Source organism: Symphalangus syndactylus, chromosome 5 (genome assembly GCF_028878055.3).
Source record: "Symphalangus syndactylus isolate Jambi chromosome 5, NHGRI_mSymSyn1-v2.1_pri, whole genome shotgun sequence".
Classification (NCBI taxonomy): Eukaryota; Metazoa; Chordata; class Mammalia; order Primates; family Hylobatidae; genus Symphalangus; species Symphalangus syndactylus.
In genome coordinates this window covers 78,768,468-78,910,383 of record NC_072427.2, presented here as the reverse complement: position 1 = coordinate 78,910,383, position 141,916 = coordinate 78,768,468, and the positions used below count along the sequence as shown (strand labels likewise).

The window sequence follows — 141,916 nt, the reverse complement described above, 5'->3', positions numbered from 1 at the left end:
GCCTGGTGCCCATCTAACACTGAAAACAATTTTTGTTGGTGGTATTTAAGAAGATACAGAAGAATATAATTTGAGAGACTACGTTGAAAAGTACGGCAAGATGGAAACCATAGAAGTTCTGTGAGACGGGCAGAGTGGACAAAAGGGAGGATTTGCTTTTGTAACTTTTGACGATCATGACACCGTTGATAAAATTGTTGTTCAGCAATACCACACTATTAATGGGCATAATTATGAAGTGAAAAAGGCCCTCTCTAAACAAGAGATGCAGTCTGCAGGATCACACAGAGGTCGCGGAGGTGGATCTGGCAATTTTATGGGTCGCGCAGGAAACTTTGGAGGTGGCGGAGGTAATTTTGGCCGTGGTGGAAACTTTGGTGGAAGAGGATGCTACGGTGGTGGAGGTGGTGGCAGCAGAGGTAGTTATGGAGGAGGTGATGGTGGATATAGTGTATCTGGAGGAGATGGTGGCAACTATGGCGGTGGTCCTGGTTATAGAAGTAGAGGGGGCTATGGTGGTGGTGGACCAGGATACGGAAACCAAGGTGGTGCACACGGTGGAGGTGGTGGAGGATATGACGGTTACAATGAAGGAGGAAGTTTTGGCGGTAGCAACTACGGTGGTGGTGGCAACTCTAATGATTTTGGAAGTTATAGTGGACAACAGCAATCAAATTGTGGACCCAGGGAAGGGGGCAGTTTTGGTGGAAGAAGCTCGGGCAGTCCCTATGGTGGTGGTTATGGATCTGGTGGTGGAAGTGGTGGATATGGTAGCAGCAGGTTCTAAAAACAGCAGAAAAGGGCTACAGTTCTTAGCAGGAGAGAGAGCGAGGAGTTGTCAGGAAAGCTGCAGGTTACTTTGCGACAGGCGTCCCAAAAGCGTTAGAGGAACTGTAAAAATCCGCCACAGAAGGAACGATGATCCATAGTCAGAAAAGTGAGTGCAGCTGAAACAGGGAACCCTTCTGGTTCAGGACTGTCGCAGCCACAGTTCGCAAAAAGTGCAGCTATTGATTAATGCAATGTAGTGTCAATTAGATATACATTCCTGAGGTCTTTTATCTGTTGTAGCTTTGTCTTTTTCTTTTTCTTTTCATTACATCAGGTATATCGCCCTGTAAATTGTGGTAGTGGTACCGGGAATAGAAAATTAAGGAATTTTTAACTTGTCAATATTTGTGTAGTTCAGTTTTTCCGCATTTTAGTACAGAAACTTTAACAAAATGCAGTTTCCGAGGTGTTTCCCTGTGAGTTAACACGCAAAGAAGATCATTGTTAATTACTACTTTGTAGGAATGTTGCTGAAGTTAACTGTGAAGAAACACCTGCTGACTTGCAGTTTAAGGGGAATCTATTCTCCCCATTTCCAAAGCATGATATGAATGGGCGCGGACATGTGGAGAGAATAGATAATTTGTGTGTTTGCAATGTGTGTTTTAGATAAATAGGGTTGTGTATTTAAATTAGCATTTGTGAATTTAATAGCATTAAGGTCACTTTCAAATGAGAAAAATGTCAACATTTCTATTTGGTTTTGTGCATTTTCTTTTAAAATGTAATCATGATTTTAGTGTGTTAGACTTGCTGAGTCCTAGCCGTGTTTAGAACATCTCTATTCTACCTTTATCTTGGTCAGATTTGAACTGCAGCCACAGGTTTTGGGTGTAAGGAGGGTTTACTGCCCTCCATTTATATTCTGAAAAGGGAGAGTGGATGTTTTCCCTCTCCTTCATTAGAAACCATTCTTAAAACCTGTTGAAAATATAGAACCATTAGGCCTGCTGTATCTGAGCAAATTAGTGGGTAACTATTTTTTTCTTCTTTGAAGCACAAACGGCCCATAAATCTTGAGTTACTTTCCTTAAATTCTTTTTTTTTTTGATATAAGTTTTCAGAGCAAGAGAATAAAAATCATGTGTTATTAAACCCCTAAGTGGCTGGCATGCTTTCCTGTTTGTATTCTATTCCTTTTGCTGGATGAAACCAAGGATAGTTTAGGTATGATTGTCCAAAATAACCTAACTGCAGCAGAAATGTAGCACAGTTGCTTAGTACAGGCTTCTCACTTCTTACAGACCTGAATTCAAACTTGGATAGTCTGAGTTCTTAAGTTCCCAAAGAACACACGGTCATTCCTTGTTTATATTTCAACATAAATCATGTTGTCACCAATGAGTTTGGAAGGCCCTGTTAGAGAAGAGTTTTAGTTAATTAGGTCGTATATACGTATATTAATATACACAAATGTCTAGTGTTTTGCTCCCGCGAGTGCTTACAATTTCATTGGAACCCTGAGTATGTGCCCTACCGTTACTCTTTCTTTGGTAGTTGTACCTTGAATTCAAGTCTTTTTTGTTTGAAGAAGTACTAAGCAAACAAGCAATCAGAAGGGGAATGGGGCGTGCTAGTGTTTGAAAATGCTCTCTTGTTGCTCTAATTCTGGGCCTCTGTGCATGAATATTTGGATGCGTGCTGTGCCAGCATGGAAATTGGTCTTCACACACACTGCAGTTTTCCAGAAACATTCACAAACCAACAAATGGAACAGACATTCCATTTGTTAATGGGCATATATGTGAAGAGCAGTGTCGAAAATAGGCTAATATTAGGAAGTGGTTAAGTCCTTAATCACTTCAAGGGTGGTTATATAATGGACACTGTCAATGTTCATAACGTAAACCTGGGTACCCGGTCAAAATAATGCTTGGGAAATATTAACATTGAGCTCAATTGTCTCACGTTCCTTTATTCATATAAATAAAGTTGAAAGGAATGGGGGAGATTAACATTTCCCGTTTTATGTTTGCGAAATGGTTTGACACAACCTTGACAGTATCTTTCAATGGCATGAGGTTAATTGTACGGTTAAACAACTTCCTATCCTCTGGAACTAGTATTATAGTGAAAATCTTTACAGTAAGTTGATGTTTACAACCTATAAGCAGGTGAAATCTCTGTATGTGACCTGTTTATCAGTTGTATTATCTTAGCTCTTGTGAACAGTGTGGAAAAGTAAGCCATGAGGAGGGCGATGTAACCAGCTTTAAAGGACCTAAGGTGTGCTTTTTAAGCACACCCTGGATCACAGAAACTCACTAAGACAGGACTTCAGCAGCCTTTTGCGTTTGGACAAGTCAGCATAAATAAAGAATGACAAGGCAGCAGCAAGAGCTTCAACTACAGAGAAGTGAAGGCATAAGATACTATGAGGAGAGTGAGCAACTTTCCAAAAGCTAGTTAAATGTGCTTATTACAACTGAAATGTCGAAGAAATTCTAGCAGGAAGGAGCTCTTGGCCTTTTGGAACATCAATGAGAGATAGTGGCCACAGTCACTGGGTCTAGCATTTAGACCTGCAAGGAAGGCCGATAAGCTTTAGTTAAGGCTTGAATTTGAATTCTTTCAGTAACTAAAGAGTAATTTACTGGAAAAAAAAAAAAAAAAGAAAAAGAAAGAAGACCTGGGAAGCAGGAGAGGACCTGTGCCACAGTCCAAGCCACAGTTTGAAATCCCTGCCACAGGAGCAAGGAGCTTTCTGCAAGATTCACGCCACCCCCAACCCTCCACCGCCCAGGTGGTCCTGACCCATTCGGCCCTGCACGCACCCCAGCCGCAGTCCGGCGCAGTCCCTTTGGTTTCCTGAGATTCCTTACAGCCAGAAGATTCAGAGAGAGAGTCGGCCTATGAGCAGAGGAGAGGATGTCCCTCAAGAGTGACACAGGAAGTGCAGAGGAAATGCGACAGCACCTGTCCTAGTAGACAAGGCCAGTGACGGTCGCCCAGCGCTGATTCTAGGATGCTAGGGCAATCCGCCCTGTGGACCCCGTGGAGAGGTCAGGCCGGAGCCTCGGAGGCCGGACACCCAAGGGCTGCCACGGAGGACTGCTGCGTTGCCCAGCCTCAGGGACTGGTTTGTAAGACAACCGTGGGAACCACAGTGACAGGAGAATCAGCTAGCTCCTCGCGCATGCGCACTGGCTGGGCCAACTCGCGCTCCGTTCCCAGCAGTCAGGCCTCGTCCCCTTTAAATAAGGGCATCTGCGCCCCAGCAGAGGGGGATCCTGCTGCAGCCCCGGCGCTGCGGCTGGATCCGGGGTCCAGTTTGGGGCTGCGTGGGGGAGGGGGGCGCGGGTGTCCCAGGGCCGAGCACCCAAGAGTCCGGTGTTCAGGACCTCCTTGAGCCGAGTTCCACCGATGCAGCGGGAGCTTCAGGGCGCCTGCAGGCTTCTCAGGACTCCTCTTCAGATATGACTTTGGACCCCTCCGAGTGAGAATGGATGGGCTCACCACATCTGGTGAGGCGGGCCAGGGCCTCGCTGCAGCACAGAAGGATCCCATGGCCCTCGAGGCCTGGTGTCAGGTGAAAATTCACTGATCCGTGAGCCCTCTGCCTCCCTCCTCCTTTGAAAGAGCAGTGGACCGCCCCCGCTTCTAAAAGCCCTGGGGCTCCTGCAAGCTGACACCGCTTTCCAGGACACGTGCAGACAGGGACCCGGCGAATCCGAGTAGAGACGAGGCGATCAGGCGCGCACTGACGTATCCTAGAGCTGATGGCGTGAATGCATGTCACCGGAGGCATATGGGGCGATAGCGAAACCAAGAAGGGTGTCCAGGCATGTGCCCGGAGGCAAGGGGGAGCAAGTGGCCTTTCCCTGAGTGCCAAGGGAAATGAAGGAAGACCTGGGATCCAGGAGGGGCCTGTGCCTCCGGCCAAGCCACAGTTTGAAATGCCTGCCAGAGGAGCAAAGAGCTTTCCGCAAGATTAACCCCACCCCCAACCCTTCACGCCCAGGCAGCCCTGACGCATCCTCCCCTGCACGCGACCCCAGCCGCAGTCCGGCGCAGTACCTTTGGTTTGCTGACATTCCTTACAGCCAGAAGATTCAGGGAGACAGTCCGCCTATGAGCAGAGGAGAGGATGTCCCTCAAGAGTGACACGGGAATTGCAGAGGAGATTCGACAGCACCTGTCCTAGAAGACAAGGCCTGTCAACGTCGCCCAGCGCTGATTCTAGGATTCTAGGGGAATCCGCCCTGTGGACCCCATGGAGAGGTCAGGCCGGAGCCTCGGAGGCTGGACACCCAAGGGCTGCCGCAGAGGACTGCTGCGTTGCCCAGCCTCAGGGACTGGTTTCTAAGACAACCGTGGGAACCACTGTGACGGGAGAATCCGCTCGCTCCTCGCGCATGCGCACTGGCTGGGCCAACTCGCGCTCCGCTCCCAGCAGTCAGGCCTCGTCCCCTTTAAATAAGGGCAGCTGCGCCCCGGCAGAGGGGGATCCTGCTGCAGCCCCGGCGCTGCGGCTGGATCCGGGGTCCAGTTTGGGGCCGGATGGGGGAGGGGGCCGCGCGTGTCCCAGGGCCCAGCACCCAAGAGTCCGGTGTTCAGGACCTCCTTGAGCCGAGTTCCACCGACGCAGCGGGAGCTTCAGGGCGCCTGCAGGGTTCTCAGGACTCCTCTTCAGATGTGACTTTGGACCCCTCCGAGTGAGAAAGGATGGGCTCACCACATGTGGTGAGGCGGGCCAGGGCCTCGCTGCAGCACAGAATGATCCCATGGCCCTGGAGGCGTGGTGTCAGCTGAAAATTCACTGATCCGTGAGCCCTCTGCCTCCCTCTTCCGTTGAAAGAGCAGTGGCCCGCCCCGCTTCTGAAAGCCCTGGGGCTCCTGCAAGCCGACACCGCTTTCCAGGACACGTGCGTGCAGACAAGGACCGGGCCAAACCGAGGTGGAGACGAGGCGATGAGGCGCGCACTGACGTATCCCAGAGCAGACGGCGTGAATGCCTGTCACCGGGGGCACGTGGGGCGATGGCGAAACCAACAAAGGTGTCCAGGCGTGTGCCCGGTGGCGAGCGGGAAGGAGTGGCCTTTCCCTGAGTGCCAAGGGAAATGAAAGGAGACCTGGGGAACTCGAGTTGGAAGAGCCGAGTCCGGACTCAAAATGAAGCTGAAACCGCCACCCTGTCGTCCCCAGCCCGACTCCGGCCGTCGCCATCCCCGCCGGGGGGAGGAGGGCCATGATCCAAAGGAATCAGAGCGGTTGAGAAAACGTTTTACTGGTGATCTGAGCTTGGAAACTACAGATGACAGTTGAAGAGCACATTCTGAGAAATGGGGCACACTCACAGATTGTGTGGTAAGGAGCGACCCCCCATACAAATCGTTCCAGGGGCTTTGGTTTTGTGACTTATTCTTGTGTTGAAGAGGCGGATGCAGCCATGTGTGCTGGACCACACAAGGTTGATGGGCGTGTAGTGGAACCAAAGAGAGCTGTTTCTGGAGAGGATTCTGTAAAGCCTGGTGCCCATCTAACACTGAAAACAATTTTTGTTGGTGGTATTTAAGAAGATACAGAAGAATATAATTTGAGAGACTACGTTGAAAAGTACGGCAAGATGGAAACCATAGAAGTTCTGTGAGACGGGCAGAGTGGACAAAAGGGAGGATTTGCTTTTGTAACTTTTGACGATCATGACACCGTTGATAAAATTGTTGTTCAGCAATACCACACTATTAATGGGCATAATTATGAAGTGAAAAAGGCCCTCTCTAAACAAGAGATGCAGTCTGCAGGATCACACAGAGGTCGCGGAGGTGGATCTGGCAATTTTATGGGTCGCGCAGGAAACTTTGGAGGTGGCGGAGGTAATTTTGGCCGTGGTGGAAACTTTGGTGGAAGAGGATGCTACGGTGGTGGAGGTGGTGGCAGCAGAGGTAGTTATGGAGGAGGTGATGGTGGATATAGTGTATCTGGAGGAGATGGTGGCAACTATGGCGGTGGTCCTGGTTATAGAAGTAGAGGGGGCTATGGTGGTGGTGGACCAGGATACGGAAACCAAGGTGGTGCACACGGTGGAGGTGGTGGAGGATATGACGGTTACAATGAAGGAGGAAGTTTTGGCGGTAGCAACTACGGTGGTGGTGGCAACTCTAATGATTTTGGAAGTTATAGTGGACAACAGCAATCAAATTGTGGACCCAGGGAAGGGGGCAGTTTTGGTGGAAGAAGCTCGGGCAGTCCCTATGGTGGTGGTTATGGATCTGGTGGTGGAAGTGGTGGATATGGTAGCAGCAGGTTCTAAAAACAGCAGAAAAGGGCTACAGTTCTTAGCAGGAGAGAGAGCGAGGAGTTGTCAGGAAAGCTGCAGGTTACTTTGCGACAGGCGTCCCAAAAGCGTTAGAGGAACTGTAAAAATCCGCCACAGAAGGAACGATGATCCATAGTCAGAAAAGTGAGTGCAGCTGAAACAGGGAACCCTTCTGGTTCAGGACTGTCGCAGCCACAGTTCGCAAAAAGTGCAGCTATTGATTAATGCAATGTAGTGTCAATTAGATATACATTCCTGAGGTCTTTTATCTGTTGTAGCTTTGTCTTTTTCTTTTTCTTTTCATTACATCAGGTATATCGCCCTGTAAATTGTGGTAGTGGTACCGGGAATAGAAAATTAAGGAATTTTTAACTTGTCAATATTTGTGTAGTTCAGTTTTTCCGCATTTTAGTACAGAAACTTTAACAAAATGCAGTTTCCGAGGTGTTTCCCTGTGAGTTAACACGCAAAGAAGATCATTGTTAATTACTACTTTGTAGGAATGTTGCTGAAGTTAACTGTGAAGAAACACCTGCTGACTTGCAGTTTAAGGGGAATCTATTCTCCCCATTTCCAAAGCATGATATGAATGGGCGCGGACATGTGGAGAGAATAGATAATTTGTGTGTTTGCAATGTGTGTTTTAGATAAATAGGGTTGTGTATTTAAATTAGCATTTGTGAATTTAATAGCATTAAGGTCACTTTCAAATGAGAAAAATGTCAACATTTCTATTTGGTTTTGTGCATTTTCTTTTAAAATGTAATCATGATTTTAGTGTGTTAGACTTGCTGAGTCCTAGCCGTGTTTAGAACATCTCTATTCTACCTTTATCTTGGTCAGATTTGAACTGCAGCCACAGGTTTTGGGTGTAAGGAGGGTTTACTGCCCTCCATTTATATTCTGAAAAGGGAGAGTGGATGTTTTCCCTCTCCTTCATTAGAAACCATTCTTAAAACCTGTTGAAAATATAGAACCATTAGGCCTGCTGTATCTGAGCAAATTAGTGGGTAACTATTTTTTTCTTCTTTGAAGCACAAACGGCCCATAAATCTTGAGTTACTTTCCTTAAATTCTTTTTTTTTTTGATATAAGTTTTCAGAGCAAGAGAATAAAAATCATGTGTTATTAAACCCCTAAGTGGCTGGCATGCTTTCCTGTTTGTATTCTATTCCTTTTGCTGGATGAAACCAAGGATAGTTTAGGTATGATTGTCCAAAATAACCTAACTGCAGCAGAAATGTAGCACAGTTGCTTAGTACAGGCTTCTCACTTCTTACAGACCTGAATTCAAACTTGGATAGTCTGAGTTCTTAAGTTCCCAAAGAACACACGGTCATTCCTTGTTTATATTTCAACATAAATCATGTTGTCACCAATGAGTTTGGAAGGCCCTGTTAGAGAAGAGTTTTAGTTAATTAGGTCGTATATACGTATATTAATATACACAAATGTCTAGTGTTTTGCTCCCGCGAGTGCTTACAATTTCATTGGAACCCTGAGTATGTGCCCTACCGTTACTCTTTCTTTGGTAGTTGTACCTTGAATTCAAGTCTTTTTTGTTTGAAGAAGTACTAAGCAAACAAGCAATCAGAAGGGGAATGGGGCGTGCTAGTGTTTGAAAATGCTCTCTTGTTGCTCTAATTCTGGGCCTCTGTGCATGAATATTTGGATGCGTGCTGTGCCAGCATGGAAATTGGTCTTCACACACACTGCAGTTTTCCAGAAACATTCACAAACCAACAAATGGAACAGACATTCCATTTGTTAATGGGCATATATGTGAAGAGCAGTGTCGAAAATAGGCTAATATTAGGAAGTGGTTAAGTCCTTAATCACTTCAAGGGTGGTTATATAATGGACACTGTCAATGTTCATAACGTAAACCTGGGTACCCGGTCAAAATAATGCTTGGGAAATATTAACATTGAGCTCAATTGTCTCACGTTCCTTTATTCATATAAATAAAGTTGAAAGGAATGGGGGAGATTAACATTTCCCGTTTTATGTTTGCGAAATGGTTTGACACAACCTTGACAGTATCTTTCAATGGCATGAGGTTAATTGTACGGTTAAACAACTTCCTATCCTCTGGAACTAGTATTATAGTGAAAATCTTTACAGTAAGTTGATGTTTACAACCTATAAGCAGGTGAAATCTCTGTATGTGACCTGTTTATCAGTTGTATTATCTTAGCTCTTGTGAACAGTGTGGAAAAGTAAGCCATGAGGAGGGCGATGTAACCAGCTTTAAAGGACCTAAGGTGTGCTTTTTAAGCACACCCTGGATCACAGAAACTCACTAAGACAGGACTTCAGCAGCCTTTTGCGTTTGGACAAGTCAGCATAAATAAAGAATGACAAGGCAGCAGCAAGAGCTTCAACTACAGAGAAGTGAAGGCATAAGATACTATGAGGAGAGTGAGCAACTTTCCAAAAGCTAGTTAAATGTGCTTATTACAACTGAAATGTCGAAGAAATTCTAGCAGGAAGGAGCTCTTGGCCTTTTGGAACATCAATGAGAGATAGTGGCCACAGTCACTGGGTCTAGCATTTAGACCTGCAAGGAAGGCCGATAAGCTTTAGTTAAGGCTTGAATTTGAATTCTTTCAGTAACTAAAGAGTAATTTACTGGAAAAAAAAAAAAAAAAGAAAAAGAAAGAAGACCTGGGAAGCAGGAGAGGACCTGTGCCACAGTCCAAGCCACAGTTTGAAATCCCTGCCACAGGAGCAAGGAGCTTTCTGCAAGATTCACGCCACCCCCAACCCTCCACCGCCCAGGTGGTCCTGACCCATTCGGCCCTGCACGCACCCCAGCCGCAGTCCGGCGCAGTCCCTTTGGTTTCCTGAGATTCCTTACAGCCAGAAGATTCAGAGAGAGAGTCGGCCTATGAGCAGAGGAGAGGATGTCCCTCAAGAGTGACACAGGAAGTGCAGAGGAAATGCGACAGCACCTGTCCTAGTAGACAAGGCCAGTGACGGTCGCCCAGCGCTGATTCTAGGATGCTAGGGCAATCCGCCCTGTGGACCCCGTGGAGAGGTCAGGCCGGAGCCTCGGAGGCCGGACACCCAAGGGCTGCCACGGAGGACTGCTGCGTTGCCCAGCCTCAGGGACTGGTTTGTAAGACAACCGTGGGAACCACAGTGACAGGAGAATCAGCTAGCTCCTCGCGCATGCGCACTGGCTGGGCCAACTCGCGCTCCGTTCCCAGCAGTCAGGCCTCGTCCCCTTTAAATAAGGGCATCTGCGCCCCAGCAGAGGGGGATCCTGCTGCAGCCCCGGCGCTGCGGCTGGATCCGGGGTCCAGTTTGGGGCTGCGTGGGGGAGGGGGGCGCGGGTGTCCCAGGGCCGAGCACCCAAGAGTCCGGTGTTCAGGACCTCCTTGAGCCGAGTTCCACCGATGCAGCGGGAGCTTCAGGGCGCCTGCAGGCTTCTCAGGACTCCTCTTCAGATATGACTTTGGACCCCTCCGAGTGAGAATGGATGGGCTCACCACATCTGGTGAGGCGGGCCAGGGCCTCGCTGCAGCACAGAAGGATCCCATGGCCCTCGAGGCCTGGTGTCAGGTGAAAATTCACTGATCCGTGAGCCCTCTGCCTCCCTCCTCCTTTGAAAGAGCAGTGGACCGCCCCCGCTTCTAAAAGCCCTGGGGCTCCTGCAAGCTGACACCGCTTTCCAGGACACGTGCAGACAGGGACCCGGCGAATCCGAGTAGAGACGAGGCGATCAGGCGCGCACTGACGTATCCTAGAGCTGATGGCGTGAATGCATGTCACCGGAGGCATATGGGGCGATAGCGAAACCAAGAAGGGTGTCCAGGCATGTGCCCGGAGGCAAGGGGGAGCAAGTGGCCTTTCCCTGAGTGCCAAGGGAAATGAAGGAAGACCTGGGATCCAGGAGGGGCCTGTGCCTCCGGCCAAGCCACAGTTTGAAATGCCTGCCAGAGGAGCAAAGAGCTTTCCGCAAGATTAACCCCACCCCCAACCCTTCACGCCCAGGCAGCCCTGACGCATCCTCCCCTGCACGCGACCCCAGCCGCAGTCCGGCGCAGTACCTTTGGTTTGCTGACATTCCTTACAGCCAGAAGATTCAGGGAGACAGTCCGCCTATGAGCAGAGGAGAGGATGTCCCTCAAGAGTGACACGGGAATTGCAGAGGAGATTCGACAGCACCTGTCCTAGAAGACAAGGCCTGTCAACGTCGCCCAGCGCTGATTCTAGGATTCTAGGGGAATCCGCCCTGTGGACCCCATGGAGAGGTCAGGCCGGAGCCTCGGAGGCTGGACACCCAAGGGCTGCCGCGGAGGACTGCTGCGTTGCCCAGCCTCAGGGACTGGTTTCTAAGACAACCGTGGGAACCACTGTGACGGGAGAATCCGCTCGCTCCTCGCGCATGCGCACTGGCTGGGCCAACTCGCGCTCCGCTCCCAGCAGTCAGGCCTCGTCCCCTTTAAATAAGGGCAGCTGCGCCCCGGCAGAGGGGGATCCTGCTGCAGCCCCGGCGCTGCGGCTGGATCCGGGGTCCAGTTTGGGGCCGGATGGGGGAGGGGGCCGCGCGTGTCCCAGGGCCCAGCACCCAAGAGTCCGGTGTTCAGGACCTCCTTGAGCCGAGTTCCACCGACGCAGCGGGAGCTTCAGGGCGCCTGCAGGGTTCTCAGGACTCCTCTTCAGATGTGACTTTGGACCCCTCCGAGTGAGAAAGGATGGGCTCACCACATCTGGTGAGGCGGGCCAGGGCCTCGCTGCAGCACAGAATGATCCCATGGCCCTGGAGGCGTGGTGTCAGCTGAAAATTCACTGATCCGTGAGCCCTCTGCCTCCCTCTTCCGTTGAAAGAGCAGTGGCCCGCCCCGCTTCTGAAAGCCCTGGGGCTCCTGCAAGCCGACACCGCTTTCCAGGACACGTGCGTGCAGACAAGGACCGGGCCAAACCGAGGTGGAGACGAGGCGATGAGGCGCGCACTGACGTATCCCAGAGCAGACGGCGTGAATGCCTGTCACCGGGGGCACGTGGGGCGATGGCGAAACCAACAAAGGTGTCCAGGCGTGTGCCCGGTGGCGAGCGGGAAGGAGTGGCCTTTCCCTGAGTGCCAAGGGAAATGAAAGGAGACCTGGGGAACTCGAGTTGGAAGAGCCGAGTCCGGACTCAAAATGAAGCTGAAACCGCCACCCTGTCGTCCCCAGCCCGACTCCGGCCGTCGCCATCCCCGCCGGGGGGAGGAGGGCCATGATCCAAAGGAATCAGAGCGGTTGAGAAAACGTTTTACTGGTGATCTGAGCTTGGAAACTACAGATGACAGTTGAAGAGCACATTCTGAGAAATGGGGCACACTCACAGATTGTGTGGTAAGGAGCGACCTCCCATACAAATCGTTCCAGGGGCTTTGGTTTTGTGACTTATTCTTGTGTTGAAGAGGCGGATGCAGCCATGTGTGCTGGACCACACAAGGTTGATGGGCGTGTAGTGGAACCAAAGAGAGCTGTTTCTGGAGAGGATTCTGTAAAGCCTGGTGCCCATCTAACACTGAAAACAATTTTTGTTGGTGGTATTTAAGAAGATACAGAAGAATATAATTTGAGAGACTACGTTGAAAAGTACGGCAAGATGGAAACCATAGAAGTTCTGTGAGACGGGCAGAGTGGACAAAAGGGAGGATTTGCTTTTGTAACTTTTGACGATCATGACACCGTTGATAAAATTGTTGTTCAGCAATACCACACTATTAATGGGCATAATTATGAAGTGAAAAAGGCCCTCTCTAAACAAGAGATGCAGTCTGCAGGATCACACAGAGGTCGCGGAGGTGGATCTGGCAATTTTATGGGTCGCGCAGGAAACTTTGGAGGTGGCGGAGGTAATTTTGGCCGTGGTGGAAACTTTGGTGGAAGAGGATGCTACGGTGGTGGAGGTGGTGGCAGCAGAGGTAGTTATGGAGGAGGTGATGGTGGATATAGTGTATCTGGAGGAGATGGTGGCAACTATGGCGGTGGTCCTGGTTATAGAAGTAGAGGGGGCTATGGTGGTGGTGGACCAGGATACGGAAACCAAGGTGGTGCACACGGTGGAGGTGGTGGAGGATATGACGGTTACAATGAAGGAGGAAGTTTTGGCGGTAGCAACTACGGTGGTGGTGGCAACTCTAATGATTTTGGAAGTTATAGTGGACAACAGCAATCAAATTGTGGACCCAGGGAAGGGGGCAGTTTTGGTGGAAGAAGCTCGGGCAGTCCCTATGGTGGTGGTTATGGATCTGGTGGTGGAAGTGGTGGATATGGTAGCAGCAGGTTCTAAAAACAGCAGAAAAGGGCTACAGTTCTTAGCAGGAGAGAGAGCGAGGAGTTGTCAGGAAAGCTGCAGGTTACTTTGCGACAGGCGTCCCAAAAGCGTTAGAGGAACTGTAAAAATCCGCCACAGAAGGAACGATGATCCATAGTCAGAAAAGTGAGTGCAGCTGAAACAGGGAACCCTTCTGGTTCAGGACTGTCGCAGCCACAGTTCGCAAAAAGTGCAGCTATTGATTAATGCAATGTAGTGTCAATTAGATATACATTCCTGAGGTCTTTTATCTGTTGTAGCTTTGTCTTTTTCTTTTTCTTTTCATTACATCAGGTATATCGCCCTGTAAATTGTGGTAGTGGTACCGGGAATAGAAAATTAAGGAATTTTTAACTTGTCAATATTTGTGTAGTTCAGTTTTTCCGCATTTTAGTACAGAAACTTTAACAAAATGCAGTTTCCGAGGTGTTTCCCTGTGAGTTAACACGCAAAGAAGATCATTGTTAATTACTACTTTGTAGGAATGTTGCTGAAGTTAACTGTGAAGAAACACCTGCTGACTTGCAGTTTAAGGGGAATCTATTCTCCCCATTTCCAAAGCATGATATGAATGGGCGCGGACATGTGGAGAGAATAGATAATTTGTGTGTTTGCAATGTGTGTTTTAGATAAATAGGGTTGTGTATTTAAATTAGCATTTGTGAATTTAATAGCATTAAGGTCACTTTCAAATGAGAAAAATGTCAACATTTCTATTTGGTTTTGTGCATTTTCTTTTAAAATGTAATCATGATTTTAGTGTGTTAGACTTGCTGAGTCCTAGCCGTGTTTAGAACATCTCTATTCTACCTTTATCTTGGTCAGATTTGAACTGCAGCCACAGGTTTTGGGTGTAAGGAGGGTTTACTGCCCTCCATTTATATTCTGAAAAGGGAGAGTGGATGTTTTCCCTCTCCTTCATTAGAAACCATTCTTAAAACCTGTTGAAAATATAGAACCATTAGGCCTGCTGTATCTGAGCAAATTAGTGGGTAACTATTTTTTTCTTCTTTGAAGCACAAACGGCCCATAAATCTTGAGTTACTTTCCTTAAATTCTTTTTTTTTTTGATATAAGTTTTCAGAGCAAGAGAATAAAAATCATGTGTTATTAAACCCCTAAGTGGCTGGCATGCTTTCCTGTTTGTATTCTATTCCTTTTGCTGGATGAAACCAAGGATAGTTTAGGTATGATTGTCCAAAATAACCTAACTGCAGCAGAAATGTAGCACAGTTGCTTAGTACAGGCTTCTCACTTCTTACAGACCTGAATTCAAACTTGGATAGTCTGAGTTCTTAAGTTCCCAAAGAACACACGGTCATTCCTTGTTTATATTTCAACATAAATCATGTTGTCACCAATGAGTTTGGAAGGCCCTGTTAGAGAAGAGTTTTAGTTAATTAGGTCGTATATACGTATATTAATATACACAAATGTCTAGTGTTTTGCTCCCGCGAGTGCTTACAATTTCATTGGAACCCTGAGTATGTGCCCTACCGTTACTCTTTCTTTGGTAGTTGTACCTTGAATTCAAGTCTTTTTTGTTTGAAGAAGTACTAAGCAAACAAGCAATCAGAAGGGGAATGGGGCGTGCTAGTGTTTGAAAATGCTCTCTTGTTGCTCTAATTCTGGGCCTCTGTGCATGAATATTTGGATGCGTGCTGTGCCAGCATGGAAATTGGTCTTCACACACACTGCAGTTTTCCAGAAACATTCACAAACCAACAAATGGAACAGACATTCCATTTGTTAATGGGCATATATGTGAAGAGCAGTGTCGAAAATAGGCTAATATTAGGAAGTGGTTAAGTCCTTAATCACTTCAAGGGTGGTTATATAATGGACACTGTCAATGTTCATAACGTAAACCTGGGTACCCGGTCAAAATAATGCTTGGGAAATATTAACATTGAGCTCAATTGTCTCACGTTCCTTTATTCATATAAATAAAGTTGAAAGGAATGGGGGAGATTAACATTTCCCGTTTTATGTTTGCGAAATGGTTTGACACAACCTTGACAGTATCTTTCAATGGCATGAGGTTAATTGTACGGTTAAACAACTTCCTATCCTCTGGAACTAGTATTATAGTGAAAATCTTTACAGTAAGTTGATGTTTACAACCTATAAGCAGGTGAAATCTCTGTATGTGACCTGTTTATCAGTTGTATTATCTTAGCTCTTGTGAACAGTGTGGAAAAGTAAGCCATGAGGAGGGCGATGTAACCAGCTTTAAAGGACCTAAGGTGTGCTTTTTAAGCACACCCTGGATCACAGAAACTCACTAAGACAGGACTTCAGCAGCCTTTTGCGTTTGGACAAGTCAGCATAAATAAAGAATGACAAGGCAGCAGCAAGAGCTTCAACTACAGAGAAGTGAAGGCATAAGATACTATGAGGAGAGTGAGCAACTTTCCAAAAGCTAGTTAAATGTGCTTATTACAACTGAAATGTCGAAGAAATTCTAGCAGGAAGGAGCTCTTGGCCTTTTGGAACATCAATGAGAGATAGTGGCCACAGTCACTGGGTCTAGCATTTAGACCTGCAAGGAAGGCCGATAAGCTTTAGTTAAGGCTTGAATTTGAATTCTTTCAGTAACTAAAGAGTAATTTACTGGAAAAAAAAAAAAAAAGAAAAAGAAAGAAGACCTGGGAAGCAGGAGAGGACCTGTGCCACAGTCCAAGCCACAGTTTGAAATCCCTGCCACAGGAGCAAGGAGCTTTCTGCAAGATTCACGCCACCCCCAACCCTCCACCGCCCAGGTGGTCCTGACCCATTCGGCCCTGCACGCACCCCAGCCGCAGTCCGGCGCAGTCCCTTTGGTTTCCTGAGATTCCTTACAGCCAGAAGATTCAGAGAGAGAGTCGGCCTATGAGCAGAGGAGAGGATGTCCCTCAAGAGTGACACAGGAAGTGCAGAGGAAATGCGACAGCACCTGTCCTAGTAGACAAGGCCAGTGACGGTCGCCCAGCGCTGATTCTAGGATGCTAGGGCAATCCGCCCTGTGGACCCCGTGGAGAGGTCAGGCCGGAGCCTCGGAGGCCGGACACCCAAGGGCTGCCACGGAGGACTGCTGCGTTGCCCAGCCTCAGGGACTGGTTTGTAAGACAACCGTGGGAACCACAGTGACAGGAGAATCAGCTAGCTCCTCGCGCATGCGCACTGGCTGGGCCAACTCGCGCTCCGTTCCCAGCAGTCAGGCCTCGTCCCCTTTAAATAAGGGCATCTGCGCCCCAGCAGAGGGGGATCCTGCTGCAGCCCCGGCGCTGCGGCTGGATCCGGGGTCCAGTTTGGGGCTGCGTGGGGGAGGGGGGCGCGGGTGTCCCAGGGCCGAGCACCCAAGAGTCCGGTGTTCAGGACCTCCTTGAGCCGAGTTCCACCGATGCAGCGGGAGCTTCAGGGCGCCTGCAGGCTTCTCAGGACTCCTCTTCAGATATGACTTTGGACCCCTCCGAGTGAGAATGGATGGGCTCACCACATCTGGTGAGGCGGGCCAGGGCCTCGCTGCAGCACAGAAGGATCCCATGGCCCTCGAGGCCTGGTGTCAGGTGAAAATTCACTGATCCGTGAGCCCTCTGCCTCCCTCCTCCTTTGAAAGAGCAGTGGACCGCCCCCGCTTCTAAAAGCCCTGGGGCTCCTGCAAGCTGACACCGCTTTCCAGGACACGTGCAGACAGGGACCCGGCGAATCCGAGTAGAGACGAGGCGATCAGGCGCGCACTGACGTATCCTAGAGCTGATGGCGTGAATGCATGTCACCGGAGGCATATGGGGCGATAGCGAAACCAAGAAGGGTGTCCAGGCATGTGCCCGGAGGCAAGGGGGAGCAAGTGGCCTTTCCCTGAGTGCCAAGGGAAATGAAGGAAGACCTGGGATCCAGGAGGGGCCTGTGCCTCCGGCCAAGCCACAGTTTGAAATGCCTGCCAGAGGAGCAAAGAGCTTTCCGCAAGATTAACCCCACCCCCAACCCTTCACGCCCAGGCAGCCCTGACGCATCCTCCCCTGCACGCGACCCCAGCCGCAGTCCGGCGCAGTACCTTTGGTTTGCTGACATTCCTTACAGCCAGAAGATTCAGGGAGACAGTCCGCCTATGAGCAGAGGAGAGGATGTCCCTCAAGAGTGACACGGGAATTGCAGAGGAGATTCGACAGCACCTGTCCTAGAAGACAAGGCCTGTCAACGTCGCCCAGCGCTGATTCTAGGATTCTAGGGGAATCCGCCCTGTGGACCCCATGGAGAGGTCAGGCCGGAGCCTCGGAGGCTGGACACCCAAGGGCTGCCGCGGAGGACTGCTGCGTTGCCCAGCCTCAGGGACTGGTTTCTAAGACAACCGTGGGAACCACTGTGACGGGAGAATCCGCTCGCTCCTCGCGCATGCGCACTGGCTGGGCCAACTCGCGCTCCGCTCCCAGCAGTCAGGCCTCGTCCCCTTTAAATAAGGGCAGCTGCGCCCCGGCAGAGGGGGATCCTGCTGCAGCCCCGGCGCTGCGGCTGGATCCGGGGTCCAGTTTGGGGCCGGATGGGGGAGGGGGCCGCGCGTGTCCCAGGGCCCAGCACCCAAGAGTCCGGTGTTCAGGACCTCCTTGAGCCGAGTTCCACCGACGCAGCGGGAGCTTCAGGGCGCCTGCAGGGTTCTCAGGACTCCTCTTCAGATGTGACTTTGGACCCCTCCGAGTGAGAAAGGATGGGCTCACCACATCTGGTGAGGCGGGCCAGGGCCTCGCTGCAGCACAGAATGATCCCATGGCCCTGGAGGCGTGGTGTCAGCTGAAAATTCACTGATCCGTGAGCCCTCTGCCTCCCTCTTCCGTTGAAAGAGCAGTGGCCCGCCCCGCTTCTGAAAGCCCTGGGGCTCCTGCAAGCCGACACCGCTTTCCAGGACACGTGCGTGCAGACAAGGACCGGGCCAAACCGAGGTGGAGACGAGGCGATGAGGCGCGCACTGACGTATCCCAGAGCAGACGGCGTGAATGCCTGTCACCGGGGGCACGTGGGGCGATGGCGAAACCAACAAAGGTGTCCAGGCGTGTGCCCGGTGGCGAGCGGGAAGGAGTGGCCTTTCCCTGAGTGCCAAGGGAAATGAAAGGAGACCTGGGGAACTCGAGTTGGAAGAGCCGAGTCCGGACTCAAAATGAAGCTGAAACCGCCACCCTGTCGTCCCCAGCCCGACTCCGGCCGTCGCCGTCCCCGCCGGGGGGAGGAGGGCCATGTTCCAAAGGAATCAGAGCGGTTGAGAAAACGTTTTACTGGTGATCTGAGCTTGGAAACTACAGATGACAGTTGAAGAGCACATTCTGAGAAATGGGGCACACTCACAGATTGTGTGGTAAGGAGCGACCCCCCATACAAATCGTTCCAGGGGCTTTGGTTTTGTGACTTATTCTTGTGTTGAAGAGGCGGATGCAGCCATGTGTGCTGGACCACACAAGGTTGATGGGCGTGTAGTGGAACCAAAGAGAGCTGTTTCTGGAGAGGATTCTGTAAAGCCTGGTGCCCATCTAACACTGAAAACAATTTTTGTTGGTGGTATTTAAGAAGATACAGAAGAATATAATTTGAGAGACTACGTTGAAAAGTACGGCAAGATGGAAACCATAGAAGTTCTGTGAGACGGGCAGAGTGGACAAAAGGGAGGATTTGCTTTTGTAACTTTTGACGATCATGACACCGTTGATAAAATTGTTGTTCAGCAATACCACACTATTAATGGGCATAATTATGAAGTGAAAAAGGCCCTCTCTAAACAAGAGATGCAGTCTGCAGGATCACACAGAGGTCGCGGAGGTGGATCTGGCAATTTTATGGGTCGCGCAGGAAACTTTGGAGGTGGCGGAGGTAATTTTGGCCGTGGTGGAAACTTTGGTGGAAGAGGATGCTACGGTGGTGGAGGTGGTGGCAGCAGAGGTAGTTATGGAGGAGGTGATGGTGGATATAGTGTATCTGGAGGAGATGGTGGCAACTATGGCGGTGGTCCTGGTTATAGAAGTAGAGGGGGCTATGGTGGTGGTGGACCAGGATACGGAAACCAAGGTGGTGCACACGGTGGAGGTGGTGGAGGATATGACGGTTACAATGAAGGAGGAAGTTTTGGCGGTAGCAACTACGGTGGTGGTGGCAACTCTAATGATTTTGGAAGTTATAGTGGACAACAGCAATCAAATTGTGGACCCAGGGAAGGGGGCAGTTTTGGTGGAAGAAGCTCGGGCAGTCCCTATGGTGGTGGTTATGGATCTGGTGGTGGAAGTGGTGGATATGGTAGCAGCAGGTTCTAAAAACAGCAGAAAAGGGCTACAGTTCTTAGCAGGAGAGAGAGCGAGGAGTTGTCAGGAAAGCTGCAGGTTACTTTGCGACAGGCGTCCCAAAAGCGTTAGAGGAACTGTAAAAATCCGCCACAGAAGGAACGATGATCCATAGTCAGAAAAGTGAGTGCAGCTGAAACAGGGAACCCTTCTGGTTCAGGACTGTCGCAGCCACAGTTCGCAAAAAGTGCAGCTATTGATTAATGCAATGTAGTGTCAATTAGATATACATTCCTGAGGTCTTTTATCTGTTGTAGCTTTGTCTTTTTCTTTTTCTTTTCATTACATCAGGTATATCGCCCTGTAAATTGTGGTAGTGGTACCGGGAATAGAAAATTAAGGAATTTTTAACTTGTCAATATTTGTGTAGTTCAGTTTTTCCGCATTTTAGTACAGAAACTTTAACAAAATGCAGTTTCCGAGGTGTTTCCCTGTGAGTTAACACGCAAAGAAGATCATTGTTAATTACTACTTTGTAGGAATGTTGCTGAAGTTAACTGTGAAGAAACACCTGCTGACTTGCAGTTTAAGGGGAATCTATTCTCCCCATTTCCAAAGCATGATATGAATGGGCGCGGACATGTGGAGAGAATAGATAATTTGTGTGTTTGCAATGTGTGTTTTAGATAAATAGGGTTGTGTATTTAAATTAGCATTTGTGAATTTAATAGCATTAAGGTCACTTTCAAATGAGAAAAATGTCAACATTTCTATTTGGTTTTGTGCATTTTCTTTTAAAATGTAATCATGATTTTAGTGTGTTAGACTTGCTGAGTCCTAGCCGTGTTTAGAACATCTCTATTCTACCTTTATCTTGGTCAGATTTGAACTGCAGCCACAGGTTTTGGGTGTAAGGAGGGTTTACTGCCCTCCATTTATATTCTGAAAAGGGAGAGTGGATGTTTTCCCTCTCCTTCATTAGAAACCATTCTTAAAACCTGTTGAAAATATAGAACCATTAGGCCTGCTGTATCTGAGCAAATTAGTGGGTAACTATTTTTTTCTTCTTTGAAGCACAAACGGCCCATAAATCTTGAGTTACTTTCCTTAAATTCTTTTTTTTTTTGATATAAGTTTTCAGAGCAAGAGAATAAAAATCATGTGTTATTAAACCCCTAAGTGGCTGGCATGCTTTCCTGTTTGTATTCTATTCCTTTTGCTGGATGAAACCAAGGATAGTTTAGGTATGATTGTCCAAAATAACCTAACTGCAGCAGAAATGTAGCACAGTTGCTTAGTACAGGCTTCTCACTTCTTACAGACCTGAATTCAAACTTGGATAGTCTGAGTTCTTAAGTTCCCAAAGAACACACGGTCATTCCTTGTTTATATTTCAACATAAATCATGTTGTCACCAATGAGTTTGGAAGGCCCTGTTAGAGAAGAGTTTTAGTTAATTAGGTCGTATATACGTATATTAATATACACAAATGTCTAGTGTTTTGCTCCCGCGAGTGCTTACAATTTCATTGGAACCCTGAGTATGTGCCCTACCGTTACTCTTTCTTTGGTAGTTGTACCTTGAATTCAAGTCTTTTTTGTTTGAAGAAGTACTAAGCAAACAAGCAATCAGAAGGGGAATGGGGCGTGCTAGTGTTTGAAAATGCTCTCTTGTTGCTCTAATTCTGGGCCTCTGTGCATGAATATTTGGATGCGTGCTGTGCCAGCATGGAAATTGGTCTTCACACACACTGCAGTTTTCCAGAAACATTCACAAACCAACAAATGGAACAGACATTCCATTTGTTAATGGGCATATATGTGAAGAGCAGTGTCGAAAATAGGCTAATATTAGGAAGTGGTTAAGTCCTTAATCACTTCAAGGGTGGTTATATAATGGACACTGTCAATGTTCATAACGTAAACCTGGGTACCCGGTCAAAATAATGCTTGGGAAATATTAACATTGAGCTCAATTGTCTCACGTTCCTTTATTCATATAAATAAAGTTGAAAGGAATGGGGGAGATTAACATTTCCCGTTTTATGTTTGCGAAATGGTTTGACACAACCTTGACAGTATCTTTCAATGGCATGAGGTTAATTGTACGGTTAAACAACTTCCTATCCTCTGGAACTAGTATTATAGTGAAAATCTTTACAGTAAGTTGATGTTTACAACCTATAAGCAGGTGAAATCTCTGTATGTGACCTGTTTATCAGTTGTATTATCTTAGCTCTTGTGAACAGTGTGGAAAAGTAAGCCATGAGGAGGGCGATGTAACCAGCTTTAAAGGACCTAAGGTGTGCTTTTTAAGCACACCCTGGATCACAGAAACTCACTAAGACAGGACTTCAGCAGCCTTTTGCGTTTGGACAAGTCAGCATAAATAAAGAATGACAAGGCAGCAGCAAGAGCTTCAACTACAGAGAAGTGAAGGCATAAGATACTATGAGGAGAGTGAGCAACTTTCCAAAAGCTAGTTAAATGTGCTTATTACAACTGAAATGTCGAAGAAATTCTAGCAGGAAGGAGCTCTTGGCCTTTTGGAACATCAATGAGAGATAGTGGCCACAGTCACTGGGTCTAGCATTTAGACCTGCAAGGAAGGCCGATAAGCTTTAGTTAAGGCTTGAATTTGAATTCTTTCAGTAACTAAAGAGTAATTTACTGGAAAAAAAAAAAAAAAAGAAAAAGAAAGAAGACCTGGGAAGCAGGAGAGGACCTGTGCCACAGTCCAAGCCACAGTTTGAAATCCCTGCCACAGGAGCAAGGAGCTTTCTGCAAGATTCACGCCACCCCCAACCCTCCACCGCCCAGGTGGTCCTGACCCATTCGGCCCTGCACGCACCCCAGCCGCAGTCCGGCGCAGTCCCTTTGGTTTCCTGAGATTCCTTACAGCCAGAAGATTCAGAGAGAGAGTCGGCCTATGAGCAGAGGAGAGGATGTCCCTCAAGAGTGACACAGGAAGTGCAGAGGAAATGCGACAGCACCTGTCCTAGTAGACAAGGCCAGTGACGGTCGCCCAGCGCTGATTCTAGGATGCTAGGGCAATCCGCCCTGTGGACCCCGTGGAGAGGTCAGGCCGGAGCCTCGGAGGCCGGACACCCAAGGGCTGCCACGGAGGACTGCTGCGTTGCCCAGCCTCAGGGACTGGTTTGTAAGACAACCGTGGGAACCACAGTGACAGGAGAATCAGCTAGCTCCTCGCGCATGCGCACTGGCTGGGCCAACTCGCGCTCCGTTCCCAGCAGTCAGGCCTCGTCCCCTTTAAATAAGGGCATCTGCGCCCCAGCAGAGGGGGATCCTGCTGCAGCCCCGGCGCTGCGGCTGGATCCGGGGTCCAGTTTGGGGCCGCGTGGGGGAGGGGGGCGCGGGTGTCCCAGGGCCGAGCACCCAAGAGTCCGGTGTTCAGGACCTCCTTGAGCCGAGTTCCACCGATGCAGCGGGAGCTTCAGGGCGCCTGCAGGCTTCTCAGGACTCCTCTTCAGATATGACTTTGGACCCCTCCGAGTGAGAATGGATGGGCTCACCACATCTGGTGAGGCGGGCCAGGGCCTCGCTGCAGCACAGAAGGATCCCATGGCCCTCGAGGCCTGGTGTCAGGTGAAAATTCACTGATCCGTGAGCCCTCTGCCTCCCTCCTCCTTTGAAAGAGCAGTGGACCGCCCCCGCTTCTAAAAGCCCTGGGGCTCCTGCAAGCTGACACCGCTTTCCAGGACACGTGCAGACAGGGACCCGGCGAATCCGAGTAGAGACGAGGCGATCAGGCGCGCACTGACGTATCCTAGAGCTGATGGCGTGAATGCATGTCACCGGAGGCATATGGGGCGATAGCGAAACCAAGAAGGGTGTCCAGGCATGTGCCCGGAGGCAAGGGGGAGCAAGTGGCCTTTCCCTGAGTGCCAAGGGAAATGACGGAAGACCTGGGATCCAGGAGGGGCCTGTGCCTCCGGCCAAGCCACAGTTTGAAATGCCTGCCAGAGGAGCAAAGAGCTTTCCGCAAGATTAACCCCACCCCCAACCCTTCACGCCCAGGCAGCCCTGACGCATCCTCCCCTGCACGCGACCCCAGCCGCAGTCCGGCGCAGTACCTTTGGTTTGCTGACATTCCTTACAGCCAGAAGATTCAGGGAGACAGTCCGCCTATGAGCAGAGGAGAGGATGTCCCTCAAGAGTGACACGGGAATTGCAGAGGAGATTCGACAGCACCTGTCCTAGAAGACAAGGCCTGTCAACGTCGCCCAGCGCTGATTCTAGGATTCTAGGGGAATCCGCCCTGTGGACCCCATGGAGAGGTCAGGCCGGAGCCTCGGAGGCTGGACACCCAAGGGCTGCCGCGGAGGACTGCTGCGTTGCCCAGCCTCAGGGACTGGTTTCTAAGACAACCGTGGGAACCACTGTGACGGGAGAATCCGCTCGCTCCTCGCGCATGCGCACTGGCTGGGCCAACTCGCGCTCCGCTCCCAGCAGTCAGGCCTCGTCCCCTTTAAATAAGGGCAGCTGCGCCCCGGCAGAGGGGGATCCTGCTGCAGCCCCGGCGCTGCGGCTGGATCCGGGGTCCAGTTTGGGGCCGGATGGGGGAGGGGGCCGCGCGTGTCCCAGGGCCCAGCACCCAAGAGTCCGGTGTTCAGGACCTCCTTGAGCCGAGTTCCACCGACGCAGCGGGAGCTTCAGGGCGCCTGCAGGGTTCTCAGGACTCCTCTTCAGATGTGACTTTGGACCCCTCCGAGTGAGAAAGGATGGGCTCACCACATCTGGTGAGGCGGGCCAGGGCCTCGCTGCAGCACAGAATGATCCCATGGCCCTGGAGGCGTGGTGTCAGCTGAAAATTCACTGATCCGTGAGCCCTCTGCCTCCCTCTTCCGTTGAAAGAGCAGTGGCCCGCCCCGCTTCTGAAAGCCCTGGGGCTCCTGCAAGCCGACACCGCTTTCCAGGACACGTGCGTGCAGACAAGGACTGGGCCAAACCGAGGTGGAGACGAGGCGATGAGGCGCGCACTGACGTATCCCAGAGCAGACGGCGTGAATGCCTGTCACCGGGGGCACGTGGGGCGATGGCGAAACCAACAAAGGTGTCCAGGCGTGTGCCCGGTGGCGAGCGGGAAGGAGTGGCCTTTCCCTGAGTGCCAAGGGAAATGAAAGGAGACCTGGGGAACTCGAGTTGGAAGAGCCGAGTCCGGACTCAAAATGAAGCTGAAACCGCCACCCTGTCGTCCCCAGCCCGACTCCGGCCGTCGCCATCCCCGCCGGGGGGAGGAGGGCCATGATCCAAAGGAATCAGAGCGGTTGAGAAAACGTTTTACTGGTGATCTGAGCTTGGAAACTACAGATGACAGTTGAAGAGCACATTCTGAGAAATGGGGCACACTCACAGATTGTGTGGTAAGGAGCGACCCCCCATACAAATCGTTCCAGGGGCTTTGGTTTTGTGACTTATTCTTGTGTTGAAGAGGCGGATGCAGCCATGTGTGCTGGACCACACAAGGTTGATGGGCGTGTAGTGGAACCAAAGAGAGCTGTTTCTGGAGAGGATTCTGTAAAGCCTGGTGCCCATCTAACACTGAAAACAATTTTTGTTGGTGGTATTTAAGAAGATACAGAAGAATATAATTTGAGAGACTACGTTGAAAAGTACGGCAAGATGGAAACCATAGAAGTTCTGTGAGACGGGCAGAGTGGACAAAAGGGAGGATTTGCTTTTGTAACTTTTGACGATCATGACACCGTTGATAAAATTGTTGTTCAGCAATACCACACTATTAATGGGCATAATTATGAAGTGAAAAAGGCCCTCTCTAAACAAGAGATGCAGTCTGCAGGATCACACAGAGGTCGCGGAGGTGGATCTGGCAATTTTATGGGTCGCGCAGGAAACTTTGGAGGTGGCGGAGGTAATTTTGGCCGTGGTGGAAACTTTGGTGGAAGAGGATGCTACGGTGGTGGAGGTGGTGGCAGCAGAGGTAGTTATGGAGGAGGTGATGGTGGATATAGTGTATCTGGAGGAGATGGTGGCAACTATGGCGGTGGTCCTGGTTATAGAAGTAGAGGGGGCTATGGTGGTGGTGGACCAGGATACGGAAACCAAGGTGGTGCACACGGTGGAGGTGGTGGAGGATATGACGGTTACAATGAAGGAGGAAGTTTTGGCGGTAGCAACTACGGTGGTGGTGGCAACTCTAATGATTTTGGAAGTTATAGTGGACAACAGCAATCAAATTGTGGACCCAGGGAAGGGGGCAGTTTTGGTGGAAGAAGCTCGGGCAGTCCCTATGGTGGTGGTTATGGATCTGGTGGTGGAAGTGGTGGATATGGTAGCAGCAGGTTCTAAAAACAGCAGAAAAGGGCTACAGTTCTTAGCAGGAGAGAGAGCGAGGAGTTGTCAGGAAAGCTGCAGGTTACTTTGCGACAGGCGTCCCAAAAGCGTTAGAGGAACTGTAAAAATCCGCCACAGAAGGAACGATGATCCATAGTCAGAAAAGTGAGTGCAGCTGAAACAGGGAACCCTTCTGGTTCAGGACTGTCGCAGCCACAGTTCGCAAAAAGTGCAGCTATTGATTAATGCAATGTAGTGTCAATTAGATATACATTCCTGAGGTCTTTTATCTGTTGTAGCTTTGTCTTTTTCTTTTTCTTTTCATTACATCAGGTATATCGCCCTGTAAATTGTGGTAGTGGTACCGGGAATAGAAAATTAAGGAATTTTTAACTTGTCAATATTTGTGTAGTTCAGTTTTTCCGCATTTTAGTACAGAAACTTTAACAAAATGCAGTTTCCGAGGTGTTTCCCTGTGAGTTAACACGCAAAGAAGATCATTGTTAATTACTACTTTGTAGGAATGTTGCTGAAGTTAACTGTGAAGAAACACCTGCTGACTTGCAGTTTAAGGGGAATCTATTCTCCCCATTTCCAAAGCATGATATGAATGGGCGCGGACATGTGGAGAGAATAGATAATTTGTGTGTTTGCAATGTGTGTTTTAGATAAATAGGGTTGTGTATTTAAATTAGCATTTGTGAATTTAATAGCATTAAGGTCACTTTCAAATGAGAAAAATGTCAACATTTCTATTTGGTTTTGTGCATTTTCTTTTAAAATGTAATCATGATTTTAGTGTGTTAGACTTGCTGAGTCCTAGCCGTGTTTAGAACATCTCTATTCTACCTTTATCTTGGTCAGATTTGAACTGCAGCCACAGGTTTTGGGTGTAAGGAGGGTTTACTGCCCTCCATTTATATTCTGAAAAGGGAGAGTGGATGTTTTCCCTCTCCTTCATTAGAAACCATTCTTAAAACCTGTTGAAAATATAGAACCATTAGGCCTGCTGTATCTGAGCAAATTAGTGGGTAACTATTTTTTTCTTCTTTGAAGCACAAACGGCCCATAAATCTTGAGTTACTTTCCTTAAATTCTTTTTTTTTTTGATATAAGTTTTCAGAGCAAGAGAATAAAAATCATGTGTTATTAAACCCCTAAGTGGCTGGCATGCTTTCCTGTTTGTATTCTATTCCTTTTGCTGGATGAAACCAAGGATAGTTTAGGTATGATTGTCCAAAATAACCTAACTGCAGCAGAAATGTAGCACAGTTGCTTAGTACAGGCTTCTCACTTCTTACAGACCTGAATTCAAACTTGGATAGTCTGAGTTCTTAAGTTCCCAAAGAACACACGGTCATTCCTTGTTTATATTTCAACATAAATCATGTTGTCACCAATGAGTTTGGAAGGCCCTGTTAGAGAAGAGTTTTAGTTAATTAGGTCGTATATACGTATATTAATATACACAAATGTCTAGTGTTTTGCTCCCGCGAGTGCTTACAATTTCATTGGAACCCTGAGTATGTGCCCTACCGTTACTCTTTCTTTGGTAGTTGTACCTTGAATTCAAGTCTTTTTTGTTTGAAGAAGTACTAAGCAAACAAGCAATCAGAAGGGGAATGGGGCGTGCTAGTGTTTGAAAATGCTCTCTTGTTGCTCTAATTCTGGGCCTCTGTGCATGAATATTTGGATGCGTGCTGTGCCAGCATGGAAATTGGTCTTCACACACACTGCAGTTTTCCAGAAACATTCACAAACCAACAAATGGAACAGACATTCCATTTGTTAATGGGCATATATGTGAAGAGCAGTGTCGAAAATAGGCTAATATTAGGAAGTGGTTAAGTCCTTAATCACTTCAAGGGTGGTTATATAATGGACACTGTCAATGTTCATAACGTAAACCTGGGTACCCGGTCAAAATAATGCTTGGGAAATATTAACATTGAGCTCAATTGTCTCACGTTCCTTTATTCATATAAATAAAGTTGAAAGGAATGGGGGAGATTAACATTTCCCGTTTTATGTTTGCGAAATGGTTTGACACAACCTTGACAGTATCTTTCAATGGCATGAGGTTAATTGTACGGTTAAACAACTTCCTATCCTCTGGAACTAGTATTATAGTGAAAATCTTTACAGTAAGTTGATGTTTACAACCTATAAGCAGGTGAAATCTCTGTATGTGACCTGTTTATCAGTTGTATTATCTTAGCTCTTGTGAACAGTGTGGAAAAGTAAGCCATGAGGAGGGCGATGTAACCAGCTTTAAAGGACCTAAGGTGTGCTTTTTAAGCACACCCTGGATCACAGAAACTCACTAAGACAGGACTTCAGCAGCCTTTTGCGTTTGGACAAGTCAGCATAAATAAAGAATGACAAGGCAGCAGCAAGAGCTTCAACTACAGAGAAGTGAAGGCATAAGATACTATGAGGAGAGTGAGCAACTTTCCAAAAGCTAGTTAAATGTGCTTATTACAACTGAAATGTCGAAGAAATTCTAGCAGGAAGGAGCTCTTGGCCTTTTGGAACATCAATGAGAGATAGTGGCCACAGTCACTGGGTCTAGCATTTAGACCTGCAAGGAAGGCCGATAAGCTTTAGTTAAGGCTTGAATTTGAATTCTTTCAGTAACTAAAGAGTAATTTACTGGAAAAAAAAAAAAAAAAGAAAAAGAAAGAAGACCTGGGAAGCAGGAGAGGACCTGTGCCACAGTCCAAGCCACAGTTTGAAATCCCTGCCACAGGAGCAAGGAGCTTTCTGCAAGATTCACGCCACCCCCAACCCTCCACCGCCCAGGTGGTCCTGACCCATTCGGCCCTGCACGCACCCCAGCCGCAGTCCGGCGCAGTCCCTTTGGTTTCCTGAGATTCCTTACAGCCAGAAGATTCAGAGAGAGAGTCGGCCTATGAGCAGAGGAGAGGATGTCCCTCAAGAGTGACACAGGAAGTGCAGAGGAAATGCGACAGCACCTGTCCTAGTAGACAAGGCCAGTGACGGTCGCCCAGCGCTGATTCTAGGATGCTAGGGCAATCCGCCCTGTGGACCCCGTGGAGAGGTCAGGCCGGAGCCTCGGAGGCCGGACACCCAAGGGCTGCCACGGAGGACTGCTGCGTTGCCCAGCCTCAGGGACTGGTTTGTAAGACAACCGTGGGAACCACAGTGACAGGAGAATCAGCTAGCTCCTCGCGCATGCGCACTGGCTGGGCCAACTCGCGCTCCGTTCCCAGCAGTCAGGCCTCGTCCCCTTTAAATAAGGGCATCTGCGCCCCAGCAGAGGGGGATCCTGCTGCAGCCCCGGCGCTGCGGCTGGATCCGGGGTCCAGTTTGGGGCTGCGTGGGGGAGGGGGGCGCGGGTGTCCCAGGGCCGAGCACCCAAGAGTCCGGTGTTCAGGACCTCCTTGAGCCGAGTTCCACCGATGCAGCGGGAGCTTCAGGGCGCCTGCAGGCTTCTCAGGACTCCTCTTCAGATATGACTTTGGACCCCTCCGAGTGAGAATGGATGGGCTCACCACATCTGGTGAGGCGGGCCAGGGCCTCGCTGCAGCACAGAAGGATCCCATGGCCCTCGAGGCCTGGTGTCAGGTGAAAATTCACTGATCCGTGAGCCCTCTGCCTCCCTCCTCCTTTGAAAGAGCAGTGGACCGCCCCCGCTTCTAAAAGCCCTGGGGCTCCTGCAAGCTGACACCGCTTTCCAGGACACGTGCAGACAGGGACCCGGCGAATCCGAGTAGAGACGAGGCGATCAGGCGCGCACTGACGTATCCTAGAGCTGATGGCGTGAATGCATGTCACCGGAGGCATATGGGGCGATAGCGAAACCAAGAAGGGTGTCCAGGCATGTGCCCGGAGGCAAGGGGGAGCAAGTGGCCTTTCCCTGAGTGCCAAGGGAAATGAAGGAAGACCTGGGATCCAGGAGGGGCCTGTGCCTCCGGCCAAGCCACAGTTTGAAATGCCTGCCAGAGGAGCAAAGAGCTTTCCGCAAGATTAACCCCACCCCCAACCCTTCACGCCCAGGCAGCCCTGACGCATCCTCCCCTGCACGCGACCCCAGCCGCAGTCCGGCGCAGTACCTTTGGTTTGCTGACATTCCTTACAGCCAGAAGATTCAGGGAGACAGTCCGCCTATGAGCAGAGGAGAGGATGTCCCTCAAGAGTGACACGGGAATTGCAGAGGAGATTCGACAGCACCTGTCCTAGAAGACAAGGCCTGTCAACGTCGCCCAGCGCTGATTCTAGGATTCTAGGGGAATCCGCCCTGTGGACCCCATGGAGAGGTCAGGCCGGAGCCTCGGAGGCTGGACACCCAAGGGCTGCCGCGGAGGACTGCTGCGTTGCCCAGCCTCAGGGACTGGTTTCTAAGACAACCGTGGGAACCACTGTGACGGGAGAATCCGCTCGCTCCTCGCGCATGCGCACTGGCTGGGCCAACTCGCGCTCCGCTCCCAGCAGTCAGGCCTCGTCCCCTTTAAATAAGGGCAGCTGCGCCCCGGCAGAGGGGGATCCTGCTGCAGCCCCGGCGCTGCGGCTGGATCCGGGGTCCAGTTTGGGGCCGGATGGGGGAGGGGGCCGCGCGTGTCCCAGGGCCCAGCACCCAAGAGTCCGGTGTTCAGGACCTCCTTGAGCCGAGTTCCACCGACGCAGCGGGAGCTTCAGGGCGCCTGCAGGGTTCTCAGGACTCCTCTTCAGATGTGACTTTGGACCCCTCCGAGTGAGAAAGGATGGGCTCACCACATCTGGTGAGGCGGGCCAGGGCCTCGCTGCAGCACAGAATGATCCCATGGCCCTGGAGGCGTGGTGTCAGCTGAAAATTCACTGATCTGTGAGCCCTCTGCCTCCCTCTTCCGTTGAAAGAGCAGTGGCCCGCCCCGCTTCTGAAAGCCCTGGGGCTCCTGCAAGCCGACACCGCTTTCCAGGACACGTGCGTGCAGACAAGGACCGGGCCAAACCGAGGTGGAGACGAGGCGATGAGGCGCGCACTGACGTATCCCAGAGCAGACGGCGTGAATGCCTGTCACCGGGGGCACGTGGGGCGATGGCGAAACCAACAAAGGTGTCCAGGCGTGTGCCCGGTGGCGAGCGGGAAGGAGTGGCCTTTCCCTGAGTGCCAAGGGAAATGAAAGGAGACCTGGGGAACTCGAGTTGGAAGAGCCGAGTCCGGACTCAAAATGAAGCTGAAACCGCCACCCTGTCGTCCCCAGCCCGACTCCGGCCGTCGCCATCCCCGCCGGGGGGAGGAGGGCCATGATCCAAAGGAATCAGAGCGGTTGAGAAAACGTTTTACTGGTGATCTGAGCTTGGAAACTACAGACGACAGTTGAAGAGCACATTCTGAGAAATGGGGCACACTCACAGATTGTGTGGTAAGGAGCGACCCCCCATACAAATCGTTCCAGGGGCTTTGGTTTTGTGACTTATTCTTGTGTTGAAGAGGCGGATGCAGCCATGTGTGCTGGACCACACAAGGTTGATGGGCGTGTAGTGGAACCAAAGAGAGCTGTTTCTGGAGAGGATTCTGTAAAGCCTGGTGCCCATCTAACACTGAAAACAATTTTTGTTGGTGGTATTTAAGAAGATACAGAAGAATATAATTTGAGAGACTACGTTGAAAAGTACGGCAAGATGGAAACCATAGAAGTTCTGTGAGACGGGCAGAGTGGACAAAAGGGAGGATTTGCTTTTGTAACTTTTGACGATCATGACACCGTTGATAAAATTGTTGTTCAGCAATACCACACTATTAATGGGCATAATTATGAAGTGAAAAAGGCCCTCTCTAAACAAGAGATGCAGTCTGCAGGATCACACAGAGGTCGCGGAGGTGGATCTGGCAATTTTATGGGTCGCGCAGGAAACTTTGGAGGTGGCGGAGGTAATTTTGGCCGTGGTGGAAACTTTGGTGGAAGAGGATGCTACGGTGGTGGAGGTGGTGGCAGCAGAGGTAGTTATGGAGGAGGTGATGGTGGATATAGTGTATCTGGAGGAGATGGTGGCAACTATGGCGGTGGTCCTGGTTATAGAAGTAGAGGGGGCTATGGTGGTGGTGGACCAGGATACGGAAACCAAGGTGGTGCACACGGTGGAGGTGGTGGAGGATATGACGGTTACAATGAAGGAGGAAGTTTTGGCGGTAGCAACTACGGTGGTGGTGGCAACTCTAATGATTTTGGAAGTTATAGTGGACAACAGCAATCAAATTGTGGACCCAGGGAAGGGGGCAGTTTTGGTGGAAGAAGCTCGGGCAGTCCCTATGGTGGTGGTTATGGATCTGGTGGTGGAAGTGGTGGATATGGTAGCAGCAGGTTCTAAAAACAGCAGAAAAGGGCTACAGTTCTTAGCAGGAGAGAGAGCGAGGAGTTGTCAGGAAAGCTGCAGGTTACTTTGCGACAGGCCTCCCAAAAGCGTTAGAGGAACTGTAAAAATCCGCCACAGAAGGAACGATGATCCATAGTCAGAAAAGTGAGTGCAGCTGAAACAGGGAACCCTTCTGGTTCAGGACTGTCGCAGCCACAGTTCGCAAAAAGTGCAGCTATTGATTAATGCAATGTAGTGTCAATTAGATATACATTCCTGAGGTCTTTTATCTGTTGTAGCTTTGTCTTTTTCTTTTTCTTTTCATTACATCAGGTATATCGCCCTGTAAATTGTGGTAGTGGTACCGGGAATAGAAAATTAAGGAATTTTTAACTTGTCAATATTTGTGTAGTTCAGTTTTTCCGCATTTTAGTACAGAAACTTTAACAAAATGCAGTTTCCGAGGTGTTTCCCTGTGAGTTAACACGCAAAGAAGATCATTGTTAATTACTACTTTGTAGGAATGTTGCTGAAGTTAACTGTGAAGAAACACCTGCTGACTTGCAGTTTAAGGGGAATCTATTCTCCCCATTTCCAAAGCATGATATGAATGGGCGCGGACATGTGGAGAGAATAGATAATTTGTGTGTTTGCAATGTGTGTTTTAGATAAATAGGGTTGTGTATTTAAATTAGCATTTGTGAATTTAATAGCATTAAGGTCACTTTCAAATGAGAAAAATGTCAACATTTCTATTTGGTTTTGTGCATTTTCTTTTAAAATGTAATCATGATTTTAGTGTGTTAGACTTGCTGAGTCCTAGCCGTGTTTAGAACATCTCTATTCTACCTTTATCTTGGTCAGATTTGAACTGCAGCCACAGGTTTTGGGTGTAAGGAGGGTTTACTGCCCTCCATTTATATTCTGAAAAGGGAGAGTGGATGTTTTCCCTCTCCTTCATTAGAAACCATTCTTAAAACCTGTTGAAAATATAGAACCATTAGGCCTGCTGTATCTGAGCAAATTAGTGGGTAACTATTTTTTTCTTCTTTGAAGCACAAACGGCCCATAAATCTTGAGTTACTTTCCTTAAATTCTTTTTTTTTTTGATATAAGTTTTCAGAGCAAGAGAATAAAAATCATGTGTTATTAAACCCCTAAGTGGCTGGCATGCTTTCCTGTTTGTATTCTATTCCTTTTGCTGGATGAAACCAAGGATAGTTTAGGTATGATTGTCCAAAATAACCTAACTGCAGCAGAAATGTAGCACAGTTGCTTAGTACAGGCTTCTCACTTCTTACAGACCTGAATTCAAACTTGGATAGTCTGAGTTCTTAAGTTCCCAAAGAACACACGGTCATTCCTTGTTTATATTTCAACATAAATCATGTTGTCACCAATGAGTTTGGAAGGCCCTGTTAGAGAAGAGTTTTAGTTAATTAGGTCGTATATACGTATATTAATATACACAAATGTCTAGTGTTTTGCTCCCGCGAGTGCTTACAATTTCATTGGAACTCTGAGTATGTGCCCTACCGTTACTCTTTCTTTGGTAGTTGTACCTTGAATTCAAGTCTTTTTTGTTTGAAGAAGTACTAAGCAAACAAGCAATCACAAGGGGAATGGGGCGTGCTAGTGTTTGAAAATGCTCTCTTGTTGCTCTAATTCTGGGCCTCTGTGCATGAATATTTGGATGCGTGCTGTGCCAGCATGGAAATTGGTCTTCACACACACTGCAGTTTTCCAGAAACATTCACAAACCAACAAATGGAACAGACATTCCATTTGTTAATGGGCATATATGTGAAGAGCAGTGTCGAAAATAGGCTAATATTAGGAAGTGGTTAAGTCCTTAATCACTTCAAGGGTGGTTATATAATGGACACTGTCAATGTTCATAACGTAAACCTGGGTACCCGGTCAAAATAATGCTTGGGAAATATTAACATTGAGCTCAATTGTCTCACGTTCCTTTATTCATATAAATAAAGTTGAAAGGAATGGGGGAGATTAACATTTCCCGTTTTATGTTTGCGAAATGGTTTGACACAACCTTGACAGTATCTTTCAATGGCATGAGGTTAATTGTACGGTTAAACAACTTCCTATCCTCTGGAACTAGTATTATAGTGAAAATCTTTACAGTAAGTTGATGTTTACAACCTATAAGCAGGTGAAATCTCTGTATGTGACCTGTTTATCAGTTGTATTATCTTAGCTCTTGTGAACAGTGTGGAAAAGTAAGCCATGAGGAGGGCGATGTAACCAGCTTTAAAGGACCTAAGGTGTGCTTTTTAAGCACACCCTGGATCACAGAAACTCACTAAGACAGGACTTCAGCAGCCTTTTGCGTTTGGACAAGTCAGCATAAATAAAGAATGACAAGGCAGCAGCAAGAGCTTCAACTACAGAGAAGTGAAGGCATAAGATACTATGAGGAGAGTGAGCAACTTTCCAAAAGCTAGTTAAATGTGCTTATTACAACTGAAATGTCGAAGAAATTCTAGCAGGAAGGAGCTCTTGGCCTTTTGGAACATCAATGAGAGATAGTGGCCACAGTCACTGGGTCTAGCATTTAGACCTGCAAGGAAGGCCGATAAGCTTTAGTTAAGGCTTGAATTTGAATTCTTTCAGTAACTAAAGAGTAATTTACTGGAAAAAAAAAAAAAAAAGAAAAAGAAAGAAGACCTGGGAAGCAGGAGAGGACCTGTGCCACAGTCCAAGCCACAGTTTGAAATCCCTGCCACAGGAGCAAGGAGCTTTCTGCAAGATTCACGCCACCCCCAACCCTCCACCGCCCAGGTGGTCCTGACCCATTCGGCCCTGCACGCACCCCAGCCGCAGTCCGGCGCAGTCCCTTTGGTTTCCTGAGATTCCTTACAGCCAGAAGATTCAGAGAGAGAGTCGGCCTATGAGCAGAGGAGAGGATGTCCCTCAAGAGTGACACAGGAAGTGCAGAGGAAATGCGACAGCACCTGTCCTAGTAGACAAGGCCAGTGACGGTCGCCCAGCGCTGATTCTAGGATGCTAGGGCAATCCGCCCTGTGGACCCCGTGGAGAGGTCAGGCCGGAGCCTCGGAGGCCGGACACCCAAGGGCTGCCACGGAGGACTGCTGCGTTGCCCAGCCTCAGGGACTGGTTTGTAAGACAACCGTGGGAACCACAGTGACAGGAGAATCAGCTAGCTCCTCGCGCATGCGCACTGGCTGGGCCAACTCGCGCTCCGTTCCCAGCAGTCAGGCCTCGTCCCCTTTAAATAAGGGCATCTGCGCCCCAGCAGAGGGGGATCCTGCTGCAGCCCCGGCGCTGCGGCTGGATCCGGGGTCCAGTTTGGGGCTGCGTGGGGGAGGGGGGCGCGGGTGTCCCAGGGCCGAGCACCCAAGAGTCCGGTGTTCAGGACCTCCTTGAGCCGAGTTCCACCGATGCAGCGGGAGCTTCAGGGCGCCTGCAGGCTTCTCAGGACTCCTCTTCAGATATGACTTTGGACCCCTCCGAGTGAGAATGGATGGGCTCACCACATCTGGTGAGGCGGGCCAGGGCCTCGCTGCAGCACAGAAGGATCCCATGGCCCTCGAGGCCTGGTGTCAGGTGAAAATTCACTGATCCGTGAGCCCTCTGCCTCCCTCCTCCTTTGAAAGAGCAGTGGACCGCCCCCGCTTCTAAAAGCCCTGGGGCTCCTGCAAGCTGACACCGCTTTCCAGGACACGTGCAGACAGGGACCCGGCGAATCCGAGTAGAGACGAGGCGATCAGGCGCGCACTGACGTATCCTAGAGCTGATGGCGTGAATGCATGTCACCGGAGGCATATGGGGCGATAGCGAAACCAAGAAGGGTGTCCAGGCATGTGCCCGGAGGCAAGGGGGAGCAAGTGGCCTTTCCCTGAGTGCCAAGGGAAATGAAGGAAGACCTGGGATCCAGGAGGGGCCTGTGCCTCCGGCCAAGCCACAGTTTGAAATGCCTGCCAGAGGAGCAAAGAGCTTTCCGCAAGATTAACCCCACCCCCAACCCTTCACGCCCAGGCAGCCCTGACGCATCCTCCCCTGCACGCGACCCCAGCCGCAGTCCGGCGCAGTACCTTTGGTTTGCTGACATTCCTTACAGCCAGAAGATTCAGGGAGACAGTCCGCCTATGAGCAGAGGAGAGGATGTCCCTCAAGAGTGACACGGGAATTGCAGAGGAGATTCGACAGCACCTGTCCTAGAAGACAAGGCCTGTCAACGTCGCCCAGCGCTGATTCTAGGATTCTAGGGGAATCCGCCCTGTGGACCCCATGGAGAGGTCAGGCCGGAGCCTCGGAGGCTGGACACCCAAGGGCTGCCGCGGAGGACTGCTGCGTTGCCCAGCCTCAGGGACTGGTTTCTAAGACAACCGTGGGAACCACTGTGACGGGAGAATCCGCTCGCTCCTCGCGCATGCGCACTGGCTGGGCCAACTCGCGCTCCGCTCCCAGCAGTCAGGCCTCGTCCCCTTTAAATAAGGGCAGCTGCGCCCCGGCAGAGGGGGATCCTGCTGCAGCCCCGGCGCTGCGGCTGGATCCGGGGTCCAGTTTGGGGCCGGATGGGGGAGGGGGCCGCGCGTGTCCCAGGGCCCAGCACCCAAGAGTCCGGTGTTCAGGACCTCCTTGAGCCGAGTTCCACCGACGCAGCGGGAGCTTCAGGGCGCCTGCAGGGTTCTCAGGACTCCTCTTCAGATGTGACTTTGGACCCCTCCGAGTGAGAAAGGATGGGCTCACCACATGTGGTGAGGCGGGCCAGGGCCTCGCTGCAGCACAGAATGATCCCATGGCCCTGGAGGCGTGGTGTCAGCTGAAAATTCACTGATCCGTGAGCCCTCTGCCTCCCTCTTCCGTTGAAAGAGCAGTGGCCCGCCCCGCTTCTGAAAGCCCTGGGGCTCCTGCAAGCCGACACCGCTTTCCAGGACACGTGCGTGCAGACAAGGACCGGGCCAAACCGAGGTGGAGACGAGGCGATGAGGCGCGCACTGACGTATCCCAGAGCAGACGGCGTGAATGCCTGTCACCGGGGGCACGTGGGGCGATGGCGAAACCAACAAAGGTGTCCAGGCGTGTGCCCGGTGGCGAGCGGGAAGGAGTGGCCTTTCCCTGAGTGCCAAGGGAAATGAAAGGAGACCTGGGGAACTCGAGTTGGAAGAGCCGAGTCCGGACTCAAAATGAAGCTGAAACCGCCACCCTGTCGTCCCCAGCCCGACTCCGGCCGTCGCCGTCCCCGCCGGGGGGAGGAGGGCCATGTTCCAAAGGAATCAGAGCGGTTGAGAAAACGTTTTACTGGTGATCTGAGCTTGGAAACTACAGATGACAGTTGAAGAGCACATTCTGAGAAATGGGGCACACTCACAGATTGTGTGGTAAGGAGAGACCCCCCATACAAATCGTTCCAGGGGCTTTGGTTTTGTGACTTATTCTTGTGTTGAAGAGGCGGATGCAGCCATGTGTGCTGGACCACACAAGGTTGATGGGCGTGTAGTGGAACCAAAGAGAGCTGTTTCTGGAGAGGATTCTGTAAAGCCTGGTGCCCATCTAACACTGAAAACAATTTTTGTTGGTGGTATTTAAGAAGATACAGAAGAATATAATTTGAGAGACTACGTTGAAAAGTACGGCAAGATGGAAACCATAGAAGTTCTGTGAGACGGGCAGAGTGGACAAAAGGGAGGATTTGCTTTTGTAACTTTTGACGATCATGACACCGTTGATAAAATTGTTGTTCAGCAATACCACACTATTAATGGGCATAATTATGAAGTGAAAAAGGCCCTCTCTAAACAAGAGATGCAGTCTGCAGGATCACACAGAGGTCGCGGAGGTGGATCTGGCAATTTTATGGGTCGCGCAGGAAACTTTGGAGGTGGCGGAGGTAATTTTGGCCGTGGTGGAAACTTTGGTGGAAGAGGATGCTACGGTGGTGGAGGTGGTGGCAGCAGAGGTAGTTATGGAGGAGGTGATGGTGGATATAGTGTATCTGGAGGAGATGGTGGCAACTATGGCGGTGGTCCTGGTTATAGAAGTAGAGGGGGCTATGGTGGTGGTGGACCAGGATACGGAAACCAAGGTGGTGCACACGGTGGAGGTGGTGGAGGATATGACGGTTACAATGAAGGAGGAAGTTTTGGCGGTAGCAACTACGGTGGTGGTGGCAACTCTAATGATTTTGGAAGTTATAGTGGACAACAGCAATCAAATTGTGGACCCAGGGAAGGGGGCAGTTTTGGTGGAAGAAGCTCGGGCAGTCCCTATGGTGGTGGTTATGGATCTGGTGGTGGAAGTGGTGGATATGGTAGCAGCAGGTTCTAAAAACAGCAGAAAAGGGCTACAGTTCTTAGCAGGAGAGAGAGCGAGGAGTTGTCAGGAAAGCTGCAGGTTACTTTGCGACAGGCGTCCCAAAAGCGTTAGAGGAACTGTAAAAATCCGCCACAGAAGGAACGATGATCCATAGTCAGAAAAGTGAGTGCAGCTGAAACAGGGAACCCTTCTGGTTCAGGACTGTCGCAGCCACAGTTCGCAAAAAGTGCAGCTATTGATTAATGCAATGTAGTGTCAATTAGATGTACATTCCTGAGGTCTTTTATCTGTTGTAGCTTTGTCTTTTTCTTTTTCTTTTCATTACATCAGGTATATCGCCCTGTAAATTGTGGTAGTGGTACCGGGAATAGAAAATTAAGGAATTTTTAACTTGTCAATATTTGTGTAGTTCAGTTTTTCCGCATTTTAGTACAGAAACTTTAACAAAATGCAGTTTCCGAGGTGTTTCCCTGTGAGTTAACACGCAAAGAAGATCATTGTTAATTACTACTTTGTAGGAATGTTGCTGAAGTTAACTGTGAAGAAACACCTGCTGACTTGCAGTTTAAGGGGAATCTATTCTCCCCATTTCCAAAGCATGATATGAATGGGCGCGGACATGTGGAGAGAATAGATAATTTGTGTGTTTGCAATGTGTGTTTTAGATAAATAGGGTTGTGTATTTAAATTAGCATTTGTGAATTTAATAGCATTAAGGTCACTTTCAAATGAGAAAAATGTCAACATTTCTATTTGGTTTTGTGCATTTTCTTTTAAAATGTAATCATGATTTTAGTGTGTTAGACTTGCTGAGTCCTAGCCGTGTTTAGAACATCTCTATTCTACCTTTATCTTGGTCAGATTTGAACTGCAGCCACAGGTTTTGGGTGTAAGGAGGGTTTACTGCCCTCCATTTATATTCTGAAAAGGGAGAGTGGATGTTTTCCCTCTCCTTCATTAGAAACCATTCTTAAAACCTGTTGAAAATATAGAACCATTAGGCCTGCTGTATCTGAGCAAATTAGTGGGTAACTATTTTTTTCTTCTTTGAAGCACAAACGGCCCATAAATCTTGAGTTACTTTCCTTAAATTCTTTTTTTTTTTGATATAAGTTTTCAGAGCAAGAGAATAAAAATCATGTGTTATTAAACCCCTAAGTGGCTGGCATGCTTTCCTGTTTGTATTCTATTCCTTTTGCTGGATGAAACCAAGGATAGTTTAGGTATGATTGTCCAAAATAACCTAACTGCAGCAGAAATGTAGCACAGTTGCTTAGTACAGGCTTCTCACTTCTTACAGACCTGAATTCAAACTTGGATAGTCTGAGTTCTTAAGTTCCCAAAGAACACACGGTCATTCCTTGTTTATATTTCAACATAAATCATGTTGTCACCAATGAGTTTGGAAGGCCCTGTTAGAGAAGAGTTTTAGTTAATTAGGTCGTATATACGTATATTAATATACACAAATGTCTAGTGTTTTGCTCCCGCGAGTGCTTACAATTTCATTGGAACCCTGAGTATGTGCCCTACCGTTACTCTTTCTTTGGTAGTTGTACCTTGAATTCAAGTCTTTTTTGTTTGAAGAAGTACTAAGCAAACAAGCAATCACAAGGGGAATGGGGCGTGCTAGTGTTTGAAAATGCTCTCTTGTTGCTCTAATTCTGGGCCTCTGTGCATGAATATTTGGATGCGTGCTGTGCCAGCATGGAAATTGGTCTTCACACACACTACAGTTTTCCAGAAACATTCACAAACCAACAAATGGAACAGACATTCCATTTGTTAATGGGCATATATGTGAAGAGCAGTGTCGAAAATAGGCTAATATTAGGAAGTGGTTAAGTCCTTAATTACTTCAAGCGTGGTTATATAATGGACACTGTCAATGTTCATAACGTAAACCTGGGTACCCGGTCAAAATAATGCTTGGGAAATATTAACATTGAGCTCAATTGTCTCACGTTCCTTTATTCATATAAATAAAGTTGAAAGGAATGGGGGAGATTAACATTTCCCGTTTTATGTTTGCGAAATGGTTTGAAACAACCTTGACACTATCTTTCAATGGCATGAGGTTAATTGTACGGTTAAACAACTTCCTATCCTCTGGAACTAGTATTATCGTGAAAATCTTTACAGTAAGTTGATGTTTACAACCTATAAGCAGGTGAAATCTCTGTATGTGACCTGTTTATCAGGTGTATTATCTTAGCTCTTGTGAACAGTGTGGAAAAGTAAGCCATGAGGAGGGCGATGTAACCAGCTTTAAAGGACCTAAGGTGTGCTTTTTAAGCACACCCTGGATCACAGAAACTCACTAAGACAGGACTTCAGCAGCCTTTTGCGTTTGGACAAGTCAGCATAAATAAAGAATGACAAGGCAGCAGCAAGAGCTTCAACTACAGAGAAGTGAAGGCATAAGATACTATGAGGAGAGTGAGCAACTTTCCAAAAGCTAGTTAAATGTGCTTATTACAACTGAAATGTCGAAGAAATTCTAGCAGGAAGGAGCTCTTGGCCTTTTGGAACATCAATGAGAGATAGTTGCCACAGTCACTGGGTCTAGCATTTAGACCTGCAAGGAAGGCCGATAAGCTTTAGTTAAGGCTTGAATTTGAATTCTTTCAGTAACTAAAGAGTAATTTACTGGAAAAAAAAAAAAAAAAAAAAAAGAAAAAGAAAGAAGACCTGGGAAGCAGGAGAGGACCTGTGCCACAGTCCAAGCCACAGTTTGAAATCCCTGCCACAGGAGCAAGGAGCTTTCTGCAAGATTCACGCCACCCCCAACCCTCCACCGCCCAGGTGGTCCTGACCCATTCGGCCCTGCACGCACCACAGCCGCAGTCCGGCGCAGTCCCTTTGGTTTCCTGAGATTCCTTACAGCCAGAAGATTCAGAGAGAGAGTCGGCCTATGAGCAGAGGAGAGGATGTCCCTCAAGAGTGACACAGGAAGTGCAGAGGAAATGCGACAGCACCTGTCCTAGTAGACAAGGCCAGTGACGGTCGCCCAGCGCTGATTCTAGGATGCTAGGGCAATCCGCCCTGTGGACCCCGTGGAGAGGTCAGGCCGGAGCCTCGGAGGCCGGACACCCAAGGGCTGCCACGGAGGACTGCTGCGTTGCCCAGCCTCAGGGACTGGTTTGTAAGACAACCGTGGGAACCACAGTGACAGGAGAATCAGCTAGCTCCTCGCGCATGCGCACTGGCTGGGCCAACTCGCGCTCCGTTCCCAGCAGTCAGGCCTCTTCCCCTTTAAATAAGGGCAGCTGCGCCCCAGCAGAGGGGGATCCTGCTGCAGCCCCGGCGCTGCGGCTGGATCCGGGGTCCAGTTTGGGGCCGCGTGGGGGAGGGGGGCGCGGGTGTCCCAGGGCCGAGCACCCAAGAGTCCGGTGTTCAGGACCTCCTTGAGCCGAGTTCCACCGATGCAGCGGGAGCTTCAGGGCGCCTGCAGGCTTCTCAGGACTCCTCTTCAGATATGACTTTGGACCCCTCCGAGTGAGAATGGATGGGCTCACCACATCTGGTGAGGCGGGCCAGGGCCTCGCTGCAGCACAGAAGGATCCCATGGCCCTCGAGGCCTGGTGTCAGGTGAAAATTCACTGATCCGTGAGCCCTCTGCCTCCCTCCTCCTTTGAAAGAGCAGTGGACCGCCCCCGCTTCTAAAAGCCCTGGGGCTCCTGCAAGCTGACACCGCTTTCCAGGACACGTGCAGACAGGGACCCGGCGAATCCGAGTAGAGACGAGGCGATCAGGCGCGCACTGACGTATCCTAGAGCTGATGGCGTGAATGCATGTCACCGGAGGCATATGGGGCGATAGCGAAACCAAGAAGGGTGTCCAGGCATGTGCCCGGAGGCAAGGGGGAGCAAGTGGCCTTTCCCTGAGTGCCAAGGGAAATGAAGGAAGACCTGGGATCCAGGAGGGGCCTGTGCCTCCGGCCAAGCCACAGTTTGAAATGCCTGCCAGAGGAGCAAAGAGCTTTCCGCAAGATTAACCCCACCCCCAACCCTTCACGCCCAGGCAGCCCTGACGCATCCTCCCCTGCACGCGACCCCAGCCGCAGTCCGGCGCAGTACCTTTGGTTTGCTGACATTCCTTACAGCCAGAAGATTCAGGGAGACAGTCCGCCTATGAGCAGAGGAGAGGATGTCCCTCAAGAGTGACACGGGAATTGCAGAGGAGATTCGACAGCACCTGTCCTAGAAGACAAGGCCTGTCAACGTCACCCAGCGCTGATTCTAGGATTCTAGGGGAATCCGCCCTGTGGACCCCATGGAGAGGTCAGGCCGGAGCCTCGGAGGCTGGACACCCAAGGGCTGCCGCGGAGGACTGCTGCGTTGCCCAGCCTCAGGGACTGGTTTCTAAGACAACCGTGGGAACCACTGTGACGGGAGAATCCGCTCGCTCCTCGCGCATGCGCACTGGCTGGGCCAACTCGCGCTCCGCTCCCAGCAGTCAGGCCTCGTCCCCTTTAAATAAGGGCAGCTGCGCCCCGGCAGAGGGGGATCCTGCTGCAGCCCCGGCGCTGCGGCTGGATCCGGGGTCCAGTTTGGGGCCGGATGGGGGAGGGGGCCGCGCGTGTCCCAGGGCCCAGCACCCAAGAGTCCGGTGTTCAGGACCTCCTTGAGCCGAGTTCCACCGACGCAGCGGGAGCTTCAGGGCGCCTGCAGGGTTCTCAGGACTCCTCTTCAGATGTGACTTTGGACCCCTCCGAGTGAGAAAGGATGGGCTCACCACATCTGGTGAGGCGGGCCAGGGCCTCGCTGCAGCACAGAATGATCCCATGGCCCTGGAGGCGTGGTGTCAGCTGAAAATTCACTGATCCGTGAGCCCTCTGCCTCCCTCTTCCGTTGAAAGAGCAGTGGCCCGCCCCGCTTCTGAAAGCCCTGGGGCTCCTGCAAGCCGACACCGCTTTCCAGGACACGTGCGTGCAGACAAGGACCGGGCCAAACCGAGGTGGAGACGAGGCGATGAGGCGCGCACTGACGTATCCCAGAGCAGACGGCGTGAATGCCTGTCACCGGGGGCACGTGGGGCGATGGCGAAACCAACAAAGGTGTCCAGGCGTGTGCCCGGTGGCGAGCGGGAAGGAGTGGCCTTTCCCTGAGTGCCAAGGGAAATGAAAGGAGACCTGGGGAACTCGAGTTGGAAGAGCCGAGTCCGGACTCAAAATGAAGCTGAAACCGCCACCCTGTCGTCCCCAGCCCGACTCCGGCCGTCGCCGTCCCCGCCGGGGGGAGGAGGGCCATGTTCCAAAGGAATCAGAGCGGTTGAGAAAACGTTTTACTGGTGATCTGAGCTTGGAAACTACAGATGACAGTTGAAGAGCACATTCTGAGAAATGGGGCACACTCACAGATTGTGTGGTAAGGAGAGACCCCCCATACAAATCGTTCCAGGGGCTTTGGTTTTGTGACTTATTCTTGTGTTGAAGAGGCGGATGCAGCCATGTGTGCTGGACCACACAAGGTTGATGGGCGTGTAGTGGAACCAAAGAGAGCTGTTTCTGGAGAGGATTCTGTAAAGCCTGGTGCCCATCTAACACTGAAAACAATTTTTGTTGGTGGTATTTAAGAAGATACAGAAGAATATAATTTGAGAGACTACGTTGAAAAGTACGGCAAGATGGAAACCATAGAAGTTCTGTGAGACGGGCAGAGTGGACAAAAGGGAGGATTTGCTTTTGTAACTTTTGACGATCATGACACCGTTGATAAAATTGTTGTTCAGCAATACCACACTATTAATGGGCATAATTATGAAGTGAAAAAGGCCCTCTCTAAACAAGAGATGCAGTCTGCAGGATCACACAGAGGTCGCGGAGGTGGATCTGGCAATTTTATGGGTCGCGCAGGAAACTTTGGAGGTGGCGGAGGTAATTTTGGCCGTGGTGGAAACTTTGGTGGAAGAGGATGCTACGGTGGTGGAGGTGGTGGCAGCAGAGGTAGTTATGGAGGAGGTGATGGTGGATATAGTGTATCTGGAGGAGATGGTGGCAACTATGGCGGTGGTCCTGGTTATAGAAGTAGAGGGGGCTATGGTGGTGGTGGACCAGGATACGGAAACCAAGGTGGTGCACACGGTGGAGGTGGTGGAGGATATGACGGTTACAATGAAGGAGGAAGTTTTGGCGGTAGCAACTACGGTGGTGGTGGCAACTCTAATGATTTTGGAAGTTATAGTGGACAACAGCAATCAAATTGTGGACCCAGGGAAGGGGGCAGTTTTGGTGGAAGAAGCTCGGGCAGTCCCTATGGTGGTGGTTATGGATCTGGTGGTGGAAGTGGTGGATATGGTAGCAGCAGGTTCTAAAAACAGCAGAAAAGGGCTACAGTTCTTAGCAGGAGAGAGAGCGAGGAGTTGTCAGGAAAGCTGCAGGTTACTTTGCGACAGGCGTCCCAAAAGCGTTAGAGGAACTGTAAAAATCCGCCACAGAAGGAACGATGATCCATAGTCAGAAAAGTGAGTGCAGCTGAAACAGGGAACCCTTCTGGTTCAGGACTGTCGCAGCCACAGTTCGCAAAAAGTGCAGCTATTGATTAATGCAATGTAGTGTCAATTAGATGTACATTCCTGAGGTCTTTTATCTGTTGTAGCTTTGTCTTTTTCTTTTTCTTTTCATTACATCAGGTATATCGCCCTGTAAATTGTGGTAGTGGTACCGGGAATAGAAAATTAAGGAATTTTTAACTTGTCAATATTTGTGTAGTTCAGTTTTTCCGCATTTTAGTACAGAAACTTTAACAAAATGCAGTTTCCGAGGTGTTTCCCTGTGAGTTAACACGCAAAGAAGATCATTGTTAATTACTACTTTGTAGGAATGTTGCTGAAGTTAACTGTGAAGAAACACCTGCTGACTTGCAGTTTAAGGGGAATCTATTCTCCCCATTTCCAAAGCATGATATGAATGGGCGCGGACATGTGGAGAGAATAGATAATTTGTGTGTTTGCAATGTGTGTTTTAGATAAATAGGGTTGTGTATTTAAATTAGCATTTGTGAATTTAATAGCATTAAGGTCACTTTCAAATGAGAAAAATGTCAACATTTCTATTTGGTTTTGTGCATTTTCTTTTAAAATGTAATCATGATTTTAGTGTGTTAGACTTGCTGAGTCCTAGCCGTGTTTAGAACATCTCTATTCTACCTTTATCTTGGTCAGATTTGAACTGCAGCCACAGGTTTTGGGTGTAAGGAGGGTTTACTGCCCTCCATTTATATTCTGAAAAGGGAGAGTGGATGTTTTCCCTCTCCTTCATTAGAAACCATTCTTAAAACCTGTTGAAAATATAGAACCATTAGGCCTGCTGTATCTGAGCAAATTAGTGGGTAACTATTTTTTTCTTCTTTGAAGCACAAACGGCCCATAAATCTTGAGTTACTTTCCTTAAATTCTTTTTTTTTTTGATATAAGTTTTCAGAGCAAGAGAATAAAAATCATGTGTTATTAAACCCCTAAGTGGCTGGCATGCTTTCCTGTTTGTATTCTATTCCTTTTGCTGGATGAAACCAAGGATAGTTTAGGTATGATTGTCCAAAATAACCTAACTGCAGCAGAAATGTAGCACAGTTGCTTAGTACAGGCTTCTCACTTCTTACAGACCTGAATTCAAACTTGGATAGTCTGAGTTCTTAAGTTCCCAAAGAACACACGGTCATTCCTTGTTTATATTTCAACATAAATCATGTTGTCACCAATGAGTTTGGAAGGCCCTGTTAGAGAAGAGTTTTAGTTAATTAGGTCGTATATACGTATATTAATATACACAAATGTCTAGTGTTTTGCTCCCGCGAGTGCTTACAATTTCATTGGAACCCTGAGTATGTGCCCTACCGTTACTCTTTCTTTGGTAGTTGTACCTTGAATTCAAGTCTTTTTTGTTTGAAGAAGTACTAAGCAAACAAGCAATCACAAGGGGAATGGGGCGTGCTGGTGTTTGAAAATGCTCTCTTGTTGCTCTAATTCTGGGCCTCTGTGCATGAATATTTGGATGCGTGCTGTGCCAGCATGGAAATTGGTCTTCACACACACTACAGTTTTCCAGAAACATTCACAAACCAACAAATGGAACAGACATTCCATTTGTTAATGGGCATATATGTGAAGAGCAGTGTCGAAAATAGGCTAATATTAGGAAGTGGTTAAGTCCTTAATTACTTCAAGCGTGGTTATATAATGGACACTGTCAATGTTCATAACGTAAACCTGGGTACCCGGTCAAAATAATGCTTGGGAAATATTAACATTGAGCTCAATTGTCTCACGTTCCTTTATTCATATAAATAAAGTTGAAAGGAATGGGGGAGATTAACATTTCCCGTTTTATGTTTGCGAAATGGTTTGAAACAACCTTGACACTATCTTTCAATGGCATGAGGTTAATTGTACGGTTAAACAACTTCCTATCCTCTGGAACTAGTATTATCGTGAAAATCTTTACAGTAAGTTGATGTTTACAACCTATAAGCAGGTGAAATCTCTGTATGTGACCTGTTTATCAGGTGTATTATCTTAGCTCTTGTGAACAGTGTGGAAAAGTAAGCCATGAGGAGGGCGATGTAACCAGCTTTAAAGGACCTAAGGTGTGCTTTTTAAGCACACCCTGGATCACAGAAACTCACTAAGACAGGACTTCAGCAGCCTTTTGCGTTTGGACAAGTCAGCATAAATAAAGAATGACAAGGCAGCAGCAAGAGCTTCAACTACAGAGAAGTGAAGGCATAAGATACTATGAGGAGAGTGAGCAACTTTCCAAAAGCTAGTTAAATGTGCTTATTACAACTGAAATGTCGAAGAAATTCTAGCAGGAAGGAGCTCTTGGCCTTTTGGAACATCAATGAGAGATAGTTGCCACAGTCACTGGGTCTAGCATTTAGACCTGCAAGGAAGGCCGATAAGCTTTAGTTAAGGCTTGAATTTGAATTCTTTCAGTAACTAAAGAGTAATTTACTGGAAAAAAAAAAAAAAAAAAAAAAGAAAAAGAAAGAAGACCTGGGAAGCAGGAGAGGACCTGTGCCACAGTCCAAGCCACAGTTTGAAATCCCTGCCACAGGAGCAAGGAGCTTTCTGCAAGATTCACGCCACCCCCAACCCTCCACCGCCCAGGTGGTCCTGACCCATTCGGCCCTGCACGCACCACAGCCGCAGTCCGGCGCAGTCCCTTTGGTTTCCTGAGATTCCTTACAGCCAGAAGATTCAGAGAGAGAGTCGGCCTATGAGCAGAGGAGAGGATGTCCCTCAAGAGTGACACAGGAAGTGCAGAGGAAATGCGACAGCACCTGTCCTAGTAGACAAGGCCAGTGACGGTCGCCCAGCGCTGATTCTAGGATGCTAGGGCAATCCGCCCTGTGGACCCCGTGGAGAGGTCAGGCCGGAGCCTCGGAGGCCGGACACCCAAGGGCTGCCACGGAGGACTGCTGCGTTGCCCAGCCTCAGGGACTGGTTTGTAAGACAACCGTGGGAACCACAGTGACAGGAGAATCAGCTAGCTCCTCGCGCATGCGCACTGGCTGGGCCAACTCGCGCTCCGTTCCCAGCAGTCAGGCCTCTTCCCCTTTAAATAAGGGCAGCTGCGCCCCAGCAGAGGGGGATCCTGCTGCAGCCCCGGCGCTGCGGCTGGATCCGGGGTCCAGTTTGGGGCCGCGTGGGGGAGGGGGGCGCGGGTGTCCCAGGGCCGAGCACCCAAGAGTCCGGTGTTCAGGACCTCCTTGAGCCGAGTTCCACCGATGCAGCGGGAGCTTCAGGGCGCCTGCAGGCTTCTCAGGACTCCTCTTCAGATATGACTTTGGACCCCTCCGAGTGAGAATGGATGGGCTCACCACATCTGGTGAGGCGGGCCAGGGCCTCGCTGCAGCACAGAAGGATCCCATGGCCCTCGAGGCCTGGTGTCAGGTGAAAATTCACTGATCCGTGAGCCCTCTGCCTCCCTCCTCCTTTGAAAGAGCAGTGGACCGCCCCCGCTTCTAAAAGCCCTGGGGCTCCTGCAAGCTGACACCGCTTTCCAGGACACGTGCAGACAGGGACCCGGCGAATCCGAGTAGAGACGAGGCGATCAGGCGCGCACTGACGTATCCTAGAGCTGATGGCGTGAATGCATGTCACCGGAGGCATATGGGGCGATAGCGAAACCAAGAAGGGTGTCCAGGCATGTGCCCGGAGGCAAGGGGGAGCAAGTGGCCTTTCCCTGAGTGCCAAGGGAAATGAAGGAAGACCTGGGATCCAGGAGGGGCCTGTGCCTCCGGCCAAGCCACAGTTTGAAATGCCTGCCAGAGGAGCAAAGAGCTTTCCGCAAGATTAACCCCACCCCCAACCCTTCACGCCCAGGCAGCCCTGACGCATCCTCCCCTGCACGCGACCCCAGCCGCAGTCCGGCGCAGTACCTTTGGTTTGCTGACATTCCTTACAGCCAGAAGATTCAGGGAGACAGTCCGCCTATGAGCAGAGGAGAGGATGTCCCTCAAGAGTGACACGGGAATTGCAGAGGAGATTCGACAGCACCTGTCCTAGAAGACAAGGCCTGTCAACGTCGCCCAGCGCTGATTCTAGGATTCTAGGGGAATCCGCCCTGTGGACCCCATGGAGAGGTCAGGCCGGAGCCTCGGAGGCTGGACACCCAAGGGCTGCCGCGGAGGACTGCTGCGTTGCCCAGCCTCAGGGACTGGTTTCTAAGACAACCGTGGGAACCACTGTGACGGGAGAATCCGCTCGCTCCTCGCGCATGCGCACTGGCTGGGCCAACTCGCGCTCCGCTCCCAGCAGTCAGGCCTCGTCCCCTTTAAATAAGGGCAGCTGCGCCCCGGCAGAGGGGGATCCTGCTGCAGCCCCGGCGCTGCGGCTGGATCCGGGGTCCAGTTTGGGGCCGGATGGGGGAGGGGGCCGCGCGTGTCCCAGGGCCCAGCACCCAAGAGTCCGGTGTTCAGGACCTCCTTGAGCCGAGTTCCACCGACGCAGCGGGAGCTTCAGGGCGCCTGCAGGGTTCTCAGGACTCCTCTTCAGATGTGACTTTGGACCCCTCCGAGTGAGAAAGGATGGGCTCACCACATCTGGTGAGGCGGGCCAGGGCCTCGCTGCAGCACAGAATGATCCCATGGCCCTGGAGGCGTGGTGTCAGCTGAAAATTCACTGATCCGTGAGCCCTCTGCCTCCCTCTTCCGTTGAAAGAGCAGTGGCCCGCCCCGCTTCTGAAAGCCCTGGGGCTCCTGCAAGCCGACACCGCTTTCCAGGACACGTGCGTGCAGACAAGGACCGGGCCAAACCGAGGTGGAGACGAGGCGATGAGGCGCGCACTGACGTATCCCAGAGCAGACGGCGTGAATGCCTGTCACCGGGGGCACGTGGGGCGATGGCGAAACCAACAAAGGTGTCCAGGCGTGTGCCCGGTGGCGAGCGGGAAGGAGTGGCCTTTCCCTGAGTGCCAAGGGAAATGAAAGGAGACCTGGGGAACTCGAGTTGGAAGAGCCGAGTCCGGACTCAAAATGAAGCTGAAACCGCCACCCTGTCGTCCCCAGCCCGACTCCGGCCGTCGCCGTCCCCGCCGGGGGGAGGAGGGCCATGTTCCAAAGGAATCAGAGCGGTTGAGAAAACGTTTTACTGGTGATCTGAGCTTGGAAACTACAGATGACAGTTGAAGAGCACATTCTGAGAAATGGGGCACACTCACAGATTGTGTGGTAAGGAGAGACCCCCCATACAAATCGTTCCAGGGGCTTTGGTTTTGTGACTTATTCTTGTGTTGAAGAGGCGGATGCAGCCATGTGTGCTGGACCACACAAGGTTGATGGGCGTGTAGTGGAACCAAAGAGAGCTGTTTCTGGAGAGGATTCTGTAAAGCCTGGTGCCCATCTAACACTGAAAACAATTTTTGTTGGTGGTATTTAAGAAGATACAGAAGAATATAATTTGAGAGACTACGTTGAAAAGTACGGCAAGATGGAAACCATAGAAGTTCTGTGAGACGGGCAGAGTGGACAAAAGGGAGGATTTGCTTTTGTAACTTTTGACGATCATGACACCGTTGATAAAATTGTTGTTCAGCAATACCACACTATTAATGGGCATAATTATGAAGTGAAAAAGGCCCTCTCTAAACAAGAGATGCAGTCTGCAGGATCACACAGAGGTCGCGGAGGTGGATCTGGCAATTTTATGGGTCGCGCAGGAAACTTTGGAGGTGGCGGAGGTAATTTTGGCCGTGGTGGAAACTTTGGTGGAAGAGGATGCTACGGTGGTGGAGGTGGTGGCAGCAGAGGTAGTTATGGAGGAGGTGATGGTGGATATAGTGTATCTGGAGGAGATGGTGGCAACTATGGCGGTGGTCCTGGTTATAGAAGTAGAGGGGGCTATGGTGGTGGTGGACCAGGATACGGAAACCAAGGTGGTGCACACGGTGGAGGTGGTGGAGGATATGACGGTTACAATGAAGGAGGAAGTTTTGGCGGTAGCAACTACGGTGGTGGTGGCAACTCTAATGATTTTGGAAGTTATAGTGGACAACAGCAATCAAATTGTGGACCCAGGGAAGGGGGCAGTTTTGGTGGAAGAGGCTCGGGCAGTCCCTATGGTGGTGGTTATGGATCTGGTGGTGGAAGTGGTGGATATGGTAGCAGCAGGTTCTAAAAACAGCAGAAAAGGGCTACAGTTCTTAGCAGGAGAGAGAGCGAGGAGTTGTCAGGAAAGCTGCAGGTTACTTTGCGACAGGCGTCCCAAAAGCCTTAGAGGAACTGTAAAAATCCGCCACAGAAGGAACGATGATCCATAGTCAGAAAAGTGAGTGCAGCTGAAACAGGGAACCCTTCTGGTTCAGGACTGTCGCAGCCACAGTTCGCAAAAAGTGCAGCTATTGATTAATGCAATGTAGTGTCAATTAGATGTACATTCCTGAGGTCTTTTATCTGTTGTAGCTTTGTCTTTTTCTTTTTCTTTTCATTACATCAGGTATATCGCCCTGTAAATTGTGGTAGTGGTACCGGGAATAGAAAATTAAGGAATTTTTAACTTGTCAATATTTGTGTAGTTCAGTTTTTCCGCATTTTAGTACAGAAACTTTAACAAAATGCAGTTTCCGAGGTGTTTCCCTGTGAGTTAACACGCAAAGAAGATCATTGTTAATTACTACTTTGTAGGAATGTTGCTGAAGTTAACTGTGAAGAAACACCTGCTGACTTGCAGTTTAAGGGGAATCTATTCTCCCCATTTCCAAAGCATGATATGAATGGGCGCGGACATGTGGAGAGAATAGATAATTTGTGTGTTTGCAATGTGTGTTTTAGATAAATAGGGTTGTGTATTTAAATTAGCATTTGTGAATTTAATAGCATTAAGGTCACTTTCAAATGAGAAAAATGTCAACATTTCTATTTGGTTTTGTGCATTTTCTTTTAAAATGTAATCATGATTTTAGTGTGTTAGACTTGCTGAGTCCTAGCCGTGTTTAGAACATCTCTATTCTACCTTTATCTTGGTCAGATTTGAACTGCAGCCACAGGTTTTGGGTGTAAGGAGGGTTTACTGCCCTCCATTTATATTCTGAAAAGGGAGAGTGGATGTTTTCCCTCTCCTTCATTAGAAACCATTCTTAAAACCTGTTGAAAATATAGAACCATTAGGCCTGCTGTATCTGAGCAAATTAGTGGGTAACTATTTTTTTCTTCTTTGAAGCACAAACGGCCCATAAATCTTGAGTTACTTTCCTTAAATTCTTTTTTTTTTTGATATAAGTTTTCAGAGCAAGAGAATAAAAATCATGTGTTATTAAACCCCTAAGTGGCTGGCATGCTTTCCTGTTTGTATTCTATTCCTTTTGCTGGATGAAACCAAGGATAGTTTAGGTATGATTGTCCAAAATAACCTAACTGCAGCAGAAATGTAGCACAGTTGCTTAGTACAGGCTTCTCACTTCTTACAGACCTGAATTCAAACTTGGATAGTCTGAGTTCTTAAGTTCCCAAAGAACACACGGTCATTCCTTGTTTATATTTCAACATAAATCATGTTGTCACCAATGAGTTTGGAAGGCCCTGTTAGAGAAGAGTTTTAGTTAATTAGGTCGTATATACGTATATTAATATACACAAATGTCTAGTGTTTTGCTCCCGCGAGTGCTTACAATTTCATTGGAACCCTGAGTATGTGCCCTACCGTTACTCTTTCTTTGGTAGTTGTACCTTGAATTCAAGTCTTTTTTGTTTGAAGAAGTACTAAGCAAACAAGCAATCACAAGGGGAATGGGGCGTGCTAGTGTTTGAAAATGCTCTCTTGTTGCTCTAATTCTGGGCCTCTGTGCATGAATATTTGGATGCGTGCTGTGCCAGCATGGAAATTGGTCTTCACACACACTACAGTTTTCCAGAAACATTCACAAACCAACAAATGGAACAGACATTCCATTTGTTAATGGGCATATATGTGAAGAGCAGTGTCGAAAATAGGCTAATATTAGGAAGTGGTTAAGTCCTTAATTACTTCAAGCGTGGTTATATAATGGACACTGTCAATGTTCATAACGTAAACCTGGGTACCCGGTCAAAATAATGCTTGGGAAATATTAACATTGAGCTCAATTGTCTCACGTTCCTTTATTCATATAAATAAAGTTGAAAGGAATGGGGGAGATTAACATTTCCCGTTTTATGTTTGCGAAATGGTTTGAAACAACCTTGACACTATCTTTCAATGGCATGAGGTTAATTGTACGGTTAAACAACTTCCTATCCTCTGGAACTAGTATTATCGTGAAAATCTTTACAGTAAGTTGATGTTTACAACCTATAAGCAGGTGAAATCTCTGTATGTGACCTGTTTATCAGGTGTATTATCTTAGCTCTTGTGAACAGTGTGGAAAAGTAAGCCATGAGGAGGGCGATGTAACCAGCTTTAAAGGACCTAAGGTGTGCTTTTTAAGCACACCCTGGATCACAGAAACTCACTAAGACAGGACTTCAGCAGCCTTTTGCGTTTGGACAAGTCAGCATAAATAAAGAATGACAAGGCAGCAGCAAGAGCTTCAACTACAGAGAAGTGAAGGCATAAGATACTATGAGGAGAGTGAGCAACTTTCCAAAAGCTAGTTAAATGTGCTTATTACAACTGAAATGTCGAAGAAATTCTAGCAGGAAGGAGCTCTTGGCCTTTTGGAACATCAATGAGAGATAGTTGCCACAGTCACTGGGTCTAGCATTTAGACCTGCAAGGAAGGCCGATAAGCTTTAGTTAAGGCTTGAATTTGAATTCTTTCAGTAACTAAAGAGTAATTTACTGGAAAAAAAAAAAAAAAAAAAAAAGAAAAAGAAAGAAGACCTGGGAAGCAGGAGAGGACCTGTGCCACAGTCCAAGCCACAGTTTGAAATCCCTGCCACAGGAGCAAGGAGCTTTCTGCAAGATTCACGCCACCCCCAACCCTCCACCGCCCAGGTGGTCCTGACCCATTCGGCCCTGCACGCACCACAGCCGCAGTCCGGCGCAGTCCCTTTGGTTTCCTGAGATTCCTTACAGCCAGAAGATTCAGAGAGAGAGTCGGCCTATGAGCAGAGGAGAGGATGTCCCTCAAGAGTGACACAGGAAGTGCAGAGGAAATGCGACAGCACCTGTCCTAGTAGACAAGGCCAGTGACGGTCGCCCAGCGCTGATTCTAGGATGCTAGGGCAATCCGCCCTGTGGACCCCGTGGAGAGGTCAGGCCGGAGCCTCGGAGGCCGGACACCCAAGGGCTGCCACGGAGGACTGCTGCGTTGCCCAGCCTCAGGGACTGGTTTGTAAGACAACCGTGGGAACCACAGTGACAGGAGAATCAGCTAGCTCCTCGCGCATGCGCACTGGCTGGGCCAACTCGCGCTCCGTTCCCAGCAGTCAGGCCTCTTCCCCTTTAAATAAGGGCAGCTGCGCCCCAGCAGAGGGGGATCCTGCTGCAGCCCCGGCGCTGCGGCTGGATCCGGGGTCCAGTTTGGGGCCGCGTGGGGGAGGGGGGCGCGGGTGTCCCAGGGCCGAGCACCCAAGAGTCCGGTGTTCAGGACCTCCTTGAGCCGAGTTCCACCGATGCAGCGGGAGCTTCAGGGCGCCTGCAGGCTTCTCAGGACTCCTCTTCAGATATGACTTTGGACCCCTCCGAGTGAGAATGGATGGGCTCACCACATCTGGTGAGGCGGGCCAGGGCCTCGCTGCAGCACAGAAGGATCCCATGGCCCTCGAGGCCTGGTGTCAGGTGAAAATTCACTGATCCGTGAGCCCTCTGCCTCCCTCCTCCTTTGAAAGAGCAGTGGACCGCCCCCGCTTCTAAAAGCCCTGGGGCTCCTGCAAGCTGACACCGCTTTCCAGGACACGTGCAGACAGGGACCCGGCGAATCCGAGTAGAGACGAGGCGATCAGGCGCGCACTGACGTATCCTAGAGCTGATGGCGTGAATGCATGTCACCGGAGGCATATGGGGCGATAGCGAAACCAAGAAGGGTGTCCAGGCATGTGCCCGGAGGCAAGGGGGAGCAAGTGGCCTTTCCCTGAGTGCCAAGGGAAATGAAGGAAGACCTGGGATCCAGGAGGGGCCTGTGCCTCCGGCCAAGCCACAGTTTGAAATGCCTGCCAGAGGAGCAAAGAGCTTTCCGCAAGATTAACCCCACCCCCAACCCTTCACGCCCAGGCAGCCCTGACGCATCCTCCCCTGCACGCGACCCCAGCCGCAGTCCGGCGCAGTACCTTTGGTTTGCTGACATTCCTTACAGCCAGAAGATTCAGGGAGACAGTCCGCCTATGAGCAGAGGAGAGGATGTCCCTCAAGAGTGACACGGGAATTGCAGAGGAGATTCGACAGCACCTGTCCTAGAAGACAAGGCCTGTCAACGTCGCCCAGCGCTGATTCTAGGATTCTAGGGGAATCCGCCCTGTGGACCCCATGGAGAGGTCAGGCCGGAGCCTCGGAGGCTGGACACCCAAGGGCTGCCGCGGAGGACTGCTGCGTTGCCCAGCCTCAGGGACTGGTTTCTAAGACAACCGTGGGAACCACTGTGACGGGAGAATCCGCTCGCTCCTCGCGCATGCGCACTGGCTGGGCCAACTCGCGCTCCGCTCCCAGCAGTCAGGCCTCGTCCCCTTTAAATAAGGGCAGCTGCGCCCCGGCAGAGGGGGATCCTGCTGCAGCCCCGGCGCTGCGGCTGGATCCGGGGTCCAATTTGGGGCCGGATGGGGGAGGGGGCCGCGCGTGTCCCAGGGCCCAGCACCCAAGAGTCCGGTGTTCAGGACCTCCTTGAGCCGAGTTCCACCGACGCAGCGGGAGCTTCAGGGCGCCTGCAGGGTTCTCAGGACTCCTCTTCAGATGTGACTTTGGACCCCTCCGAGTGAGAAAGGATGGGCTCACCACATCTGGTGAGGCGGGCCAGGGCCTCGCTGCAGCACAGAATGATCCCATGGCCCTGGAGGCGTGGTGTCAGCTGAAAATTCACTGATCCGTGAGCCCTCTGCCTCCCTCTTCCGTTGAAAGAGCAGTGGCCCGCCCCGCTTCTGAAAGCCCTGGGGCTCCTGCAAGCCGACACCGCTTTCCAGGACACGTGCGTGCAGACAAGGACCGGGCCAAACCGAGGTGGAGACGAGGCGATGAGGCGCGCACTGACGTATCCCAGAGCAGACGGCGTGAATGCCTGTCACCGGGGGCACGTGGGGCGATGGCGAAACCAACAAAGGTGTCCAGGCGTGTGCCCGGTGGCGAGCGGGAAGGAGTGGCCTTTCCCTGAGTGCCAAGGGAAATGAAAGGAGACCTGGGGAACTCGAGTTGGAAGAGCCGAGTCCGGACTCAAAATGAAGCTGAAACCGCCACCCTGTCGTCCCCAGCCCGACTCCGGCCGTCGCCGTCCCCGCCGGGGGGAGGAGGGCCATGTTCCAAAGGAATCAGAGCGGTTGAGAAAACGTTTTACTGGTGATCTGAGCTTGGAAACTACAGATGACAGTTGAAGAGCACATTCTGAGAAATGGGGCACACTCACAGATTGTGTGGTAAGGAGAGACCCCCCATACAAATCGTTCCAGGGGCTTTGGTTTTGTGACTTATTCTTGTGTTGAAGAGGCGGATGCAGCCATGTGTGCTGGACCACACAAGGTTGATGGGCGTGTAGTGGAACCAAAGAGAGCTGTTTCTGGAGAGGATTCTGTAAAGCCTGGTGCCCATCTAACACTGAAAACAATTTTTGTTGGTGGTATTTAAGAAGATACAGAAGAATATAATTTGAGAGACTACGTTGAAAAGTACGGCAAGATGGAAACCATAGAAGTTCTGTGAGACGGGCAGAGTGGACAAAAGGGAGGATTTGCTTTTGTAACTTTTGACGATCATGACACCGTTGATAAAATTGTTGTTCAGCAATACCACACTATTAATGGGCATAATTATGAAGTGAAAAAGGCCCTCTCTAAACAAGAGATGCAGTCTGCAGGATCACACAGAGGTCGCGGAGGTGGATCTGGCAATTTTATGGGTCGCGCAGGAAACTTTGGAGGTGGCGGAGGTAATTTTGGCCGTGGTGGAAACTTTGGTGGAAGAGGATGCTACGGTGGTGGAGGTGGTGGCAGCAGAGGTAGTTATGGAGGAGGTGATGGTGGATATAGTGGATCTGGAGGAGATGGTGGCAACTATGGCGGTGGTCCTGGTTATAGAAGTAGAGGGGGCTATGGTGGTGGTGGACCAGGATACGGAAACCAAGGTGGTGCACACGGTGGAGGTGGTGGAGGATATGACGGTTACAATGAAGGAGGAAGTTTTGGCGGTAGCAACTACGGTGGTGGTGGCAACTCTAATGATTTTGGAAGTTATAGTGGACAACAGCAATCAAATTGTGGACCCAGGGAAGGGGGCAGTTTTGGTGGAAGAAGCTCGGGCAGTCCCTATGGTGGTGGTTATGGATCTGGTGGTGGAAGTGGTGGATATGGTAGCAGCAGGTTCTAAAAACAGCAGAAAAGGGCTACAGTTCTTAGCAGGAGAGAGAGCGAGGAGTTGTCAGGAAAGCTGCAGGTTACTTTGCGACAGGCGTCCCAAAAGCGTTAGAGGAACTGTAAAAATCCGCCACAGAAGGAACGATGATCCATAGTCAGAAAAGTGAGTGCAGCTGAAACAGGGAACCCTTCTGGTTCAGGACTGTCGCAGCCACAGTTCGCAAAAAGTGCAGCTATTGATTAATGCAATGTAGTGTCAATTAGATGTACATTCCTGAGGTCTTTTATCTGTTGTAGCTTTGTCTTTTTCTTTTTCTTTTCATTACATCAGGTATATCGCCCTGTAAATTGTGGTAGTGGTACCGGGAATAGAAAATTAAGGAATTTTTAACTTGTCAATATTTGTGTAGTTCAGTTTTTCCGCATTTTAGTACAGAAACTTTAACAAAATGCAGTTTCCGAGGTGTTTCCCTGTGAGTTAACACGCAAAGAAGATCATTGTTAATTACTACTTTGTAGGAATGTTGCTGAAGTTAACTGTGAAGAAACACCTGCTGACTTGCAGTTTAAGGGGAATCTATTCTCCCCATTTCCAAAGCATGATATGAATGGGCGCGGACATGTGGAGAGAATAGATAATTTGTGTGTTTGCAATGTGTGTTTTAGATAAATAGGGTTGTGTATTTAAATTAGCATTTGTGAATTTAATAGCATTAAGGTCACTTTCAAATGAGAAAAATGTCAACATTTCTATTTGGTTTTGTGCATTTTCTTTTAAAATGTAATCATGATTTTAGTGTGTTAGACTTGCTGAGTCCTAGCCGTGTTTAGAACATCTCTATTCTACCTTTATCTTGGTCAGATTTGAACTGCAGCCACAGGTTTTGGGTGTAAGGAGGGTTTACTGCCCTCCATTTATATTCTGAAAAGGGAGAGTGGATGTTTTCCCTCTCCTTCATTAGAAACCATTCTTAAAACCTGTTGAAAATATAGAACCATTAGGCCTGCTGTATCTGAGCAAATTAGTGGGTAACTATTTTTTTCTTCTTTGAAGCACAAACGGCCCATAAATCTTGAGTTACTTTCCTTAAATTCTTTTTTTTTTTGATATAAGTTTTCAGAGCAAGAGAATAAAAATCATGTGTTATTAAACCCCTAAGTGGCTGGCATGCTTTCCTGTTTGTATTCTATTCCTTTTGCTGGATGAAACCAAGGATAGTTTAGGTATGATTGTCCAAAATAACCTAACTGCAGCAGAAATGTAGCACAGTTGCTTAGTACAGGCTTCTCACTTCTTACAGACCTGAATTCAAACTTGGATAGTCTGAGTTCTTAAGTTCCCAAAGAACACACGGTCATTCCTTGTTTATATTTCAACATAAATCATGTTGTCACCAATGAGTTTGGAAGGCCCTGTTAGAGAAGAGTTTTAGTTAATTAGGTCGTATATACGTATATTAATATACACAAATGTCTAGTGTTTTGCTCCCGCGAGTGCTTACAATTTCATTGGAACCCTGAGTATGTGCCCTACCGTTACTCTTTCTTTGGTAGTTGTACCTTGAATTCAAGTCTTTTTTGTTTGAAGAAGTACTAAGCAAACAAGCAATCACAAGGGGAATGGGGCGTGCTAGTGTTTGAAAATGCTCTCTTGTTGCTCTAATTCTGGGCCTCTGTGCATGAATATTTGGATGCGTGCTGTGCCAGCATGGAAATTGGTCTTCACACACACTACAGTTTTCCAGAAACATTCACAAACCAACAAATGGAACAGACATTCCATTTGTTAATGGGCATATATGTGAAGAGCAGTGTCGAAAATAGGCTAATATTAGGAAGTGGTTAAGTCCTTAATTACTTCAAGCGTGGTTATATAATGGACACTGTCAATGTTCATAACGTAAACCTGGGTACCCGGTCAAAATAATGCTTGGGAAATATTAACATTGAGCTCAATTGTCTCACGTTCCTTTATTCATATAAATAAAGTTGAAAGGAATGGGGGAGATTAACATTTCCCGTTTTATGTTTGCGAAATGGTTTGAAACAACCTTGACACTATCTTTCAATGGCATGAGGTTAATTGTACGGTTAAACAACTTCCTATCCTCTGGAACTAGTATTATCGTGAAAATCTTTACAGTAAGTTGATGTTTACAACCTATAAGCAGGTGAAATCTCTGTATGTGACCTGTTTATCAGGTGTATTATCTTAGCTCTTGTGAACAGTGTGGAAAAGTAAGCCATGAGGAGGGCGATGTAACCAGCTTTAAAGGACCTAAGGTGTGCTTTTTAAGCACACCCTGGATCACAGAAACTCACTAAGACAGGACTTCAGCAGCCTTTTGCGTTTGGACAAGTCAGCATAAATAAAGAATGACAAGGCAGCAGCAAGAGCTTCAACTACAGAGAAGTGAAGGCATAAGATACTATGAGGAGAGTGAGCAACTTTCCAAAAGCTAGTTAAATGTGCTTATTACAACTGAAATGTCGAAGAAATTCTAGCAGGAAGGAGCTCTTGGCCTTTTGGAACATCAATGAGAGATAGTTGCCACAGTCACTGGGTCTACCATTTAGACCTGCAAGGAAGGCCGATAAGCTTTAGTTAAGGCTTGAATTTGAATTCTTTCAGTAACTAAAGAGTAATTTACTGGAAAAAAAAAAAAAAAAAAAAAAGAAAAAGAAAGAAGACCTGGGAAGCAGGAGAGGACCTGTGCCACAGTCCAAGCCACAGTTTGAAATCCCTGCCACAGGAGCAAGGAGCTTTCTGCAAGATTCACGCCACCCCCAACCCTCCACCGCCCAGGTGGTCCTGACCCATTCGGCCCTGCACGCACCACAGCCGCAGTCCGGCGCAGTCCCTTTGGTTTCCTGAGATTCCTTACAGCCAGAAGATTCAGAGAGAGAGTCGGCCTATGAGCAGAGGAGAGGATGTCCCTCAAGAGTGACACAGGAAGTGCAGAGGAAATGCGACAGCACCTGTCCTAGTAGACAAGGCCAGTGACGGTCGCCCAGCGCTGATTCTAGGATGCTAGGGCAATCCGCCCTGTGGACCCCGTGGAGAGGTCAGGCCGGAGCCTCGGAGGCCGGACACCCAAGGGCTGCCACGGAGGACTGCTGCGTTGCCCAGCCTCAGGGACTGGTTTGTAAGACAACCGTGGGAACCACAGTGACAGGAGAATCAGCTAGCTCCTCGCGCATGCGCACTGGCTGGGCCAACTCGCGCTCCGTTCCCAGCAGTCAGGCCTCTTCCCCTTTAAATAAGGGCAGCTGCGCCCCAGCAGAGGGGGATCCTGCTGCAGCCCCGGCGCTGCGGCTGGATCCGGGGTCCAGTTTGGGGCCGCGTGGGGGAGGGGGGCGCGGGTGTCCCAGGGCCGAGCACCCAAGAGTCCGGTGTTCAGGACCTCCTTGAGCCGAGTTCCACCGATGCAGCGGGAGCTTCAGGGCGCCTGCAGGCTTCTCAGGACTCCTCTTCAGATATGACTTTGGACCCCTCCGAGTGAGAATGGATGGGCTCACCACATCTGGTGAGGCGGGCCAGGGCCTCGCTGCAGCACAGAAGGATCCCATGGCCCTCGAGGCCTGGTGTCAGGTGAAAATTCACTGATCCGTGAGCCCTCTGCCTCCCTCCTCCTTTGAAAGAGCAGTGGACCGCCCCCGCTTCTAAAAGCCCTGGGGCTCCTGCAAGCTGACACCGCTTTCCAGGACACGTGCAGACAGGGACCCGGCGAATCCGAGTAGAGACGAGGCGATCAGGCGCGCACTGACGTATCCTAGAGCTGATGGCGTGAATGCATGTCACCGGAGGCATATGGGGCGATAGCGAAACCAAGAAGGGTGTCCAGGCATGTGCCCGGAGGCAAGGGGGAGCAAGTGGCCTTTCCCTGAGTGCCAAGGGAAATGAAGGAAGACCTGGGATCCAGGAGGGGCCTGTGCCTCCGGCCAAGCCACAGTTTGAAATGCCTGCCAGAGGAGCAAAGAGCTTTCCGCAAGATTAACCCCACCCCCAACCCTTCACGCCCAGGCAGCCCTGACGCATCCTCCCCTGCACGCGACCCCAGCCGCAGTCCGGCGCAGTACCTTTGGTTTGCTGACATTCCTTACAGCCAGAAGATTCAGGGAGACAGTCCGCCTATGAGCAGAGGAGAGGATGTCCCTCAAGAGTGACACGGGAATTGCAGAGGAGATTCGACAGCACCTGTCCTAGAAGACAAGGCCTGTCAACGTCGCCCAGCGCTGATTCTAGGATTCTAGGGGAATCCGCCCTGTGGACCCCATGGAGAGGTCAGGCCGGAGCCTCGGAGGCTGGACACCCAAGGGCTGCCGCGGAGGACTGCTGCGTTGCCCAGCCTCAGGGACTGGTTTCTAAGACAACCGTGGGAACCACTGTGACGGGAGAATCCGCTCGCTCCTCGCGCATGCGCACTGGCTGGGCCAACTCGCGCTCCGCTCCCAGCAGTCAGGCCTCGTCCCCTTTAAATAAGGGCAGCTGCGCCCCGGCAGAGGGGGATCCTGCTGCAGCCCCGGCGCTGCGGCTGGATCCGGGGTCCAGTTTGGGGCCGGATGGGGGAGGGGGCCGCGCGTGTCCCAGGGCCCAGCACCCAAGAGTCCGGTGTTCAGGACCTCCTTGAGCCGAGTTCCACCGACGCAGCGGGAGCTTCAGGGCGCCTGCAGGGTTCTCAGGACTCCTCTTCAGATGTGACTTTGGACCCCTCCGAGTGAGAAAGGATGGGCTCACCACATCTGGTGAGGCGGGCCAGGGCCTCGCTGCAGCACAGAATGATCCCATGGCCCTGGAGGCGTGGTGTCAGCTGAAAATTCACTGATCCGTGAGCCCTCTGCCTCCCTCTTCCGTTGAAAGAGCAGTGGCCCGCCCCGCTTCTGAAAGCCCTGGGGCTCCTGCAAGCCGACACCGCTTTCCAGGACACGTGCGTGCAGACAAGGACCGGGCCAAACCGAGGTGGAGACGAGGCGATGAGGCGCGCACTGACGTATCCCAGAGCAGACGGCGTGAATGCCTGTCACCGGGGGCACGTGGGGCGATGGCGAAACCAACAAAGGTGTCCAGGCGTGTGCCCGGTGGCGAGCGGGAAGGAGTGGCCTTTCCCTGAGTGCCAAGGGAAATGAAAGGAGACCTGGGGAACTCGAGTTGGAAGAGCCGAGTCCGGACTCAAAATGAAGCTGAAACCGCCACCCTGTCGTCCCCAGCCCGACTCCGGCCGTCGCCGTCCCCGCCGGGGGGAGGAGGGCCATGTTCCAAAGGAATCAGAGCGGTTGAGAAAACGTTTTACTGGTGATCTGAGCTTGGAAACTACAGATGACAGTTGAAGAGCACATTCTGAGAAATGGGGCACACTCACAGATTGTGTGGTAAGGAGAGACCCCCCATACAAATCGTTCCAGGGGCTTTGGTTTTGTGACTTATTCTTGTGTTGAAGAGGCGGATGCAGCCATGTGTGCTGGACCACACAAGGTTGATGGGCGTGTAGTGGAACCAAAGAGAGCTGTTTCTGGAGAGGATTCTGTAAAGCCTGGTGCCCATCTAACACTGAAAACAATTTTTGTTGGTGGTATTTAAGAAGATACAGAAGAATATAATTTGAGAGACTACGTTGAAAAGTACGGCAAGATGGAAACCATAGAAGTTCTGTGAGACGGGCAGAGTGGACAAAAGGGAGGATTTGCTTTTGTAACTTTTGACGATCATGACACCGTTGATAAAATTGTTGTTCAGCAATACCACACTATTAATGGGCATAATTATGAAGTGAAAAAGGCCCTCTCTAAACAAGAGATGCAGTCTGCAGGATCACACAGAGGTCGCGGAGGTGGATCTGGCAATTTTATGGGTCGCGCAGGAAACTTTGGAGGTGGCGGAGGTAATTTTGGCCGTGGTGGAAACTTTGGTGGAAGAGGATGCTACGGTGGTGGAGGTGGTGGCAGCAGAGGTAGTTATGGAGGAGGTGATGGTGGATATAGTGGATCTGGAGGAGATGGTGGCAACTATGGCGGTGGTCCTGGTTATAGAAGTAGAGGGGGCTATGGTGGTGGTGGACCAGGATACGGAAACCAAGGTGGTGCACACGGTGGAGGTGGTGGAGGATATGACGGTTACAATGAAGGAGGAAGTTTTGGCGGTAGCAACTACGGTGGTGGTGGCAACTCTAATGATTTTGGAAGTTATAGTGGACAACAGCAATCAAATTGTGGACCCAGGGAAGGGGGCAGTTTTGGTGGAAGAAGCTCGGGCAGTCCCTATGGTGGTGGTTATGGATCTGGTGGTGGAAGTGGTGGATATGGTAGCAGCAGGTTCTAAAAACAGCAGAAAAGGGCTACAGTTCTTAGCAGGAGAGAGAGCGAGGAGTTGTCAGGAAAGCTGCAGGTTACTTTGCGACAGGCGTCCCAAAAGCGTTAGAGGAACTGTAAAAATCCGCCACAGAAGGAACGATGATCCATAGTCAGAAAAGTGAGTGCAGCTGAAACAGGGAACCCTTCTGGTTCAGGACTGTCGCAGCCACAGTTCGCAAAAAGTGCAGCTATTGATTAATGCAATGTAGTGTCAATTAGATGTACATTCCTGAGGTCTTTTATCTGTTGTAGCTTTGTCTTTTTCTTTTTCTTTTCATTACATCAGGTATATCGCCCTGTAAATTGTGGTAGTGGTACCGGGAATAGAAAATTAAGGAATTTTTAACTTGTCAATATTTGTGTAGTTCAGTTTTTCCGCATTTTAGTACAGAAACTTTAACAAAATGCAGTTTCCGAGGTGTTTCCCTGTGAGTTAACACGCAAAGAAGATCATTGTTAATTACTACTTTGTAGGAATGTTGCTGAAGTTAACTGTGAAGAAACACCTGCTGACTTGCAGTTTAAGGGGAATCTATTCTCCCCATTTCCAAAGCATGATATGAATGGGCGCGGACATGTGGAGAGAATAGATAATTTGTGTGTTTGCAATGTGTGTTTTAGATAAATAGGGTTGTGTATTTAAATTAGCATTTGTGAATTTAATAGCATTAAGGTCACTTTCAAATGAGAAAAATGTCAACATTTCTATTTGGTTTTGTGCATTTTCTTTTAAAATGTAATCATGATTTTAGTGTGTTAGACTTGCTGAGTCCTAGCCGTGTTTAGAACATCTCTATTCTACCTTTATCTTGGTCAGATTTGAACTGCAGCCACAGGTTTTGGGTGTAAGGAGGGTTTACTGCCCTCCATTTATATTCTGAAAAGGGAGAGTGGATGTTTTCCCTCTCCTTCATTAGAAACCATTCTTAAAACCTGTTGAAAATATAGAACCATTAGGCCTGCTGTATCTGAGCAAATTAGTGGGTAACTATTTTTTTCTTCTTTGAAGCACAAACGGCCCATAAATCTTGAGTTACTTTCCTTAAATTCTTTTTTTTTTTGATATAAGTTTTCAGAGCAAGAGAATAAAAATCATGTGTTATTAAACCCCTAAGTGGCTGGCATGCTTTCCTGTTTGTATTCTATTCCTTTTGCTGGATGAAACCAAGGATAGTTTAGGTATGATTGTCCAAAATAACCTAACTGCAGCAGAAATGTAGCACAGTTGCTTAGTACAGGCTTCTCACTTCTTACAGACCTGAATTCAAACTTGGATAGTCTGAGTTCTTAAGTTCCCAAAGAACACACGGTCATTCCTTGTTTATATTTCAACATAAATCATGTTGTCACCAATGAGTTTGGAAGGCCCTGTTAGAGAAGAGTTTTAGTTAATTAGGTCGTATATACGTATATTAATATACACAAATGTCTAGTGTTTTGCTCCCGCGAGTGCTTACAATTTCATTGGAACCCTGAGTATGTGCCCTACCGTTACTCTTTCTTTGGTAGTTGTACCTTGAATTCAAGTCTTTTTTGTTTGAAGAAGTACTAAGCAAACAAGCAATCACAAGGGGAATGGGGCGTGCTAGTGTTTGAAAATGCTCTCTTGTTGCTCTAATTCTGGGCCTCTGTGCATGAATATTTGGATGCGTGCTGTGCCAGCATGGAAATTGGTCTTCACACACACTACAGTTTTCCAGAAACATTCACAAACCAACAAATGGAACAGACATTCCATTTGTTAATGGGCATATATGTGAAGAGCAGTGTCGAAAATAGGCTAATATTAGGAAGTGGTTAAGTTCTTAATTACTTCAAGCGTGGTTATATAATGGACACTGTCAATGTTCATAACGTAAACCTGGGTACCCGGTCAAAATAATGCTTGGGAAATATTAACATTGAGCTCAATTGTCTCACGTTCCTTTATTCATATAAATAAAGTTGAAAGGAATGGGGGAGATTAACATTTCCCGTTTTATGTTTGCGAAATGGTTTGAAACAACCTTGACACTATCTTTCAATGGCATGAGGTTAATTGTACGGTTAAACAACTTCCTATCCTCTGGAACTAGTATTATCGTGAAAATCTTTACAGTAAGTTGATGTTTACAACCTATAAGCAGGTGAAATCTCTGTATGTGACCTGTTTATCAGGTGTATTATCTTAGCTCTTGTGAACAGTGTGGAAAAGTAAGCCATGAGGAGGGCGATGTAACCAGCTTTAAAGGACCTAAGGTGTGCTTTTTAAGCACACCCTGGATCACAGAAACTCACTAAGACAGGACTTCAGCAGCCTTTTGCGTTTGGACAAGTCAGCATAAATAAAGAATGACAAGGCAGCAGCAAGAGCTTCAACTACAGAGAAGTGAAGGCATAAGATACTATGAGGAGAGTGAGCAACTTTCCAAAAGCTAGTTAAATGTGCTTATTACAACTGAAATGTCGAAGAAATTCTAGCAGGAAGGAGCTCTTGGCCTTTTGGAACATCAATGAGAGATAGTTGCCACAGTCACTGGGTCTACCATTTAGACCTGCAAGGAAGGCCGATAAGCTTTAGTTAAGGCTTGAATTTGAATTCTTTCAGTAACTAAAGAGTAATTTACTGGAAAAAAAAAAAAAAAAAAAAAAGAAAAAGAAAGAAGACCTGGGAAGCAGGAGAGGACCTGTGCCACAGTCCAAGCCACAGTTTGAAATCCCTGCCACAGGAGCAAGGAGCTTTCTGCAAGATTCACGCCACCCCCAACCCTCCACCGCCCAGGTGGTCCTGACCCATTCGGCCCTGCACGCACCACAGCCGCAGTCCGGCGCAGTCCCTTTGGTTTCCTGAGATTCCTTACAGCCAGAAGATTCAGAGAGAGAGTCGGCCTATGAGCAGAGGAGAGGATGTCCCTCAAGAGTGACACAGGAAGTGCAGAGGAAATGCGACAGCACCTGTCCTAGTAGACAAGGCCAGTGACGGTCGCCCAGCGCTGATTCTAGGATGCTAGGGCAATCCGCCCTGTGGACCCCGTGGAGAGGTCAGGCCGGAGCCTCGGAGGCCGGACACCCAAGGGCTGCCACGGAGGACTGCTGCGTTGCCCAGCCTCAGGGACTGGTTTGTAAGACAACCGTGGGAACCACAGTGACAGGAGAATCAGCTAGCTCCTCGCGCATGCGCACTGGCTGGGCCAACTCGCGCTCCGTTCCCAGCAGTCAGGCCTCTTCCCCTTTAAATAAGGGCAGCTGCGCCCCAGCAGAGGGGGATCCTGCTGCAGCCCCGGCGCTGCGGCTGGATCCGGGGTCCAGTTTGGGGCCGCGTGGGGGAGGGGGGCGCGGGTGTCCCAGGGCCGAGCACCCAAGAGTCCGGTGTTCAGGACCTCCTTGAGCCGAGTTCCACCGATGCAGCGGGAGCTTCAGGGCGCCTGCAGGCTTCTCAGGACTCCTCTTCAGATATGACTTTGGACCCCTCCGAGTGAGAATGGATGGGCTCACCACATCTGGTGAGGCGGGCCAGGGCCTCGCTGCAGCACAGAAGGATCCCATGGCCCTCGAGGCCTGGTGTCAGGTGAAAATTCACTGATCCGTGAGCCCTCTGCCTCCCTCCTCCTTTGAAAGAGCAGTGGACCGCCCCCGCTTCTAAAAGCCCTGGGGCTCCTGCAAGCTGACACCGCTTTCCAGGACACGTGCAGACAGGGACCCGGCGAATCCGAGTAGAGACGAGGCGATCAGGCGCGCACTGACGTATCCTAGAGCTGATGGCGTGAATGCATGTCACCGGAGGCATATGGGGCGATAGCGAAACCAAGAAGGGTGTCCAGGCATGTGCCCGGAGGCAAGGGGGAGCAAGTGGCCTTTCCCTGAGTGCCAAGGGAAATGAAGGAAGACCTGGGATCCAGGAGGGGCCTGTGCCTCCGGCCAAGCCACAGTTTGAAATGCCTGCCAGAGGAGCAAAGAGCTTTCCGCAAGATTAACCCCACCCCCAACCCTTCACGCCCAGGCAGCCCTGACGCATCCTCCCCTGCACGCGACCCCAGCCGCAGTCCGGCGCAGTACCTTTGGTTTGCTGACATTCCTTACAGCCAGAAGATTCAGGGAGACAGTCCGCCTATGAGCAGAGGAGAGGATGTCCCTCAAGAGTGACACGGGAATTGCAGAGGAGATTCGACAGCACCTGTCCTAGAAGACAAGGCCTGTCAACGTCGCCCAGCGCTGATTCTAGGATTCTAGGGGAATCCGCCCTGTGGACCCCATGGAGAGGTCAGGCCGGAGCCTCGGAGGCTGGACACCCAAGGGCTGCCGCGGAGGACTGCTGCGTTGCCCAGCCTCAGGGACTGGTTTCTAAGACAACCGTGGGAACCACTGTGACGGGAGAATCCGCTCGCTCCTCGCGCATGCGCACTGGCTGGGCCAACTCGCGCTCCGCTCCCAGCAGTCAGGCCTCGTCCCCTTTAAATAAGGGCAGCTGCGCCCCGGCAGAGGGGGATCCTGCTGCAGCCCCGGCGCTGCGGCTGGATCCGGGGTCCAGTTTGGGGCCGGATGGGGGAGGGGGCCGCGCGTGTCCCAGGGCCCAGCACCCAAGAGTCCGGTGTTCAGGACCTCCTTGAGCCGAGTTCCACCGACGCAGCGGGAGCTTCAGGGCGCCTGCAGGGTTCTCAGGACTCCTCTTCAGATGTGACTTTGGACCCCTCCGAGTGAGAAAGGATGGGCTCACCACATCTGGTGAGGCGGGCCAGGGCCTCGCTGCAGCACAGAATGATCCCATGGCCCTGGAGGCGTGGTGTCAGCTGAAAATTCACTGATCCGTGAGCCCTCTGCCTCCCTCTTCCGTTGAAAGAGCAGTGGCCCGCCCCGCTTCTGAAAGCCCTGGGGCTCCTGCAAGCCGACACCGCTTTCCAGGACACGTGCGTGCAGACAAGGACCGGGCCAAACCGAGGTGGAGACGAGGCGATGAGGCGCGCACTGACGTATCCCAGAGCAGACGGCGTGAATGCCTGTCACCGGGGGCACGTGGGGCGATGGCGAAACCAACAAAGGTGTCCAGGCGTGTGCCCGGTGGCGAGCGGGAAGGAGTGGCCTTTCCCTGAGTGCCAAGGGAAATGAAAGGAGACCTGGGGAACTCGAGTTGGAAGAGCCGAGTCCGGACTCAAAATGAAGCTGAAACCGCCACCCTGTCGTCCCCAGCCCGACTCCGGCCGTCGCCGTCCCCGCCGGGGGGAGGAGGGCCATGTTCCAAAGGAATCAGAGCGGTTGAGAAAACGTTTTACTGGTGATCTGAGCTTGGAAACTACAGATGACAGTTGAAGAGCACATTCTGAGAAATGGGGCACACTCACAGATTGTGTGGTAAGGAGAGACCCCCCATACAAATCGTTCCAGGGGCTTTGGTTTTGTGACTTATTCTTGTGTTGAAGAGGCGGATGCAGCCATGTGTGCTGGACCACACAAGGTTGATGGGCGTGTAGTGGAACCAAAGAGAGCTGTTTCTGGAGAGGATTCTGTAAAGCCTGGTGCCCATCTAACACTGAAAACAATTTTTGTTGGTGGTATTTAAGAAGATACAGAAGAATATAATTTGAGAGACTACGTTGAAAAGTACGGCAAGATGGAAACCATAGAAGTTCTGTGAGACGGGCAGAGTGGACAAAAGGGAGGATTTGCTTTTGTAACTTTTGACGATCATGACACCGTTGATAAAATTGTTGTTCAGCAATACCACACTATTAATGGGCATAATTATGAAGTGAAAAAGGCCCTCTCTAAACAAGAGATGCAGTCTGCAGGATCACACAGAGGTCGCGGAGGTGGATCTGGCAATTTTATGGGTCGCGCAGGAAACTTTGGAGGTGGCGGAGGTAATTTTGGCCGTGGTGGAAACTTTGGTGGAAGAGGATGCTACGGTGGTGGAGGTGGTGGCAGCAGAGGTAGTTATGGAGGAGGTGATGGTGGATATAGTGTATCTGGAGGAGATGGTGGCAACTATGGCGGTGGTCCTGGTTATAGAAGTAGAGGGGGCTATGGTGGTGGTGGACCAGGATACGGAAACCAAGGTGGTGCACACGGTGGAGGTGGTGGAGGATATGACGGTTACAATGAAGGAGGAAGTTTTGGCGGTAGCAACTACGGTGGTGGTGGCAACTCTAATGATTTTGGAAGTTATAGTGGACAACAGCAATCAAATTGTGGACCCAGGGAAGGGGGCAGTTTTGGTGGAAGAAGCTCGGGCAGTCCCTATGGTGGTGGTTATGGATCTGGTGGTGGAAGTGGTGGATATGGTAGCAGCAGGTTCTAAAAACAGCAGAAAAGGGCTACAGTTCTTAGCAGGAGAGAGAGCGAGGAGTTGTCAGGAAAGCTGCAGGTTACTTTGCGACAGGCGTCCCAAAAGCGTTAGAGGAACTGTAAAAATCCGCCACAGAAGGAACGATGATCCATAGTCAGAAAAGTGAGTGCAGCTGAAACAGGGAACCCTTCTGGTTCAGGACTGTCGCAGCCACAGTTCGCAAAAAGTGCAGCTATTGATTAATGCAATGTAGTGTCAATTAGATGTACATTCCTGAGGTCTTTTATCTGTTGTAGCTTTGTCTTTTTCTTTTTCTTTTCATTACATCAGGTATATCGCCCTGTAAATTGTGGTAGTGGTACCGGGAATAGAAAATTAAGGAATTTTTAACTTGTCAATATTTGTGTAGTTCAGTTTTTCCGCATTTTAGTACAGAAACTTTAACAAAATGCAGTTTCCGAGGTGTTTCCCTGTGAGTTAACACGCAAAGAAGATCATTGTTAATTACTACTTTGTAGGAATGTTGCTGAAGTTAACTGTGAAGAAACACCTGCTGACTTGCAGTTTAAGGGGAATCTATTCTCCCCATTTCCAAAGCATGATATGAATGGGCGCGGACATGTGGAGAGAATAGATAATTTGTGTGTTTGCAATGTGTGTTTTAGATAAATAGGGTTGTGTATTTAAATTAGCATTTGTGAATTTAATAGCATTAAGGTCACTTTCAAATGAGAAAAATGTCAACATTTCTATTTGGTTTTGTGCATTTTCTTTTAAAATGTAATCATGATTTTAGTGTGTTAGACTTGCTGAGTCCTAGCCGTGTTTAGAACATCTCTATTCTACCTTTATCTTGGTCAGATTTGAACTGCAGCCACAGGTTTTGGGTGTAAGGAGGGTTTACTGCCCTCCATTTATATTCTGAAAAGGGAGAGTGGATGTTTTCCCTCTCCTTCATTAGAAACCATTCTTAAAACCTGTTGAAAATATAGAACCATTAGGCCTGCTGTATCTGAGCAAATTAGTGGGTAACTATTTTTTTCTTCTTTGAAGCACAAACGGCCCATAAATCTTGAGTTACTTTCCTTAAATTCTTTTTTTTTTTGATATAAGTTTTCAGAGCAAGAGAATAAAAATCATGTGTTATTAAACCCCTAAGTGGCTGGCATGCTTTCCTGTTTGTATTCTATTCCTTTTGCTGGATGAAACCAAGGATAGTTTAGGTATGATTGTCCAAAATAACCTAACTGCAGCAGAAATGTAGCACAGTTGCTTAGTACAGGCTTCTCACTTCTTACAGACCTGAATTCAAACTTGGATAGTCTGAGTTCTTAAGTTCCCAAAGAACACACGGTCATTCCTTGTTTATATTTCAACATAAATCATGTTGTCACCAATGAGTTTGGAAGGCCCTGTTAGAGAAGAGTTTTAGTTAATTAGGTCGTATATACGTATATTAATATACACAAATGTCTAGTGTTTTGCTCCCGCGAGTGCTTACAATTTCATTGGAACCCTGAGTATGTGCCCTACCGTTACTCTTTCTTTGGTAGTTGTACCTTGAATTCAAGTCTTTTTTGTTTGAAGAAGTACTAAGCAAACAAGCAATCACAAGGGGAATGGGGCGTGCTAGTGTTTGAAAATGCTCTCTTGTTGCTCTAATTCTGGGCCTCTGTGCATGAATATTTGGATGCGTGCTGTGCCAGCATGGAAATTGGTCTTCACACACACTACAGTTTTCCAGAAACATTCACAAACCAACAAATGGAACAGACATTCCATTTGTTAATGGGCATATATGTGAAGAGCAGTGTCGAAAATAGGCTAATATTAGGAAGTGGTTAAGTTCTTAATTACTTCAAGCGTGGTTATATAATGGACACTGTCAATGTTCATAACGTAAACCTGGGTACCCGGTCAAAATAATGCTTGGGAAATATTAACATTGAGCTCAATTGTCTCACGTTCCTTTATTCATATAAATAAAGTTGAAAGGAATGGGGGAGATTAACATTTCCCGTTTTATGTTTGCGAAATGGTTTGAAACAACCTTGACACTATCTTTCAATGGCATGAGGTTAATTGTACGGTTAAACAACTTCCTATCCTCTGGAACTAGTATTATCGTGAAAATCTTTACAGTAAGTTGATGTTTACAACCTATAAGCAGGTGAAATCTCTGTATGTGACCTGTTTATCAGGTGTATTATCTTAGCTCTTGTGAACAGTGTGGAAAAGTAAGCCATGAGGAGGGCGATGTAACCAGCTTTAAAGGACCTAAGGTGTGCTTTTTAAGCACACCCTGGATCACAGAAACTCACTAAGACAGGACTTCAGCAGCCTTTTGCGTTTGGACAAGTCAGCATAAATAAAGAATGACAAGGCAGCAGCAAGAGCTTCAACTACAGAGAAGTGAAGGCATAAGATACTATGAGGAGAGTGAGCAACTTTCCAAAAGCTAGTTAAATGTGCTTATTACAACTGAAATGTCGAAGAAATTCTAGCAGGAAGGAGCTCTTGGCCTTTTGGAACATCAATGAGAGATAGTTGCCACAGTCACTGGGTCTACCATTTAGACCTGCAAGGAAGGCCGATAAGCTTTAGTTAAGGCTTGAATTTGAATTCTTTCAGTAACTAAAGAGTAATTTACTGGAAAAAAAAAAAAAAAAAAAAAGAAAAAGAAAGAAGACCTGGGAAGCAGGAGAGGACCTGTGCCACAGTCCAAGCCACAGTTTGAAATCCCTGCCACAGGAGCAAGGAGCTTTCTGCAAGATTCACGCCACCCCCAACCCTCCACCGCCCAGGTGGTCCTGACCCATTCGGCCCTGCACGCACCACAGCCGCAGTCCGGCGCAGTCCCTTTGGTTTCCTGAGATTCCTTACAGCCAGAAGATTCAGAGAGAGAGTCGGCCTATGAGCAGAGGAGAGGATGTCCCTCAAGAGTGACACAGGAAGTGCAGAGGAAATGCGACAGCACCTGTCCTAGTAGACAAGGCCAGTGACGGTCGCCCAGCGCTGATTCTAGGATGCTAGGGCAATCCGCCCTGTGGACCCCGTGGAGAGGTCAGGCCGGAGCCTCGGAGGCCGGACACCCAAGGGCTGCCACGGAGGACTGCTGCGTTGCCCAGCCTCAGGGACTGGTTTGTAAGACAACCGTGGGAACCACAGTGACAGGAGAATCAGCTAGCTCCTCGCGCATGCGCACTGGCTGGGCCAACTCGCGCTCCGTTCCCAGCAGTCAGGCCTCTTCCCCTTTAAATAAGGGCAGCTGCGCCCCAGCAGAGGGGGATCCTGCTGCAGCCCCGGCGCTGCGGCTGGATCCGGGGTCCAGTTTGGGGCCGCGTGGGGGAGGGGGGCGCGGGTGTCCCAGGGCCGAGCACCCAAGAGTCCGGTGTTCAGGACCTCCTTGAGCCGAGTTCCACCGATGCAGCGGGAGCTTCAGGGCGCCTGCAGGCTTCTCAGGACTCCTCTTCAGATATGACTTTGGACCCCTCCGAGTGAGAATGGATGGGCTCACCACATCTGGTGAGGCGGGCCAGGGCCTCGCTGCAGCACAGAAGGATCCCATGGCCCTCGAGGCCTGGTGTCAGGTGAAAATTCACTGATCCGTGAGCCCTCTGCCTCCCTCCTCCTTTGAAAGAGCAGTGGACCGCCCCCGCTTCTAAAAGCCCTGGGGCTCCTGCAAGCTGACACCGCTTTCCAGGACACGTGCAGACAGGGACCCGGCGAATCCGAGTAGAGACGAGGCGATCAGGCGCGCACTGACGTATCCTAGAGCTGATGGCGTGAATGCATGTCACCGGAGGCATATGGGGCGATAGCGAAACCAAGAAGGGTGTCCAGGCATGTGCCCGGAGGCAAGGGGGAGCAAGTGGCCTTTCCCTGAGTGCCAAGGGAAATGAAGGAAGACCTGGGATCCAGGAGGGGCCTGTGCCTCCGGCCAAGCCACAGTTTGAAATGCCTGCCAGAGGAGCAAAGAGCTTTCCGCAAGATTAACCCCACCCCCAACCCTTCACGCCCAGGCAGCCCTGACGCATCCTCCCCTGCACGCGACCCCAGCCGCAGTCCGGCGCAGTACCTTTGGTTTGCTGACATTCCTTACAGCCAGAAGATTCAGGGAGACAGTCCGCCTATGAGCAGAGGAGAGGATGTCCCTCAAGAGTGACACGGGAATTGCAGAGGAGATTCGACAGCACCTGTCCTAGAAGACAAGGCCTGTCAACGTCGCCCAGCGCTGATTCTAGGATTCTAGGGGAATCCGCCCTGTGGACCCCATGGAGAGGTCAGGCCGGAGCCTCGGAGGCTGGACACCCAAGGGCTGCCGCGGAGGACTGCTGCGTTGCCCAGCCTCAGGGACTGGTTTCTAAGACAACCGTGGGAACCACTGTGACGGGAGAATCCGCTCGCTCCTCGCGCATGCGCACTGGCTGGGCCAACTCGCGCTCCGCTCCCAGCAGTCAGGCCTCGTCCCCTTTAAATAAGGGCAGCTGCGCCCCGGCAGAGGGGGATCCTGCTGCAGCCCCGGCGCTGCGGCTGGATCCGGGGTCCAGTTTGGGGCCGGATGGGGGAGGGGGCCGCGCGTGTCCCAGGGCCCAGCACCCAAGAGTCCGGTGTTCAGGACCTCCTTGAGCCGAGTTCCACCGACGCAGCGGGAGCTTCAGGGCGCCTGCAGGGTTCTCAGGACTCCTCTTCAGATGTGACTTTGGACCCCTCCGAGTGAGAAAGGATGGGCTCACCACATCTGGTGAGGCGGGCCAGGGCCTCGCTGCAGCACAGAATGATCCCATGGCCCTGGAGGCGTGGTGTCAGCTGAAAATTCACTGATCCGTGAGCCCTCTGCCTCCCTCTTCCGTTGAAAGAGCAGTGGCCCGCCCCGCTTCTGAAAGCCCTGGGGCTCCTGCAAGCCGACACCGCTTTCCAGGACACGTGCGTGCAGACAAGGACCGGGCCAAACCGAGGTGGAGACGAGGCGATGAGGCGCGCACTGACGTATCCCAGAGCAGACGGCGTGAATGCCTGTCACCGGGGGCACGTGGGGCGATGGCGAAACCAACAAAGGTGTCCAGGCGTGTGCCCGGTGGCGAGCGGGAAGGAGTGGCCTTTCCCTGAGTGCCAAGGGAAATGAAAGGAGACCTGGGGAACTCGAGTTGGAAGAGCCGAGTCCGGACTCAAAATGAAGCTGAAACCGCCACCCTGTCGTCCCCAGCCCGACTCCGGCCGTCGCCGTCCCCGCCGGGGGGAGGAGGGCCATGTTCCAAAGGAATCAGAGCGGTTGAGAAAACGTTTTACTGGTGATCTGAGCTTGGAAACTACAGATGACAGTTGAAGAGCACATTCTGAGAAATGGGGCACACTCACAGATTGTGTGGTAAGGAGAGACCCCCCATACAAATCGTTCCAGGGGCTTTGGTTTTGTGACTTATTCTTGTGTTGAAGAGGCGGATGCAGCCATGTGTGCTGGACCACACAAGGTTGATGGGCGTGTAGTGGAACCAAAGAGAGCTGTTTCTGGAGAGGATTCTGTAAAGCCTGGTGCCCATCTAACACTGAAAACAATTTTTGTTGGTGGTATTTAAGAAGATACAGAAGAATATAATTTGAGAGACTACGTTGAAAAGTACGGCAAGATGGAAACCATAGAAGTTCTGTGAGACGGGCAGAGTGGACAAAAGGGAGGATTTGCTTTTGTAACTTTTGACGATCATGACACCGTTGATAAAATTGTTGTTCAGCAATACCACACTATTAATGGGCATAATTATGAAGTGAAAAAGGCCCTCTCTAAACAAGAGATGCAGTCTGCAGGATCACACAGAGGTCGCGGAGGTGGATCTGGCAATTTTATGGGTCGCGCAGGAAACTTTGGAGGTGGCGGAGGTAATTTTGGCCGTGGTGGAAACTTTGGTGGAAGAGGATGCTACGGTGGTGGAGGTGGTGGCAGCAGAGGTAGTTATGGAGGAGGTGATGGTGGATATAGTGGATCTGGAGGAGATGGTGGCAACTATGGCGGTGGTCCTGGTTATAGAAGTAGAGGGGGCTATGGTGGTGGTGGACCAGGATACGGAAACCAAGGTGGTGCACACGGTGGAGGTGGTGGAGGATATGACGGTTACAATGAAGGAGGAAGTTTTGGCGGTAGCAACTACGGTGGTGGTGGCAACTCTAATGATTTTGGAAGTTATAGTGGACAACAGCAATCAAATTGTGGACCCAGGGAAGGGGGCAGTTTTGGTGGAAGAAGCTCGGGCAGTCCCTATGGTGGTGGTTATGGATCTGGTGGTGGAAGTGGTGGATATGGTAGCAGCAGGTTCTAAAAACAGCAGAAAAGGGCTACAGTTCTTAGCAGGAGAGAGAGCGAGGAGTTGTCAGGAAAGCTGCAGGTTACTTTGCGACAGGCGTCCCAAAAGCGTTAGAGGAACTGTAAAAATCCGCCACAGAAGGAACGATGATCCATAGTCAGAAAAGTGAGTGCAGCTGAAACAGGGAACCCTTCTGGTTCAGGACTGTCGCAGCCACAGTTCGCAAAAAGTGCAGCTATTGATTAATGCAATGTAGTGTCAATTAGATGTACATTCCTGAGGTCTTTTATCTGTTGTAGCTTTGTCTTTTTCTTTTTCTTTTCATTACATCAGGTATATCGCCCTGTAAATTGTGGTAGTGGTACCGGGAATAGAAAATTAAGGAATTTTTAACTTGTCAATATTTGTGTAGTTCAGTTTTTCCGCATTTTAGTACAGAAACTTTAACAAAATGCAGTTTCCGAGGTGTTTCCCTGTGAGTTAACACGCAAAGAAGATCATTGTTAATTACTACTTTGTAGGAATGTTGCTGAAGTTAACTGTGAAGAAACACCTGCTGACTTGCAGTTTAAGGGGAATCTATTCTCCCCATTTCCAAAGCATGATATGAATGGGCGCGGACATGTGGAGAGAATAGATAATTTGTGTGTTTGCAATGTGTGTTTTAGATAAATAGGGTTGTGTATTTAAATTAGCATTTGTGAATTTAATAGCATTAAGGTCACTTTCAAATGAGAAAAATGTCAACATTTCTATTTGGTTTTGTGCATTTTCTTTTAAAATGTAATCATGATTTTAGTGTGTTAGACTTGCTGAGTCCTAGCCGTGTTTAGAACATCTCTATTCTACCTTTATCTTGGTCAGATTTGAACTGCAGCCACAGGTTTTGGGTGTAAGGAGGGTTTACTGCCCTCCATTTATATTCTGAAAAGGGAGAGTGGATGTTTTCCCTCTCCTTCATTAGAAACCATTCTTAAAACCTGTTGAAAATATAGAACCATTAGGCCTGCTGTATCTGAGCAAATTAGTGGGTAACTATTTTTTTCTTCTTTGAAGCACAAACGGCCCATAAATCTTGAGTTACTTTCCTTAAATTCTTTTTTTTTTTGATATAAGTTTTCAGAGCAAGAGAATAAAAATCATGTGTTATTAAACCCCTAAGTGGCTGGCATGCTTTCCTGTTTGTATTCTATTCCTTTTGCTGGATGAAACCAAGGATAGTTTAGGTATGATTGTCCAAAATAACCTAACTGCAGCAGAAATGTAGCACAGTTGCTTAGTACAGGCTTCTCACTTCTTACAGACCTGAATTCAAACTTGGATAGTCTGAGTTCTTAAGTTCCCAAAGAACACACGGTCATTCCTTGTTTATATTTCAACATAAATCATGTTGTCACCAATGAGTTTGGAAGGCCCTGTTAGAGAAGAGTTTTAGTTAATTAGGTCGTATATACGTATATTAATATACACAAATGTCTAGTGTTTTGCTCCCGCGAGTGCTTACAATTTCATTGGAACCCTGAGTATGTGCCCTACCGTTACTCTTTCTTTGGTAGTTGTACCTTGAATTCAAGTCTTTTTTGTTTGAAGAAGTACTAAGCAAACAAGCAATCACAAGGGGAATGGGGCGTGGTAGTGTTTGAAAATGCTCTCTTGTTGCTCTAATTCTGGGCCTCTGTGCATGAATATTTGGATGCGTGCTGTGCCAGCATGGAAATTGGTCTTCACACACACTACAGTTTTCCAGAAACATTCACAAACCAACAAATGGAACAGACATTCCATTTGTTAATGGGCATATATGTGAAGAGCAGTGTCGAAAATAGGCTAATATTAGGAAGTGGTTAAGTCCTTAATTACTTCAAGCGTGGTTATATAATGGACACTGTCAATGTTCATAACGTAAACCTGGGTACCCGGTCAAAATAATGCTTGGGAAATATTAACATTGAGCTCAATTGTCTCACGTTCCTTTATTCATATAAATAAAGTTGAAAGGAATGGGGGAGATTAACATTTCCCGTTTTATGTTTGCGAAATGGTTTGAAACAACCTTGACACTATCTTTCAATGGCATGAGGTTAATTGTACGGTTAAACAACTTCCTATCCTCTGGAACTAGTATTATCGTGAAAATCTTTACAGTAAGTTGATGTTTACAACCTATAAGCAGGTGAAATCTCTGTATGTGACCTGTTTATCAGGTGTATTATCTTAGCTCTTGTGAACAGTGTGGAAAAGTAAGCCATGAGGAGGGCGATGTAACCAGCTTTAAAGGACCTAAGGTGTGCTTTTTAAGCACACCCTGGATCACAGAAACTCACTAAGACAGGACTTCAGCAGCCTTTTGCGTTTGGACAAGTCAGCATAAATAAAGAATGACAAGGCAGCAGCAAGAGCTTCAACTACAGAGAAGTGAAGGCATAAGATACTATGAGGAGAGTGAGCAACTTTCCAAAAGCTAGTTAAATGTGCTTATTACAACTGAAATGTCGAAGAAATTCTAGCAGGAAGGAGCTCTTGGCCTTTTGGAACATCAATGAGAGATAGTTGCCACAGTCACTGGGTCTAGCATTTAGACCTGCAAGGAAGGCCGATAAGCTTTAGTTAAGGCTTGAATTTGAATTCTTTCAGTAACTAAAGAGTAATTTACTGGAAAAAAAAAAAAAAAAAAAAAAAGAAAAAGAAAGAAGACCTGGGAAGCAGGAGAGGACCTGTGCCACAGTCCAAGCCACAGTTTGAAATCCCTGCCACAGGAGCAAGGAGCTTTCTGCAAGATTCACGCCACCCCCAACCCTCCACCGCCCAGGTGGTCCTGACCCATTCGGCCCTGCACGCACCACAGCCGCAGTCCGGCGCAGTCCCTTTGGTTTCCTGAGATTCCTTACAGCCAGAAGATTCAGAGAGAGAGTCGGCCTATGAGCAGAGGAGAGGATGTCCCTCAAGAGTGACACAGGAAGTGCAGAGGAAATGCGACAGCACCTGTCCTAGTAGACAAGGCCAGTGACGGTCGCCCAGCGCTGATTCTAGGATGCTAGGGCAATCCGCCCTGTGGACCCCGTGGAGAGGTCAGGCCGGAGCCTCGGAGGCCGGACACCCAAGGGCTGCCACGGAGGACTGCTGCGTTGCCCAGCCTCAGGGACTGGTTTGTAAGACAACCGTGGGAACCACAGTGACAGGAGAATCAGCTAGCTCCTCGCGCATGCGCACTGGCTGGGCCAACTCGCGCTCCGTTCCCAGCAGTCAGGCCTCTTCCCCTTTAAATAAGGGCAGCTGCGCCCCAGCAGAGGGGGATCCTGCTGCAGCCCCGGCGCTGCGGCTGGATCCGGGGTCCAGTTTGGGGCCGCGTGGGGGAGGGGGGCGCGGGTGTCCCAGGGCCGAGCACCCAAGAGTCCGGTGTTCAGGACCTCCTTGAGCCGAGTTCCACCGATGCAGCGGGAGCTTCAGGGCGCCTGCAGGCTTCTCAGGACTCCTCTTCAGATATGACTTTGGACCCCTCCGAGTGAGAATGGATGGGCTCACCACATCTGGTGAGGCGGGCCAGGGCCTCGCTGCAGCACAGAAGGATCCCATGGCCCTCGAGGCCTGGTGTCAGGTGAAAATTCACTGATCCGTGAGCCCTCTGCCTCCCTCCTCCTTTGAAAGAGCAGTGGACCGCCCCCGCTTCTAAAAGCCCTGGGGCTCCTGCAAGCTGACACCGCTTTCCAGGACACGTGCAGACAGGGACCCGGCGAATCCGAGTAGAGACGAGGCGATCAGGCGCGCACTGACGTATCCTAGAGCTGATGGCGTGAATGCATGTCACCGGAGGCATATGGGGCGATAGCGAAACCAAGAAGGGTGTCCAGGCATGTGCCCGGAGGCAAGGGGGAGCAAGTGGCCTTTCCCTGAGTGCCAAGGGAAATGAAGGAAGACCTGGGATCCAGGAGGGGCCTGTGCCTCCGGCCAAGCCACAGTTTGAAATGCCTGCCAGAGGAGCAAAGAGCTTTCCGCAAGATTAACCCCACCCCCAACCCTTCACGCCCAGGCAGCCCTGACGCATCCTCCCCTGCACGCGACCCCAGCCGCAGTCCGGCGCAGTACCTTTGGTTTGCTGACATTCCTTACAGCCAGAAGATTCAGGGAGACAGTCCGCCTATGAGCAGAGGAGAGGATGTCCCTCAAGAGTGACACGGGAATTGCAGAGGAGATTCGACAGCACCTGTCCTAGAAGACAAGGCCTGTCAACGTCGCCCAGCGCTGATTCTAGGATTCTAGGGGAATCCGCCCTGTGGACCCCATGGAGAGGTCAGGCCGGAGCCTCGGAGGCTGGACACCCAAGGGCTGCCGCGGAGGACTGCTGCGTTGCCCAGCCTCAGGGACTGGTTTCTAAGACAACCGTGGGAACCACTGTGACGGGAGAATCCGCTCGCTCCTCGCGCATGCGCACTGGCTGGGCCAACTCGCGCTCCGCTCCCAGCAGTCAGGCCTCGTCCCCTTTAAATAAGGGCAGCTGCGCCCCGGCAGAGGGGGATCCTGCTGCAGCCCCGGCGCTGCGGCTGGATCCGGGGTCCAGTTTGGGGCCGGATGGGGGAGGGGGCCGCGCGTGTCCCAGGGCCCAGCACCCAAGAGTCCGGTGTTCAGGACCTCCTTGAGCCGAGTTCCACCGACGCAGCGGGAGCTTCAGGGCGCCTGCAGGGTTCTCAGGACTCCTCTTCAGATGTGACTTTGGACCCCTCCGAGTGAGAAAGGATGGGCTCACCACATCTGGTGAGGCGGGCCAGGGCCTCGCTGCAGCACAGAATGATCCCATGGCCCTGGAGGCGTGGTGTCAGCTGAAAATTCACTGATCCGTGAGCCCTCTGCCTCCCTCTTCCGTTGAAAGAGCAGTGGCCCGCCCCGCTTCTGAAAGCCCTGGGGCTCCTGCAAGCCGACACCGCTTTCCAGGACACGTGCGTGCAGACAAGGACCGGGCCAAACCGAGGTGGAGACGAGGCGATGAGGCGCGCACTGACGTATCCCAGAGCAGACGGCGTGAATGCCTGTCACCGGGGGCACGTGGGGCGATGGCGAAACCAACAAAGGTGTCCAGGCGTGTGCCCGGTGGCGAGCGGGAAGGAGTGGCCTTTCCCTGAGTGCCAAGGGAAATGAAAGGAGACCTGGGGAACTCGAGTTGGAAGAGCCGAGTCCGGACTCAAAATGAAGCTGAAACCGCCACCCTGTCGTCCCCAGCCCGACTCCGGCCGTCGCCGTCCCCGCCGGGGGGAGGAGGGCCATGTTCCAAAGGAATCAGAGCGGTTGAGAAAACGTTTTACTGGTGATCTGAGCTTGGAAACTACAGATGACAGTTGAAGAGCACATTCTGAGAAATGGGGCACACTCACAGATTGTGTGGTAAGGAGAGACCCCCCATACAAATCGTTCCAGGGGCTTTGGTTTTGTGACTTATTCTTGTGTTGAAGAGGCGGATGCAGCCATGTGTGCTGGACCACACAAGGTTGATGGGCGTGTAGTGGAACCAAAGAGAGCTGTTTCTGGAGAGGATTCTGTAAAGCCTGGTGCCCATCTAACACTGAAAACAATTTTTGTTGGTGGTATTTAAGAAGATACAGAAGAATATAATTTGAGAGACTACGTTGAAAAGTACGGCAAGATGGAAACCATAGAAGTTCTGTGAGACGGGCAGAGTGGACAAAAGGGAGGATTTGCTTTTGTAACTTTTGACGATCATGACACCGTTGATAAAATTGTTGTTCAGCAATACCACACTATTAATGGGCATAATTATGAAGTGAAAAAGGCCCTCTCTAAACAAGAGATGCAGTCTGCAGGATCACACAGAGGTCGCGGAGGTGGATCTGGCAATTTTATGGGTCGCGCAGGAAACTTTGGAGGTGGCGGAGGTAATTTTGGCCGTGGTGGAAACTTTGGTGGAAGAGGATGCTACGGTGGTGGAGGTGGTGGCAGCAGAGGTAGTTATGGAGGAGGTGATGGTGGATATAGTGGATCTGGAGGAGATGGTGGCAACTATGGCGGTGGTCCTGGTTATAGAAGTAGAGGGGGCTATGGTGGTGGTGGACCAGGATACAGAAACCAAGGTGGTGCACACGGTGGAGGTGGTGGAGGATATGACGGTTACAATGAAGGAGGAAGTTTTGGCGGTAGCAACTACGGTGGTGGTGGCAACTCTAATGATTTTGGAAGTTATAGTGGACAACAGCAATCAAATTGTGGACCCAGGGAAGGGGGCAGTTTTGGTGGAAGAAGCTTGGGCAGTCCCTATGGTGGTGGTTATGGATCTGGTGGTGGAAGTGGTGGATATGGTAGCAGCAGGTTCTAAAAACAGCAGAAAAGGGCTACAGTTCTTAGCAGGAGAGAGAGCGAGGAGTTGTCAGGAAAGCTGCAGGTTACTTTGCGACAGGCGTCCCAAAAGCGTTAGAGGAACTGTAAAAATCCGCCACAGAAGGAACGATGATCCATAGTCAGAAAAGTGAGTGCAGCTGAAACAGGGAACCCTTCTGGTTCAGGACTGTCGCAGCCACAGTTCGCAAAAAGTGCAGCTATTGATTAATGCAATGTAGTGTCAATTAGATGTACATTCCTGAGGTCTTTTATCTGTTGTAGCTTTGTCTTTTTCTTTTTCTTTTCATTACATCAGGTATATCGCCCTGTAAATTGTGGTAGTGGTACCGGGAATAGAAAATTAAGGAATTTTTAACTTGTCAATATTTGTGTAGTTCAGTTTTTCCGCATTTTAGTACAGAAACTTTAACAAAATGCAGTTTCCGAGGTGTTTCCCTGTGAGTTAACACGCAAAGAAGATCATTGTTAATTACTACTTTGTAGGAATGTTGCTGAAGTTAACTGTGAAGAAACACCTGCTGACTTGCAGTTTAAGGGGAATCTATTCTCCCCATTTCCAAAGCATGATATGAATGGGCGCGGACATGTGGAGAGAATAGATAATTTGTGTGTTTGCAATGTGTGTTTTAGATAAATAGGGTTGTGTATTTAAATTAGCATTTGTGAATTTAATAGCATTAAGGTCACTTTCAAATGAGAAAAATGTCAACATTTCTATTTGGTTTTGTGCATTTTCTTTTAAAATGTAATCATGATTTTAGTGTGTTAGACTTGCTGAGTCCTAGCCGTGTTTAGAACATCTCTATTCTACCTTTATCTTGGTCAGATTTGAACTGCAGCCACAGGTTTTGGGTGTAAGGAGGGTTTACTGCCCTCCATTTATATTCTGAAAAGGGAGAGTGGATGTTTTCCCTCTCCTTCATTAGAAACCATTCTTAAAACCTGTTGAAAATATAGAACCATTAGGCCTGCTGTATCTGAGCAAATTAGTGGGTAACTATTTTTTTCTTCTTTGAAGCACAAACGGCCCATAAATCTTGAGTTACTTTCCTTAAATTCTTTTTTTTTTTGATATAAGTTTTCAGAGCAAGAGAATAAAAATCATGTGTTATTAAACCCCTAAGTGGCTGGCATGCTTTCCTGTTTGTATTCTATTCCTTTTGCTGGATGAAACCAAGGATAGTTTAGGTATGATTGTCCAAAATAACCTAACTGCAGCAGAAATGTAGCACAGTTGCTTAGTACAGGCTTCTCACTTCTTACAGACCTGAATTCAAACTTGGATAGTCTGAGTTCTTAAGTTCCCAAAGAACACACGGTCATTCCTTGTTTATATTTCAACATAAATCATGTTGTCACCAATGAGTTTGGAAGGCCCTGTTAGAGAAGAGTTTTAGTTAATTAGGTCGTATATACGTATATTAATATACACAAATGTCTAGTGTTTTGCTCCCGCGAGTGCTTACAATTTCATTGGAACCCTGAGTATGTGCCCTACCGTTACTCTTTCTTTGGTAGTTGTACCTTGAATTCAAGTCTTTTTTGTTTGAAGAAGTACTAAGCAAACAAGCAATCACAAGGGGAATGGGGCGTGGTAGTGTTTGAAAATGCTCTCTTGTTGCTCTAATTCTGGGCCTCTGTGCATGAATATTTGGATGCGTGCTGTGCCAGCATGGAAATTGGTCTTCACACACACTACAGTTTTCCAGAAACATTCACAAACCAACAAATGGAACAGACATTCCATTTGTTAATGGGCATATATGTGAAGAGCAGTGTCGAAAATAGGCTAATATTAGGAAGTGGTTAAGTCCTTAATTACTTCAAGCGTGGTTATATAATGGACACTGTCAATGTTCATAACGTAAACCTGGGTACCCGGTCAAAATAATGCTTGGGAAATATTAACATTGAGCTCAATTGTCTCACGTTCCTTTATTCATATAAATAAAGTTGAAAGGAATGGGGGAGATTAACATTTCCCGTTTTATGTTTGCGAAATGGTTTGAAACAACCTTGACACTATCTTTCAATGGCATGAGGTTAATTGTACGGTTAAACAACTTCCTATCCTCTGGAACTAGTATTATCGTGAAAATCTTTACAGTAAGTTGATGTTTACAACCTATAAGCAGGTGAAATCTCTGTATGTGACCTGTTTATCAGGTGTATTATCTTAGCTCTTGTGAACAGTGTGGAAAAGTAAGCCATGAGGAGGGCGATGTAACCAGCTTTAAAGGACCTAAGGTGTGCTTTTTAAGCACACCCTGGATCACAGAAACTCACTAAGACAGGACTTCAGCAGCCTTTTGCGTTTGGACAAGTCAGCATAAATAAAGAATGACAAGGCAGCAGCAAGAGCTTCAACTACAGAGAAGTGAAGGCATAAGATACTATGAGGAGAGTGAGCAACTTTCCAAAAGCTAGTTAAATGTGCTTATTACAACTGAAATGTCGAAGAAATTCTAGCAGGAAGGAGCTCTTGGCCTTTTGGAACATCAATGAGAGATAGTTGCCACAGTCACTGGGTCTAGCATTTAGACCTGCAAGGAAGGCCGATAAGCTTTAGTTAAGGCTTGAATTTGAATTCTTTCAGTAACTAAAGAGTAATTTACTGGAAAAAAAAAAAAAAAAAAAAAAGAAAAAGAAAGAAGACCTGGGAAGCAGGAGAGGACCTGTGCCACAGTCCAAGCCACAGTTTGAAATCCCTGCCACAGGAGCAAGGAGCTTTCTGCAAGATTCACGCCACCCCCAACCCTCCACCGCCCAGGTGGTCCTGACCCATTCGGCCCTGCACGCACCACAGCCGCAGTCCGGCGCAGTCCCTTTGGTTTCCTGAGATTCCTTACAGCCAGAAGATTCAGAGAGAGAGTCGGCCTATGAGCAGAGGAGAGGATGTCCCTCAAGAGTGACACAGGAAGTGCAGAGGAAATGCGACAGCACCTGTCCTAGTAGACAAGGCCAGTGACGGTCGCCCAGCGCTGATTCTAGGATGCTAGGGCAATCCGCCCTGTGGACCCCGTGGAGAGGTCAGGCCGGAGCCTCGGAGGCCGGACACCCAAGGGCTGCCACGGAGGACTGCTGCGTTGCCCAGCCTCAGGGACTGGTTTGTAAGACAACCGTGGGAACCACAGTGACAGGAGAATCAGCTAGCTCCTCGCGCATGCGCACTGGCTGGGCCAACTCGCGCTCCGTTCCCAGCAGTCAGGCCTCTTCCCCTTTAAATAAGGGCAGCTGCGCCCCAGCAGAGGGGGATCCTGCTGCAGCCCCGGCGCTGCGGCTGGATCCGGGGTCCAGTTTGGGGCCGCGTGGGGGAGGGGGGCGCGGGTGTCCCAGGGCCGAGCACCCAAGAGTCCGGTGTTCAGGACCTCCTTGAGCCGAGTTCCACCGATGCAGCGGGAGCTTCAGGGCGCCTGCAGGCTTCTCAGGACTCCTCTTCAGATATGACTTTGGACCCCTCCGAGTGAGAATGGATGGGCTCACCACATCTGGTGAGGCGGGCCAGGGCCTCGCTGCAGCACAGAAGGATCCCATGGCCCTCGAGGCCTGGTGTCAGGTGAAAATTCACTGATCCGTGAGCCCTCTGCCTCCCTCCTCCTTTGAAAGAGCAGTGGACCGCCCCCGCTTCTAAAAGCCCTGGGGCTCCTGCAAGCTGACACCGCTTTCCAGGACACGTGCAGACAGGGACCCGGCGAATCCGAGTAGAGACGAGGCGATCAGGCGCGCACTGACGTATCCTAGAGCTGATGGCGTGAATGCATGTCACCGGAGGCATATGGGGCGATAGCGAAACCAAGAAGGGTGTCCAGGCATGTGCCCGGAGGCAAGGGGGAGCAAGTGGCCTTTCCCTGAGTGCCAAGGGAAATGAAGGAAGACCTGGGATCCAGGAGGGGCCTGTGCCTCCGGCCAAGCCACAGTTTGAAATGCCTGCCAGAGGAGCAAAGAGCTTTCCGCAAGATTAACCCCACCCCCAACCCTTCACGCCCAGGCAGCCCTGACGCATCCTCCCCTGCACGCGACCCCAGCCGCAGTCCGGCGCAGTACCTTTGGTTTGCTGACATTCCTTACAGCCAGAAGATTCAGGGAGACAGTCCGCCTATGAGCAGAGGAGAGGATGTCCCTCAAGAGTGACACGGGAATTGCAGAGGAGATTCGACAGCACCTGTCCTAGAAGACAAGGCCTGTCAACGTCGCCCAGCGCTGATTCTAGGATTCTAGGGGAATCCGCCCTGTGGACCCCATGGAGAGGTCAGGCCGGAGCCTCGGAGGCTGGACACCCAAGGGCTGCCGCGGAGGACTGCTGCGTTGCCCAGCCTCAGGGACTGGTTTCTAAGACAACCGTGGGAACCACTGTGACGGGAGAATCCGCTCGCTCCTCGCGCATGCGCACTGGCTGGGCCAACTCGCGCTCCGCTCCCAGCAGTCAGGCCTCGTCCCCTTTAAATAAGGGCAGCTGCGCCCCGGCAGAGGGGGATCCTGCTGCAGCCCCGGCGCTGCGGCTGGATCCGGGGTCCAGTTTGGGGCCGGATGGGGGAGGGGGCCGCGCGTGTCCCAGGGCCCAGCACCCAAGAGTCCGGTGTTCAGGACCTCCTTGAGCCGAGTTCCACCGACGCAGCGGGAGCTTCAGGGCGCCTGCAGGGTTCTCAGGACTCCTCTTCAGATGTGACTTTGGACCCCTCCGAGTGAGAAAGGATGGGCTCACCACATCTGGTGAGGCGGGCCAGGGCCTCGCTGCAGCACAGAATGATCCCATGGCCCTGGAGGCGTGGTGTCAGCTGAAAATTCACTGATCCGTGAGCCCTCTGCCTCCCTCTTCCGTTGAAAGAGCAGTGGCCCGCCCCGCTTCTGAAAGCCCTGGGGCTCCTGCAAGCCGACACCGCTTTCCAGGACACGTGCGTGCAGACAAGGACCGGGCCAAACCGAGGTGGAGACGAGGCGATGAGGCGCGCACTGACGTATCCCAGAGCAGACGGCGTGAATGCCTGTCACCGGGGGCACGTGGGGCGATGGCGAAACCAACAAAGGTGTCCAGGCGTGTGCCCGGTGGCGAGCGGGAAGGAGTGGCCTTTCCCTGAGTGCCAAGGGAAATGAAAGGAGACCTGGGGAACTCGAGTTGGAAGAGCCGAGTCCGGACTCAAAATGAAGCTGAAACCGCCACCCTGTCGTCCCCAGCCCGACTCCGGCCGTCGCCGTCCCCGCCGGGGGGAGGAGGGCCATGTTCCAAAGGAATCAGAGCGGTTGAGAAAACGTTTTACTGGTGATCTGAGCTTGGAAACTACAGATGACAGTTGAAGAGCACATTCTGAGAAATGGGGCACACTCACAGATTGTGTGGTAAGGAGAGACCCCCCATACAAATCGTTCCAGGGGCTTTGGTTTTGTGACTTATTCTTGTGTTGAAGAGGCGGATGCAGCCATGTGTGCTGGACCACACAAGGTTGATGGGCGTGTAGTGGAACCAAAGAGAGCTGTTTCTGGAGAGGATTCTGTAAAGCCTGGTGCCCATCTAACACTGAAAACAATTTTTGTTGGTGGTATTTAAGAAGATACAGAAGAATATAATTTGAGAGACTACGTTGAAAAGTACGGCAAGATGGAAACCATAGAAGTTCTGTGAGACGGGCAGAGTGGACAAAAGGGAGGATTTGCTTTTGTAACTTTTGACGATCATGACACCGTTGATAAAATTGTTGTTCAGCAATACCACACTATTAATGGGCATAATTATGAAGTGAAAAAGGCCCTCTCTAAACAAGAGATGCAGTCTGCAGGATCACACAGAGGTCGCGGAGGTGGATCTGGCAATTTTATGGGTCGCGCAGGAAACTTTGGAGGTGGCGGAGGTAATTTTGGCCGTGGTGGAAACTTTGGTGGAAGAGGATGCTACGGTGGTGGAGGTGGTGGCAGCAGAGGTAGTTATGGAGGAGGTGATGGTGGATATAGTGGATCTGGAGGAGATGGTGGCAACTATGGCGGTGGTCCTGGTTATAGAAGTAGAGGGGGCTATGGTGGTGGTGGACCAGGATACGGAAACCAAGGTGGTGCACACGGTGGAGGTGGTGGAGGATATGACGGTTACAATGAAGGAGGAAGTTTTGGCGGTAGCAACTACGGTGGTGGTGGCAACTCTAATGATTTTGGAAGTTATAGTGGACAACAGCAATCAAATTGTGGACCCAGGGAAGGGGGCAGTTTTGGTGGAAGAAGCTCGGGCAGTCCCTATGGTGGTGGTTATGGATCTGGTGGTGGAAGTGGTGGATACGGTAGCAGCAGGTTCTAAAAACAGCAGAAAAGGGCTACAGTTCTTAGCAGGAGAGAGAGCGAGGAGTTGTCAGGAAAGCTGCAGGTTACTTTGCGACAGGCGTCCCAAAAGCGTTAGAGGAACTGTAAAAATCCGCCACAGAAGGAACGATGATCCATAGTCAGAAAAGTGAGTGCAGCTGAAACAGGGAACCCTTCTGGTTCAGGACTGTCGCAGCCACAGTTCGCAAAAAGTGCAGCTATTGATTAATGCAATGTAGTGTCAATTAGATGTACATTCCTGAGGTCTTTTATCTGTTGTAGCTTTGTCTTTTTCTTTTTCTTTTCATTACATCAGGTATATCGCCCTGTAAATTGTGGTAGTGGTACCGGGAATAGAAAATTAAGGAATTTTTAACTTGTCAATATTTGTGTAGTTCAGTTTTTCCGCATTTTAGTACAGAAACTTTAACAAAATGCAGTTTCCGAGGTGTTTCCCTGTGAGTTAACACGCAAAGAAGATCATTGTTAATTACTACTTTGTAGGAATGTTGCTGAAGTTAACTGTGAAGAAACACCTGCTGACTTGCAGTTTAAGGGGAATCTATTCTCCCCATTTCCAAAGCATGATATGAATGGGCGCGGACATGTGGAGAGAATAGATAATTTGTGTGTTTGCAATGTGTGTTTTAGATAAATAGGGTTGTGTATTTAAATTAGCATTTGTGAATTTAATAGCATTAAGGTCACTTTCAAATGAGAAAAATGTCAACATTTCTATTTGGTTTTGTGCATTTTCTTTTAAAATGTAATCATGATTTTAGTGTGTTAGACTTGCTGAGTCCTAGCCGTGTTTAGAACATCTCTATTCTACCTTTATCTTGGTCAGATTTGAACTGCAGCCACAGGTTTTGGGTGTAAGGAGGGTTTACTGCCCTCCATTTATATTCTGAAAAGGGAGAGTGGATGTTTTCCCTCTCCTTCATTAGAAACCATTCTTAAAACCTGTTGAAAATATAGAACCATTAGGCCTGCTGTATCTGAGCAAATTAGTGGGTAACTATTTTTTTCTTCTTTGAAGCACAAACGGCCCATAAATCTTGAGTTACTTTCCTTAAATTCTTTTTTTTTTTGATATAAGTTTTCAGAGCAAGAGAATAAAAATCATGTGTTATTAAACCCCTAAGTGGCTGGCATGCTTTCCTGTTTGTATTCTATTCCTTTTGCTGGATGAAACCAAGGATAGTTTAGGTATGATTGTCCAAAATAACCTAACTGCAGCAGAAATGTAGCACAGTTGCTTAGTACAGGCTTCTCACTTCTTACAGACCTGAATTCAAACTTGGATAGTCTGAGTTCTTAAGTTCCCAAAGAACACACGGTCATTCCTTGTTTATATTTCAACATAAATCATGTTGTCACCAATGAGTTTGGAAGGCCCTGTTAGAGAAGAGTTTTAGTTAATTAGGTCGTATATACGTATATTAATATACACAAATGTCTAGTGTTTTGCTCCCGCGAGTGCTTACAATTTCATTGGAACCCTGAGTATGTGCCCTACCGTTACTCTTTCTTTGGTAGTTGTACCTTGAATTCAAGTCTTTTTTGTTTGAAGAAGTACTAAGCAAACAAGCAATCACAAGGGGAATGGGGCGTGCTAGTGTTTGAAAATGCTCTCTTGTTGCTCTAATTCTGGGCCTCTGTGCATGAATATTTGGATGCGTGCTGTGCCAGCATGGAAATTGGTCTTCACACACACTACAGTTTTCCAGAAACATTCACAAACCAACAAATGGAACAGACATTCCATTTGTTAATGGGCATATATGTGAAGAGCAGTGTCGAAAATAGGCTAATATTAGGAAGTGGTTAAGTCCTTAATTACTTCAAGCGTGGTTATATAATGGACACTGTCAATGTTCATAACGTAAACCTGGGTACCCGGTCAAAATAATGCTTGGGAAATATTAACATTGAGCTCAATTGTCTCACGTTCCTTTATTCATATAAATAAAGTTGAAAGGAATGGGGGAGATTAACATTTCCCGTTTTATGTTTGCGAAATGGTTTGAAACAACCTTGACACTATCTTTCAATGGCATGAGGTTAATTGTACGGTTAAACAACTTCCTATCCTCTGGAACTAGTATTATCGTGAAAATCTTTACAGTAAGTTGATGTTTACAACCTATAAGCAGGTGAAATCTCTGTATGTGACCTGTTTATCAGGTGTATTATCTTAGCTCTTGTGAACAGTGTGGAAAAGTAAGCCATGAGGAGGGCGATGTAACCAGCTTTAAAGGACCTAAGGTGTGCTTTTTAAGCACACCCTGGATCACAGAAACTCACTAAGACAGGACTTCAGCAGCCTTTTGCGTTTGGACAAGTCAGCATAAATAAAGAATGACAAGGCAGCAGCAAGAGCTTCAACTACAGAGAAGTGAAGGCATAAGATACTATGAGGAGAGTGAGCAACTTTCCAAAAGCTAGTTAAATGTGCTTATTACAACTGAAATGTCGAAGAAATTCTAGCAGGAAGGAGCTCTTGGCCTTTTGGAACATCAATGAGAGATAGTTGCCACAGTCACTGGGTCTAGCATTTAGACCTGCAAGGAAGGCCGATAAGCTTTAGTTAAGGCTTGAATTTGAATTCTTTCAGTAACTAAAGAGTAATTTACTGGAAAAAAAAAAAAAAAAAAAAAAAGAAAAAGAAAGAAGACCTGGGAAGCAGGAGAGGACCTGTGCCACAGTCCAAGCCACAGTTTGAAATCCCTGCCACAGGAGCAAGGAGCTTTCTGCAAGATTCACGCCACCCCCAACCCTCCACCGCCCAGGTGGTCCTGACCCATTCGGCCCTGCACGCACCACAGCCGCAGTCCGGCGCAGTCCCTTTGGTTTCCTGAGATTCCTTACAGCCAGAAGATTCAGAGAGAGAGTCGGCCTATGAGCAGAGGAGAGGATGTCCCTCAAGAGTGACACAGGAAGTGCAGAGGAAATGCGACAGCACCTGTCCTAGTAGACAAGGCCAGTGACGGTCGCCCAGCGCTGATTCTAGGATGCTAGGGCAATCCGCCCTGTGGACCCCGTGGAGAGGTCAGGCCGGAGCCTCGGAGGCCGGACACCCAAGGGCTGCCACGGAGGACTGCTGCGTTGCCCAGCCTCAGGGACTGGTTTGTAAGACAACCGTGGGAACCACAGTGACAGGAGAATCAGCTAGCTCCTCGCGCATGCGCACTGGCTGGGCCAACTCGCGCTCCGTTCCCAGCAGTCAGGCCTCTTCCCCTTTAAATAAGGGCAGCTGCGCCCCAGCAGAGGGGGATCCTGCTGCAGCCCCGGCGCTGCGGCTGGATCCGGGGTCCAGTTTGGGGCCGCGTGGGGGAGGGGGGCGCGGGTGTCCCAGGGCCGAGCACCCAAGAGTCCGGTGTTCAGGACCTCCTTGAGCCGAGTTCCACCGATGCAGCGGGAGCTTCAGGGCGCCTGCAGGCTTCTCAGGACTCCTCTTCAGATATGACTTTGGACCCCTCCGAGTGAGAATGGATGGGCTCACCACATCTGGTGAGGCGGGCCAGGGCCTCGCTGCAGCACAGAAGGATCCCATGGCCCTCGAGGCCTGGTGTCAGGTGAAAATTCACTGATCCGTGAGCCCTCTGCCTCCCTCCTCCTTTGAAAGAGCAGTGGACCGCCCCCGCTTCTAAAAGCCCTGGGGCTCCTGCAAGCTGACACCGCTTTCCAGGACACGTGCAGACAGGGACCCGGCGAATCCGAGTAGAGACGAGGCGATCAGGCGCGCACTGACGTATCCTAGAGCTGATGGCGTGAATGCATGTCACCGGAGGCATATGGGGCGATAGCGAAACCAAGAAGGGTGTCCAGGCATGTGCCCGGAGGCAAGGGGGAGCAAGTGGCCTTTCCCTGAGTGCCAAGGGAAATGAAGGAAGACCTGGGATCCAGGAGGGGCCTGTGCCTCCGGCCAAGCCACAGTTTGAAATGCCTGCCAGAGGAGCAAAGAGCTTTCCGCAAGATTAACCCCACCCCCAACCCTTCACGCCCAGGCAGCCCTGACGCATCCTCCCCTGCACGCGACCCCAGCCGCAGTCCGGCGCAGTACCTTTGGTTTGCTGACATTCCTTACAGCCAGAAGATTCAGGGAGACAGTCCGCCTATGAGCAGAGGAGAGGATGTCCCTCAAGAGTGACACGGGAATTGCAGAGGAGATTCGACAGCACCTGTCCTAGAAGACAAGGCCTGTCAACGTCGCCCAGCGCTGATTCTAGGATTCTAGGGGAATCCGCCCTGTGGACCCCATGGAGAGGTCAGGCCGGAGCCTCGGAGGCTGGACACCCAAGGGCTGCCGCGGAGGACTGCTGCGTTGCCCAGCCTCAGGGACTGGTTTCTAAGACAACCGTGGGAACCACTGTGACGGGAGAATCCGCTCGCTCCTCGCGCATGCGCACTGGCTGGGCCAACTCGCGCTCCGCTCCCAGCAGTCAGGCCTCGTCCCCTTTAAATAAGGGCAGCTGCGCCCCGGCAGAGGGGGATCCTGCTGCAGCCCCGGCGCTGCGGCTGGATCCGGGGTCCAGTTTGGGGCCGGATGGGGGAGGGGGCCGCGCGTGTCCCAGGGCCCAGCACCCAAGAGTCCGGTGTTCAGGACCTCCTTGAGCCGAGTTCCACCGACGCAGCGGGAGCTTCAGGGCGCCTGCAGGGTTCTCAGGACTCCTCTTCAGATGTGACTTTGGACCCCTCCGAGTGAGAAAGGATGGGCTCACCACATCTGGTGAGGCGGGCCAGGGCCTCGCTGCAGCACAGAATGATCCCATGGCCCTGGAGGCGTGGTGTCAGCTGAAAATTCACTGATCCGTGAGCCCTCTGCCTCCCTCTTCCGTTGAAAGAGCAGTGGCCCGCCCCGCTTCTGAAAGCCCTGGGGCTCCTGCAAGCCGACACCGCTTTCCAGGACACGTGCGTGCAGACAAGGACCGGGCCAAACCGAGGTGGAGACGAGGCGATGAGGCGCGCACTGACGTATCCCAGAGCAGACGGCGTGAATGCCTGTCACCGGGGGCACGTGGGGCGATGGCGAAACCAACAAAGGTGTCCAGGCGTGTGCCCGGTGGCGAGCGGGAAGGAGTGGCCTTTCCCTGAGTGCCAAGGGAAATGAAAGGAGACCTGGGGAACTCGAGTTGGAAGAGCCGAGTCCGGACTCAAAATGAAGCTGAAACCGCCACCCTGTCGTCCCCAGCCCGACTCCGGCCGTCGCCGTCCCCGCCGGGGGGAGGAGGGCCATGTTCCAAAGGAATCAGAGCGGTTGAGAAAACGTTTTACTGGTGATCTGAGCTTGGAAACTACAGATGACAGTTGAAGAGCACATTCTGAGAAATGGGGCACACTCACAGATTGTGTGGTAAGGAGAGACCCCCCATACAAATCGTTCCAGGGGCTTTGGTTTTGTGACTTATTCTTGTGTTGAAGAGGCGGATGCAGCCATGTGTGCTGGACCACACAAGGTTGATGGGCGTGTAGTGGAACCAAAGAGAGCTGTTTCTGGAGAGGATTCTGTAAAGCCTGGTGCCCATCTAACACTGAAAACAATTTTTGTTGGTGGTATTTAAGAAGATACAGAAGAATATAATTTGAGAGACTACGTTGAAAAGTACGGCAAGATGGAAACCATAGAAGTTCTGTGAGACGGGCAGAGTGGACAAAAGGGAGGATTTGCTTTTGTAACTTTTGACGATCATGACACCGTTGATAAAATTGTTGTTCAGCAATACCACACTATTAATGGGCATAATTATGAAGTGAAAAAGGCCCTCTCTAAACAAGAGATGCAGTCTGCGGGATCACACAGAGGTCGCGGAGGTGGATCTGGCAATTTTATGGGTCGCGCAGGAAACTTTGGAGGTGGCGGAGGTAATTTTGGCCGTGGTGGAAACTTTGGTGGAAGAGGATGCTACGGTGGTGGAGGTGGTGGCAGCAGAGGTAGTTATGGAGGAGGTGATGGTGGATATAGTGGATCTGGAGGAGATGGTGGCAACTATGGCGGTGGTCCTGGTTATAGAAGTAGAGGGGGCTATGGTGGTGGTGGACCAGGATACGGAAACCAAGGTGGTGCACACGGTGGAGGTGGTGGAGGATATGACGGTTACAATGAAGGAGGAAGTTTTGGCGGTGGCAACTACGGTGGTGGTGGCAACTCTAATGATTTTGGAAGTTATAGTGGACAACAGCAATCAAATTGTGGACCCAGGGAAGGGGGCAGTTTTGGTGGAAGAAGCTCGGGCAGTCCCTATGGTGGTGGTTATGGATCTGGTGGTGGAAGTGGTGGATATGGTAGCAGCAGGTTCTAAAAACAGCAGAAAAGGGCTACAGTTCTTAGCAGGAGAGAGAGCGAGGAGTTGTCAGGAAAGCTGCAGGTTACTTTGCGACAGGCGTCCCAAAAGCGTTAGAGGAACTGTAAAAATCCGCCACAGAAGGAACGATGATCCATAGTCAGAAAAGTGAGTGCAGCTGAAACAGGGAACCCTTCTGGTTCAGGACTGTCGCAGCCACAGTTCGCAAAAAGTGCAGCTATTGATTAATGCAATGTAGTGTCAATTAGATGTACATTCCTGAGGTCTTTTATCTGTTGTAGCTTTGTCTTTTTCTTTTTCTTTTCATTACATCAGGTATATCGCCCTGTAAATTGTGGTAGTGGTACCGGGAATAGAAAATTAAGGAATTTTTAACTTGTCAATATTTGTGTAGTTCAGTTTTTCCGCATTTTAGTACAGAAACTTTAACAAAATGCAGTTTCCGAGGTGTTTCCCTGTGAGTTAACACGCAAAGAAGATCATTGTTAATTACTACTTTGTAGGAATGTTGCTGAAGTTAACTGTGAAGAAACACCTGCTGACTTGCAGTTTAAGGGGAATCTATTCTCCCCATTTCCAAAGCATGATATGAATGGGCGCGGACATGTGGAGAGAATAGATAATTTGTGTGTTTGCAATGTGTGTTTTAGATAAATAGGGTTGTGTATTTAAATTAGCATTTGTGAATTTAATAGCATTAAGGTCACTTTCAAATGAGAAAAATGTCAACATTTCTATTTGGTTTTGTGCATTTTCTTTTAAAATGTAATCATGATTTTAGTGTGTTAGACTTGCTGAGTCCTAGCCGTGTTTAGAACATCTCTATTCTACCTTTATCTTGGTCAGATTTGAACTGCAGCCACAGGTTTTGGGTGTAAGGAGGGTTTACTGCCCTCCATTTATATTCTGAAAAGGGAGAGTGGATGTTTTCCCTCTCCTTCATTAGAAACCATTCTTAAAACCTGTTGAAAATATAGAACCATTAGGCCTGCTGTATCTGAGCAAATTAGTGGGTAACTATTTTTTTCTTCTTTGAAGCACAAACGGCCCATAAATCTTGAGTTACTTTCCTTAAATTCTTTTTTTTTTTGATATAAGTTTTCAGAGCAAGAGAATAAAAATCATGTGTTATTAAACCCCTAAGTGGCTGGCATGCTTTCCTGTTTGTATTCTATTCCTTTTGCTGGATGAAACCAAGGATAGTTTAGGTATGATTGTCCAAAATAACCTAACTGCAGCAGAAATGTAGCACAGTTGCTTAGTACAGGCTTCTCACTTCTTACAGACCTGAATTCAAACTTGGATAGTCTGAGTTCTTAAGTTCCCAAAGAACACACGGTCATTCCTTGTTTATATTTCAACATAAATCATGTTGTCACCAATGAGTTTGGAAGGCCCTGTTAGAGAAGAGTTTTAGTTAATTAGGTCGTATATACGTATATTAATATACACAAATGTCTAGTGTTTTGCTCCCGCGAGTGCTTACAATTTCATTGGAACCCTGAGTATGTGCCCTACCGTTACTCTTTCTTTGGTAGTTGTACCTTGAATTCAAGTCTTTTTTGTTTGAAGAAGTACTAAGCAAACAAGCAATCACAAGGGGAATGGGGCGTGCTAGTGTTTGAAAATGCTCTCTTGTTGCTCTAATTCTGGGCCTCTGTGCATGAATATTTGGATGCGTGCTGTGCCAGCATGGAAATTGGTCTTCACACACACTACAGTTTTCCAGAAACATTCACAAACCAACAAATGGAACAGACATTCCATTTGTTAATGGGCATATATGTGAAGAGCAGTGTCGAAAATAGGCTAATATTAGGAAGTGGTTAAGTCCTTAATTACTTCAAGCGTGGTTATATAATGGACACTGTCAATGTTCATAACGTAAACCTGGGTACCCGGTCAAAATAATGCTTGGGAAATATTAACATTGAGCTCAATTGTCTCACGTTCCTTTATTCATATAAATAAAGTTGAAAGGAATGGGGGAGATTAACATTTCCCGTTTTATGTTTGCGAAATGGTTTGAAACAACCTTGACACTATCTTTCAATGGCATGAGGTTAATTGTACGGTTAAACAACTTCCTATCCTCTGGAACTAGTATTATCGTGAAAATCTTTACAGTAAGTTGATGTTTACAACCTATAAGCAGGTGAAATCTCTGTATGTGACCTGTTTATCAGGTGTATTATCTTAGCTCTTGTGAACAGTGTGGAAAAGTAAGCCATGAGGAGGGCGATGTAACCAGCTTTAAAGGACCTAAGGTGTGCTTTTTAAGCACACCCTGGATCACAGAAACTCACTAAGACAGGACTTCAGCAGCCTTTTGCGTTTGGACAAGTCAGCATAAATAAAGAATGACAAGGCAGCAGCAAGAGCTTCAACTACAGAGAAGTGAAGGCATAAGATACTATGAGGAGAGTGAGCAACTTTCCAAAAGCTAGTTAAATGTGCTTATTACAACTGAAATGTCGAAGAAATTCTAGCAGGAAGGAGCTCTTGGCCTTTTGGAACATCAATGAGAGATAGTTGCCACAGTCACTGGGTCTAGCATTTAGACCTGCAAGGAAGGCCGATAAGCTTTAGTTAAGGCTTGAATTTGAATTCTTTCAGTAACTAAAGAGTAATTTACTGGAAAAAAAAAAAAAAAAAAAAAAAGAAAAAGAAAGAAGACCTGGGAAGCAGGAGAGGACCTGTGCCACAGTCCAAGCCACAGTTTGAAATCCCTGCCACAGGAGCAAGGAGCTTTCTGCAAGATTCACGCCACCCCCAACCCTCCACCGCCCAGGTGGTCCTGACCCATTCGGCCCTGCACGCACCACAGCCGCAGTCCGGCGCAGTCCCTTTGGTTTCCTGAGATTCCTTACAGCCAGAAGATTCAGAGAGAGAGTCGGCCTATGAGCAGAGGAGAGGATGTCCCTCAAGAGTGACACAGGAAGTGCAGAGGAAATGCGACAGCACCTGTCCTAGTAGACAAGGCCAGTGACGGTCGCCCAGCGCTGATTCTAGGATGCTAGGGCAATCCGCCCTGTGGACCCCGTGGAGAGGTCAGGCCGGAGCCTCGGAGGCCGGACACCCAAGGGCTGCCACGGAGGACTGCTGCGTTGCCCAGCCTCAGGGACTGGTTTGTAAGACAACCGTGGGAACCACAGTGACAGGAGAATCAGCTAGCTCCTCGCGCATGCGCACTGGCTGGGCCAACTCGCGCTCCGTTCCCAGCAGTCAGGCCTCTTCCCCTTTAAATAAGGGCAGCTGCGCCCCAGCAGAGGGGGATCCTGCTGCAGCCCCGGCGCTGCGGCTGGATCCGGGGTCCAGTTTGGGGCCGCGTGGGGGAGGGGGGCGCGGGTGTCCCAGGGCCGAGCACCCAAGAGTCCGGTGTTCAGGACCTCCTTGAGCCGAGTTCCACCGATGCAGCGGGAGCTTCAGGGCGCCTGCAGGCTTCTCAGGACTCCTCTTCAGATATGACTTTGGACCCCTCCGAGTGAGAATGGATGGGCTCACCACATCTGGTGAGGCGGGCCAGGGCCTCGCTGCAGCACAGAAGGATCCCATGGCCCTCGAGGCCTGGTGTCAGGTGAAAATTCACTGATCCGTGAGCCCTCTGCCTCCCTCCTCCTTTGAAAGAGCAGTGGACCGCCCCCGCTTCTAAAAGCCCTGGGGCTCCTGCAAGCTGACACCGCTTTCCAGGACACGTGCAGACAGGGACCCGGCGAATCCGAGTAGAGACGAGGCGATCAGGCGCGCACTGACGTATCCTAGAGCTGATGGCGTGAATGCATGTCACCGGAGGCATATGGGGCGATAGCGAAACCAAGAAGGGTGTCCAGGCATGTGCCCGGAGGCAAGGGGGAGCAAGTGGCCTTTCCCTGAGTGCCAAGGGAAATGAAGGAAGACCTGGGATCCAGGAGGGGCCTGTGCCTCCGGCCAAGCCACAGTTTGAAATGCCTGCCAGAGGAGCAAAGAGCTTTCCGCAAGATTAACCCCACCCCCAACCCTTCACGCCCAGGCAGCCCTGACGCATCCTCCCCTGCACGCGACCCCAGCCGCAGTCCGGCGCAGTACCTTTGGTTTGCTGACATTCCTTACAGCCAGAAGATTCAGGGAGACAGTCCGCCTATGAGCAGAGGAGAGGATGTCCCTCAAGAGTGACACGGGAATTGCAGAGGAGATTCGACAGCACCTGTCCTAGAAGACAAGGCCTGTCAACGTCGCCCAGCGCTGATTCTAGGATTCTAGGGGAATCCGCCCTGTGGACCCCATGGAGAGGTCAGGCCGGAGCCTCGGAGGCTGGACACCCAAGGGCTGCCGCGGAGGACTGCTGCGTTGCCCAGCCTCAGGGACTGGTTTCTAAGACAACCGTGGGAACCACTGTGACGGGAGAATCCGCTCGCTCCTCGCGCATGCGCACTGGCTGGGCCAACTCGCGCTCCGCTCCCAGCAGTCAGGCCTCGTCCCCTTTAAATAAGGGCAGCTGCGCCCCGGCAGAGGGGGATCCTGCTGCAGCCCCGGCGCTGCGGCTGGATCCGGGGTCCAGTTTGGGGCCGGATGGGGGAGGGGGCCGCGCGTGTCCCAGGGCCCAGCACCCAAGAGTCCGGTGTTCAGGACCTCCTTGAGCCGAGTTCCACCGACGCAGCGGGAGCTTCAGGGCGCCTGCAGGGTTCTCAGGACTCCTCTTCAGATGTGACTTTGGACCCCTCCGAGTGAGAAAGGATGGGCTCACCACATCTGGTGAGGCGGGCCAGGGCCTCGCTGCAGCACAGAATGATCCCATGGCCCTGGAGGCGTGGTGTCAGCTGAAAATTCACTGATCCGTGAGCCCTCTGCCTCCCTCTTCCGTTGAAAGAGCAGTGGCCCGCCCCGCTTCTGAAAGCCCTGGGGCTCCTGCAAGCCGACACCGCTTTCCAGGACACGTGCGTGCAGACAAGGACCGGGCCAAACCGAGGTGGAGACGAGGCGATGAGGCGCGCACTGACGTATCCCAGAGCAGACGGCGTGAATGCCTGTCACCGGGGGCACGTGGGGCGATGGCGAAACCAACAAAGGTGTCCAGGCGTGTGCCCGGTGGCGAGCGGGAAGGAGTGGCCTTTCCCTGAGTGCCAAGGGAAATGAAAGGAGACCTGGGGAACTCGAGTTGGAAGAGCCGAGTCCGGACTCAAAATGAAGCTGAAACCGCCACCCTGTCGTCCCCAGCCCGACTCCGGCCGTCGCCGTCCCCGCCGGGGGGAGGAGGGCCATGTTCCAAAGGAATCAGAGCGGTTGAGAAAACGTTTTACTGGTGATCTGAGCTTGGAAACTACAGATGACAGTTGAAGAGCACATTCTGAGAAATGGGGCACACTCACAGATTGTGTGGTAAGGAGAGACCCCCCATACAAATCGTTCCAGGGGCTTTGGTTTTGTGACTTATTCTTGTGTTGAAGAGGCGGATGCAGCCATGTGTGCTGGACCACACAAGGTTGATGGGCGTGTAGTGGAACCAAAGAGAGCTGTTTCTGGAGAGGATTCTGTAAAGCCTGGTGCCCATCTAACACTGAAAACAATTTTTGTAGGTGGTATTTAAGAAGATACAGAAGAATATAATTTGAGAGACTACGTTGAAAAGTACGGCAAGATGGAAACCATAGAAGTTCTGTGAGACGGGCAGAGTGGACAAAAGGGAGGATTTGCTTTTGTAACTTTTGACGATCATGACACCGTTGATAAAATTGTTGTTCAGCAATACCACACTATTAATGGGCATAATTATGAAGTGAAAAAGGCCCTCTCTAAACAAGAGATGCAGTCTGCAGGATCACACAGAGGTCGCGGAGGTGGATCTGGCAATTTTATGGGTCGCGCAGGAAACTTTGGAGGTGGCGGAGGTAATTTTGGCCGTGGTGGAAACTTTGGTGGAAGAGGATGCTACGGTGGTGGAGGTGGTGGCAGCAGAGGTAGTTATGGAGGAGGTGATGGTGGATATAGTGGATCTGGAGGAGATGGTGGCAACTATGGCGGTGGTCCTGGTTATAGAAGTAGAGGGGGCTATGGTGGTGGTGGACCAGGATACGGAAACCAAGGTGGTGCACACGGTGGAGGTGGTGGAGGATATGACGGTTACAATGAAGGAGGAAGTTTTGGCGGTAGCAACTACGGTGGTGGTGGCAACTCTAATGATTTTGGAAGTTATAGTGGACAACAGCAATCAAATTGTGGACCCAGGGAAGGGGGCAGTTTTGGTGGAAGAAGCTCGGGCAGTCCCTATGGTGGTGGTTATGGATCTGGTGGTGGAAGTGGTGGATATGGTAGCAGCAGGTTCTAAAAACAGCAGAAAAGGGCTACAGTTCTTAGCAGGAGAGAGAGCGAGGAGTTGTCAGGAAAGCTGCAGGTTACTTTGCGACAGGCGTCCCAAAAGCGTTAGAGGAACTGTAAAAATCCGCCACAGAAGGAACGATGATCCATAGTCAGAAAAGTGAGTGCAGCTGAAACAGGGAACCCTTCTGGTTCAGGACTGTCGCAGCCACAGTTCGCAAAAAGTGCAGCTATTGATTAATGCAATGTAGTGTCAATTAGATGTACATTCCTGAGGTCTTTTATCTGTTGTAGCTTTGTCTTTTTCTTTTTCTTTTCATTACATCAGGTATATCGCCCTGTAAATTGTGGTAGTGGTACCGGGAATAGAAAATTAAGGAATTTTTAACTTGTCAATATTTGTGTAGTTCAGTTTTTCCGCATTTTAGTACAGAAACTTTAACAAAATGCAGTTTCCGAGGTGTTTCCCTGTGAGTTAACACGCAAAGAAGATCATTGTTAATTACTACTTTGTAGGAATGTTGCTGAAGTTAACTGTGAAGAAACACCTGCTGACTTGCAGTTTAAGGGGAATCTATTCTCCCCATTTCCAAAGCATGATATGAATGGGCGCGGACATGTGGAGAGAATAGATAATTTGTGTGTTTGCAATGTGTGTTTTAGATAAATAGGGTTGTGTATTTAAATTAGCATTTGTGAATTTAATAGCATTAAGGTCACTTTCAAATGAGAAAAATGTCAACATTTCTATTTGGTTTTGTGCATTTTCTTTTAAAATGTAATCATGATTTTAGTGTGTTAGACTTGCTGAGTCCTAGCCGTGTTTAGAACATCTCTATTCTACCTTTATCTTGGTCAGATTTGAACTGCAGCCACAGGTTTTGGGTGTAAGGAGGGTTTACTGCCCTCCATTTATATTCTGAAAAGGGAGAGTGGATGTTTTCCCTCTCCTTCATTAGAAACCATTCTTAAAACCTGTTGAAAATATAGAACCATTAGGCCTGCTGTATCTGAGCAAATTAGTGGGTAACTATTTTTTTCTTCTTTGAAGCACAAACGGCCCATAAATCTTGAGTTACTTTCCTTAAATTCTTTTTTTTTTTGATATAAGTTTTCAGAGCAAGAGAATAAAAATCATGTGTTATTAAACCCCTAAGTGGCTGGCATGCTTTCCTGTTTGTATTCTATTCCTTTTGCTGGATGAAACCAAGGATAGTTTAGGTATGATTGTCCAAAATAACCTAACTGCAGCAGAAATGTAGCACAGTTGCTTAGTACAGGCTTCTCACTTCTTACAGACCTGAATTCAAACTTGGATAGTCTGAGTTCTTAAGTTCCCAAAGAACACACGGTCATTCCTTGTTTATATTTCAACATAAATCATGTTGTCACCAATGAGTTTGGAAGGCCCTGTTAGAGAAGAGTTTTAGTTAATTAGGTCGTATATACGTATATTAATATACACAAATGTCTAGTGTTTTGCTCCCGCGAGTGCTTACAATTTCATTGGAACCCTGAGTATGTGCCCTACCGTTACTCTTTCTTTGGTAGTTGTACCTTGAATTCAAGTCTTTTTTGTTTGAAGAAGTACTAAGCAAACAAGCAATCACAAGGGGAATGGGGCGTGCTAGTGTTTGAAAATGCTCTCTTGTTGCTCTAATTCTGGGCCTCTGTGCATGAATATTTGGATGCGTGCTGTGCCAGCATGGAAATTGGTCTTCACACACACTACAGTTTTCCAGAAACATTCACAAACCAACAAATGGAACAGACATTCCATTTGTTAATGGGCATATATGTGAAGAGCAGTGTCGAAAATAGGCTAATATTAGGAAGTGGTTAAGTCCTTAATTACTTCAAGCGTGGTTATATAATGGACACTGTCAATGTTCATAACGTAAACCTGGGTACCCGGTCAAAATAATGCTTGGGAAATATTAACATTGAGCTCAATTGTCTCACGTTCCTTTATTCATATAAATAAAGTTGAAAGGAATGGGGGAGATTAACATTTCCCGTTTTATGTTTGCGAAATGGTTTGAAACAACCTTGACACTATCTTTCAATGGCATGAGGTTAATTGTACGGTTAAACAACTTCCTATCCTCTGGAACTAGTATTATCGTGAAAATCTTTACAGTAAGTTGATGTTTACAACCTATAAGCAGGTGAAATCTCTGTATGTGACCTGTTTATCAGGTGTATTATCTTAGCTCTTGTGAACAGTGTGGAAAAGTAAGCCATGAGGAGGGCGATGTAACCAGCTTTAAAGGACCTAAGGTGTGCTTTTTAAGCACACCCTGGATCACAGAAACTCACTAAGACAGGACTTCAGCAGCCTTTTGCGTTTGGACAAGTCAGCATAAATAAAGAATGACAAGGCAGCAGCAAGAGCTTCAACTACAGAGAAGTGAAGGCATAAGATACTATGAGGAGAGTGAGCAACTTTCCAAAAGCTAGTTAAATGTGCTTATTACAACTGAAATGTCGAAGAAATTCTAGCAGGAAGGAGCTCTTGGCCTTTTGGAACATCAATGAGAGATAGTTGCCACAGTCACTGGGTCTAGCATTTAGACCTGCAAGGAAGGCCGATAAGCTTTAGTTAAGGCTTGAATTTGAATTCTTTCAGTAACTAAAGAGTAATTTACTGGAAAAAAAAAAAAAAAAAAAAAAAGAAAAAGAAAGAAGACCTGGGAAGCAGGAGAGGACCTGTGCCACAGTCCAAGCCACAGTTTGAAATCCCTGCCACAGGAGCAAGGAGCTTTCTGCAAGATTCACGCCACCCCCAACCCTCCACCGCCCAGGTGGTCCTGACCCATTCGGCCCTGCACGCACCACAGCCGCAGTCCGGCGCAGTCCCTTTGGTTTCCTGAGATTCCTTACAGCCAGAAGATTCAGAGAGAGAGTCGGCCTATGAGCAGAGGAGAGGATGTCCCTCAAGAGTGACACAGGAAGTGCAGAGGAAATGCGACAGCACCTGTCCTAGTAGACAAGGCCAGTGACGGTCGCCCAGCGCTGATTCTAGGATGCTAGGGCAATCCGCCCTGTGGACCCCGTGGAGAGGTCAGGCCGGAGCCTCGGAGGCCGGACACCCAAGGGCTGCCACGGAGGACTGCTGCGTTGCCCAGCCTCAGGGACTGGTTTGTAAGACAACCGTGGGAACCACAGTGACAGGAGAATCAGCTAGCTCCTCGCGCATGCGCACTGGCTGGGCCAACTCGCGCTCCGTTCCCAGCAGTCAGGCCTCTTCCCCTTTAAATAAGGGCAGCTGCGCCCCAGCAGAGGGGGATCCTGCTGCAGCCCCGGCGCTGCGGCTGGATCCGGGGTCCAGTTTGGGGCCGCGTGGGGGAGGGGGGCGCGGGTGTCCCAGGGCCGAGCACCCAAGAGTCCGGTGTTCAGGACCTCCTTGAGCCGAGTTCCACCGATGCAGCGGGAGCTTCAGGGCGCCTGCAGGCTTCTCAGGACTCCTCTTCAGATATGACTTTGGACCCCTCCGAGTGAGAATGGATGGGCTCACCACATCTGGTGAGGCGGGCCAGGGCCTCGCTGCAGCACAGAAGGATCCCATGGCCCTCGAGGCCTGGTGTCAGGTGAAAATTCACTGATCCGTGAGCCCTCTGCCTCCCTCCTCCTTTGAAAGAGCAGTGGACCGCCCCCGCTTCTAAAAGCCCTGGGGCTCCTGCAAGCTGACACCGCTTTCCAGGACACGTGCAGACAGGGACCCGGCGAATCCGAGTAGAGACGAGGCGATCAGGCGCGCACTGACGTATCCTAGAGCTGATGGCGTGAATGCATGTCACCGGAGGCATATGGGGCGATAGCGAAACCAAGAAGGGTGTCCAGGCATGTGCCCGGAGGCAAGGGGGAGCAAGTGGCCTTTCCCTGAGTGCCAAGGGAAATGAAGGAAGACCTGGGATCCAGGAGGGGCCTGTGCCTCCGGCCAAGCCACAGTTTGAAATGCCTGCCAGAGGAGCAAAGAGCTTTCCGCAAGATTAACCCCACCCCCAACCCTTCACGCCCAGGCAGCCCTGACGCATCCTCCCCTGCACGCGACCCCAGCCGCAGTCCGGCGCAGTACCTTTGGTTTGCTGACATTCCTTACAGCCAGAAGATTCAGGGAGACAGTCCGCCTATGAGCAGAGGAGAGGATGTCCCTCAAGAGTGACACGGGAATTGCAGAGGAGATTCGACAGCACCTGTCCTAGAAGACAAGGCCTGTCAACGTCGCCCAGCGCTGATTCTAGGATTCTAGGGGAATCCGCCCTGTGGACCCCATGGAGAGGTCAGGCCGGAGCCTCGGAGGCTGGACACCCAAGGGCTGCCGCGGAGGACTGCTGCGTTGCCCAGCCTCAGGGACTGGTTTCTAAGACAACCGTGGGAACCACTGTGACGGGAGAATCCGCTCGCTCCTCGCGCATGCGCACTGGCTGGGCCAACTCGCGCTCCGCTCCCAGCAGTCAGGCCTCGTCCCCTTTAAATAAGGGCAGCTGCGCCCCGGCAGAGGGGGATCCTGCTGCAGCCCCGGCGCTGCGGCTGGATCCGGGGTCCAGTTTGGGGCCGGATGGGGGAGGGGGCCGCGCGTGTCCCAGGGCCCAGCACCCAAGAGTCCGGTGTTCAGGACCTCCTTGAGCCGAGTTCCACCGACGCAGCGGGAGCTTCAGGGCGCCTGCAGGGTTCTCAGGACTCCTCTTCAGATGTGACTTTGGACCCCTCCGAGTGAGAAAGGATGGGCTCACCACATCTGGTGAGGCGGGCCAGGGCCTCGCTGCAGCACAGAATGATCCCATGGCCCTGGAGGCGTGGTGTCAGCTGAAAATTCACTGATCCGTGAGCCCTCTGCCTCCCTCTTCCGTTGAAAGAGCAGTGGCCCGCCCCGCTTCTGAAAGCCCTGGGGCTCCTGCAAGCCGACACCGCTTTCCAGGACACGTGCGTGCAGACAAGGACCGGGCCAAACCGAGGTGGAGACGAGGCGATGAGGCGCGCACTGACGTATCCCAGAGCAGACGGCGTGAATGCCTGTCACCGGGGGCACGTGGGGCGATGGCGAAACCAACAAAGGTGTCCAGGCGTGTGCCCGGTGGCGAGCGGGAAGGAGTGGCCTTTCCCTGAGTGCCAAGGGAAATGAAAGGAGACCTGGGGAACTCGAGTTGGAAGAGCCGAGTCCGGACTCAAAATGAAGCTGAAACCGCCACCCTGTCGTCCCCAGCCCGACTCCGGCCGTCGCCGTCCCCGCCGGGGGGAGGAGGGCCATGTTCCAAAGGAATCAGAGCGGTTGAGAAAACGTTTTACTGGTGATCTGAGCTTGGAAACTACAGATGACAGTTGAAGAGCACATTCTGAGAAATGGGGCACACTCACAGATTGTGTGGTAAGGAGAGACCCCCCATACAAATCGTTCCAGGGGCTTTGGTTTTGTGACTTATTCTTGTGTTGAAGAGGCGGATGCAGCCATGTGTGCTGGACCACACAAGGTTGATGGGCGTGTAGTGGAACCAAAGAGAGCTGTTTCTGGAGAGGATTCTGTAAAGCCTGGTGCCCATCTAACACTGAAAACAATTTTTGTTGGTGGTATTTAAGAAGATACAGAAGAATATAATTTGAGAGACTACGTTGAAAAGTACGGCAAGATGGAAACCATAGAAGTTCTGTGAGACGGGCAGAGTGGACAAAAGGGAGGATTTGCTTTTGTAACTTTTGACGATCATGACACCGTTGATAAAATTGTTGTTCAGCAATACCACACTATTAATGGGCATAATTATGAAGTGAAAAAGGCCCTCTCTAAACAAGAGATGCAGTCTGCAGGATCACACAGAGGTCGCGGAGGTGGATCTGGCAATTTTATGGGTCGCGCAGGAAACTTTGGAGGTGGCGGAGGTAATTTTGGCCGTGGTGGAAACTTTGGTGGAAGAGGATGCTACGGTGGTGGAGGTGGTGGCAGCAGAGGTAGTTATGGAGGAGGTGATGGTGGATATAGTGGATCTGGAGGAGATGGTGGCAACTATGGCGGTGGTCCTGGTTATAGAAGTAGAGGGGGCTATGGTGGTGGTGGACCAGGATACGGAAACCAAGGTGGTGCACACGGTGGAGGTGGTGGAGGATATGACGGTTACAATGAAGGAGGAAGTTTTGGCGGTAGCAACTACGGTGGTGGTGGCAACTCTAATGATTTTGGAAGTTATAGTGGACAACAGCAATCAAATTGTGGACCCAGGGAAGGGGGCAGTTTTGGTGGAAGAAGCTCGGGCAGTCCCTATGGTGGTGGTTATGGATCTGGTGGTGGAAGTGGTGGATATGGTAGCAGCAGGTTCTAAAAACAGCAGAAAAGGGCTACAGTTCTTAGCAGGAGAGAGAGCGAGGAGTTGTCAGGAAAGCTGCAGGTTACTTTGCGACAGGCGTCCCAAAAGCGTTAGAGGAACTGTAAAAATCCGCCACAGAAGGAACGATGATCCATAGTCAGAAAAGTGAGTGCAGCTGAAACAGGGAACCCTTCTGGTTCAGGACTGTCGCAGCCACAGTTCGCAAAAAGTGCAGCTATTGATTAATGCAATGTAGTGTCAATTAGATGTACATTCCTGAGGTCTTTTATCTGTTGTAGCTTTGTCTTTTTCTTTTTCTTTTCATTACATCAGGTATATCGCCCTGTAAATTGTGGTAGTGGTACCGGGAATAGAAAATTAAGGAATTTTTAACTTGTCAATATTTGTGTAGTTCAGTTTTTCCGCATTTTAGTACAGAAACTTTAACAAAATGCAGTTTCCGAGGTGTTTCCCTGTGAGTTAACACGCAAAGAAGATCATTGTTAATTACTACTTTGTAGGAATGTTGCTGAAGTTAACTGTGAAGAAACACCTGCTGACTTGCAGTTTAAGGGGAATCTATTCTCCCCATTTCCAAAGCATGATATGAATGGGCGCGGACATGTGGAGAGAATAGATAATTTGTGTGTTTGCAATGTGTGTTTTAGATAAATAGGGTTGTGTATTTAAATTAGCATTTGTGAATTTAATAGCATTAAGGTCACTTTCAAATGAGAAAAATGTCAACATTTCTATTTGGTTTTGTGCTTTTTCTTTTAAAATGTAATCATGATTTTAGTGTGTTAGACTTGCTGAGTCCTAGCCGTGTTTAGAACATCTCTATTCTACATTTATCTTGGTCAGATTTGAACTGCAGCCATAGGTTTTGGGTGTAAGGAGGGTTTAGTGCCCTCCATTTATATTCTGAAAAGGGAGAGTGGATGTTTTCCCTCTCCTACATTAGAAACCATTCTTAAAACCTGTTGAAAATATAGAACCATTAGGCCTGCTGTATCTGAGCAAATTAGTGGGTACCTTTTTTTTTCTTCTTTGAAGCACAAGCACCCCATAAATCTTGAGTTACTTTCCTTAAATTCTTTTTTTTTTTGATATAAGTTTTCAGAGCAAGAGAATAAAAGTCATGTGTTATTAAACCCGTAAGTGGCTGGCATGCTTTCCTGTTTGTATTCTATTCCTTTTGCTGGATGAAACCAAGGATAGTTTAGGTATAATTGTCCAAAATAACCTAACTGCAGCAGAAATGTAGCACAGTTGCTTAGTACAGGCTTCTCACTTCTTACAGACCTGAATTCAAACTTGGATAGTCTGAGTTCTTAAGTTCCCAAAGAACACACGGTCATTTCTTGTTTACATTTCAACATAAATCATGTTGTCACCAATGAGTTTGGAAGGCCCTGTTAGAGAAGAGTTTTAGTTACTTAGGTCGTATATTCGTATATTAATATAAACAAATGTCTAGTGTTTTGCTCCCGCGAGTGCTTACAATTTCATTCGAACCCTGAGTATGTGCCCTACCGTTACTCTTTCTTTGGTAGTTATACGTTGAATTCAAGTCTTTTTTGTTTGAAGAAGTACTAAGCAAACAAGCAATCAGAAGGGGAATGGGGCGTGCTAGTGTTTGAAAATGCTCTCTTGTTGCTCTAATTCTGGGCCTCTGTGCATGAATATTTGGATGCGTGCTGTGCCAGCATGGAAATTGGTCTTCACACACACTGCGGTTTTCCAGAAACATTCACAAACCAACAAATGGAACAGACATTCCATTTGTTAATGGGCATATATGTGAAGAGCAGTGTCGAAAATAGGCTAATATTAGGAAGTGGTTAAGTCCTTAATTACTTCAAGCGTGGTTATATAATGGACACTGTCAATGTTCATAACTTAAACCTGGGTACCCTGTCAAAATAATGCTTGGGAAATATTAAAATTCAGCTCAATTGTCTCACGTTCCTTTATTCATATAAATAAAGTTGAAAGGAATGGGGGAGATGAACATTTCCCGTTTTATGTTTGCGAAATGGTTTGACACAAACTTGACAGTATCTTTCAATGGCATGAGGTTAATTGTACAGTTAAACAACTTTCTATCCTCTGGAACTAGTATTATAGTGAAAATCTTTACAGTAAGTTGATGTTTACAACCTATAAGCAGGTGAAATCTCTGTATGTGACCTGTTTATCAGTTGTATTATCTTAGCTCTTGTGAACAGTGTGGAAAAGTAAGCCGTGAGGAGGGCGATGTAACCAGCTTTAAAGGACCTAAGGTGTGCTTTTTAAGCACACCCTGGATCACAGAAACTCACTAAGACAGGACTTCAGCAGCCTTTTGCGTTTGGACAAGTCAGCATAAATAAAGAATGACAAGGCAGCAGCAAGAGCTTCAACTACAGAGAAGTGAAGGCATAAGATACTATGAGGAGAGTGAGCAACTTTCCAAAAGCTAGTTAAATGTGCTTATACCAACTGAAATGTCGAAGAAAGTCTAGCAGGAAGGAGCTCTTGGCCTTTTGGAACATCAATGAGACATAGTTGCCACAGTCACTAGGTCTAGCACTTAGACCTGCAAGGAAGGGCAATAAGCATTAGGTAATCCTTGAATTTGAATTCTTTCACTAACTAAAGAGTAATTTACTGGAAAAAAAAAAAAAAGAAAAAGAGAGAAGCAATGGGAAGCAGGAGGGGACCTGTGCCACAGTCCAAGCCACAGCTTGAAATCCCTGCCACAGGAGCAAGGAGCTTTCTGCAAGATTCACCCCACCCCCAACCCTCCACCGCCCAGGTAGTCCTGACCCAGTTGGCCCTGCACGCGACCGCAGCCGCAGTCCGGCGAAGTCCCTTTGGTTTCCTGACATTCCTTACAGCCAGAAGATTCAGGGAGAGAGTCGGCCTATGAGCAGAGGAGAGGATGTCCCTCAAGAGTGACACAGGAAGTGCAGAGGAAATGCGACAGCACCTGTCCTGGTAGACAAGGCCAGTGACGGTCGCCCAGCGCTGATTCTAGGATGCTAGGGCAATCCGCCCTGTGGACCCCGTGGAGAGGTCAGGCCGGAGCCTCGGAGGCCGGACACCCAAGGGCTGCCACGGAGGACTGCTGCGTTGCCCAGCGTCAGGGACTGGTTTGTAAGACAACCGTGGGAACCACAGTGACAGGAGAATCAGCTAGCTCCTCGCGCATGCGCACTGGCTGGGCCAACTCGCGCTCCGCTGCCAGCAGTCAGGCCTCGTCCCCTTTAAATAAGGGCAGCTGCGCCCCAGCAGAAGGGGATCCTGCTGCAGCCCCGGCGCTGCGGCTGGATCCGGGGTCCAGTTTGGGGCCGCGTGGGGGATGGGGGCGCGGGTGTCCCAGGGCCGAGCACCCAAGAGTCCGGTGTTCAGGACCTCCCTGAGCCGAGTTCCACCGATGCAGCGTGAGCTTCAGGGCGCCTGCAGGGTTCTCAGGACTCCTCTTCAGATGTGACTTTGGACCCCTCCGAGTGAGAATGGATGGGCTCACCACATGTGGTGAGGCGGGCCAGGGCCTCGCTGCAGCACAGAAGGATCCCATGGCCCTCGAGGCGTGGTGTCAGGTGAAAATTCACTGATCCGTGAGCCCTCTGCCTCCCTCCTCCTTTGAAAGAGCAGTGGACCGCCCCGCTTCTAAAAGCCCTGGGGCTCCTGCAAGCCGACACCGCTTTCCAGGACACGTGCAGACAGGGACCCGGCAAATCCGAGTAGAGACTAGGCGATCAGGCGCGCACTGACGTATCCTAGAGCTGATGGGGCGAATGCATGTCACCGGAGGCATATGGGGCGATAGCGAAACCAAGAAGGGTGTCCAGACATGTGCCCGGAGGCAAGGGGGAACAAGTGGCCTTTCCCTGAGTGCCAAGGGAAATGAAAGAAGACCTGGGATCCAGGAGGGGCCTGTGCCTCCGGCCAAGCCACAGTTTGAAATGCCTGCCAGAGGAGCAAAGAGCTTTCCGCAAGATTAACCCCACCCCCAACCCTTCACGCCCAGGCAGCCCTGACGCATCCTCCCCTGCACGCGACCCCAGCCGCAGTCCGGCGCAGTACCTTTGGTTTCCTGACATTCCTTACAGCCAGAAGATTCAGGGAGACAGTCCGCCTATGAGCAGAGGAGAGGATGTCCCTCAAGAGTGACACGGGAATTGCAGAGGAGATTCGACAGCACCTGTCCTAGAAGACAAGGCCTGTCAACGTCGCCCAGCGCTGATTCTAGGATTCTAGGGGAATCCGCCCTGTGGACCCCATGGAGAGGTCAGGCCGGAGCCTCGGAGGCTGGACACCCAAGGGCTGCCGCGGAGGACTGCTGCGTTGCCCAGCCTCAGGGACTGGTTTCTAAGACAACCGTGGGAACCACTGTGACGGGAGAATCCGCTCGCTCCTCGCGCATGCGCACTGGCTGGGCCAACTCGCGCTCCGCTCCCAGCAGTCAGGCCCCGTCCCCTTTAAATAAGGGCAGCTGCGCCCCAGCAGAGGGGGATTCTGCTGCAGCCCCGGCGCTGCGGCTGGATCCGGGGTCCAGTTTGGGGCCGGATGGGGGAGGGGGCCGCGCGTGTCCCAGGGCCCAGCACCCAAGAGTCCGGTGTTCGGGACCTCCTTGAGCCGAGTTCCACCGACGCAGCGGGAGCTTCAGGGTGCCTGCAGGGTTCTCAGGACTCCTCTTCAGATGTGACTTTGGACCCCTCCGAGTGAGAAAGGATGGGCTCACCACATGTGGTGAGGCGGGCCAGGGCCTCGCTGCAGCACAGAATGATCCCATGGCCCTCGAGGCGTGGTGTCAGCTGAAAATTCACTGATCCGTGAGCCCTCTGCCTCCCTCTTCCGTTGAAAGAGCAGTGGCCCGCCCCGCTTCTGAAAGCCCTGGGGCTCCTGCAAGCCGACACCGCTTTCCAGGACACGTGCGTGCAGACAAGGACCGGGCCAAACCGAGGTGGAGACGAGGCGATGAGGCGCGCACTGACGTATCCCAGAGCAGACGGCGTGAATGCCTGTCACCGGGGGCACGTGGGGCGATGGCGAAACCAACAAAGGTGTCCAGGCGTGTGCCCGGTGGCGAGCGGGAAGGAGTGGCCTTTCCCTGAGTGCCAAGGGAAATGAAAGGAGACCTGGGGAACTCGAGTTGGAAGAGCCGAGTCCGGACTCACAATGAAGCTGAAACCGCCACCCTGTCTTCCCCAGCCCGACTCCGGCCGTCGCCTTCGCCGCCGGGGGGAGGAGGGCCATGATCCAAAGGAATCAGAGCGGTTGAGAAAACGTTTTACTGGTGATCTGAGCTTGGAAACTACAGATGACAGTTTAAGAGCACATTCGGAGAAATGGGGCACACTCACAGATTCTGTGGTAATGAGAGACCCCCCATACAAATCGTTCCAGGGGCTTTGGTTTTGTGACTTATTCTTGTGTTGAAGAGGCGGATGCAGCCATGTGTGCTGGACCACACAAGGTTGATGGGCGTGTAGTGGAACCAAAGAGAGCTGTTTCTGGAGAGGATTCTGTAAAGCCTGGTGCCCATCTAACACTGAAAACAATTTTTGTTGGTGGTATTTAAGAAGATACAGAAGAATATAATTTGAGAGACTACGTTGAAAAGTACGGCAAGATGGAAACCATAGAAGTTCTGTGAGACGGGCAGAGTGGACAAAAGAGAGGATTTGCTTTTGTAACTTTTGACGATCATGACACAGTTGATAAAATTGTTGTTCAGCAATACCACACTATTAATGGGCATAATTATGAAGCGAAAAAGGCCCTCTCTAAACAAGAGATGCAGTCTGCAGGATCACACAGAGGTCGTGGAGGTGGATCTGGCAATTTTATGGGTCGCGCGGGAAACTTTGGAGGTGGCGGAGGTAATTTTGGCCGTGGTGGAAACTTTGGTGGAAGAGGATGCTATGGTGGTGGAGGTGGTGGCAGCAGAGGTAGTTATGGAGGAGGTGATGGTGGATATAGTGTATCTGGAGGAGATGGTGGCAACTATGGCGGTGGTCCTGGTTATAGAAGTAGAGGGGGCTATGGTGGTGGTGGACCAGGATACGGAAACCAAGGTGGTGCACACGGTGGAGGTGGTGGAGGATATGACGGTTACAATGAAGGAGGAAGTTTTGGCGGTGGCAACTACGGTGGTGGTGGCAACTCTAATGATTTTGGAAGTTATAGTGGACAACAGCAATCAAATTATGGACCCAGGGAAGGGGGCAGTTTTGGTGGAAGAGGCTCGGGCAGTCCCTATGGTGGTGGTTATGGATCTGGTGGTGGAAGTGGTGGATATGGTAGCAGCAGGTTCTAAAAACAGCAGAAAAGGGCTACAGTTCTTAGCAGGAGAGAGAGCGAGGAGTTGTCAGGAAAGCTGCAGGTTACTTTGCGACAGGCCTCCCAAAAGCGTTAGAGGAACTGTAAAAATCCGCCACAGAAGGAATGATGATCCATAGTCAGAAAAGTGAGTGCAGCTTAAACAGGGAACCCTTCTGGTTCAGGACTGTCGCAGCCACAGTTCGCAAAAAGTGCAGCTATTGATTAATGCAATGTAGTGTCAATTAGATGTACATTCCTGAGGTCTTTTATCTGTTGTAGCTTTGTCTTTTTCTTTTTCTTTTCATTACATCAGGTATATTGCCCTGTAAATTGTGGTAGTGGTACCAGGAATAGAAAATTAAGGAATTTTTAACTTGTCAATATTTGTGTAGTTCAGTTTTTCTACATTTTAGTACAGAAACTTTAACAAAATGCAGTTTCCAAGGTGTTTCCCTGTGAGTTAACAAGCAAAGAAGATCGTTGTTAATTACTACTTTGTAGGAATGTTGCTGAAGTTAACTGTGAAGAAACACCTGCCGACTTGCAGTTTAAGGGGAATCTATTCTCCCCATTTCCAAAGCATGATATGAATGGGCGCGGACATGTGGAGAGAATAGATCATTTGTGTGTTTGCAATGTGTGTTTTAGATAAATAGGGTTGTGTATTTAAATTAGCATTTGTGAATTTAATAGCATTAAGGTTACTTTCAAATGAGAAAAATGTCAACATTTCTATTTGGTTTTGTGCATTTTCTTTTAAAATGTAATCATGATTTTAGTGTGTTAGACTTGCTGAGTCCTAGCCGTGTTTAGAACATCTCTATTCTACATTTATCTTGGTCAGATTTGAACTGCAGCCATAGGTTTTGGGTGTAAGGAGGGTTTAGTGCCCTCCATTTATATTCTGAAAAGGGAGAGTGGATGTTTTCCCTCTCCTACATTAGAAACCATTCTTAAAACCTGTTGAAAATATAGAACCATTAGGCCTGCTATATCTGAGCAAATTAGTGGGTACCTTTTTTTTTCTTCTTTGAAGCACAAGCACCCCATAAATCTTGAGTTACTTTCCTTAAATTCTTTTTTTTTTTGATATAAGTTTTCAGAGCAAGAGAATAAAAGTCATGTGTTATTAAACCCGTAAGTGGCTGGCATGCTTTCCTGTTTGTATTCTATTCCTTTTGCTGGATGAAACCAAGGATAGTTTAGGTATAATTGTCCAAAATAACCTAACTGCAGCAGAAATGTAGCACAGTTGCTTAGTACAGGCTTCTCACTTCTTACAGACCTGAATTCAAACTTGGATAGTCTGAGTTCTTAAGTTCCCAAAGAACACACGGTCATTTCTTGTTTACATTTCAACATAAATCATGTTGTCACCAATGATTTTGGAAGGCCCTGTTAGAGAAGAGTTTTAGTTACTTAGGTCGTATATTCGTATATTAATATAAACAAATGTCTAGTGTTTTGCTCCCGCGAGTGCTTACAATTTCATTCGAACCCTGAGTATGTGCCCTACCGTTACTCTTTCTTTGGTAGTTATACGTTGAATTCAAGTCTTTTTTGTTTGAAGAAGTACTAAGCAAACAAGCAATCAGAAGGGGAATGGGGCGTGCTAGTGTTTGAAAATGCTCTCTTGTTGCTCTAATTCTGGGCCTCTGTGCATGAATATTTGGATGCGTGCTGTGCCAGCATGGAAATTGGTCTTCACACACACTGCGGTTTTCCAGAAACATTCACAAACCAACAAATGGAACAGACATTCCATTTGTTAATGGGCATATATGTGAAGAGCAGTGTCGAAAATAGGCTAATATTAGGAAGTGGTTAAGTCCTTAATTACTTCAAGCGTGGTTATATAATGGACACTGTCAATGTTCATAACTTAAACCTGGGTACCCAGTCAAAATAATGCTTGGGAAATATTAAAATTCAGCTCAATTGTCTCACGTTCCTTTATTCATATAAATAAAGTTGAAAGGAATGGGGGAGATGAACATTTCCCGTTTTATGTTTGCGAAATGGTTTGACACAAACTTGACAGTATCTTTCAATGGCATGAGGTTAATTGTACAGTTAAACAACTTTCTATCCTCTGGAACTAGTATTATAGTGAAAATCTTTACAGTAAGTTGATGTTTACAACCTATAAGCAGGTGAAATCTCTGTATGTGACCTGTTTATCAGTTGTATTATCTTAGCTCTTGTGAACAGTGTGGAAAAGTAAGCCGTGAGGAGGGCGATGTAACCAGCTTTAAAGGACCTAAGGTGTGCTTTTTAAGCACACCCTGGATCACAGAAACTCACTAAGACAGGACTTCAGCAGCCTTTTGCGTTTGGACAAGTCAGCATAAATAAAGAATGACAAGGCAGCAGCAAGAGCTTCAACTACAGAGAAGTGAAGGCATAAGATACTATGAGGAGAGTGAGCAACTTTCCAAAAGCTAGTTAAATGTGCTTATACCAACTGAAATGTCGAAGAAAGTCTAGCAGGAAGGAGCTCTTGGCCTTTTGGAACATCAATGAGACATAGTTGCCACAGTCACTAGGTCTAGCACTTAGACCTGCAAGGAAGGGCAATAAGCATTAGGTAATCCTTGAATTTGAATTCTTTCACTAACTAAAGAGTAATTTACTGGAAAAAAAAAAAAAAAGAAAAAGAGAGAAGCAATGGGAAGCAGGAGGGGACCTGTGCCACAGTCCAAGCCACAGCTTGAAATCCCTGCCACAGGAGCAAGGAGCTTTCTGCAAGATTCACCCCACCCCCAACCCTCCACCGCCCAGGTAGTCCTGACCCAGTTGGCCCTGCACGCGACCGCAGCCGCAGTCCGGCGAAGTCCCTTTGGTTCCCTGACATTCCTTACAGCCAGAAGATTCAGGGAGAGAGTCGGCCTATGAGCAGAGGAGAGGATGTCCCTCAAGAGTGACACAGGAAGTGCAGAGGAAATGCGACAGCACCTGTCCTGGTAGACAAGGCCAGTGACGGTCGCCCAGCGCTGATTCTAGGATGCTAGGGCAATCCGCCCTGTGGACCCCGTGGAGAGGTCAGGCCGGAGCCTCGGAGGCCGGACACCCAAGGGCTGCCACGGAGGACTGCTGCGTTGCCCAGCGTCAGGGACTGGTTTGTAAGACAACCGTGGGAACCACAGTGACAGGAGAATCAGCTAGCTCCTCGCGCATGCGCACTGGCTGGGCCAACTCGCACTCCGCTGCCAGTAGTCAGGCCTCGTCCCCTTTAAATAAGGGCAGCTGCGCCCCAGCAGAAGGGGATCCTGCTGCAGCCCCGGCGCTGCGGCTGGATCCGGGGTCCAGTTTGGGGCCGCGTGGGGGATGGGGGCGCGGGTGTCCCAGGGCCGAGCACCCAAGAGTCCGGTGTTCAGGACCTCCCTGAGCCGAGTTCCACCGATGCAGCGTGAGCTTCAGGGCGCCTGCAGGGTTCTCAGGACTCCTCTTCAGATGTGACTTTGGACCCCTCCGAGTGAGAATGGATGGGCTCACCACATGTGGTGAGGCGGGCCAGGGCCTCGCTGCAGCACAGAAGGATCCCATGGCCCTCGAGGCGTGGTGTCAGGTGAAAATTCACTGATCCGTGAGCCCTCTGCCTCCCTCCTCCTTTGAAAGAGCAGTGGACCGCCCCGCTTCTAAAAGCCCTGGGGCTCCTGCAAGCCGACACCGCTTTCCAGGACACGTGCAGACAGGGACCCGGCAAATCCGAGTAGAGACGAGGCGATCAGGCGCGCACTGACGTATCCTAGAGCTGATGGCGCGAATGCATGTCACCGGAGGCATATGGGGCGATAGCGAAACCAAGAAGGGTGTCCAGACATGTGCCCGGAGGCAAGGGGGAACAAGTGGCCTTTCCCTGAGTGCCAAGGGAAATGAAAGAAGACCTGGGATCCAGGAGGGGCCTGTGCCTCCGGCCAAGCCACAGTTTGAAATGCCTGCCAGAGGAGCAAAGAGCTTTCCGCAAGATTAACCCCACCCCCAACCCTTCACGCCCAGGCAGCCCTGACGCATCCTCCCCTGCACGCGACCCCAGCCGCAGTCCGGCGCAGTACCTTTGGTTTCCTGACATTCCTTACAGCCAGAAGATTCAGGGAGACAGTCCGCCTATGAGCAGAGGAGAGGATGTCCCTCAAGAGTGACACGGGAATTGCAGAGGAGATTCGACAGCACCTGTCCTAGAAGACAAGGCCTGTCAACGTCGCCCAGCGCTGATTCTAGGATTCTAGGGGAATCCGCCCTGTGGACCCCATGGAGAGGTCAGGCCGGAGCCTCGGAGGCTGGACACCCAAGGGCTGCCGCGGAGGACTGCTGCGTTGCCCAGCCTCAGGGACTGGTTTCTAAGACAACCGTGGGAAGCACTGTGACGGGAGAATCCGCTCGCTCCTCGCGCATGCGCACTGGCTGGGCCAACTCGCGCTCCGCTCCCAGCAGTCAGGCCCCGTCCCCTTTAAATAAGGGCAGCTGCGCCCCAGCAGAGGGGGATCCTGCTGCAGCCCCGGCGCTGCGGCTGGATCCGGGGTCCAGTTTGGGGCCGGATGGGGGAGGGGGCCGCGCGTGTCCCAGGGCCCAGCACCCAAGAGTCCGGTGTTCGGGACCTCCTTGAGCCGAGTTCCACCGACGCAGCGGGAGCTTCAGGGTGCCTGCAGGGTTCTCAGGACTCCTCTTCAGATGTGACTTTGGACCCCTCCGAGTGAGAAAGGATGGGCTCACCACATGTGGTGAGGCGGGCCAGGGCCTCGCTGCAGCACAGAATGATCCCATGGCCCTCGAGGCGTGGTGTCAGCTGAAAATTCACTGATCCGTGAGCCCTCTGCCTCCCTCTTCCGTTGAAAGAGCAGTGGCCCGCCCCGCTTCTGAAAGCCCTGGGGCTCCTGCAAGCCGACACCGCTTTCCAGGACACGTGCGTGCAGACAAGGACCGGGCCAAACCGAGGTGGAGACGAGGCGATGAGGCGCGCACTGACGTATCCCAGAGCAGACGGCGTGAATGCCTGTCACCGGGGGCACGTGGGGCGATGGCGAAACCAACAAAGGTGTCCAGGCGTGTGCCCGGTGGCGAGCGGGAAGGAGTGGCCTTTCCCTGAGTGCCAAGGGAAATGAAAGGAGACCTGGGGAACTCGAGTTGGAAGAGCCGAGTCCGGACTCACAATGAAGCTGAAACCGCCACCCTGTCTTCCCCAGCCCGACTCCGGCCGTCGCCGTCGCCGCCGGGGGGAGGAGGGCCATGATCCAAAGGAATCAGAGCGGTTGAGAAAACGTTTTACTGGTGATCTGAGCTTGGAAACTACAGATGACAGTTTAAGAGCACATTCGGAGAAATGGGGCACACTCACAGATTCTGTGGTAATGAGAGACCCCCCATACAAATCGTTCCAGGGGCTTTGGTTTTGTGACTTATTCTTGTGTTGAAGAGGCGGATGCAGCCATGTGTGCTGGACCACACAAGGTTGATGGGCGTGTAGTGGAACCAAAGAGAGCTGTTTCTGGAGAGGATTCTGTAAAGCCTGGTGCCCATCTAACACTGAAAACAATTTTTGTTGGTGGTATTTAAGAAGATACAGAAGAATATAATTTGAGAGACTACGTTGAAAAGTACGGCAAGATGGAAACCATAGAAGTTCTGTGAGACGGGCAGAGTGGACAAAAGAGAGGATTTGCTTTTGTAACTTTTGACGATCATGACACAGTTGATAAAATTGTTGTTCAGCAATACCACACTATTAATGGGCATAATTATGAAGCGAAAAAGGCCCTCTCTAAACAAGAGATGCAGTCTGCAGGATCACACAGAGGTCGTGGAGGTGGATCTGGCAATTTTATGGGTCGCGCGGGAAACTTTGGAGGTGGCGGAGGTAATTTTGGCCGTGGTGGAAACTTTGGTGGAAGAGGATGCTATGGTGGTGGAGGTGGTGGCAGCAGAGGTAGTTATGGAGGAGGTGATAGTGGATATAGTGGATCTGGAGGAGATGGTGGCAACTATGGCGGTGGTCCTGGTTATAGAAGTAGAGGGGGCTATGGTGGTGGTGGACCAGGATACGGAAACCAAGGTGGTGCACACGGTGGAGGTGGTGGAGGATATGACGGTTACAATGAAGGAGGAAGTTTTGGCGGTGGCAACTACGGTGGTGGTGGCAACTCTAATGATTTTGGAAGTTATAGTGGACAACAGCAATCAAATTATGGACCCAGGGAAGGGGGCAGTTTTGGTGGAAGAGGCTCGGGCAGTCCCTATGGTGGTGGTTATGGATCTGGTGGTGGAAGTGGTGGATATGGTAGCAGCAGGTTCTAAAAACAGCAGAAAAGGGCTACAGTTCTTAGCAGGAGAGAGAGCGAGGAGTTGTCAGGAAAGCTGCAGGTTACTTTGCGACAGGCCTCCCAAAAGCGTTAGAGGAACTGTAAAAATCCGCCACAGAAGGAATGATGATCCATAGTCAGAAAAGTGAGTGCAGCTTAAACAGGGAACCCTTCTGGTTCAGGACTGTCGCAGCCACAGTTCGCAAAAAGTGCAGCTATTGATTAATGCAATGTAGTGTCAATTAGATGTACATTCCTGAGGTCTTTTATCTGTTGTAGCTTTGTCTTTTTCTTTTTCTTTTCATTACATCAGGTATATTGCCCTGTAAATTGTGGTAGTGGTACCAGGAATAGAAAATTAAGGAATTTTTAACTTGTCAATATTTGTGTAGTTCAGTTTTTCTACATTTTAGTACAGAAACTTTAACAAAATGCAGTTTCCAAGGTGTTTCCCTGTGAGTTAACAAGCAAAGAAGATCGTTGTTAATTACTACTTTGTAGGAATGTTGCTGAAGTTAACTGTGAAGAAACACCTGCCGACTTGCAGTTTAAGGGGAATCTATTCTCCCCATTTCCAAAGCATGATATGAATGGGCGCGGACATGTGGAGAGAATAGATCATTTGTGTGTTTGCAATGTGTGTTTTAGATAAATAGGGTTGTGTATTTAAATTAGCATTTGTGAATTTAATAGCATTAAGGTTACTTTCAAATGAGAAAAATGTCAACATTTCTATTTGGTTTTGTGCATTTTCTTTTAAAATGTAATCATGATTTTAGTGTGTTAGACTTGCTGAGTCCTAGCCGTGTTTAGAACATCTCTATTCTACATTTATCTTGGTCAGATTTGAACTGCAGCCATAGGTTTTGGGTGTAAGGAGGGTTTAGTGCCCTCCATTTATATTCTGAAAAGGGAGAGTGGATGTTTTCCCTCTCCTACATTAGAAACCATTCTTAAAACCTGTTGAAAATATAGAACCATTAGGCCTGCTATATCTGAGCAAATTAGTGGGTACCTTTTTTTTTCTTCTTTGAAGCACAAGCACCCCATAAATCTTGAGTTACTTTCCTTAAATTCTTTTTTTTTTTGATATAAGTTTTCAGAGCAAGAGAATAAAAGTCATGTGTTATTAAACCCGTAAGTGGCTGGCATGCTTTCCTGTTTGTATTCTATTCCTTTTGCTGGATGAAACCAAGGATAGTTTAGGTATAATTGTCCAAAATAACCTAACTGCAGCAGAAATGTAGCACAGTTGCTTAGTACAGGCTTCTCACTTCTTACAGACCTGAATTCAAACTTGGATAGTCTGAGTTCTTAAGTTCCCAAAGAACACACGGTCATTTCTTGTTTACATTTCAACATAAATCATGTTGTCACCAATGATTTTGGAAGGCCCTGTTAGAGAAGAGTTTTAGTTACTTAGGTCGTATATTCGTATATTAATATAAACAAATGTCTAGTGTTTTGCTCCCGCGAGTGCTTACAATTTCATTCGAACCCTGAGTATGTGCCCTACCGTTACTCTTTCTTTGGTAGTTATACGTTGAATTCAAGTCTTTTTTGTTTGAAGAAGTACTAAGCAAACAAGCAATCAGAAGGGGAATGGGGCGTGCTAGTGTTTGAAAATGCTCTCTTGTTGCTCTAATTCTGGGCCTCTGTGCATGAATATTTGGATGCGTGCTGTGCCAGCATGGAAATTGGTCTTCACACACACTGCGGTTTTCCAGAAACATTCACAAACCAACAAATGGAACAGACATTCCATTTGTTAATGGGCATATATGTGAAGAGCAGTGTCGAAAATAGGCTAATATTAGGAAGTGGTTAAGTCCTTAATTACTTCAAGCGTGGTTATATAATGGACACTGTCAATGTTCATAACTTAAACCTGGGTACCCAGTCAAAATAATGCTTGGGAAATATTAAAATTCAGCTCAATTGTCTCACGTTCCTTTATTCATATAAATAAAGTTGAAAGGAATGGGGGAGATGAACATTTCCCGTTTTATGTTTGCGAAATGGTTTGACACAAACTTGACAGTATCTTTCAATGGCATGAGGTTAATTGTACAGTTAAACAACTTTCTATCCTCTGGAACTAGTATTATAGTGAAAATCTTTACAGTAAGTTGATGTTTACAACCTATAAGCAGGTGAAATCTCTGTATGTGACCTGTTTATCAGTTGTATTATCTTAGCTCTTGTGAACAGTGTGGAAAAGTAAGCCGTGAGGAGGGCGATGTAACCAGCTTTAAAGGACCTAAGGTGTGCTTTTTAAGCACACCCTGGATCACAGAAACTCACTAAGACAGGACTTCAGCAGCCTTTTGCGTTTGGACAAGTCAGCATAAATAAAGAATGACAAGGCAGCAGCAAGAGCTTCAACTACAGAGAAGTGAAGGCATAAGATACTATGAGGAGAGTGAGCAACTTTCCAAAAGCTAGTTAAATGTGCTTATACCAACTGAAATGTCGAAGAAAGTCTAGCAGGAAGGAGCTCTTGGCCTTTTGGAACATCAATGAGACATAGTTGCCACAGTCACTAGGTCTAGCACTTAGACCTGCAAGGAAGGGCAATAAGCATTAGGTAATCCTTGAATTTGAATTCTTTCACTAACTAAAGAGTAATTTACTGGAAAAAAAAAAAAAAGAAAAAGAGAGAAGCAATGGGAAGCAGGAGGGGACCTGTGCCACAGTCCAAGCCACAGCTTGAAATCCCTGCCACAGGAGCAAGGAGCTTTCTGCAAGATTCACCCCACCCCCAACCCTCCACCGCCCAGGTAGTCCTGACCCAGTTGGCCCTGCACGCGACCGCAGCCGCAGTCCGGCGAAGTCCCTTTGGTTTCCTGACATTCCTTACAGCCAGAAGATTCAGGGAGAGAGTCGGCCTATGAGCAGAGGAGAGGATGTCCCTCAAGAGTGACACAGGAAGTGCAGAGGAAATGCGACAGCACCTGTCCTGGTAGACAAGGCCAGTGACGGTCGCCCAGCGCTGATTCTAGGATGCTAGGGCAATCCGCCCTGTGGACCCCGTGGAGAGGTCAGGCCGGAGCCTCGGAGGCCGGACACCCAAGGGCTGCCACGGAGGACTGCTGCGTTGCCCAGCGTCAGGGACTGGTTTGTAAGACAACCGTGGGAACCACAGTGACAGGAGAATCAGCTAGCTCCTCGCGCATGCGCACTGGCTGGGCCAACTCGCGCTCCGCTGCCAGCAGTCAGGCCTCGTCCCCTTTAAATAAGGGCAGCTGCGCCCCAGCAGAAGGGGATCCTGCTGCAGCCCCGGCGCTGCGGCTGGATCCGGGGTCCAGTTTGGGGCCGCGTGGGGGATGGGGGCGCGGGTGTCCCAGGGCCGAGCACCCAAGAGTCCGGTGTTCAGGACCTCCCTGAGCCGAGTTCCACCGATGCAGCGTGAGCTTCAGGGCGCCTGCAGGGTTCTCAGGACTCCTCTTCAGATGTGACTTTGGACCCCTCCGAGTGAGAATGGATGGGCTCACCACATGTGGTGAGGCGGGCCAGGGCCTCGCTGCAGCACAGAAGGATCCCATGGCCCTCGAGGCGTGGTGTCAGGTGAAAATTCACTGATCCGTGAGCCCTCTGCCTCCCTCCTCCTTTGAAAGAGCAGTGGACCGCCCCGCTTCTAAAAGCCCTGGGGCTCCTGCAAGCCGACACCGCTTTCCAGGACACGTGCAGACAGGGACCCGGCAAATCCGAGTAGAGACGAGGCGATCAGGCGCGCACTGACGTATCCTAGAGCTGATGGGGCGAATGCATGTCACCGGAGGCATATGGGGCGATAGCGAAACCAAGAAGGGTGTCCAGGCATGTGCCCGGAGGCAAGGGGGAACAAGTGGCCTTTCCCTGAGTGCCAAGGGAAATGAAAGAAGACCTGGGATCCAGGAGGGGCCTGTGCCTCCGGCCAAGCCACAGTTTGAAATGCCTGCCAGAGGAGCAAAGAGCTTTCCGCAAGATTAACCCCACCCCCAACCCTTCACGCCCAGGCAGCCCTGACGCATCCTCCCCTGCACGCGACCCCAGCCGCAGTCCGGCGCAGTACCTTTGGTTTCCTGACATTCCTTACAGCCAGAAGATTCAGGGAGACAGTCCGCCTATGAGCAGAGGAGAGGATGTCCCTCAAGAGTGACACGGGAATTGCAGAGGAGATTCGACAGCACCTGTCCTAGAAGACAAGGCCTGTCAACGTCGCCCAGCGCTGATTCTAGGATTCTAGGGGAATCCGCCCTGTGGACCCCATGGAGAGGTCAGGCCGGAGCCTCGGAGGCTGGACACCCAAGGGCTGCCGCGGAGGACTGCTGCGTTGCCCAGCCTCAGGGACTGGTTTCTAAGACAACCGTGGGAAGCACTGTGACGGGAGAATCCGCTCGCTCCTCGCGCATGCGCACTGGCTGGGCCAACTCGCGCTCCGCTCCCAGCAGTCAGGCCCCGTCCCCTTTAAATAAGGGCAGCTGCGCCCCAGCAGAGGGGGATCCTGCTGCAGCCCCGGCGCTGCGGCTGGATCCGGGGTCCAGTTTGGGGCCGGATGGGGGAGGGGGCCGCGCGTGTCCCAGGGCCCAGCACCCAAGAGTCCGGTGTTCGGGACCTCCTTGAGCCGAGTTCCACCGACGCAGCGGGAGCTTCAGGGTGCCTGCAGGGTTCTCAGGACTCCTCTTCAGATGTGACTTTGGACCCCTCCGAGTGAGAAAGGATGGGCTCACCACATGTGGTGAGGCGGGCCAGGGCCTCGCTGCAGCACAGAATGATCCCATGGCCCTCGAGGCGTGGTGTCAGCTGAAAATTCACTGATCCGTGAGCCCTCTGCCTCCCTCTTCCGTTGAAAGAGCAGTGGCCCGCCCCGCTTCTGAAAGCCCTGGGGCTCCTGCAAGCCGACACCGCTTTCCAGGACACGTGCGTGCAGACAAGGACCAGGCCAAACCGAGGTGGAGATGAGGCGATGAGGCGCGCACTGACGTATCCCAGAGCAGACGGCGTGAATGCCTGTCACCGGGGGCACGTGGGGCGATGGCGAAACCAACAAAGGTGTCCAGGCGTGTGCCCGGTGGCGAGCGGGAAGGAGTGGCCTTTCCCTGAGTGCCAAGGGAAATGAAAGGAGACCTGGGGAACTCGAGTTGGAAGAGCCGAGTCCGGACTCACAATGAAGCTGAAACCGCCACCCTGTCTTCCCCAGCCCGACTCCGGCCGTCGCCGTCGCCGCCGGGGGGAGGAGGGCCATGATCCAAAGGAATCAGAGCGGTTGAGAAAACGTTTTACTGGTGATCTGAGCTTGGAAACTACAGATGACAGTTTAAGAGCACATTCGGAGAAATGGGGCACACTCACAGATTCTGTGGTAATGAGAGACCCCCCATACAAATCGTTCCAGGGGCTTTGGTTTTGTGACTTATTCTTGTGTTGAAGAGGCGGATGCAGCCATGTGTGCTGGACCACACAAGGTTGATGGGCGTGTAGTGGAACCAAAGAGAGCTGTTTCTGGAGAGGATTCTGTAAAGCCTGGTGCCCATCTAACACTGAAAACAATTTTTGTTGGTGGTATTTAAGAAGATACAGAAGAATATAATTTGAGAGACTACGTTGAAAAGTACGGCAAGATGGAAACCATAGAAGTTCTGTGAGACGGGCAGAGTGGACAAAAGAGAGGATTTGCTTTTGTAACTTTTGACGATCATGACACAGTTGATAAAATTGTTGTTCAGCAATACCACACTATTAATGGGCATAATTATGAAGCGAAAAAGGCCCTCTCTAAACAAGAGATGCAGTCTGCAGGATCACACAGAGGTCGTGGAGGTGGATCTGGCAATTTTATGGGTCGCGCGGGAAACTTTGGAGGTGGCGGAGGTAATTTTGGCCGTGGTGGAAACTTTGGTGGAAGAGGATGCTATGGTGGTGGAGGTGGTGGCAGCAGAGGTAGTTATGGAGGAGGTGATGGTGGATATAGTGGATCTGGAGGAGATGGTGGCAACTATGGCGGTGGTCCTGGTTATAGAAGTAGAGGGGGCTATGGTGGTGGTGGACCAGGATACGGAAACCAAGGTGGTGCACACGGTGGAGGTGGTGGAGGATATGACGGTTACAATGAAGGAGGAAGTTTTGGCGGTGGCAACTACGGTGGTGGTGGCAACTCTAATGATTTTGGAAGTTATAGTGGACAACAGCAATCAAATTATGGACCCAGGGAAGGGGGCAGTTTTGGTGGAAGAGGCTCGGGCAGTCCCTATGGTGGTGGTTATGGATCTGGTGGTGGAAGTGGTGGATATGGTAGCAGCAGGTTCTAAAAACAGCAGAAAAGGGCTACAGTTCTTAGCAGGAGAGAGAGCGAGGAGTTGTCAGGAAAGCTGCAGGTTACTTTGCGACAGGCCTCCCAAAAGCGTTAGAGGAACTGTAAAAATCCGCCACAGAAGGAATGATGATCCATAGTCAGAAAAGTGAGTGCAGCTTAAACAGGGAACCCTTCTGGTTCAGGACTGTCGCAGCCACAGTTCGCAAAAAGTGCAGCTATTGATTAATGCAATGTAGTGTCAATTAGATGTACATTCCTGAGGTCTTTTATCTGTTGTAGCTTTGTCTTTTTCTTTTTCTTTTCATTACATCAGGTATATTGCCCTGTAAATTGTGGTAGTGGTACCAGGAATAGAAAATTAAGGAATTTTTAACTTGTCAATATTTGTGTAGTTCAGTTTTTCTACATTTTAGTACAGAAACTTTAACAAAATGCAGTTTCCAAGGTGTTTCCCTGTGAGTTAACAAGCAAAGAAGATCGTTGTTAATTACTACTTTGTAGGAATGTTGCTGAAGTTAACTGTGAAGAAACACCTGCTGACTTGCAGTTTAAGGGGAATCTATTCTCCCCATTTCCAAAGCATGATATGAATGGGCGCGGACATGTGGAGAGAATAGATCATTTGTGTGTTTGCAATGTGTGTTTTAGATAAATAGGGTTGTGTATTTAAATTAGCATTTGTGAATTTAATAGCATTAAGGTTACTTTCAAATGAGAAAAATGTCAACATTTCTATTTGGTTTTGTGCATTTTCTTTTAAAATGTAATCATGATTTTAGTGTGTTAGACTTGCTGAGTCCTAGCCGTGTTTAGAACATCTCTATTCTACATTTATCTTGGTCAGATTTGAACTGCAGCCATAGGTTTTGGGTGTAAGGAGGGTTTAGTGCCCTCCATTTATATTCTGAAAAGGGAGAGTGGATGTTTTCCCTCTCCTACATTAGAAACCATTCTTAAAACCTGTTGAAAATATAGAACCATTAGGCCTGCTATATCTGAGCAAATTAGTGGGTACCTTTTTTTTTCTTCTTTGAAGCACAAGCACCCCATAAATCTTGAGTTACTTTCCTTAAATTCTTTTTTTTTTTGATATAAGTTTTCAGAGCAAGAGAATAAAAGTCATGTGTTATTAAACCCGTAAGTGGCTGGCATGCTTTCCTGTTTGTATTCTATTCCTTTTGCTGGATGAAACCAAGGATAGTTTAGGTATAATTGTCCAAAATAACCTAACTGCAGCAGAAATGTAGCACAGTTGCTTAGTACAGGCTTCTCACTTCTTACAGACCTGAATTCAAACTTGGATAGTCTGAGTTCTTAAGTTCCCAAAGAACACACGGTCATTTCTTGTTTACATTTCAACATAAATCATGTTGTCACCAATGATTTTGGAAGGCCCTGTTAGAGAAGAGTTTTAGTTACTTAGGTCGTATATTCGTATATTAATATAAACAAATGTCTAGTGTTTTGCTCCCGCGAGTGCTTACAATTTCATTCGAACCCTGAGTATGTGCCCTACCGTTACTCTTTCTTTGGTAGTTATACGTTGAATTCAAGTCTTTTTTGTTTGAAGAAGTACTAAGCAAACAAGCAATCAGAAGGGGAATGGGGCGTGCTAGTGTTTGAAAATGCTCTCTTGTTGCTCTAATTCTGGGCCTCTGTGCATGAATATTTGGATGCGTGCTGTGCCAGCATGGAAATTGGTCTTCACACACACTGCGGTTTTCCAGAAACATTCACAAACCAACAAATGGAACAGACATTCCATTTGTTAATGGGCATATATGTGAAGAGCAGTGTCGAAAATAGGCTAATATTAGGAAGTGGTTAAGTCCTTAATTACTTCAAGCGTGGTTATATAATGGACACTGTCAATGTTCATAACTTAAACCTGGGTACCCAGTCAAAATAATGCTTGGGAAATATTAAAATTCAGCTCAATTGTCTCACGTTCCTTTATTCATATAAATAAAGTTGAAAGGAATGGGGGAGATGAACATTTCCCGTTTTATGTTTGCGAAATGGTTTGACACAAACTTGACAGTATCTTTCAATGGCATGAGGTTAATTGTACAGTTAAACAACTTTCTATCCTCTGGAACTAGTATTATAGTGAAAATCTTTACAGTAAGTTGATGTTTACAACCTATAAGCAGGTGAAATCTCTGTATGTGACCTGTTTATCAGTTGTATTATCTTAGCTCTTGTGAACAGTGTGGAAAAGTAAGCCGTGAGGAGGGCGATGTAACCAGCTTTAAAGGACCTAAGGTGTGCTTTTTAAGCACACCCTGGATCACAGAAACTCACTAAGACAGGACTTCAGCAGCCTTTTGCGTTTGGACAAGTCAGCATAAATAAAGAATGACAAGGCAGCAGCAAGAGCTTCAACTACAGAGAAGTGAAGGCATAAGATACTATGAGGAGAGTGAGCAACTTTCCAAAAGCTAGTTAAATGTGCTTATACCAACTGAAATGTCGAAGAAAGTCTAGCAGGAAGGAGCTCTTGGCCTTTTGGAACATCAATGAGACATAGTTGCCACAGTCACTAGGTCTAGCACTTAGACCTGCAAGGAAGGGCAATAAGCATTAGGTAATCCTTGAATTTGAATTCTTTCACTAACTAAAGAGTAATTTACTGGAAAAAAAAAAAAAAGAAAAAGAGAGAAGCAATGGGAAGCAGGAGGGGACCTGTGCCACAGTCCAAGCCACAGCTTGAAATCCCTGCCACAGGAGCAAGGAGCTTTCTGCAAGATTCACCCCACCCCCAACCCTCCACCGCCCAGGTAGTCCTGACCCAGTTGGCCCTGCACGCGACCGCAGCCGCAGTCCGGCGAAGTCCCTTTGGTTTCCTGACATTCCTTACAGCCAGAAGATTCAGGGAGAGAGTCGGCCTATGAGCAGAGGAGAGGATGTCCCTCAAGAGTGACACAGGAAGTGCAGAGGAAATGCGACAGCACCTGTCCTGGTAGACAAGGCCAGTGACGGTCGCCCAGCGCTGATTCTAGGATGCTAGGGCAATCCGCCCTGTGGACCCCGTGGAGAGGTCAGGCCGGAGCCTCGGAGGCCGGACACCCAAGGGCTGCCACGGAGGACTGCTGCGTTGCCCAGCGTCAGGGACTGGTTTGTAAGACAACCGTGGGAACCACAGTGACAGGAGAATCAGCTAGCTCCTCGCGCATGCGCACTGGCTGGGCCAACTCGCGCTCCGCTGCCAGCAGTCAGGCCTCGTCCCCTTTAAATAAGGGCAGCTGCGCCCCAGCAGAAGGGGATCCTGCTGCAGCCCCGGCGCTGCGGCTGGATCCGGGGTCCAGTTTGGGGCCGCGTGGGGGATGGGGGCGCGGGTGTCCCAGGGCCGAGCACCCAAGAGTCCGGTGTTCAGGACCTCCCTGAGCCGAGTTCCACCGATGCAGCGTGAGCTTCAGGGCGCCTGCAGGGTTCTCAGGACTCCTCTTCAGATGTGACTTTGGACCCCTCCGAGTGAGAATGGATGGGCTCACCACATGTGGTGAGGCGGGCCAGGGCCTCGCTGCAGCACAGAAGGATCCCATGGCCCTCGAGGCGTGGTGTCAGGTGAAAATTCACTGATCCGTGAGCCCTCTGCCTCCCTCCTCCTTTGAAAGAGCAGTGGACCGCCCCGCTTCTAAAAGCCCTGGGGCTCCTGCAAGCCGACACCGCTTTCCAGGACACGTGCAGACAGGGACCCGGCAAATCCGAGTAGAGACGAGGCGATCAGGCGCGCACTGACGTATCCTAGAGCTGATGGGGCGAATGCATGTCACCGGAGGCATATGGGGCGATAGCGAAACCAAGAAGGGTGTCCAGGCATGTGCCCGGAGGCAAGGGGGAACAAGTGGCCTTTCCCTGAGTGCCAAGGGAAATGAAAGAAGACCTGGGATCCAGGAGGGGCCTGTGCCTCCGGCCAAGCCACAGTTTGAAATGCCTGCCAGAGGAGCAAAGAGCTTTCCGCAAGATTAACCCCACCCCCAACCCTTCACGCCCAGGCAGCCCTGACGCATCCTCCCCTGCACGCGACCCCAGCCGCAGTCCGGCGCAGTACCTTTGGTTTCCTGACATTCCTTACAGCCAGAAGATTCAGGGAGACAGTCCGCCTATGAGCAGAGGAGAGGATGTCCCTCAAGAGTGACACGGGAATTGCAGAGGAGATTCGACAGCACCTGTCCTAGAAGACAAGGCCTGTCAACGTCGCCCAGCGCTGATTCTAGGATTCTAGGGGAATCCGCCCTGTGGACCCCATGGAGAGGTCAGGCCGGAGCCTCGGAGGCTGGACACCCAAGGGCTGCCGCGGAGGACTGCTGCGTTGCCCAGCCTCAGGGACTGGTTTCTAAGACAACCGTGGGAAGCACTGTGACGGGAGAATCCGCTCGCTCCTCGCGCATGCGCACTGGCTGGGCCAACTCGCGCTCCGCTCCCAGCAGTCAGGCCCCGTCCCCTTTAAATAAGGGCAGCTGCGCCCCAGCAGAGGGGGATCCTGCTGCAGCCCCGGCGCTGCGGCTGGATCCGGGGTCCAGTTTGGGGCCGGATGGGGGAGGGGGCCGCGCGTGTCCCAGGGCCCAGCACCCAAGAGTCCGGTGTTCGGGACCTCCTTGAGCCGAGTTCCACCGACGCAGCGGGAGCTTCAGGGTGCCTGCAGGGTTCTCAGGACTCCTCTTCAGATGTGACTTTGGACCCCTCCGAGTGAGAAAGGATGGGCTCACCACATGTGGTGAGGCGGGCCAGGGCCTCGCTGCAGCACAGAATGATCCCATGGCCCTCGAGGCGTGGTGTCAGCTGAAAATTCACTGATCCGTGAGCCCTCTGCCTCCCTCTTCCGTTGAAAGAGCAGTGGCCCGCCCCGCTTCTGAAAGCCCTGGGGCTCCTGCAAGCCGACACCGCTTTCCAGGACACGTGCGTGCAGACAAGGACCGGGCCAAACCAAGGTGGAGACGAGGCGATGAGGCGCGCACTGACGTATCCCAGAGCAGACGGCGTGAATGCCTGTCACCGGGGGCACGTGGGGCGATGGCGAAACCAACAAAGGTGTCCAGGCGTGTGCCCGGTGGCGAGCGGGAAGGAGTGGCCTTTCCCTGAGTGCCAAGGGAAATGAAAGGAGACCTGGGGAACTCGAGTTGGAAGAGCCGAGTCCGGACTCACAATGAAGCTGAAACCGCCACCCTGTCTTCCCCAGCCCGACTCCGGCCGTCGCCGTCGCCGCCGGGGGGAGGAGGGCCATGATCCAAAGGAATCAGAGCGGTTGAGAAAACGTTTTACTGGTGATCTGAGCTTGGAAACTACAGATGACAGTTTAAGAGCACATTCGGAGAAATGGGGCACACTCACAGATTCTGTGGTAATGAGAGACCCCCCATACAAATCGTTCCAGGGGCTTTGGTTTTGTGACTTATTCTTGTGTTGAAGAGGCGGATGCAGCCATGTGTGCTGGACCACACAAGGTTGATGGGCGTGTAGTGGAACCAAAGAGAGCTGTTTCTGGAGAGGATTCTGTAAAGCCTGGTGCCCATCTAACACTGAAAACAATTTTTGTTGGTGGTATTTAAGAAGATACAGAAGAATATAATTTGAGAGACTACGTTGAAAAGTACGGCAAGATGGAAACCATAGAAGTTCTGTGAGACGGGCAGAGTGGACAAAAGAGAGGATTTGCTTTTGTAACTTTTGACGATCATGACACAGTTGATAAAATTGTTGTTCAGCAATACCACACTATTAATGGGCATAATTATGAAGCGAAAAAGGCCCTCTCTAAACAAGAGATGCAGTCTGCAGGATCACACAGAGGTCGTGGAGGTGGATCTGGCAATTTTATGGGTCGCGCGGGAAACTTTGGAGGTGGCGGAGGTAATTTTGGCCGTGGTGGAAACTTTGGTGGAAGAGGATGCTATGGTGGTGGAGGTGGTGGCAGCAGAGGTAGTTATGGAGGAGGTGATGGTGGATATAGTGGATCTGGAGGAGATGGTGGCAACTATGGCGGTGGTCCTGGTTATAGAAGTAGAGGGGGCTATGGTGGTGGTGGACCAGGATACGGAAACCAAGGTGGTGCACACGGTGGAGGTGGTGGAGGATATGACGGTTACAATGAAGGAGGAAGTTTTGGCGGTGGCAACTACGGTGGTGGTGGCAACTCTAATGATTTTGGAAGTTATAGTGGACAACAGCAATCAAATTATGGACCCAGGGAAGGGGGCAGTTTTGGTGGAAGAGGCTCGGGCAGTCCCTATGGTGGTGGTTATGGATCTGGTGGTGGAAGTGGTGGATATGGTAGCAGCAGGTTCTAAAAACAGCAGAAAAGGGCTACAGTTCTTAGCAGGAGAGAGAGCGAGGAGTTGTCAGGAAAGCTGCAGGTTACTTTGCGACAGGCCTCCCAAAAGCGTTAGAGGAACTGTAAAAATCCGCCACAGAAGGAATGATGATCCATAGTCAGAAAAGTGAGTGCAGCTTAAACAGGGAACCCTTCTGGTTCAGGACTGTCGCAGCCACAGTTCGCAAAAAGTGCAGCTATTGATTAATGCAATGTAGTGTCAATTAGATGTACATTCCTGAGGTCTTTTATCTGTTGTAGCTTTGTCTTTTTCTTTTTCTTTTCATTACATCAGGTATATTGCCCTGTAAATTGTGGTAGTGGTACCAGGAATAGAAAATTAAGGAATTTTTAACTTGTCAATATTTGTGTAGTTCAGTTTTTCTACATTTTAGTACAGAAACTTTAACAAAATGCAGTTTCCAAGGTGTTTCCCTGTGAGTTAACAAGCAAAGAAGATCGTTGTTAATTACTACTTTGTAGGAATGTTGCTGAAGTTAACTGTGAAGAAACACCTGCCGACTTGCAGTTTAAGGGGAATCTATTCTCCCCATTTCCAAAGCATGATATGAATGGGCGCGGACATGTGGAGAGAATAGATCATTTGTGTGTTTGCAATGTGTGTTTTAGATAAATAGGGTTGTGTATTTAAATTAGCATTTGTGAATTTAATAGCATTAAGGTTACTTTCAAATGAGAAAAATGTCAACATTTCTATTTGGTTTTGTGCATTTTCTTTTAAAATGTAATCATGATTTTAGTGTGTTAGACTTGCTGAGTCCTAGCCGTGTTTAGAACATCTCTATTCTACATTTATCTTGGTCAGATTTGAACTGCAGCCATAGGTTTTGGGTGTAAGGAGGGTTTAGTGCCCTCCATTTATATTCTGAAAAGGGAGAGTGGATGTTTTCCCTCTCCTACATTAGAAACCATTCTTAAAACCTGTTGAAAATATAGAACCATTAGGCCTGCTATATCTGAGCAAATTAGTGGGTACCTTTTTTTTTCTTCTTTGAAGCACAAGCACCCCATAAATCTTGAGTTACTTTCCTTAAATTCTTTTTTTTTTTGATATAAGTTTTCAGAGCAAGAGAATAAAAGTCATGTGTTATTAAACCCGTAAGTGGCTGGCATGCTTTCCTGTTTGTATTCTATTCCTTTTGCTGGATGAAACCAAGGATAGTTTAGGTATAATTGTCCAAAATAACCTAACTGCAGCAGAAATGTAGCACAGTTGCTTAGTACAGGCTTCTCACTTCTTACAGACCTGAATTCAAACTTGGATAGTCTGAGTTCTTAAGTTCCCAAAGAACACACGGTCATTTCTTGTTTACATTTCAACATAAATCATGTTGTCACCAATGATTTTGGAAGGCCCTGTTAGAGAAGAGTTTTAGTTACTTAGGTCGTATATTCGTATATTAATATAAACAAATGTCTAGTGTTTTGCTCCCGCGAGTGCTTACAATTTCATTCGAACCCTGAGTATGTGCCCTACCGTTACTCTTTCTTTGGTAGTTATACGTTGAATTCAAGTCTTTTTTGTTTGAAGAAGTACTAAGCAAACAAGCAATCAGAAGGGGAATGGGGCGTGCTAGTGTTTGAAAATGCTCTCTTGTTGCTCTAATTCTGGGCCTCTGTGCATGAATATTTGGATGCGTGCTGTGCCAGCATGGAAATTGGTCTTCACACACACTGCGGTTTTCCAGAAACATTCACAAACCAACAAATGGAACAGACATTCCATTTGTTAATGGGCATATATGTGAAGAGCAGTGTCGAAAATAGGCTAATATTAGGAAGTGGTTAAGTCCTTAATTACTTCAAGCGTGGTTATATAATGGACACTGTCAATGTTCATAACTTAAACCTGGGTACCCAGTCAAAATAATGCTTGGGAAATATTAAAATTCAGCTCAATTGTCTCACGTTCCTTTATTCATATAAATAAAGTTGAAAGGAATGGGGGAGATGAACATTTCCCGTTTTATGTTTGCGAAATGGTTTGACACAAACTTGACAGTATCTTTCAATGGCATGAGGTTAATTGTACAGTTAAACAACTTTCTATCCTCTGGAACTAGTATTATAGTGAAAATCTTTACAGTAAGTTGATGTTTACAACCTATAAGCAGGTGAAATCTCTGTATGTGACCTGTTTATCAGTTGTATTATCTTAGCTCTTGTGAACAGTGTGGAAAAGTAAGCCGTGAGGAGGGCGATGTAACCAGCTTTAAAGGACCTAAGGTGTGCTTTTTAAGCACACCCTGGATCACAGAAACTCACTAAGACAGGACTTCAGCAGCCTTTTGCGTTTGGACAAGTCAGCATAAATAAAGAATGACAAGGCAGCAGCAAGAGCTTCAACTACAGAGAAGTGAAGGCATAAGATACTATGAGGAGAGTGAGCAACTTTCCAAAAGCTAGTTAAATGTGCTTATACCAACTGAAATGTCGAAGAAAGTCTAGCAGGAAGGAGCTCTTGGCCTTTTGGAACATCAATGAGACATAGTTGCCACAGTCACTAGGTCTAGCACTTAGACCTGCAAGGAAGGGCAATAAGCATTAGGTAATCCTTGAATTTGAATTCTTTCACTAACTAAAGAGTAATTTACTGGAAAAAAAAAAAAAAGAAAAAGAGAGAAGCAATGGGAAGCAGGAGGGGACCTGTGCCACAGTCCAAGCCACAGCTTGAAATCCCTGCCACAGGAGCAAGGAGCTTTCTGCAAGATTCACCCCACCCCCAACCCTCCACCGCCCAGGTAGTCCTGACCCAGTTGGCCCTGCACGCGACCGCAGCCGCAGTCCGGCGAAGTCCCTTTGGTTTCCTGACATTCCTTACAGCCAGAAGATTCAGGGAGAGAGTCGGCCTATGAGCAGAGGAGAGGATGTCCCTCAAGAGTGACACAGGAAGTGCAGAGGAAATGCGACAGCACCTGTCCTGGTAGACAAGGCCAGTGACGGTCGCCCAGCGCTGATTCTAGGATGCTAGGGCAATCCGCCCTGTGGACCCCGTGGAGAGGTCAGGCCGGAGCCTCGGAGGCCGGACACCCAAGGGCTGCCACGGAGGACTGCTGCGTTGCCCAGCGTCAGGGACTGGTTTGTAAGACAACCGTGGGAACCACAGTGACAGGAGAATCAGCTAGCTCCTCGCGCATGCGCACTGGCTGGGCCAACTCGCGCTCCGCTGCCAGCAGTCAGGCCTCGTCCCCTTTAAATAAGGGCAGCTGCGCCCCAGCAGAAGGGGATCCTGCTGCAGCCCCGGCGCTGCGGCTGGATCCGGGGTCCAGTTTGGGGCCGCGTGGGGGATGGGGGCGCGGGTGTCCCAGGGCCGAGCACCCAAGAGTCCGGTGTTCAGGACCTCCCTGAGCCGAGTTCCACCGATGCAGCGTGAGCTTCAGGGCGCCTGCAGGGTTCTCAGGACTCCTCTTCAGATGTGACTTTGGACCCCTCCGAGTGAGAATGGATGGGCTCACCACATGTGGTGAGGCGGGCCAGGGCCTCGCTGCAGCACAGAAGGATCCCATGGCCCTCGAGGCGTGGTGTCAGGTGAAAATTCACTGATCCGTGAGCCCTCTGCCTCCCTCCTCCTTTGAAAGAGCAGTGGACCGCCCCGCTTCTAAAAGCCCTGGGGCTCCTGCAAGCCGACACCGCTTTCCAGGACACGTGCAGACAGGGACCCGGCAAATCCGAGTAGAGACGAGGCGATCAGGCGCGCACTGACGTATCCTAGAGCTGATGGGGCGAATGCATGTCACCGGAGGCATATGGGGCGATAGCGAAACCAAGAAGGGTGTCCAGGCATGTGCCCGGAGGCAAGGGGGAACAAGTGGCCTTTCCCTGAGTGCCAAGGGAAATGAAAGAAGACCTGGGATCCAGGAGGGGCCTGTGCCTCCGGCCAAGCCACAGTTTGAAATGCCTGCCAGAGGAGCAAAGAGCTTTCCGCAAGATTAACCCCACCCCCAACCCTTCACGCCCAGGCAGCCCTGACGCATCCTCCCCTGCACGCGACCCCAGCCGCAGTCCGGCGCAGTACCTTTGGTTTCCTGACATTCCTTACAGCCAGAAGATTCAGGGAGACAGTCCGCCTATGAGCAGAGGAGAGGATGTCCCTCAAGAGTGACACGGGAATTGCAGAGGAGATTCGACAGCACCTGTCCTAGAAGACAAGGCCTGTCAACGTCGCCCAGCGCTGATTCTAGGATTCTAGGGGAATCCGCCCTGTGGACCCCATGGAGAGGTCAGGCCGGAGCCTCGGAGGCTGGACACCCAAGGGCTGCCGCGGAGGACTGCTGCGTTGCCCAGCCTCAGGGACTGGTTTCTAAGACAACCGTGGGAAGCACTGTGACGGGAGAATCCGCTCGCTCCTCGCGCATGCGCACTGGCTGGGCCAACTCGCGCTCCGCTCCCAGCAGTCAGGCCCCGTCCCCTTTAAATAAGGGCAGCTGCGCCCCAGCAGAGGGGGATCCTGCTGCAGCCCCGGCGCTGCGGCTGGATCCGGGGTCCAGTTTGGGGCCGGATGGGGGAGGGGGCCGCGCGTGTCCCAGGGCCCAGCACCCAAGAGTCCGGTGTTCGGGACCTCCTTGAGCCGAGTTCCACCGACGCAGCGGGAGCTTCAGGGTGCCTGCAGGGTTCTCAGGACTCCTCTTCAGATGTGACTTTGGACCCCTCCGAGTGAGAAAGGATGGGCTCACCACATGTGGTGAGGCGGGCCAGGGCCTCGCTGCAGCACAGAATGATCCCATGGCCCTCGAGGCGTGGTGTCAGCTGAAAATTCACTGATCCGTGAGCCCTCTGCCTCCCTCTTCCGTTGAAAGAGCAGTGGCCCGCCCCGCTTCTGAAAGCCCTGGGGCTCCTGCAAGCCGACACCGCTTTCCAGGACACGTGCGTGCAGACAAGGACCGGGCCAAACCGAGGTGGAGACGAGGCGATGAGGCGCGCACTGACGTATCCCAGAGCAGACGGCGTGAATGCCTGTCACCGGGGGCACGTGGGGCGATGGCGAAACCAACAAAGGTGTCCAGGCGTGTGCCCGGTGGCGAGCGGGAAGGAGTGGCCTTTCCCTGAGTGCCAAGGGAAATGAAAGGAGACCTGGGGAACTCGAGTTGGAAGAGCCGAGTCCGGACTCACAATGAAGCTGAAACCGCCACCCTGTCTTCCCCAGCCCGACTCCGGCCGTCGCCGTCGCCGCCGGGGGGAGGAGGGCCATGATCCAAAGGAATCAGAGCGGTTGAGAAAACGTTTTACTGGTGATCTGAGCTTGGAAACTACAGATGACAGTTTAAGAGCACATTCGGAGAAATGGGGCACACTCACAGATTCTGTGGTAATGAGAGACCCCCCATACAAATCGTTCCAGGGGCTTTGGTTTTGTGACTTATTCTTGTGTTGAAGAGGCGGATGCAGCCATGTGTGCTGGACCACACAAGGTTGATGGGCGTGTAGTGGAACCAAAGAGAGCTGTTTCTGGAGAGGATTCTGTAAAGCCTGGTGCCCATCTAACACTGAAAACAATTTTTGTTGGTGGTATTTAAGAAGATACAGAAGAATATAATTTGAGAGACTACGTTGAAAAGTACGGCAAGATGGAAACCATAGAAGTTCTGTGAGACGGGCAGAGTGGACAAAAGAGAGGATTTGCTTTTGTAACTTTTGACGATCATGACACAGTTGATAAAATTGTTGTTCAGCAATACCACACTATTAATGGGCATAATTATGAAGCGAAAAAGGCCCTCTCTAAACAAGAGATGCAGTCTGCAGGATCACACAGAGGTCGTGGAGGTGGATCTGGCAATTTTATGGGTCGCGCGGGAAACTTTGGAGGTGGCGGAGGTAATTTTGGCCGTGGTGGAAACTTTGGTGGAAGAGGATGCTATGGTGGTGGAGGTGGTGGCAGCAGAGGTAGTTATGGAGGAGGTGATGGTGGATATAGTGTATCTGGAGGAGATGGTGGCAACTATGGCGGTGGTCCTGGTTATAGAAGTAGAGGGGGCTATGGTGGTGGTGGACCAGGATACGGAAACCAAGGTGGTGCACACGGTGGAGGTGGTGGAGGATATGACGGTTACAATGAAGGAGGAAGTTTTGGCGGTGGCAACTACGGTGGTGGTGGCAACTCTAATGATTTTGGAAGTTATAGTGGACAACAGCAATCAAATTATGGACCCAGGGAAGGGGGCAGTTTTGGTGGAAGAGGCTCGGGCAGTCCCTATGGTGGTGGTTATGGATCTGGTGGTGGAAGTGGTGGATATGGTAGCAGCAGGTTCTAAAAACAGCAGAAAAGGGCTACAGTTCTTAGCAGGAGAGAGAGCGAGGAGTTGTCAGGAAAGCTGCAGGTTACTTTGCGACAGGCCTCCCAAAAGCGTTAGAGGAACTGTAAAAATCCGCCACAGAAGGAATGATGATCCATAGTCAGAAAAGTGAGTGCAGCTTAAACAGGGAACCCTTCTGGTTCAGGACTGTCGCAGCCACAGTTCGCAAAAAGTGCAGCTATTGATTAATGCAATGTAGTGTCAATTAGATGTACATTCCTGAGGTCTTTTATCTGTTGTAGCTTTGTCTTTTTCTTTTTCTTTTCATTACATCAGGTATATTGCCCTGTAAATTGTGGTAGTGGTACCAGGAATAGAAAATTAAGGAATTTTTAACTTGTCAATATTTGTGTAGTTCAGTTTTTCTACATTTTAGTACAGAAACTTTAACAAAATGCAGTTTCCAAGGTGTTTCCCTGTGAGTTAACAAGCAAAGAAGATCGTTGTTAATTACTACTTTGTAGGAATGTTGCTGAAGTTAACTGTGAAGAAACACCTGCCGACTTGCAGTTTAAGGGGAATCTATTCTCCCCATTTCCAAAGCATGATATGAATGGGCGCGGACATGTGGAGAGAATAGATCATTTGTGTGTTTGCAATGTGTGTTTTAGATAAATAGGGTTGTGTATTTAAATTAGCATTTGTGAATTTAATAGCATTAAGGTTACTTTCAAATGAGAAAAATGTCAACATTTCTATTTGGTTTTGTGCATTTTCTTTTAAAATGTAATCATGATTTTAGTGTGTTAGACTTGCTGAGTCCTAGCCGTGTTTAGAACATCTCTATTCTACATTTATCTTGGTCAGATTTGAACTGCAGCCATAGGTTTTGGGTGTAAGGAGGGTTTAGTGCCCTCCATTTATATTCTGAAAAGGGAGAGTGGATGTTTTCCCTCTCCTACATTAGAAACCATTCTTAAAACCTGTTGAAAATATAGAACCATTAGGCCTGCTATATCTGAGCAAATTAGTGGGTACCTTTTTTTTTCTGCTTTGAAGCACAAGCACCCCATAAATCTTGAGTTACTTTCCTTAAATTCTTTTTTTTTTTGATATAAGTTTTCAGAGCAAGAGAATAAAAGTCATGTGTTATTAAACCCGTAAGTGGCTGGCATGCTTTCCTGTTTGTATTCTATTCCTTTTGCTGGATGAAACCAAGGATAGTTTAGGTATAATTGTCCAAAATAACCTAACTGCAGCAGAAATGTAGCACAGTTGCTTAGTACAGGCTTCTCACTTCTTACAGACCTGAATTCAAACTTGGATAGTCTGAGTTCTTAAGTTCCCAAAGAACACACGGTCATTTCTTGTTTACATTTCAACATAAATCATGTTGTCACCAATGATTTTGGAAGGCCCTGTTAGAGAAGAGTTTTAGTTACTTAGGTCGTATATTCGTATATTAATATAAACAAATGTCTAGTGTTTTGCTCCCGCGAGTGCTTACAATTTCATTCGAACCCTGAGTATGTGCCCTACCGTTACTCTTTCTTTGGTAGTTATACGTTGAATTCAAGTCTTTTTTGTTTGAAGAAGTACTAAGCAAACAAGCAATCAGAAGGGGAATGGGGCGTGCTAGTGTTTGAAAATGCTCTCTTGTTGCTCTAATTCTGGGCCTCTGTGCATGAATATTTGGATGCGTGCTGTGCCAGCATGGAAATTGGTCTTCACACACACTGCGGTTTTCCAGAAACATTCACAAACCAACAAATGGAACAGACATTCCATTTGTTAATGGGCATATATGTGAAGAGCAGTGTCGAAAATAGGCTAATATTAGGAAGTGGTTAAGTCCTTAATTACTTCAAGCGTGGTTATATAATGGACACTGTCAATGTTCATAACTTAAACCTGGGTACCCAGTCAAAATAATGCTTGGGAAATATTAAAATTCAGCTCAATTGTCTCACGTTCCTTTATTCATATAAATAAAGTTGAAAGGAATGGGGGAGATGAACATTTCCCGTTTTATGTTTGCGAAATGGTTTGACACAAACTTGACAGTATCTTTCAATGGCATGAGGTTAATTGTACAGTTAAACAACTTTCTATCCTCTGGAACTAGTATTATAGTGAAAATCTTTACAGTAAGTTGATGTTTACAACCTATAAGCAGGTGAAATCTCTGTATGTGACCTGTTTATCAGTTGTATTATCTTAGCTCTTGTGAACAGTGTGGAAAAGTAAGCCGTGAGGAGGGCGATGTAACCAGCTTTAAAGGACCTAAGGTGTGCTTTTTAAGCACACCCTGGATCACAGAAACTCACTAAGACAGGACTTCAGCAGCCTTTTGCGTTTGGACAAGTCAGCATAAATAAAGAATGACAAGGCAGCAGCAAGAGCTTCAACTACAGAGAAGTGAAGGCATAAGATACTATGAGGAGAGTGAGCAACTTTCCAAAAGCTAGTTAAATGTGCTTATACCAACTGAAATGTCGAAGAAAGTCTAGCAGGAAGGAGCTCTTGGCCTTTTGGAACATCAATGAGACATAGT

General features: G+C 49.4%; 13 pseudogenes; all 13 read left to right on the top strand.

The window, feature by feature from the left end:
• The first annotated feature begins 62,639 nt into the window (after window positions 1–62,639).
• LOC129481875 (heterogeneous nuclear ribonucleoprotein A3-like) lies at window positions 62,640–64,527 on the top strand (annotated as a pseudogene).
• A 4,415-nt stretch (window positions 64,528–68,942) lies between these two features.
• LOC134736563 (heterogeneous nuclear ribonucleoprotein A3-like) lies at window positions 68,943–70,830 on the top strand (annotated as a pseudogene).
• A 4,414-nt stretch (window positions 70,831–75,244) lies between these two features.
• Window positions 75,245–77,132, top strand: LOC134736562 (heterogeneous nuclear ribonucleoprotein A3-like; annotated as a pseudogene).
• Window positions 77,133–81,548: 4,416 nt separating this feature from the next.
• On the top strand, window positions 81,549–83,436 carry LOC134736561 (heterogeneous nuclear ribonucleoprotein A3-like; annotated as a pseudogene).
• A 4,415-nt stretch (window positions 83,437–87,851) lies between these two features.
• LOC134736560 (heterogeneous nuclear ribonucleoprotein A3-like) lies at window positions 87,852–91,796 on the top strand (annotated as a pseudogene).
• Window positions 91,797–94,155: 2,359 nt separating this feature from the next.
• Window positions 94,156–96,043, top strand: LOC134736559 (heterogeneous nuclear ribonucleoprotein A3-like; annotated as a pseudogene).
• A 4,416-nt stretch (window positions 96,044–100,459) lies between these two features.
• LOC134736558 (heterogeneous nuclear ribonucleoprotein A3-like) lies at window positions 100,460–102,347 on the top strand (annotated as a pseudogene).
• Window positions 102,348–106,763: 4,416 nt separating this feature from the next.
• Window positions 106,764–108,625, top strand: LOC134736557 (heterogeneous nuclear ribonucleoprotein A3-like; annotated as a pseudogene).
• A 4,433-nt stretch (window positions 108,626–113,058) lies between these two features.
• Window positions 113,059–114,178, top strand: LOC129481878 (heterogeneous nuclear ribonucleoprotein A3-like; annotated as a pseudogene).
• A 5,132-nt stretch (window positions 114,179–119,310) lies between these two features.
• LOC134736730 (heterogeneous nuclear ribonucleoprotein A3-like) lies at window positions 119,311–120,495 on the top strand (annotated as a pseudogene).
• A 5,110-nt stretch (window positions 120,496–125,605) lies between these two features.
• On the top strand, window positions 125,606–126,790 carry LOC129481862 (heterogeneous nuclear ribonucleoprotein A3-like; annotated as a pseudogene).
• A 5,110-nt stretch (window positions 126,791–131,900) lies between these two features.
• Window positions 131,901–133,085, top strand: LOC134736729 (heterogeneous nuclear ribonucleoprotein A3-like; annotated as a pseudogene).
• A 5,110-nt stretch (window positions 133,086–138,195) lies between these two features.
• LOC134736728 (heterogeneous nuclear ribonucleoprotein A3-like) lies at window positions 138,196–139,380 on the top strand (annotated as a pseudogene).
• The last annotated feature ends 2,536 nt before the right edge of the window (window positions 139,381–141,916 follow it).